The sequence below is a fragment of the Podarcis bocagei genome (genome assembly GCF_964188305.1).
Source record: "Podarcis bocagei genome assembly, chromosome: 10".
Taxonomy (NCBI): Eukaryota; Metazoa; Chordata; class Lepidosauria; order Squamata; family Lacertidae; genus Podarcis; species Podarcis bocagei.
Genome location: NC_138135.1, coordinates 33205832 through 33349399, shown reverse-complemented (window position 1 = coordinate 33349399; position 143568 = coordinate 33205832). Strand labels below are relative to the sequence as shown.

The 143568-nt window shown below is 44.0% G+C and overlaps 6 protein-coding genes and 3 long non-coding RNA genes across 12 annotated transcripts in view; 4 read left to right on the top strand and 5 right to left on the bottom strand.

Moving 5' to 3' along the window:
• Positions 1 to 41119, bottom strand: part of CACNA1I (calcium voltage-gated channel subunit alpha1 I) — a 396955-nt gene extending 355836 nt beyond the window's left edge. The window contains exons 1-2 of one of the 2 annotated variants that reach the window (XM_081210856.1): positions 41103 to 41119; positions 37040 to 37125 (exon numbers count right to left, since the gene is read on the bottom strand). The gene's annotated coding sequence lies outside the window, so the exon portion shown is untranslated. Of the gene's footprint in view, positions 1 to 37039; positions 37126 to 40358; positions 40504 to 41102 lie in introns of those variants that run through there. The other variant, XM_081210855.1, reaches the window with a different exon arrangement.
• A 131-nt stretch (positions 41120 to 41250) lies between these two features.
• On the top strand, positions 41251 to 46756 carry RPS19BP1 (ribosomal protein S19 binding protein 1). Its single transcript, XM_081210882.1, has 4 exons — positions 41251 to 41377; positions 41467 to 41607; positions 43309 to 43406; positions 46211 to 46756. Exons 1-4 carry the CDS (start codon positions 41326 to 41328, stop codon positions 46349 to 46351), a joined length of 432 nt encoding a protein of 143 aa, XP_081067008.1. The 5' UTR covers positions 41251 to 41325; the 3' UTR covers positions 46352 to 46756.
• A 2360-nt stretch (positions 46757 to 49116) lies between these two features.
• On the bottom strand, positions 49117 to 52164 carry ATF4 (activating transcription factor 4). The gene is made up of 3 exons (XM_081210878.1): positions 51974 to 52164; positions 50298 to 50612; positions 49117 to 50055 (listed from the first exon to the last, which is right to left on the bottom strand). The coding sequence occupies exons 2-3, from the start codon at positions 50512 to 50514 to the stop codon at positions 49205 to 49207; spliced, it is 1068 nt and encodes a 355-aa protein (XP_081067004.1). The 5' UTR covers positions 50515 to 50612; positions 51974 to 52164; the 3' UTR covers positions 49117 to 49204.
• Positions 52165 to 52346: 182 nt separating this feature from the next.
• On the top strand, positions 52347 to 55319 carry LOC308596083. The gene is made up of 2 exons (XR_014012305.1): positions 52347 to 52861; positions 54648 to 55319. It is a non-coding gene; the product is annotated as an uncharacterized lncRNA (long non-coding RNA).
• A 7026-nt stretch (positions 55320 to 62345) lies between these two features.
• MIEF1 (mitochondrial elongation factor 1) lies at positions 62346 to 71074 on the bottom strand. Its single transcript, XM_081210877.1, has 5 exons — positions 70936 to 71074; positions 69710 to 69858; positions 68862 to 69042; positions 67889 to 68151; positions 62346 to 66351 (listed from the first exon to the last, which is right to left on the bottom strand). Exons 2-5 carry the CDS (start codon positions 69851 to 69853, stop codon positions 65548 to 65550), a joined length of 1392 nt encoding a protein of 463 aa, XP_081067003.1. The 5' UTR covers positions 69854 to 69858; positions 70936 to 71074; the 3' UTR covers positions 62346 to 65547.
• Positions 71075 to 71077: 3 nt separating this feature from the next.
• On the bottom strand, positions 71078 to 72972 carry MIURF (mitochondrial elongation factor 1 upstream open reading frame). Its single transcript, XM_081210883.1, has 2 exons — positions 72429 to 72972; positions 71078 to 71346 (listed from the first exon to the last, which is right to left on the bottom strand). Exon 2 carries the CDS (start codon positions 71319 to 71321, stop codon positions 71109 to 71111), a length of 213 nt encoding a protein of 70 aa, XP_081067009.1. The 5' UTR covers positions 71322 to 71346; positions 72429 to 72972; the 3' UTR covers positions 71078 to 71108.
• Positions 72973 to 77889: 4917 nt separating this feature from the next.
• Positions 77890 to 88562, top strand: LOC308596084. Its single transcript, XR_014012306.1, has 2 exons — positions 77890 to 80584; positions 83813 to 88562. It is a non-coding gene; the product is annotated as an uncharacterized lncRNA (long non-coding RNA).
• Positions 88563 to 89888: 1326 nt separating this feature from the next.
• On the bottom strand, positions 89889 to 139372 carry MGAT3 (beta-1,4-mannosyl-glycoprotein 4-beta-N-acetylglucosaminyltransferase). 2 transcript variants are annotated; one of them, XM_081210875.1, is made up of 2 exons: positions 138614 to 139372; positions 89889 to 91595 (listed from the first exon to the last, which is right to left on the bottom strand). In XM_081210875.1, exon 2 carries the CDS (start codon positions 91592 to 91594, stop codon positions 90089 to 90091), a length of 1506 nt encoding a protein of 501 aa, XP_081067001.1. In that variant the 5' UTR covers position 91595; positions 138614 to 139372; the 3' UTR covers positions 89889 to 90088. The 2 variants fall into 2 exon arrangements, with proteins under 2 accessions (XP_081067001.1, XP_081067002.1); XM_081210876.1 differs by lacking the exon at positions 138614 to 139372 and adding an exon at positions 102272 to 102403.
• Positions 100778 to 106042, top strand: LOC308596085. Of its 2 annotated transcripts, none has more exons than XR_014012307.1 (3): positions 100778 to 101624; positions 104555 to 104627; positions 105792 to 106042. It is a non-coding gene; the product is annotated as an uncharacterized lncRNA (long non-coding RNA). The 2 variants fall into 2 exon arrangements; XR_014012308.1 differs by lacking the exon at positions 100778 to 101624 and adding an exon at positions 102286 to 102378.
• Positions 139373 to 143568: the final 4196 nt, after the last annotated feature.

The following is a 143568-nucleotide window of genomic DNA, read 5'->3' as shown; positions in this document are numbered from 1 at the left end:
AACATCTCACTCTCAGAGCAACAGCCCCAGAGAGCAAGGGTCCCGGGGGTGCAAGGCATCACGCTGAACTTCAATGAGAAGGAAACCAAGAGATAGACTGGAAATAAAACTACCAATGTTGTAATGCCTTTATGCCAAGAGTGGGGAACCTTTTTCAGTCTGAGGGCCACATTCCCTCATATGCAGCCCTCTGGGAACTGCATCCCGGTAGTGGGTGTAACAATGAACATGGTTCTTCCATTCTAGCCACACAAAAGTCAAACACACAAACACATCTCTCCATTCTGACAAGCAAGAAGCATTATCACAGTTCAAGGGCCCAGTTCAACCCAAGCAAAAATATTCAAATGGGGGGCAGTAAAGGTGCACAGCAGGAACTATGCAAGGTATTGCCTAGGAAGAGTGTATTGTATGGGAGAACCCCAAGAACCTGATGGAGAGATATGGAGGACCACATTTGGCCTGAGGTTCCTCACACCTGCTATATATGAACCTACGGGCCAACCATACTTGGAATGGAATACAGTTTTGGTTGCTCCACCTCAAATTAGGATACTATGGAACTGGAAAAGGTGCAGACAGGGGCAATCAAAATGACTGGAAGACTTTCCAAAAAGAAAATATTACAATGTTTTGGAGCTTTCTAGTTCAGTAAAAAGTGAGAATAAGAGAGAAGGTTTCCTCTCTCTCATAATGCCAAAACCAGGGGTCATTGTTCTGACAAGGGGCAGGTGTTCTGTTTGGATTCCCAACACAATGAACACACAAATGGGGTGAAGGCTAAAAATTTCATTTTACAGCTAAAAGAGCTGCAGAACATAGCAATTAACTTACATCCTTTCTCTGTTTGGTTGCTGGGAACCCCATCAGCAACCAATGTAACTCCTGAAGCTGGAGTGGTGGTCAGTACACATCATTTTCTGGACGTGGCCTGCATTGAAGTTCTGATTAACAAAGCTGTTCTCTGGACTTATATACTCTTGGAGTTCCGTAAGTCACATCTGGTATTTGTGTGCTAGATCAGTAGCCCTGGCAATGCTTATGCATTCTTGCCTGAGTGAAGGACCACTTAGTATATGTCAAGCATCCAGCACAGATAGCTCTAAAACTAGTGAATCCCCCGTACCAGCTGCCCCCTCATGAGATCCTGTTAAGGGCTTACCTAGAGATTAAACTTCCCACGCAGTGCCATCTCAGCATATAACTAACTCGGAGAAGCTAACATTTCACAAAATAACAAGAGGGAAAGAGAATTAACCACTTAAAGCCCCAAGTCTCAAAGGTTCTCCAGGAAGGAAAGGAGCCAATTGTTGCATTTCACCAAAATGCCTCAAAAAGAACAATGGTCTTTCTTAATATTCCACTAGTTACCAAAGGAAGCTGAATGGTGAGAAATGTAGGGCACACAAAAGGAATTTCTTCACACAGCGCACAGTTAATTTTCAGAATGTGCCTTCTCAAGACGGGTGATGGCCACCAACTTAAGGCAGCTTTAAAGAGGGATGCAACAAATTCATGGACAACAGGACAACCAGTGGCAATTAGTAATGGTAGTTATATGCTACCTCCAGGATGGATTTGGCATAACAGCTGCTGGGGAACAACGGTGGCAGGATACTAGGCCCTACATCTGCGCCAGCTGGAGGTTTCTAGTTGGCCTTTGTAAGAAACAGGAAACTGAACTAAGTTGGGCCTTTGGTTTCATCTAGCAGGACTCTTGGTGTTATATTCTTTAAAAGATGATATTCCCACACTACACCTAGGTAGTCCAATAATAAATGACTCATTTGTTCATCATGTCCTGTGGTATATGATCTTCATTTCACCTCTATATAAAAAGTCCCCCATAATATTATTGTGAGGAAGCTGGTAAAACGTGGGCTGGATGAGGTAACTACTGTTGTTTTTAATAAATATTTGTATTGCTTTTCCAATATCGTTCTAATAACAGCCTCATTATAACAATGTCAATTTTATCCAATTAATACAATTATTAAAACCAATGATTAATTTACCAAATTATACAATTTAGCTAAAGTGGCCTCCTCACGTCCTAGATTTGATGACTCCATCTTTGTTTTATTTTCTGCATGCCAAAATCTTAATAATTTCAATTACGTTCCCTTCAAGTTAATAATCCCTTATGCAACGGCTACAATCTTATGGTTTCAATTTGTGTTAATACTGTATATTAAGTTATTTATCAAGCTTCAGGTGAGGTACTCACAATGAGGTAACTTAGGTGGATTTGTGGCATGTTGACTGACCGAAGAGTGCTCACTAATGGTACCCCATCATCCTGGGGGGAAAGTGGCAGGTGGAATGCCACAGGGTTCTGTCCTGTGCTTGTTGTTCAACATAAATGACTTAGATGAAGGAATTGAGGGGATGTTCATCAAATTTGCAGTTGACACCAAACTTCAGCCAATGCCACTGAAGACAGAATCAGGATTCACTATGACCTTAACAGATTGGAGAACTGGGCCCAAACTAACAAAAGGAATTTCAATAGGGACAAATGTAAGGTTCTACATTTAAGCAGGAAGAACCAGCTGCACAAATTTAAGATGGGGGACACCTGGATTGTCAGTTGTACACGTGAAAAGGATCTAGGGGTCTTAGTAGACTACAAGCTTAACTTGAGTCAACAGTGTGATACAGCAGCAAATAAAGCTAATGCTGTTCTAGACTGCATCAACAAAAGTATAGTGTACAGCTCAAGGGAAGTAATAGTACCATTCTATTTTGCCTTGAACAGGTACTGTGTCCAGTTTTGGGTGCCACAATTTAAGAAGGATATTGACAAGCTGGAATGTGTGCAGAGGAGGGCAATCAAGATGATAAAGGGTCTGGAAACCAAGCCTTATTATGAACAGTTGAGGGACTTGGGTATGTTTAGCCTGGAAAAGAGGAGATAAGATAGCCATTTTCTAAAGGGCTGTCACATGTAAGATGGAGCCAGATTGTTTCCTCCTATTCCAGAGGGAGGACCTGTACCAATGGATTCAAGTTACAAGGTGATTCCAACAAAACACCAAGAAGAACTTTCTGACAGTAAGAGCTGTTCACCAGTGGAATGGACTCCCTCGGAAGGTGGTGGACTCTCCTTCCTTGGAGGTTTTAAAGCAGAGGTCAGATGATCTGTCATGGATGCTTTAGTTCAAATTCCAGCATTGTAGGGGGTGGGACTAGATGGCCCTTGGAGTCCCTTCCAACTCTACAATTCTATAACGTTGAGGGTTGTTGGTTTTTTCATTCCACAATGTCTGGTCTTTCTTTTTTTAAGGTTAGCAATTCAGCAAAAGGTTGTGCATCTTTTTTCCTTCCAATATCAAGCATTTTTGTGCTGAAACAATTTCCCACACTTTCTACCTAAACCCTTTATCATCACTGTTGCACACCACTGGATTCTCTTTTTTCTTGGTATTGCCTTACTAACCCTAGAGATTATACTGAGGCCTAATCAGCAGCCAACAGAACAGTTTCATTATCTTGTACATACAATGACTTTCCTAACTTACACGAAGTCTGATTTGCTTCATATGGCGGCCACAAGCGAATAATTTACTCAAGCATGCAATCCCCGTGGACAGTCTCTCATTTAATTGCACGTACTGCATGAGCCAGCCCATACATGTGTAACATTAGCACACTGGTGATCTGCAACCTCAGAGGAAAAGCTGTTGGTGCGCCAACCCTACACATCTTTGAAATGCAGCATATAGTAAGCACAACTGAGATGGGTGTCACGGTCCGGTTCACAGGCGATTGAAGTCCTGGCTGAAGATGTTGGGACCAGGGGCAAGATGGCAGGGTGGGAGCAGGAACGGGAGTCCAGAAGCCAGGAGTCAGAAAGCCAAGAGTCTGAGGGTCAGGAAGCAAGGAGTCACGAAGTCAGGGGTCCGAGGATCAAGAAGCAAGGAGTCACAAAATTAGGGTCCGAGGATCAAGAAGCAAGGAATCACAAAGTCAGGGGTCAGAGGATCAAGAAGCAAGGGGTCACGAAGTCAAGGGTCCGAGGATCAAGAAGCAAAGAGTCAAGGAGTCAAATGCAGCAAGACAGGGAACATGTTGCTGTGGCAAAGAGCCGAAGGGAAAATGCTGACCTTATATCCCTTCCCAGCTCTTGCCACCAGGTGCTGTGAGTTACCAATCAGCCTCACCTATGTGGCCGCACCTTGCCTCTTCAAGGCCCCAGTCCTGCAGAGTCCTATTGGTCACAGGGCCTGGCTCCTGCACGCACACCTGACAATGGGGGCCGCTGCAAAAACTTCCCCAGGACCCACATCACATCAAAAACACGAGAAAAACCTAAGTCATGTGCTCCGGCATAAGAAGGGGCTGAGAATGTTCTGCAGGTTGTGAGTTTGTAGAGAACACTGCATAGGTTTTTAAAATGAAACTAGCAATCAACAATAAGGGTAATTTCTCTGCCTGTAGGAGGGATGGAGAATCATTGCCCCCCCTTCAAATGTTACTGGACTCAAGCTCCCATCAGCCCCAGCTTGCATGGCCAATGGTCAGGGATGATGGGACTTATAGTCCAGCAACATCTGGAGGGCCACAGGGTCTTCCTTCCTTGCCTAGAGGGCAACAACCTCTTTTCCCTGCCCATATAACGAAATATTAAATAGTACTATTATTAAAATAAAGGCACCACTGGCACACAGTGGGGCTAGTATAGTGCTTAGAATACAGTTTCTTTTCCCTCCCCTGTCAAACAGAGAGGCCCCCGGACTCAGGAACTCATTCCTACTCATTTTAACATACCACGGATATCTGGGGAGCAAAATGAGCACACAAAGGCTTTTAACTCCAGCAAACCTCACTTTTTGACCTAAATCAAAGGTCTCCCCATGCTAAGCCACAAAGCCTTGGGGGGATTTCACCACTACCACTCCATAAATTCAATGGGCAATAAGCGCTGACCTCATTACAGCCAACGAAACTAGAAACTTTGTTCCTGCATTCATTGCATACACACAAGCAAACATTTTAGGTACCACCAGCAGAAACAGTTATTTTATCCTGATATGGGCTGGTGGGAAAGACTTCCGAGTTTTTTGAGAAGTGAGAAAAGGAGAGCTGTTGGGAAAGACACAGCATCAGTGGCTACAGCAGCAAAGATGATGTGCAAATCTTTTTGCTTTATTGTGCAGCACAGTTATTAGATTTTCAGTCAACAATCAAACTAGAGACGTGCAATTTCTCCTTGAAAGTGAAATAATTTACTCCAATCTCATTTCTCTCCACACTCCTTTCTCCACTGCTCAGTGAGATCCCTCAGCAAACAAAAACTATATTAGGAATGTTCCTAAGCTGACTGGGGTGGGGGGAGAGAGAATAGTGGAAACATTCCCATTGTTCCCACCATCTGACCCTATTGCAGCCTGCAAGACTCCTGCAACTTCATGGCTTGTGATAATAGACCAGGACCCCCTTTGAAGCAATTCTGGACTTACTTTTGGCAAAGTGCTGCTTACCTGTGGGACTCTGCAGCAGGAGATCACTGAGTGGAGAATCTAGTGGCAAGCACACAGATGTAACAGACCGTTCAACAATTGCTAGCCATCTTTTCTGTTTCCCTCTCTGGCAGACATGCTGAAAGATTCAGGGTATTCACTAGCAGTGGCTGACCTGTGACCCTCCAGATGTTGTTGGACTACAGCCTCCATCAGGGTCAACCAGCATGGCCAATGATTAGGTGCCCTGAACCCCTGGCCCACCTAACAGCAAGTCAGCAGGCCAAGTCCAAAGTTCAGAGTCCGAGGGCCAATCTACACAAGCAAAGTCCAAAGGTCGGGAAACACATTCCAGGGTCAATCCAAGTAGTCAAGCCTGAGGTTCAGCAGTCAGGATACAGTCCAGAGTCAAACCCAAAGCACAGTCTCATAGAATTCTAGGAGCATCCAAGTCAAGACCCACCAACATGGGCAGCTGAGCAGACACAGCCCCTCAGCTCTGCCTCCCTTTTGTACTTTGCATGCTGATTGCAGCACCTGGGCTTGACGAGGTACGTGACCCTCACCTGTTCTGAGCCTCCTCCAGCTGAGGAATCACACACCTCTTCCCAGAGCTAGCAAGTCCCACCTGGTTGCTGAGTTGTGGGCCCTAGCCTGCCTCAGCCTCCTACAGCACACCTTGCTGCTCCCTACACCTCAGAGCCTGCTGTGTTCATGGAGACAGGGGCCCCTCTGGCTCTAGTGATGGGTCCTGCTGCTCTGGTTCCTGTGCACTGACCCCCATCTCCTTGCTATCCTCCATCACCCTGTGAGTACTTCCTTCTCCATCCCTTGCTTGCCCTGGTGTGTCCCAGTCCCAGCTGCACCTGTCGCAGGGATCCTCTTCTTATTATTCCTTTTCCTCTTCCCCATTGCCCTGTCAGTTCATGACATCAGGTCAATAGTGGGAGCTGTAGTCCAGCAACATCTGGAGGTCTGCAGGTGTTGTGAGTCCTTAAGAGACATCAAGGAGTGGCTGTTCCAATCAGGACAGGGGGAGTCAGAGGAGCCACTTGTTGATGACGCTGGGAATGGGCTGTTTCAAGGACCTTGAGAGGGGGAAGGAGTTACAGGTAAGGAGTCAGATCCCAGGGAGAGTCTGAGCAGCACAGCCTCCCAGTGCTCCACTTCACCCTCTCCTACATCATCCAGGCATGCTGCACCCACTACACCCTCAGCTTCTGTGCCCATTTGGCCTCCCATCCTGGCACCACATCCAGCAGCACAGAAGCCCATTCCCAGCCCAACCTCTCAGGAGCAGTCAGGTGCTCAGTCTGGTTTGGAGCAGCAGCTGTCACCTCCTCCATAGCCTAGGTCACAGAGACACCAATGCAAGTAAAAACAGACAACTCAGGTCCAGCCCATCAAAAGCTCATAAAATCATAGAATTGTACAGTTGGAAGAAATCCCAAGGGCCATCTAGTCCAATCCGATGCAACACAGGAATCACACCTAAAGAATCCCTGGCATCCAACCTCTGTTTAAAAATCTCCAGTGAAGAAGAGTCTACCACCTTCCATGTCCATTCCACTGTTGAACAGCTCTTGCCATCGGAACGTTCCTCCTAATGTTTATCTGGAACCTCTTTAATTTTAATTTACAAGCTTGGTCCATCTTCCTTGTGAAAGCCCTTCAGATATCATATCACGTCTCAGTCTCCAGGCTAATCATTTCCAACTCCTCAACCATTTCTCATCAGACCCTGTTGTTTGCCCATTTCCTGTGCTGAAGTTGTGCCCACCCCATTCCCATATAGCGGGACTCAAGAGGGTGTGTTGCTTCTTGGATCAGCATCTTAGCTTGCTTAGCCATGTGCAGCACCTACTGCGCCTTTGACCTGTACGTTGCCCAGGCATTGCACTCATCTGAACATTAAAGATCTTGGCAGAAACTGTACTCGGAGTTCAATGTCTTCATCCAGTTAGAGCCAGGACAACAGGTTAGCCACCACAGATATAGAATCATAGAGTTGGAATAGACCACAAGGGCCATCGAGTCCAACCCCCTGCCAAGCAGGAAACACCAAATAAATTGGCTATATTTAAAGATCTCATCCCAACATTCAGTTTCATAGAACAGCTAGTGGGAATGAAATGATGGGCTTCCTTCTGAAGAATCCACTGCTAGTTCTTGATGGCTGTAGCCAACAGAACAAGATCAGTCAAAGGACTGTCCTGCAATGGCACTGGGAGTAACCCTCTGTTTCCTAGCAAGTATTGATTTGGGCTGGGCCTCCTGTATTTTATTTCATTTTATTTCAAAGTACTGGGGATTTCAAGGAGTTGCTCTGCAGAGATTCTGTGAAAAGATGCACCAGGCCCACCTCTTCCAATTCCCCACCCTCAAACCCCTGTTGCCATGGCAACGTTACTGACGATTTCAAGCCATAAACCAAAATTTGCATTTTAATGGGACACAATTAGAATGTTGAGACAAATGCTTCCTCCTCTCTAAGAGGTAATAAACACACATGCACACCCCGTGGCACGTAACACAATGGTGCTGTGCAACATAGTACAGACAGAGGGAGGGAGAAAGAGAGAGAATTTGGAAAAAAAAGTTATACTATAGGAAGGGTCTGTGTGGGCTTACAACAGAATTTCAAGCAAAAGGCACAGCCTTTGCTACTTGCCCCAGCTTGGTCTCCGTGTGCCGCTCCATCAGTAAGCAAGGGAAGCATCGGCTCTGTCAGGGCGTGTCCGATATCCATGGGGAATGGATAGACTAAATCAGTGAGGTCCAAACTGTGCGCCAGAGAACCATTGGGTTTGGGGTGGTTTTTTTTAGGGGTTTCTTGCTGCCAAGAACAGTACACTGGTACCTCGGGTTACATACGCTTCAGGTTACAGACTCCGCTAACCCAGAAATAGTACCTCGGGTTAAGAACTTTGCTTCAGGATGAGAACAGAAATCGTGCTCCGGCGGCAGCAGCAGCAGGAGGAGGCCCCATTAGCTAAAGTGGTGCTTCAGGTTAAGAACAGTTTCAGGTTAAGTACGGACCTCCAGAATGAATTAAGTACTTAACCAGAGGTACCACTGTAATAGCAGAAAAGCATCCCTAAAAGACAGCTTGTACACGGGGCACATCCAGACAACTGGTTTACTGAGCATTCATCTTGATTCATTCGCAGGCAAATCAGACAATATTGGCTATTTAATGAGCGTTCATTCTGATCTGTTTGCAGGGAGATTGGAAAATAAGAGCATAAGAAGAGCACTACTGGATCAGGCCACTGGCCCATCTAGTCCAGAATCCTGTTCTCAGAGTGGCTAACCAGACATCGTGGGAAACCCCCAAGCAGAACCAGAGCACAAGAGCAATATCCGCCACCCCCCACCCCCTGGTGGTTTCCAGCAACTAGTATTCAGAAGTGCTACTGCCTCTGACTGTGGGGGCAGAGTATAGCCATTGTGGCTAGTAGCCTTTTTTTAAAGCCATCCAAGTTGGGGGCCATCACTGTCTCCTGTGGGAGTGATTTCCATAGCTTCACACAACAGCTGTGTGAAGAAGTACTTCCTTTTATCTGTCCTGAATCTTCCAACAGATTAGATGGCGCTAGGTCCAGCTCTGAGGGCCTTCTGGGGGTTCCCTCACTGTGAGAAGTGAAGTTACAGGGAACCAGGCAGAGGGGATTCTTGGGAGTGGCTCCCTCCCTGTGGAATGCCTTCCCATCAGATGTCAAGGAGATAAACAACTATACAACTTTTAGAAGACATCTAAGGCAGCCCTGTATTGGAAAGCCTTTAATGTTTGAAGTTTTATTATGCTTTTATATACAGTGGTACCTCAGGTTAAGTACTTAATTCGTTCCGGAGGTCTGTTCTTAACCTGAAACTGTTCTTAACCTGAAGCACCACTTTAGCTAATGGGGCCTCCTGCTGCTGCTGCACTGCCGGAGCACAATTTCTGTTCTCATCCTGAAGCAAAGTTCTTAACCCGAGGTACTATTTTTGGGTTAGCGGAGTCTGTAACCTGAAGTGTCTGTAACCTGAAGCGTATGTAACCTGAGGTACCACTGTATACTGTTAACCACCATCTGGGGCAATCCAGCCAGCTGGGAGGGGTATAAATAATAAAAGTATTATTATTATTATCATTATTATTATTAGTTATCCCACACTTTCCAATGCATTTTTCTATCACTTTCCTCATCAAAAAAAACCCTGAGCTTTTGGAGAAGTGCTTTGTTGTGCAAGACCTCCCAGTCAGCTATAATTCTGCAACCTTTGACTGAATCCCACCCAAAGGAAGCACTTAGTGATCTGTTTTCATAGTTCATGCTGAGCAACAGGGAAGCCCTACAGATCTGGCTGCCATCCTTGTGTGGACAGCACAAATAATCCTATCCTATGACAATTTTGAGCTGGTGAAGCTTGCACATTTCCTAAAGAAATAAATAAATAACCCATTGAGAACTTTTAGCTCCATTGAAAGCCAGTGTGGTGCAGCAGTTAGAGTGTTGGACTAGGGCCTGGGAGACCAGGGTTCAAATCTCCACTGGGCCAGGAAGCCCACTGGGAGACCTTGGGCCAGTCGCTGCCCACCTTACCTCACAGAGTTGCTGTGAGGATAAAATGAGGAGGGGAGAACTTTAGAGGCCAGCTTGAGCTCCCTGAAGAAAAATCTGAGATATAAATGCAATAAATAAATAAACACATCCTATTATCTGTTGCAAATGGAGAGGGTTCCTCAGCAAGCAAATTCATGCAGGGTAGCTTCCCTGGAATTGAACATCCTGAAGACCTCTGTGCTATAGCAATGCTTCAGAGCAACCAAGGGTGGGAAACAACATGTCCCATGGACCTCAACCAAGTGTACTCTGAAAGAAATATTCACAAAGGAGATGTGTGTTGGGCATCTCTGACAGTGGTGCCATTTGGGGCAGGAATATGGGGCAGATGTCAGGGGCTCCACCTGGCCAACTGAAAAGTGGGGTTCCCAAAGGCAGCAGGGATCTTAATACACATTGTAATCCAAAATGGGACCTCCTATAAAACCATTTGAAGTAAGTGAAGTAACACAGATTATGATCTATATGAGGAGTGCACCCATTAGACCATCAAGTCCCGAGTCTAAAATTACTGTACGGCACTACTGATCTCTGGTAATTAAGTATAAACTTCCAGAGAATTCTCCTGTCTCCCCTCTCCTTCCTAGGCATTATCTAATATCTAATTCACAGCAAATGGGTAATTATTTCCCCTTCAGTTTCTTAGATCAGAGAGACATGTTGTTGAATAACTGTCACACATTTTCAGCAGATGGGCAGATATTTAGAAAGGGCAAAAGAGGTAACATTTAAAAAAAAACTTCTAAGACATCTTCATTTGATCCTGCATCTATTCCACCACCGCCACCCCTCAAATCCACTCTGTATTTAAAAAGATATTTTTTTTTGAAAGGCAGAAAATGACTTTCTCCTGCCCTCGGTGCAAACCAAATTCAAAGCAGGCAGCTGCTAAGAGTGAATAGGAAGAGAGAGGGTGTGGAGGGAGAGAGAAATAAATTAAAAATAAAAAGGGGAGAAAAGCAAACAAGTGAATCATAAAAGCTGCAAACCGCCTGGAAATTCCATTTGGCTTTTCAATTTGAAAGTGACATGACGCCTGAGCAGGGAAAGCAAGAGGGGGAGAGGGAGAAAGAGACCAAGAAGGAGGGGGGAGCTTCCAAGCTAAAGGGGGAATGGCCCAAAAAGTCATGTTGGTTGGAGCCCATCCAAGGCTTTGACTGGGCTAAAATGCAGCCCAGCATGAAACCTCCCCATCTTGCGAGTAAGGGGTCCCAAGAAGCAAAAGAGAGGGGTGGTTCCTGAATGTAGGGGGTTGGCTGCACCTTGCTGGGAAGCCTGTGAAAAGCCCACATTAATAGGGAAGTGATAATGAACTGCTTAACCGTTCCCTTGAGAGGTAAGAACCAGAGGCTGGCAGTGTTTGAAAAGAAGCAGGCAGTGTTTAATGGGCACATGGAAACAGCAGATTAGGAGCCAGGGAAAGGGGGAGGGAAGGATTTAAAGGGAAAAGTACATGGTAGCCATTGTCAGATAATCTGGTAGCTTCTCTCACTGTCGGAACACAGTCGTGCAGAATAAGGGAGCAGTGATCATAGTGCTATTCAGTGCTTTTTTCTGGGGGGGACGCATGTGTACGCATACCCCTAAACATTTTGGGAATCTTTGTACTTTTGTCCATTTACTGTATTTATTTTTCCCGATTTGAACTATAAAATGGTGATTTCCTTGAGTCAAAATGAGAGTACTCCTAAATGTGTGTTTGTTTTTTAGAAAAAAGCACCGGTGCTACTAAATTAAATGTGCAGGTAAATGGCCAGTTTCCAAGAAAATCCAACATGGTCGCATTGGACTTTGGAAGAAGAAACTTCATTAATAAATCAATATTATATAACGAAAAAGGAAACTTCCCCACCCCCAAAAATAAGGGTTTTTTTTGTTAAAAATGAAGTTGAGAGCCCAAGTCAGGAGGGTCAAATCACTCCAAATGCATGGGAGTTGTTTAAAAGCAGAATATAGTATATAACTCAGATCAGGAAAGGCATCAGCAGGGCCAAGAGATGGCCAGTGTAGTTAACTAGAGGAGTCAAAGAAGCTACTACCAGCAAGAAGGCGTCCTTCAAAACATGAGTCCCGTCCAAATGAGGAGAACGAAAAGGGATACAAATATTGGCAAAAGAAATGCCAGTGGGCAATAAGGGATGCTAAAAAAGAATTTGAGGAGCATATTGCTAAAAACAACATTATTTAAATACATTAGTAACAGGAGACAGGCAGGGCTAGTGCCAAGGCTGCAGACCTCTGAGGGGCAAAGGACTGTCTTCTGAGGGACATAGTTTTATACAGATTAGTTTTGGTTATATCTTAAATTTCTCACAATATTTTATTTTTATATTTTGAAATATTTTATCATTTTTGAAGTAATTCATACATTAGAATTGTTTTTAATGTATATATGAAATGGGCATAAAGTAGAGTTGTAGGTTATGCATATATCACTTAATTTTAAATCTTACCTTCACATCTTATGTATTCATTTTTCTAGTGAGCTATAACTGATTAAAAAAAAGACCATCGGCAGTTCAGTACCACAAACGAAAAGAAGAAAAAGCTAAGGAGCAAGCAAAGCAAAGAGAAGTTTCTCCTGAAATACCTTCGTACACAGAAAGCAATTGGAGAACAAGAATATGACTATGACTATACTCTTGTTGAAACCAGCACTAAGGGAGCTGAATGTGGTGTTTCTACTACAAATGATATAAAGTCCAAGACAGAGGTTTCACAAATTGGAGATATTTTTGGAAAACACACAGTGGAAAAATAGGATGTCAAGAAAAGTGAGAGTGCTGCAAAGTCTGCAAGGAGATGGTATTGTGCCTAACTTCAATTACAGTGATCCTGCTAATTGGCCTAAATATTGCCATGATAATTTGAGACAACTTACCGTATTTTTCGCCCCATAGGGCGCACCGCCCCATAGGACGCACCGCCCCATAGGACGCACCAAGTTTTTTTTGGGGGGGGGGAATAAAGAAAGCCCGAGCTTCCCCCGACCCAGCCCCCAGCCCCCAGCCCCCAGAACAGCCTGCTATCTGCAAGCCTAGGGAGCCACGCCGGTCTCCCCAGGCTTGCGGAGAGCTGTGCAAACCCCGGGCGCACTCTTCAGCGCGCCCCAGGCTTCGAAATGCAGGCAGCTCTGTGCAACCTTTGGGAGCCCGGCGCGGCTTCGCGCCGGGCTCCCTAGGGTTGCGCAGAGCTGCGGGAAGCCCGGGAGTGCGTCCTATAGGGTGAAAAATATGGTATATATGACATTTTTGGAGGGGAAAAGGTGCGTCCTATAGGGTGAAAAATACGGTATATATGACACGCAGGTGGTATCACATGATTTTCCCAAAGAGAAAAAACTGAAGATTTTCTCCTATACACTGCAAGAGGAGAACAAATGATGAAGATGTGTGCCTTCCATGGTTGATATATTCAATCTCAAAAGTTGTGATTTTTTGTTTTTGCTGCCACAAATCAAACTCTTCATACTACAAGAAAAACACCTGGATAAAGTGCCTAATGTTTCTGTTGCTCTAAGGATCCTTCTGATCCTGTATCAGTGGCAAGTGGTGAATGTGGTTTCTCAAAGCTCAAACTTATAAAAAAAAACTTTCATAAACTGAACCATGTTGCAGAAGAGACTAGTTGGCTTGGGAACTATACAGTGGTACCTCGGGTTAAGAACTTAATTCATTCTGGAGGTCTGTTCTTAACCTGAAACTATTCTTAACCTGAAGTACCACTTTAGCTAATGGGGCCTCCCGCCACCACTGCACGATTTCTGTTCTCATCCTGAGGTAAAGTTCTTAACCCAAGGTACTACCGTATTTCTGGTTTAGCAGAGTCTGTAACCTGAAGCATCTGTAACCCGAGGTACCACTGTATTAATTGAACATGCCCAAGCATCAGCACTTGACCTGAAGGTACTGGTGACAAAATTTTACAAAGAAAAAGGCATGCAAAGTGAGATTTTGATGTGCCCAAAACTGAAACTTTTAAGAAACTTTTAAGAGACTTAAATTTCAACATCACAATTCACAAGATTATTCAAAATGATTTATGTGTTAAAACATCATCTTCTGCATTTGAAAAAGGTAATCAAAGATTGTTGTATCCAATTGGTTAAAGCGTGATGCTGACAATGCCAAGGTTGCAGGTTCGATCCCTGGGAACTGCATTGCAGGGGGTTAGAGTAGACAACCCTCAGAGTCTCTTCCAACTCCTATGATTCTATGATGCTATTACTTAATTTAAAATGCGATTTAAAGTGCGATTTAAAGTGCGATTTAAAATGAATTTAACAGTTTCTATTTTTGTGCTTTTCATTTTTTCAACAAGACATCAGTTTTTGAAAATTGAAGTTAGCAATTTTTTGGGCGGGGGGCGGGGCGTACTTACCCTTGCATAGGGTGCAAAATAGCCTGGCACCGGCACTGAAGACAGGCTGGTTTCTACGGGGAAATTCTGCAGGTACATAATTCTGCATGCTTGTATTTATAGTCTGTATTAAGCTGAAGGCCTAGGTTTCAGCAGAAGGCAGGGATCTGGGGGCAAAGGCTGTAAGGGTGCACACTGCCTAATGAAAGCTCTTTCAGCATAGAGTGCGGCAAAAAGCATTAATCAGCGGATCAGGGTTTGCATGCAGAGGAGCATCTGCTGATGTGATGAGAAAGGGTGGGGGGTGGAAATCACTTAACCATGGATGACATTAGCAAGAACATGACAAGGAAGGGAAGGCCTGAAAAGAACCCATCTATGAGGAAGTGGAGCAAGGACTCAGCTAGACTGCCGCAAATATAACATTTAATTTATTTGCATTATACAATTGTGACCCTAGATGACAATGGTGAGCTTATGGCAAATTCAACATATTTTTCAAAACTTTTTTTAAAAAAGCATTTTCAAGCATTTTTATATGCGTTTAGATTCCACCCAATGTATTACTAACAGGTGGGGTAGAAGGGCCTTAAGATATTACTTAAGTCCTAAATACAGTCATAGTCACAGAACATATATTAAATAGGATCCATACATTGTTCTTCTGAACTTGGTATATTAGTTTGTTGATGTCAGTATGGCAGGTTAGCACAGGAATTAACTTGCATCTCTGCATACTGGCTTTGCTGGAAATGGCACAAAAGCAAGCAGAGGGACACCCCTAAGTCAGAAATTACAAAATTAGCTCCACCTGCGTTGACTAAGACTGGAGTGGGGTTTAGGAACATTCTACTGCATGTGTTTTCTGACAGGTATATGGAAAAGCACATGAACTTGACCTTTGAAGAGTTTGTAAGTAAACCAATTTTTAACTTACCAAATGTGTGGCCTTTTTCTATGCTAGGGGAAGAGGGGAACTTTGGAAGGAAGTTAGAAGGCCATGTTTTAAAGGTCTAACAACCTATATTTCCATGCTCTGCTGCACATTTTGTGTTTTTAAATCTCTGCTGGGATTCTCCCACCATCGACTACTTGCCCCAAACCTTGATCTTGGCATCCAGGAATTCTTCTTTCCATATACCTTTTCCCCCTGTCAACCAACATAGGGAACCTGTGTCTCTCAGATGCCGCTGGACTACAACTCCCACCAAACAAATACAGAACCCAAATACCTGAATATGGAACCAAGTGGGAACTAAGAGGTGCTCGATTTTAGGAAAGAAGCTTCCAGTTGGAAGTTCAACAACATCCGGAGGGCCACAGGCTCCCCCCCCCACACACACTAATAATAATAATAATAATAATAATAATAATAATAATAATAATAATAATAATATTGAGATTAGATCAGACTTCTACCTCTGCATATGGAATTTGAGCTCTCTCTCTCAGGGGGCAACAAGGAACGGCTTGCATTTGTATGCTGAACAGATCCACAATCTCAACAGATGGGTGATTTGCTTCCATCTGGATCTGCACCATCCCCATCTCCCCCCTTCTGCTTCTATAAATTATTCCAAGAAACTTTTCGGCTGTGGTTCTGCTAGTAGCAGCTTGTTGCTGTCAGTGTCTCCCCACCACGCTCCAGCTTCTTGCTAAGTAGCAGCACTGCTCTGGCCCTCCCATCCATACTGCTGGATTAGTGGTGCCTGAGTATACAAAGTAAAGACTTCACTTATATTCTCATATTTTAGCTGTGGTGTTGCAGTTCTCAGACATGGGGTCCTCTCAGGCATATTCACCCATACAATCAGCAGTGGCTACATAGCCACCTAGTATGGAGATTTCATCTCCATTTGTTTGGGGGAGATTAGATGATGTTGGCTGTTTATTGAGCATCCATTCTGATTTGCTTGTGAGGAGCTTATACGATGTTACTCAACTGTTATAGCCCACACATCCCAATGCATTTGACCATCGCTTTTCTTATTGCAAAAAAAGTCTGATTTTGAGGGAGGGAGGGAGAAATGGTATGTTACACAGTGACACCACACAACCTTTGATTGTGCAACCTGAATTTGTTGGTATGTGACTGAATCCCACCCAGAAACAAAAAATTATGCTTATCGTGCTCCAGAACTTGGAATGAGATAGAAAGCAAGGCCAGTGCAGGAGGCCACAGGGACAGATGTTTGGTTAGTATTACCCAACACTGGGACTCTGTCACCAGCAGCCAGCAAGAAGAGCTATTTATTTGCAACCAGTGGTGTTCAGTTGCATATCTGACCATCATGGCTCCCTGGGGAATTCCTTCATTGTTTCCCATTCAAGGGAAAGAAGCATTAGGGTGGAAACCCTGTCTCACAGTATACCTTATTTCTTCAAGGTTTTCTTCCTGCACTTCTGATTTCTCAAGCAATGGACATAAGAAACTCATCTGCAAGCATCCCTTCCCATTCATTCCATTTAGGGCAGTTGCAACAATCTTGCTTATGGTGGAATTCAGGGAAGATCAGGATAAGGGGACTTCTCAGTGGTGGCTCCAGATTGCGGAACATTACTGAAGGAGGCCACTAAAGCAAAGCCAATGGATTTTTAGGAAGAAATGCATATCTGACTCATGGCTGCATTGCACAAAGCTGCAATGTTCAAAAAGGCGGCATCTGCTAAAAATGCACAATTGTTTTAAGGGTCAGAAAGTATGATGGTGGTTATTATTTATTAAATTTGTATACCACCTTACACCCATAGATTTCAGGACATTTCTCTGCATAATTTCTTTTCCTTATTCACAGTATCCTTTCCTCATGTTGGTGCCACAATCACACACATTGCCCATTCATTCCCATCCACTGGAGAGCAACACTTAACACAGGGGGGAATTGAAAATCTCGGAATAATATGGGCAAATCATTTGAAACTAGCAGAGCTCGTTCTGATGCTGTAATGTGGCATTGCAAAATATGGATTGTAAAAAACAAGAAAGTCCTTTGTGCTGTTATAGTAACTTAGCCCCACGGGTGCCCAGTCCCCACTACACTTCCATCAGTAACAGAATCATGTAGACCGTTTAGGGCTGTTTCCATAGCAGCACTGATTATTTAGAGGGGGAGAGCTTTAGGTAGCTGGAAGTTCCCTTTTGGTTAAGTGTTTGCGCTCCCAATTGGGCCTCCCCGGGAAAGAACCCCTTCCTCCATTCCATGCAGCTGACCCCATTTAACTCCTCTGCCCTCCTTCATTTGCCAGCATCAAATATTAATTGCACAGCCCTGTGATGGAGGGGAGGTTAATGCACCTTGGCATTTTATCAAATGCAGTCGTAGCCAGACCCTTCCCCCACCCACCCACCGCCCCCTTTGCCTGGCAAAGCAGAAATGATAGCCACAGTCCTGGAACGTGGAGAGAGCAGATGTCTTTGAGGACACCTTCTCCTTTTGGAATGGGTGGCAGTTGCAGAAGCTTATGCCTGAGAAAGCCCCGTGTTAGAGTCCCCAGAGAAGGCTGAGTTGCCTTCCATCTGTCAGTTCTGCCTTCCTGTCTACTGTTCATACAGTCTGAGATGGGGCTCAGCCAAAGAGTGAAATATCAGTGTATTTTTGATGTAGCCGTTTGTATTATAGAAGCCCTTGATAGAGATCCCCTTTCCCCCCCTATATAAGAAACGAGGAGAGAAATCTGCCTTTCCTGGGATGTCGGGAAACAGCAAGAGTGGGGAAGGTTGACTGATACCCAGAACTAATGGAAGTTGTAGTCTCCCATTGCCAAATAGGTTTCGCAGGCTAACCAGGATTTTTGATGGGGACTTTAAAGGAGGCAATAGGGCTGGTGTGGATGACAGATAAGGAGAGATTATTCTAGACAATAGCATTGCACATGCCTACAGGCAAAAGCCCAAAGAGAAACTAATGTTTCACCAGACCTACTGGTCTGTGAATCAAGGTTTGGAAAACTGTAATCTTTACCACTTCCCCACCCCACCCTTTATGTAGAAAGCCTCTGAGGCCAAGAGGCTGCGCTTCCGTATGATCACATATATCCAAGCGGCCTAGGAAATTTCCAGTCCCCTAGCAAAATTAAAACACAGAGCCCTTTGCACTTTGTTGCACAGACTTGGAGCTACATCAGGAGGGACAACGGACCTACAGAACAGATACCACAGAGTTCACTCAGTGGAGGTTGTACTTGCAGACTGCACATTCACAAAGGCTTGCCCACACAAGTTGTGCAAGTTTCCTGAGTTTTGCTGCCTTCGCTTTGGGTCCGTGTGAGGCAGGGAGAGATGCTGCCGAACTGCCGACTGTGAGAGAAAAAGCAGTTCTGTAGGAGTGAGACATATATTGTCTGCCCCCACACAGCTGGACCCATAACTGGCATTTTTGTCCATTTAGTTGGACAGCTGCCCTTCTGTGCTTGTGTGTGAGATGGAATACAAATGGGTGCATGGGCCTGTGTGCTTGATCCCTCTAATCGCACACTGTTTGCTAATAGAGACTGAGAGTGTCAAGCTTACTGCTTGGCTCCCGTTTCAGCAATGCAGCAGGGCAGCCACAGGCAACATGGAGCACACTGCCAAGCACGAGCAACCTGGGAGACGCTGTGCTCCTCCTTCACACACACCCCAACACACACACACCCCAAGTTAGAGCAGAAACTGTAGCACCCTGCTTGTGGTTAACGCTTAGCTGGAATGAAATATTCAACGCAGCAATAGAGAAATTAAAATAATTATTTATTTGTCAGACAAATAAATGAGAGGCACAGTGGTATATGGTTACCAAGCTCTGGCCTGGCCTCCTGCCATTATGGCCAGCACTTATATTCCCTTAATCCAGCCCCCTTTGCTCCTCCTGTGGCTGCCTCTGTTCAATCAGCCTGGTTGAAATTTCTATTGGTTGTTTGCTATAACCAATCTTAAAAGATACACCCATATCCTCCTGTCCTTATATGGAACACAAAGAGCTATATATTGTTACATCTATAAATGACAAATAAGTAGTAATATATCTTACATGTGTCTCAACAAGGAATCTTAATTACCAGCTCACCTCTTGCCTTCCTTGCCCTCCAAAACAGATGGTTAATAATTTTAAATTTTTATCTTAAACATATGTCAAGGATCTTGAGTTTCACATCAACATTGAAAGATCTCCTTCATTTGAAGGTTTCTAAACAAATGCCTGACAACTTATATATCAGGACAGCTTGGATGGCGTCTTCCTGTCTGGCAGGGGGGGGCTCGGCTGGTGGCTGACTTAATTACAACTCTTACAACTATATGAAATAAGAATCTAGCATTTGTTAAATCCTTTGCATAATTACATGTAAGCAAATATATTTAATACATAACATAGGTAGCCTTTTAAGAAGAATAAGCCTTCTCAAAGGAAAGGATGGACCAGTTTACAGCTTCAAAATAAAATAGGGAAAAAAGCCTCTTCCCCTGTTTACACTCCCCCCCTTCTCCAGCCGGTTGCTTTCTTTTCCATGTGCTCTTGGCCTTTTGTCCTGTGGCTCAAGTTTAACGGTTTTATTTTACTATTTACCCATTCCTAATTATGTTGGGTCTATGTAACCTTGCTCTTCAGCCTGTAATTCCAGCTTTTACGACTTTGAGAATTGTTTTCTGCTATAAATCAAGGGGGCCCCCTTGTCCAGGAGGATAAACATCTTGCCAAAGTACTTAGGCAGTTGGTCTTCTGCCTGGCATGAAACTTTTGAAAATCTAAGCCCATTTAATTTAGGAACCTGATCAAGATATAAGCCAATATAAGCCTTGATTAAAAATGCAGTCTATATTCAGATGCCTCATTCCCCCCTTTCAAGCTCAAGGACCTTGCTACCAAGTGTCCTTGATAGCTTGATCTTCATCATATTCCTGAGGTAAAGCTCTGTATAGGGCCATGATATGAGGTAGAGTTTCATTCGAAATCATCTTGCTAATTGTACTTCTAAAACATGAAATGATACATGGCATCATACATAAAACCATCACTACTACCGTCAAGAAAAACAAGCAAGACAATAATATCCCTTTGAGTCCTGTGACATTAGGTAACCAGTTAGTGAGCCATCCCATATCCCATCCTTCCCATGTTTGTACTGGGACATGTGCTATACTCTCCATCTTTGTGGCCAACACACGGATTGCCTCACCATTATCAGAAATGTTAAAGCAACAGGCATTCCCTGTCAAGTTCAAGACTCCACATAGGCCTCCCTGCTTGGCAAGTACATAATCCATTCCCATTTTCAGCTGCAAAATGGCGGCTCTACTTTCATCCAGCTGTTGTGCAATAAGTCTCAAACTCTGGGCCGTTGCATTGGTTACAAGTTCCACTACTGCTTGCAATCAAATTATTCTGTTTAGATTATAAATAGGATCCCGTGCCCCTTGTATGAGCTCACCAGGATTCCAGGAGGCAGGATCATAATAGGCTATAATGCGCTCTGGTGGCCAATCATCAGTACCGCTCCAACTTTGGGTACTTCCTCCTGCTATATGAGAAATATCAGCGTTTCTTCGTGTTTGCTTAGCTGAACTAGTGGGCATAATTCACATTGGTGGTAATACCCATCCCAGGAAACAAGTCCCACTCCATTTGGAAGGGAGTTTCTTATATGCCCGTTCTCCACATATCCACCACAACCATCGGGTCTGAGGTTTTTGGTACGTGGAGTACAGAAGGCGAAATATCAAAAGAGGTAGAGAGTTCACAGTGCAGTATGTTAGATTGCCTTTTTCTGTCACAGTTATGTTCCATACCACTTTCCATGCATGAATAAAAGGAGGTGCACAGGGCAAGGTATTCCGAGTTCGATAGGTAGTACCGTTTGCCCAGGTTTAACTATTCTTAATATAATCCCAAGTATAGTGACAATGAGAAGAGCCTACCATGGGAGAATCAGCTGCATCTGATGATTTATGTACACAGAATTCCCCTTGTACAGGTATAACTCGTAATGGTTTAGTTGAGTTCCATCCGGGGAAATTCTGTACTTTTGTTTGGTGTGGCATTTCGCTTACCATACCAATGGCATTTAATGGTATTGGTAATAAGGGCATACCTCCCTCTGAATCATCTGGCCCAAGAGAGCAAACAAGGCAATTGGTCCTATTTGCAACATTGGCTACCATCTCAGCTAAGCCTACCCACATATTGTGGTCATAGCGGAATCCATATTTAGCAAATTTGGTCAGATTCAAGGACCCTTCCCCTTCCCAAGGGATCAGGATTAATAATAAAATCATGTTGATGTCTAGCATATGCATTCCTTCCACAAAAGATTACCTTATTGTGATAGCAAATAAATATTAGTCCCAATATAATTCCCCCAGTGACAGAAATGGGGAACCACCAAGACCAAAACATATATCCCAAGGATCCCCAATGTGTAATATCTCTGATAATTGTTCCACAAGGGGGCAGTCAATCAATTGTATAAGAGAATCTTCCCGCTCACAGTCGCTGGTTCAGACGCTCCTCAAGCTTCAGGCGTGCGCAGGTCAGCCAGCTTCCCGGTTGTGGCTGCAGCAGGCCGGTCGTCTAATGTTGCCCGTGACCTAGCCCGTTCCCGGTAGGGCTAGATACAGGGGTTTTTGGAGAGAGTCAGTTTAAGAGGATTAGAAGGGTCACCTTTGCACGTCCAACTGCCTTCGGACTTCTTCAAACGGGAGTGATGAATCCAGGGGGTCACCTCAGCTACCTTCACCGCTGTTGGAGTAGAGAGCAAGACGGTGTAAGGTCCACGCCACTTAGGTGCAAGTGGATCACGTTTCCACTCTTTCACCCATATGCTATGCCAGCCTGGAGCTGATGAATCGGCACGGCAATGCTGCACGGCGTGCGCTCGAGGGCCCACCTGTTAAGATAAAAAAAAAAACAAACAAACACGGGAGAGAGACAAAAACACGGGAGAGAGATTGCACTTGTCCCTGTGTCACATGGTCTCCTATTTGTTTGAGGTCAGTTGGAATATCCTGAACAAAGGAGGGCGGCCTCCCATACAGGAGCTCAAAAGGTGACAACTTAAGTCTTTTTGTGGGTGCGCACCGAACACGAAACAGTGTTATGGGTAACACGTCTACCCTCCTGAGACTTTAGACATATTAGTGGGCTTCTGGCATGCCCTGCAGATACCTTGCACAAGCGTCTGGCGGTAGGTGGTAAGCCTGGCCAGGTGAATTGCATTGTTTGGATCCCAATTAGGATCTTCCAAGGGAAAGTTGTCCTGGAGATGACGGTCAATATTATAAATATTTCCCACTCTGGCCTGCTCACGCAAATATATCTGTGCCTTTTCAACTATGTCTCTCCTTTCCTCAGTGGTGAAGAGAGTATTCAGGAGCTGGCGACAATCTGTCCAAGTAGGACTATGAGTATTTACTATTGAGGTCACCAAGTCCATCATAGCCTGAGGTTTTTCTGCGAAAGATGGGGTGTTTTCCAATTCATCAGACCTGTAGTCGTGAATGGAATATATTGCAGGGTCGAAGTTCGAGGTGGCCGTGGTCCAGGTTGCCCGTTAACCAGCACAGGCTCCTCAAGTGCATCAAATACTCTTCTGAGAGGGGCTACTACGTGATCTTTCTCTTCGCTTTGCTCTAGGGGCCTCAAATCATAGGGGATGGTATTTGTCCCAAGGCGTTCTTTTAGCAGCTCTATACGCCTGGCTGTATTGCTTGCTGACCGATTAAGGTCTCCCTGTAACTTCTGTAATAATTCTCTAGGACTTGGATGTACAGGAGTTTGGGGTAGGCAATTAGTTGTTCCACTAAAAGAGACTGTAGATGGAGTTCTACTGGGACTCACAGGTGGAATAACCACTTCTGCTTGGGCTTCATTATAGGACTCCAATGCCTCCTGAAGATATTTATCATAATCTATCAAGGAATCAAGTTCTGTGACTCCAGCCCCATTATTCATTCCACTTTCTTGCCTTGGGGTTACAACTGGTGGAGGGTTTGAATTAGGCTCCCTTCGATGTGGAGCATAGGGTGGAGGTGGAAGCACCTCTTCCTCTGGTCCCTCAAAAATGGGTTTGAGTTTATTTGGCAAGATTCCTTTCCTAGCTTTGGCTTTTACAGCCAATAATTTGCATCGTTGGACTTTGCATTCCCTTATCCATGGAGGATTTTTATTTAATGTGCTCAGCCAAGAATCTATATATGAAAATTGTTCTGGGCACCCTCCAGTTTCTTTGGCGATGTTAGACCAAAGTTTGCTTACTAAATTTATATCAAAGGTTCCTTGAGATGGCCATTCAGTATTTTGCTTCGGCCACTCTAATTCACATAACGTTCTCAGGCGCTCTGGCGTCATTTTGACTCCATACGCCCCTGAGAAGGCTTTCTTAAAATTATTTAACATACATTCAAGAGGTGTATTTTCCCCCTTTGAACCCCCAACTCCCATTGTATGGCCCTGTGAAGTATCCACTCAGTCACTCACACACACACCTTACTGGGAAACGAAGTAGTACTCACTCCACACTTAGGTCAGCTACACATTGTACTTTCTCACACATGCAATGCGCTAGATACTTCAACCACATTTTACCTCCCAATCTTCCCTTTTCCCTACACCAGATCACCATCTGATGTACCCAGCCACCTAGCCTACTCAGTTCCCCTTTACTGAGACGCAGAAGTTTGATCAGGACTTCTCTTCCTCCCAATTAATTGGAGGGCCAAAACCCCTTAGTGCACTTACCCTTAGCTGGTTCCCTGTTTATTTCTCTGGTCCCCCCCCCGGTCCGTCGCCGTCGGTGGGCAGGGTATCAGACAGACGAGACTGCTGCGTTCCCCTGGAAAAAATTTTCCAGTGCGCGCTGGGTAGGCAATCAGTTGTCTTCTCTCTTGTACCCCGCTCAGTACGGCGAAGGGGCTGCGTTCCAGCAGACCACTTATCCGAGTCGCAGGCACCATAAAATGTAGCACCCTGCTTGTGGTTAACGCTTAGCTGGAATGAAATATTCAACGCAGCAATAGAGAAATTAAAATAATTATTTATTTGTCAGACAAATAAATGAGAGGCACAGTGGTATATGGTTACCAAGCTCTGGCCTGGCCTCCTGCCATTATGGCCAGCACTTATATTCCCTTAATCCAGCCCCCTTTGCTCCTCCTGTGGCTGCCTCTGTTCAATCAGCCTGGTTGAAATTTCTATTGGTTGTTTGCTATAACCAATCTTAAAAGATACACCCATATCCTCCTGTCCTTATATGGAACACAAAGAGCTATATATTGTTACATCTATAAATGACAAATAAGTAGTAATATATCTTACATGTGTCTCAACAAGGAATCTTAATTACCAGCTCACCTCTTGCCTTCCTTGCCCTCCAAAACAGATGGTTAATAATTTTAAATTTTTATCTTAAACATATGTCAAGGATCTTGAGTTTCACATCAACATTGAAAGATCTCCTTCATTTGAAGGTTTCTAAACAAATGCCTGACAACTTATATATCAGGACAGCTTGGATGGCGTCTTCCTGTCTGGCAGGGGGGGGCTCGGCTGGTGGCTGACTTAATTACAACTCTTACAACTATATGAAATAAGAATCTAGCATTTGTTAAATCCTTTGCATAATTACATGTAAGCAAATATATTTAATACATAACATAGGTAGCCTTTTAAGAAGAATAAGCCTTCTCAAAGGAAAGGATGGACCAGTTTACAGCTTCAAAATAAAATAGGGAAAAAAGCCTCTTCCCCTGTTTACACTCCCCCCCTTCTCCAGCCGGTTGCTTTCTTTTCCATGTGCTCTTGGCCTTTTGTCCTGTGGCTCAAGTTTAACGGTTTTATTTTACTATTTACCCATTCCTAATTATGTTGGGTCTATGTAACCTTGCTCTTCAGCCTGTAATTCCAGCTTTTACGACTTTGAGAATTGTTTTCTGCTATAAATCAAGGGGGCCCCCTTGTCCAGGAGGATAAACATCTTGCCAAAGTACTTAGGCAGTTGGTCTTCTGCCTGGCATGAAACTTTTGAAAATCTAAGCCCATTTAATTTAGGAACCTGATCAAGATATAAGCCAATATAAGCCTTGATTAAAAATGCAGTCTATATTCAGATGCCTCAAAACCACAACAGAGAGGAATCAGGGCCTTCTTGAGTCCTGGAGCTGCTCACGTTCTCCTGATCCGGCTGACAGCAGCACCTGCGCTTCCCCTCTGCGGTGCAGCACAATTTGTTTTCCTAGACTCCTGATCAGATGAGACATATCTGATTTTCCAGCATTACAAGGTTGCCCCACTTGTACGACTGCCAAAGTAAAGCTTTCTCGTGCTGCTCTGTGGATTCTGACAGAGCTAATGGCACTGCCCACTATTCGTTATTCGTGGTTGTACAGGGCCTGAGGCCATACCTGGTGCCACTGTAAGCACCAGCATCAGGTTAAGGGAGAACTATTTTGGATGCAGGGAAGGTAAAAGTTGTGCTTGCGGCCAGGAGAGCAAACCAGCGCCTGGGACTGCAGAGTGCGGTTGTGGGGATGCACAGCAGTTTGTGCACATCATGGCACAACTCCAGATGAAATACCTCCCTCAAAGAAAGATCAGGTTCATATTTTGCATAGGTGAGAAAATTTGAATAATTTTCTTCTTTTTTAAAATACGAGTGCCCTGATTCCCCCCGCCTCTGGCTTTAAAAAAAAAAATAAAAATGGCTTGCTACCACTTGAAGGTGATGCAGGCATGTCCCTCAGACAGACTCCCCCTGGGAACGACACTACATCATGAGACAGCCAGCTTCAATCCCAGGAGCCCCCTGCCCCAGAAAGGCAGGCAGATCAGGAGAGCCACTGCTTCAAGTAGCGGCAAGACCGGTAATTTTAAAGGAGAGACAGAAATCCCTTTGCCGTCTTGTATATAAGCTAAGCCCAACATACTTCGAATCCCCCCCTCCCCGAAAATCATGAAACAGCCCCCCCCCAATCTGGCAAAGGTGGGGTGGAATATTCAGCCCAGCACTAAAATGATCAGTTGTTTGAAATAAACACATGGTCCCTGCAAACATAATGGGTTTTTAAAAAACAACAACAACACATTTCCCCCCCTGTTCTTCATAGTCATGGAATTGTAGAGCTGGAAGGGACTCTGAAGATCATCGAGTCCAACCCCTTGAAATGCAAGAATATGCAGCTGTCCCATACAGGGATTGAACCTGCAACCTTGGCATTATCAGCACCAAAAAGAGTTCTCAGAATAGCTTTAAAATGTTCATAGTCCCTGCCCTTGGTCTTACATTCTAAAAGACACAACACAACACAACACAACACAACAGGGTATTAGTTAAGGGGGGGGGGAGCAAGCTTAGGCACTATTTTTTACTTTACAAGAATTCTTGCAATGGCCAATTGTGACTGAAGGAGTTCAGGGAGAGGAAGTCCCCCAAAGCTGTTGGACTTTCAGCAGAGTAGATGGAGAGGCCTTGCAGTCCCATCTCTCTCCCTTGCCTATGGCCTGGTGGAACCGGGGGTTGCACCCACACCATACATTTAAAGCACATGGTTCTTCCAAAGAATCCTGGAGATCTTGTTATGGGTGCTGGGAATTGTAGCTCTGCAAGTGCTCTGTAACTACTGTTCCCAGGAGTCTTTGGGGGAAGCAAATATGCTTATCTATGGTGTGGACGTGCTGCGATATTGAGTGCTCCTCTTCAGCATTCCAGCTAGCCAGCCATCCTCCTTTCAAGATTCACCATTCCAGTCCTCTCATATTGACTTCTGGACTCCACCCCAGAAACTCACCACTCTGTAGCCACTAAGCATGATCAATCCCTATTGGGCTGGTTTTTTTGGGGGGGGGGGACAGAAACGGGGTGGAATCATCCTTGCAGGTTTCTCCCATCATCTTCTGTACTTCTGCAAACCTCCCACTTCTGTGTGTGGATCCTGCCATTTTGGATATGAACCAATACTTGGAAAGCATGTTTGCTGTGAGTGCACAGGCTTAATGAATGTGCAGAAGCAAATAAGGTAAAACAAAACATTATCAGTGAAGTCAGCCTTATTTCATTTATGAATGGGGTTCATTCATAGTTGAAATAGGAGGGTGAGAGGGATCATGTTAGCAGAGGTGCCCATGTAGCAAGATGAAGAACACAGTTGCATATGGTGGGATTTCAGACTCTACATCTCAACCAACAACCTGCAAGGCTCCCTACCTATACAAAGAAGAAGAAGAAGAAATGTGGCCTTCCTGAGGCACATGGCATCTCAACAATTTAGACGATATTATACTTTTATGACATGGACATTTCAACAAAGACTTTCTGCATTTGAATGTGGTTGGGGGTAGGGTTCTTTTGTAGTTTGTTTTTGTTTGTAAAATATAAAAAGTGATAATATTCATTTTGCAAAACCCATTTTTTAAAAAATAAAAAAAACACCATTACTGGAGGGGGAAAGTATCACAAGAGCTCATTCAATTGATCATGCAGAAAAAGCCCTTAGACGGCAGCTGAAATGGCAAAAAAGCATGCGAGCGCATCATGTCGGACTGAGCCATATAGCAATAAGGGGAAGGAGTGCAATCTGCAAGCAACACCTAATGACTCTGCTAGGACTGACATAATGGTCATTACAGAAAGATCACTGCTTTGAAAAAGTCTGTGCAAGATGCCTTACAAACTGGGACAAAGGTTGGTTTGGAGGAACATGAGAGGCTCCCACTCAGTGTTCTGTGGCATTTACAGAAGCGTTATTGATCAAAAACACAGTTTGATAAAGTGCAAAGGAGAAGACAGCTTCTTTACTTTGAGACTTGTGTGCAAGAATAAATTTCAGCAGGTGTACTTCTCACTCATGCATAACAAGTTGCACACTTTGAAATCCCCCCACCCCCGTGCAAGTCTTAAAAGATACAAGGGGCAAGTCTTCAATTGAGCTTAGTTTATTTGTAATATTCAGTTGTGTTTTTCTTATTCTTATCCAGTTTTTAAGGTGATTTTATTGAACGTTGTTTGAATTTTTTTTATTTTGTTAAAAATACATTGTTAGGGCAGTGTTAGAAACTGAGATATGAAAGCTAGGAGCTGAATGACCTTAAACCTAGGTTATGGATGCCGCAATGGAGTGTCTAGGCACACTTTTTTATAACAAGAATACAATGCTGAAAATCTTCAATCTTATGTTCATTTTTCACACGGTCTTGTCCTCCTCTGAAGACTGCAAAAAACAAAGCCATACTTCCCCTGCCCACCCCCCTAATATTCTTATGAGAGTCCCTTCTGCAGGCTTAGAGAGTGGCTGGAAGTGAGGAGGTAGAAAAAGGTCCTCCTTTTCTTTCAGCAGTGGCAGTTTTAATCTGAAATTATAGTGCCCAGAAACTGTTTGCATTAATGAAATTCCCTGTCGCAAAATGCACCTAGAACAATAGGAGTTTTGCATGCTGTGTTAAGTGTATTTTTAAACTGCTTAAGAGATCTTTATCATATTAAGCAGTATACATTTTTATGAATGAATGAATGAATGAATGAATGTATTTAATTCTAGTCACCCTAGCAACAAGCAGGAAGAGCCATTCTGGATATAACATTGGGTCAACAAGATCTGGGCCAACCATCACTTGTACTTTTGGTTGTAGACACTTCACACACTCCCAGCCACAGTTATCTATTTGTAATAGGGGAACATTAGTGACCAACCTTACAATGCTATTGCATATATATATATATATATATATACACACACACACACACACACACACATACAGTGGTACCTCGGGTTAAGTACTTAATTCGTTCCGGAGGTCTGTTCTGAACCTGAAACTGTTCTTAACCTGAAGCACTACTTTAGCTAATGGGGCCTCCTGCTGCTGCCGTGCCGCCAGAGCACGATTTCTGTTCTCATCCTGAAGCAAAGTTCTTAACCTGAAGCACTATTTCTGGGTTAGCAGAGTCTGTAACCTGAAGCGTATGTAACCTGAAGCGTATGTAACCTGAGGTACCACTGTATATATATACGGTGTATATATATACGGTATATATATATACGGTGTATATATATATATATATATATATATATATATATATATACACACACACCTTTGCATATGTGTTATGCTATTATACTAACTGTATTCAGCATGGTTTAATGTATGAACATTTTTTCCTTTTTTATTATTTAAATGCATCTCACATGATGTTAAAATAAATAGGTCACTGTCCTCATCAACAAGCCAGAGAAAGGTATTACCCCCAACAGACACTCTGGCACACACACACACACACACACACACTGCGGGTCACAGCAATCCTCCTTCAGCAGCCTCCTCCTTTACCTTGCAAGAGGCTAACTGCAAAACATTCTGTCTGTCATGGAATGGCGACACCTTGTGATAAAAGGAAGCAATTGCAACAAGGACCAAAGTAATTCTGTGCATCCTCTGATGGGCCCTGCACCACCTGACATTAAGCACACTTCTGTAAAGGCCACCTTGCTGTCACTGGTGAGGAGAAGTGAACAAACAGAAAACTCCCTTCTCCTGTGCTGCAGAAGATGATGGAAAAGAGCAGGGAAGGAGGGACACTGCCCCCAGCCAGGAAGCTCCTCTAACCTCCCTGCCACATCCTTTGACATCATTCCCCTGTGAGCAGCGCTGTTTGGGCCACAGTGTGTGTGTGAAATAAGTGCAAGCAAAAGAAGTCAGCAGCTGGTTTTCCACCAATTGCCATTTACTCCGATTCAGCTTTAGAAGAGCAGGTTTTCACAAGGAAAGCTCGGGGGGGACCGGGACCTGTGCTTGGACATGGAGCTTTTAAGCCCAGACAGTGCCTGGGAAGCACGAAGGAAAGGCAAGTGTGCACAAGCCTTTTGAGGTGCGCTCTTTTACTGTTCTTATAATGAACTGTGGAATTGCAGAGTTGGAAGGGACACCAAGAGTCATCTAGTCCAACCCCCTGCAATGCAGGGATCTTTTGCCCAACATGAAGCTCAAACCCACGAGCCTGAAATTAAGAGTCTCATGCTCTACCAACTGAGCTATCCCATAAATCATTGTTCTCATATTAAAACCAAAGTATGTGGGGGGAGCAGTATATTTTATGCACCATAAACCTAACAGCGGGAGAATTTCATCGCAGCTGATAGGCTTCCAAAAATTCCCTTCCACTCCTCCTGCATTCTGTTCCACCAGACAGTCTCTCTGGCTGCTGTGATGGCTTTCTAAGGCTGCATACACACTTTCCCTTTAAAGGACATTTGAAGTGCATTATTTATCTCAAGTAATTCTAGCCATCTCAAGTAATTCTAGCCACAATTCAAGTCCACTAGGGCTAAGGGGGCACTGCCCATCCAACCTCAGTCTACCCTTAGCCAGTCCCCTACCTGCCTACCTTCTCATAACCAGTCAATAGGGATGGCACAGCTTGACAGCCACCTCATCCCCTGTCCCAGGCTATTGATTCCACGGGCACAATGAATGTTGAAAACACCCTGTATTTTATCATTTATATTATGACCGGGACAGGGAATTTCTAGCCTGTGGGTCAAAAGTGGGTCCCTTTTCTGGCCATGCCAGAACAGTTCTTACTGTCAGAAAGTTCTTCCTAATGTTTAGCCTGTCAGGGTTAATGGTGCTTCTAAGACCAATTTGAATCAATTAGTTCAGCTCCTGCCCTCCTGAGCAGCGGAAAACAAGCTTGCTCCATGCCCTTCAGATATTTGAAGTTGCCTACCCTGATACCTCTCAGTCTAAACATACCCAACTCCCTCAACAGTTCCTCCTGCATGCAGGTTTCTGCAGCACCCACGCAATCTTGTTCTCATCAAAATGCCATCCCACATTTCTCTCTACCCCTCCCCATTTAATCTGAACTGGTTGTATCTTTGGTTGTTGTTTTTTTACTTATTAGTGGAAAAGGCAAATCTGGATTAAAGCAAGGAGGGATATGGGATAGTATTTTGATAAGGATGTCGTTGTGTGGAGACTGTGCAAAACTTGCATGCATGAGCAGCAACCGAGTCCAAAATAAACTGCTTAGTGGAAGCGCCCAGAGTTAAGATTCCCCCACTACCATTTTAATCCATTAAAAATGTCCTCATTAGCAAGGTTTTAAAAACTAATTTGCATTTACCTTTTTAAAATACAAATTGAACTAATTAGTTCCTTAGTTCCTCTCACAGAGGTCCTACGTAGCCTGAATACAAAATGTGATTTACTGTTGAATCTGTACTGTTCCATTAGTTACAGTATTATACATTTCCACTGGAATAGCACTGCATTATGTGTCAACATCCAGCTCCATCGTTCTTCATATTTATCTGTATTTGCCAACCCGAGGCAATTTACTCGGCAGTCGCTTTACCTACAAAGAGATATGGATCACTGGCTGGCTGTTCTGCAGGCGTGTGGTGTAAACACTTTTGGCTTTTAACTGGTGACATCGCTTTGAAAAATGATGTTTTCCTCCCTTGCCTTTATGGCTGACTGAATGCAAGCAAATGGAAGGCAGTTCCTTGAATTTCGGTCTTGAATTCATTGAGCATGTAGTTATTTCTGACTGTCAAGGTGGGGGAAGAACCCAAACCCTGACTGCTCTTATTTCCAATATTTGGTTCATCTCCCCCTTGTAATTTTTTTATCTCTCCTCCTCTTGGTTTATAAATAATGAATACCCCATCAAGACATACAGTAAGATGATAAACAGGCGAACAACCTGGATCTCTAATCCAGCTCTTAGAGGTCATTATCGGGAGGTAATAGCAACTTTAAGGCTGTGTACAAACTCCTGTACAAACTTTAAGGCCTGTGCACAAACACAGTGTGCTCCTCCAGTGCGCTTCCACCACTGGCTTGGGAAGCAGTGTGCACACAATGTTAGCCACAATCCATCTTGATCCTGTACCTATCATGTCACTTCTTAGGAAATGCTGCATTTTGATGCATTCCCCCGCAAACCAGCTTCAATCGAAATTGAGAACAAGAACAACGTCGCTGTGTTTTAAGCTGGTAATGTGTACACAGCCTTGGCCTCAGTCCTGTTCTCCTCCTTCAGTTCTGTGAACAAAACTGAATCCACAATAAACTGCTCTGCAAAAAGTGCTCTTCAATTCTATGAATGCCATATCATGTCTGTCCCGCATTTGCAAGGGATCGATCCTTCAGTGTGGCAGCACCCACTACTCTTTGGAAATCTCTGCCTATTATTATTAGACAAACCCATTCGCTATACTGCATTGTTTTTGGCACGTGCCATTTTTGTTTAGGCACACCTACCCAGACATACAGTTTTAAAACACAATTTTAACATATAGTTTTATTATGTGACTGTGTTATACCTGCTGGTTTTGTTTATGTTTTGATAAATTTAATGCCAAGTTGTTTTTAATGTCTGATTTTACTGCATCTTTGACATTGTTTTAAGTAAACCAATTGCAGGGAGGGGAGTTGTCAATTAAGCTGTATACACATTTGTCAGATTAAATGGCAATAAATTGGGCACAGAAGTTCAAAGGGAAAGGAATGGATATATTGAAGGAGACTTCTCAAAGAGCTTCCAGAGCCTACAATGTGAAAGGAAAATTAAATAGAAATGCCAGCACTGTGTGTGTGCCCATACACACAATGTGTGTGAAAGCACACTGGATATGGAGTGTGCCCAGCCCAGCCTATGTGCAGAACTTCATCAGAGAGAACTACACAGCACTTCTGGGATATTATGGGGTCCTCTTGGAAACCCCCATAAAGCTCTGCAAATGTTTGCAGCTGCTTCCACCTATAGCCCCACTGCCTTTCAGCGCCACGTCATTGGCCGAAGTCAAGCTCCCACTCGCAATCCAGAATCACACAAAATGTTATTTGCCCCTCATCTTTCAAGCCTTCCTCAAAACCCATTCTTACGTTTCCCCCCCCCCCAGCCTTTTCTGAATCTGGTGCTTTACCATCCTTATCTCACTCATCCTAAAAAACAATCCTGTCTACAGTCTGTCTCAGGTATTCTTTACTGTCTCAGAACCAAACAATAGACAACAATTGTCACATAGGCTGGGCTGGGCACACTCCATATCCAGTGTGCTTTCACCGCTCGCATTTGAAGCTGAGTATGTGTGACGTTAGCCACAGTCCCTTACCTATCCTGTAGTTTCTTGAGAAATGCTGCTGTCTGATGTGTTTTCCCGCAAACCAAATTCCATCTGATTTGAAAATGCAAACTACAGTTGAGCTGAGGCATCTGTTGAGCATGCACAGATGGCAGCAGCACATGTGCAGGTGACAGCTTCATTCAATAGGATTTGGGGGTGTTGCAGGCACAGGGAAACAAATCAGGTAATGTGAATCAGGTGAAGACATCCCCACCTCCTCTCCAGTGTGCGCAGCAACATAAAAATGTGACCTGAAAAGCAGTGGGGAGTTGACTTACTGCATTTTAAGCTGCTAATGAGCACTTAAGCATCGTTTCCTCTGACTTCTTTTCTTTTCTTTTCTAATAGCCAGCATGGCAAAGCAGAGGGCAGGGAAAAGAAGCAAGTTGAATAGGGACCATGTCAAAAAAATCAAGCATGCCAGGAAAAAACCACAAAGTATGCCAGCAAAAGTAACCTATAGTTCAGCCCTTAGAAAGGCCATCCAGCACATGGAATTTGAATCAAGGTGTTCTGGGTACAAGGCTAACAGCTTTCTGGTCTAAACTGGACTTCCCTTGCTTTCTGGCCAAAATGCCAGTGCGAACATCAGCCTGGCAAGGAAGATATCTTGTTACTCTTCACTATTCCTTTATTGATCTCTATCCTCTCTTTCAGTATTCATCTTTGCCATCTAAGGTAGACTGGCTTTACATTAATTAATTAGCTGCATTTATATCCCACATTTTTCTCCAATTTCAATTCATCCATTTATTTATTTAATTTACGAATTGCTTCCCATGAAACATCCAAAGCAATTCACAGTAAAATCAGGAATCAGAATTGGAAGGGTCTCAGTGAACAGGGTAATTCAACTCCCTGTGAAATATCGTATTTTTCGCTTTATAAGACACACCAGACCATAAGACACACCTAGTTTTTGGAGGAGGAAAACAAGAAAAAAATATTATGAATCCTAGAAGCCAGAACAGCAAGAGGGATCACTGTGCAGCGAAAGCAGCAATCCCTCTTGCTGTTCTGGCTTCTGGGATAGCTGCGCAGCCTGTATTCGCTCCATAAGACGCACACACATTTCCCCTTACTTTTTAGGAGGGAAAAAGTGAGTCTTATAGAGCAAAAAATACGGTACATCAGAACAAAAATGATGATGCCAGAAAGTTTTGTACTGTTCCTAAATCAGCTTAAAGGGCCTAATGGACAGATAGGCACTGTATACATTTTTGAAACAGACATCACACAGAGGTGGTCAAGACTCACGTTTAACAGCTCACCTGGCCGCCATTGGTGACAAGGAATCCTATGCAGGTTATTGAGCAAGATGGCAGATTTGCCCTCTGCCAGCCCACTTGGTTTCTGACTTGGCTGCAGGGGAAGGGGATTCCTCTCATCTGCAGCCAGCATGCAAGTTGTTAAATACAAACCTGTGCATGATGATTTACTTAAAGCACTGAGGACTGGGACAGCTCAGTCGGTAGCGCACGAGACTCTTAACCTCAAGGTGGTGGGTTCAAGCTCCATGTGGGCAAAAGGATTCCCGTATTGCAGAGGATTGGACTAGATGACCCTTGTGGTACCTTTCAACTCTACAATTCTATAATTTTATTATTTATATCCCACCTTTCCATACAGTGGGGTAGAAGTGGGCTAGGTTTGGACATCTCATCATGTGATTGATTCACTACGTGCACAAATCCTAATTTTTCCACGGCAGGTGGCACCTTGAAAAGTCACTACGAAATCCTCTAAGATCGGTACTGGCACATCAGGAAGTCAGCTTACTCTGAAAAAAAAAATGTTTTCTCCATCACATAAAGAGATCCCATGGCAGTTTCATTGCACACCAAACTCCAAACATATCACACTTCAGTTCAGCACATATCAATCCTCCTTTCAGGGTCAAGTGAATCAATCCTTATTGTACACTTCATTTAAGGGTAATAAATCTTGAATGGAGAGATTTAAGAGAATATAATGAAGCCTTGAACCATTTGCACAGAACACAGGAGGAAGACTTTAAAGCGAAAAAGCAGAGAGGAGCCTTTCCAAGAGCTCAGCTACGGAAACTAATTTGAGCAGTGGTATTTTCTTAAACTGCTGATTCAGATAAAACAACACAACAGCTGAAAAGCACACTGCTCAGTATAAAATACATCCTCGCTAGTATTTAAAGGAATAATAAAATATCTAGCAAGATTAATTCAAAGCCTTTGGTCAATAAACCCTTTAAAGAACTGGCACAAAACGATATTGTCTGGCACGGGCAAGGCCGAGATAAATTTGATTCCTTGAGGAACAGAAAATGTAATGAGAAAATCTCTTAATAGTGCCAGCATTAGCATTACAAGGACAAGGGCTACCAAAGTCACCAATTTGTTGCAAGTGCTACGCTGTGCTGCACATGCCAAGTAGGCTGTGAGATCAGAAAAGAAAAAGAGGAGCAGGAACAGAAAGGAGAGGGTGTCAGCAATCCTTGTCCAAGAAATGCTGCCCAGTTGAAACTTGGAGGCAATAAATTATCATTGATCCCTGCCTGGTAAGTTATTTCCAGCAAAGTTCTGTTGTGCTTTTCCAGGATTGATTTTTTTTTAAGCCTATGAAAAAGTGAAGATCAAGAGCTGCGCTGATACAGTAATAATACATGCCTGTTTCTCATTTATAGATTTTCAAAGGATATTTCATGTGGCCAAATATGCAAGAGAAGTAGCACGCGCACACTTATATATGCATACTATAAATCCCAGCCATGAACACACACACACAAGAAATAAAGTGGGGGGAAATTGTGACTAGTATCATGTAAGAGGCTAGTGGTGAAGGCACTAGCACACCATTTTTAGTCATCTCCTCACAGACTACTCCCCACTTTTTTCCACTGATGCAGAGGGAGAAGGAAAAAACCTCAGACGCCTCTACCAGCAAATTTAGCCCCTTGGGAGGCTGCATAAAAAACCATACATTTAGAGCGGGGTAGGCAACCTAAGGCCCGGGGGCCGGATGCGGCCCAATCACCTTCTCAATTCAGCCCGCGAACGGTCCGGGAATCAGCGTGTTTTTACATGAGTAGAATGTGTCCTTTTATTTAAAATGCATCTCTGGGTTATTTGTGGGGCATAGGAATTCGTTCATTTCCCCCCAAAAAATATAGTCCAGCCCACCACATAGTCTGAGGGACGGTGGACCAGCCCCCCGCTGAAAAAGTTTGCTGACCCCTGATTTAGAGCACATTCCCCCTCCCAAGAATCCTGAGAACTGTACTTTGCCCCTCATAGAGCTACAATTCCTAGCACCCTCAACAAACTATAGTTCCCATGATTATTAGGAAGGCAGAAACATGTTTTAAATGTATGGCGCATTTCCAGTTCAACCTGTTTCCATCCACATTCTTTAGACTGCTCAGCAAACTGAATACAGTAATACAAATTCACATTCAGTAAAGGGAAGGCAGTGAGAGGAAGAGTTGGGAGACAATTAACCAACTGTAGACTGCTACAGCATGTGTTCCCTTCTCCCAAGCTTACCTGTGTGGGCTGCTCTGTGCAGGCATCCCCAGCTGATGGAGTGGAGTTTGGTATTTGTGTCTGGAATCCCAAGGCCTGTTAGGGTACTAAGCAAATAAACATTGGTAATGTTATCAAGCTACCTGAGGAGAAACAGGAATGTGCCTCTCCCTGTACCCCAGTGCCCCCATCCCGCCTTTCTGCTGCATCCCAGAACCACCACCACCCAGCTGACCTCAGCAAGCAGGGGAGTGTTCCACAAGGCTTTGACAATCATCTTCTCCGCCCCAGGGGTAGGGAAGATGAGTGGCAATGCCATGCGCCAGAATGCTCTTGCACTTCCACCACCTGAGGCAGCCGCTTCCCTGTCTCATGGATGGGCTGGCTCTGTTCTCAGGTTCTCTGTAGCATAAGACTAAGTTGTTCTGTACAATGTGCTTCCTCCCTGTACAATGTGCTTCCTCCCTGTACAATGTGCTTCCTCCCTGTAAGCTTGCATACACTGTACCTTTAAAACACATTCACACCACTTTATTTACCCTCAAAGAATTCTGAGCACCATCGTTTACACCTCACAGTTTGTTCCCCCTTGTGCATGCAGTGCTCTCCTCCAACTACTGCAGTTCCACAGGCTTCCCTCCCTTAATCCAGAGATTCTCTGTACTTTCAAAATCCAGTTAGGAGAATTACATTGATTGCATAGGGAATCTCCAGGTGTAGGGAGGAGAAAGAGTGTGACAATGGTAGGTGGAAGACAATGCTGTATGGATGAGGGGGAATTAAAGGAGCGGCAAGGGGCTCATAATCCATACTAAGATGAGTTATGGATGGGGCCCAAATCTTCAGTAGAAGATTGGGCCCTAAAACCCATTTGATTAATCATAGATCTCTGAAAAACCATACAGCAGAAGCTGACAGACACCACTTTTGCAGGACCTACTTTGCTTTTTTTTTTTTTCTAAAATATTACAGCCAAGGCCTGGGGTAAAATAATGACTTGAGTTGGCAGGAATGGTGGTGGAATACTTTTAGAATTAAAGCACAGAGAGCGCCTTCCCATGCTCAAGCTAGGAATTTGTTTTAATCAGAAATGAGCTCACAGTTCTGTCACACCTACATGCCATTCCTGGTTTTCCCTCAAGTCTCTTTAGCTCAGCAGCATATTTTAGAAAGGGATAGGAGAGAGCCATTTGTTGTTGCAACAGCTGGGAGTTGTTGATCCACTGAAAATTACCCTGAGATCTAGAACAGATCCCAATCCACCTTCTTCTGCACACGCCTGCCCCAGAGCATTGTTTCTTATAGGGTTTTGAGTTGAGATGAAACTTTGGAACAGCGGCATGGATGCAAATTTGTCCTCTCAACAGCATGGAGGGATCCTGCCTTCTCAGAATAGCCATTTGGAAATCCTAAACTCCACATGGTGTTTCCTATTAGGATCTCTTTGTTATTTCATATAATTTTTCATTTCACAAAATTTATATACCACTTGATTGTAAAAACAACAACAACCACCTCAAAGCATTTGTCAAAAATAATTTCTGAAAATAAGTAGATTTGAGATCAGTTATTCATGCAGAACTCCACTGGTTTAAGGGCCATCCATAAAGCATATCACACTTGTTAAAGCCTTTTTATAATGAAATATGACAGGCACCCACTATCTGTGCTTTCCAGAATACATGCTTGTTTTGACAAGCTTTCTGAGATGGAGAAGGTCTCTGCTATGGTTGTCTACTTTGACGTTTTTAAATTTATCTGTTGTTATTTTGTATTGCTTTTAGTTGTGTTTGTTGTATTTTGTACATCACCCTGAGACATAAGTGGAGTGCAATAATGAAATAAATGCTGTCCCACCCAGTTATAACACTTTGTCCCATTTTAACCAATAGTAAATCCCTCCTTTTTAAGCTTTATGCAATCTCCTCCTACCCAATACACAACATACTTTATGGATAATCCCTTAGCCCGGTGCTTCTCAAATTGTAGATCCCTTATGTTTTTGAATGGGACTCACAACGGTGGACTCTTTTTTCCTCATTACCAGGGGTATTTTTTGTACTTCTTTTCATTGGGCCAACAAGCTCCCTCACTCACTCCATGTCACATTTAAGTTCTAGGCAACACAATGACAATGTACAATAAACAATCTTTTATAGAATTCCTTCAAACCATAACAAGTCCAAAATGAAAAAAAATTCCTTCCTGTAGCACCTTAAAGACCAACTAAGTTAGTTCTTGGTATAAGCTTTCGTGTGCATGCACACTTCTTCAGATACACTGAAACAGAAGTTGCCAGATCCTTCTATATAGTGAGAAGGTGGGGAGGGGTATTACTCAGAAGGGTGGTGGGAATTGGAGATTGGCAGATAGCTGAGATGAGCCTGTTGACGACTCCCACCACCCTTCTGAGTAATACCCCTCCCCACCTTCTCACATAGAAGGATCTGGCAACTTCTGTTTCAGTGTATCTGAAGAAGTGTGCATGCACACGAAAGCTTATACCAAGAACTAACTTAGTTGGTCTTTAAGGTGCTACAGGAAGGAATTTTTTTTATTTTGACTATGGCAGACCAACACGGCTACCTATCTGTAAGTCCAAAATGAAAACTTTAGTCTCAAGATTTCATTTTGGACTTGTTATGGTTTGAAGAAATTCTATAAAAGATTGTTTATTGCATATGTACATAGTCATCGTGTTGCCTAGACATTGCTGACGTTCTCTTTGCAACATGGGTTTGTTTGGTTACTTACGCTTAAGTTCTAGGCAAACATATAATGCCTACATATAACTATGTTAACATTATGAAGTAAATCTAAATTTCTTCAGTGTTGACTAGGAATGTGAAATTCTTTCATTTTCTATTGTAGAGCAGGAAAATAGGCTCCAGTAGGTGGGGTTAGGTTTAGACAGGTTGAGTAACTTTACAAGTGAGCACTGCCTTAGCCCATCCCTCAGATATCTAGGAAACTTGAGTAGGCTCGCCATACATCAGGAAAATTATTGAAATGTCAGGGGATATGCAGATATACGGGAACGTGATGAGGAAAAACAGTGAAAACAGCTCAAAAAGCTTTAAATCAATTTGGGTTTGTTCCCAAAAAGCTCAACAATATTGGTGGTTTCCTTTTAAAAGCTCAACAATTTTGGGGTCTTCCCAAAAACGCTCAACAACTTTGCGGGTGTCAGGAATTTTTGTTTTTAATATGGCAACCCTGAAACTGAGTAGACAAAACATTTTTATTTTAGAAGCTCCGATTTTTGGTTTTACATATTGTAAATCTCACGACGACGTTTACTTGGTTTTGTAAAGTGATTTTTTTTTAAAACTGTTGTTACCTGTCTGGAGCGCTCTAAAATTAGACGGGGCAGAAGTTGCTATATAAATAAAAATAAGAAGGATAAACAGCCAACTTCAGCCCCTGGAGGCTCACAAGATGTCGCCCTAGAAATGGGGAATACTTCAGCCACTCAGGGTTCAATACTTTACTGACATATCTGGGAGTAAGCATAGGCGCCGACTCCATGGGGCCTGAGGGGGCTCGAGCCCCCTCAAAAAAATTTTTGGGGGGGCTCAGCCCCCCCAATAATCTCGGGCGCCCTCCAGCAGAGCGCCGCCGCCGTCCCCCGCCTCCTCCCCACCTGCTCCTTCGCCAGCCAGCCAGCCAGCCGCGCGCCCTAATCGGAGAGCCCCGGCCGTCCCCCGCGAGATTAGGGAATCCCCGGGGGCGGGGGCTCCTGCCTCGCTGCTTCGCAGCACCACCGCCACTGCCAAGGCACTGCCGGAAATCCCGCGAGAACAGGGGAATCCCGACTGGCCACACCTCCCAGCCAGCCAATCGGCTGGCTGGGGGGGCGTGGCTTGCCCTATTTAGGGCCGGAGCCACTTTATTTGCATATTCATGAGCTTATTTCTTATTCATGAGCTTTCACGGGCCCCCCCAATATTTTTTATAAGTCCGCGTCCCTGGGAGTAAGACCACTGAACTCAATAGGACTTAGTTCCGAGCAGACACGTAAAGGACTGCACGGCCACCCTCAGCGTTCCCGCCTAAAAATTAAAGTGGCCATTCCTTCCCTCACCCGCTTTCTAAGTACAGTACAGTACTGTATTTCATTGCCCCGCGCAACCGCCAGCAAAAACCTAAACAGGTGCGGCAAAGAACTACCGGAAGTGTGGCAGAAACCAGCACGGCACACCAGGAAGTGTGGCGGGAAGAAACACGGAAGTGCGTTCATCATAGACAGTAGTACCATAGAGGTGAGACAGAAAGAAGGGCCTTTCACGTGCGAGAAGCGAGGCAACATGTCAGCCTCCTTGCTGAGAAAGGGTCTGGAGTTGCTGGAGACGACGGGAGGTAGTGTAAGGCAGCGGGGGACTAAGGGAAAGGGACGAAATCCGTTCGTTCTTTACTCTAATAGGCTTTCTCTCTCTTCCTCTGGACAGCGTCCGCTCCCCGGCCCAAGGGGGCAGCCGCCACCAGCCCACCCAACAAGCAGTCGCTGGCGAGGGCGAGGAAAAAGAAGTTCTCTCGGCCCCAAAAGGAGAAGGCGACAGTCAAGGGCAAAGTCATCAAGTCCGCGTTAGGTGAGCGCCGAGGAGCCATTATCTTCGAATCCACCCATAAGTTTTTTACCAATCAAAGCAAAACCCTTCAGGCAAGCTTCCTCTGAATTCCGGGAGGATGCAGTTAATCACCGAAACCTTATATTTATTGCGATGACGAACAGCAGAGATGCTAAAGTTTTAAAGAGAACCGCTTTGACTCCCGCCTTCTTCAGCTGTTCTTATGTGTATCAGACGCTGCAGCCGAGGTGGCAGTTTCAGAACACGAGGGAGTATTTGGAAGTGTGGCTGTTGTCGAGTGATGCCTGTTATTACCCTCCAGGATGAGGCTTTTTAGTTTAGAGAGAAGGGGAATAATGGGAGATATGCATCCAGGTGCATTAAACTATGCTTGGTGTGGGGAAGATAGATAGAAAAAAATGTTTTTCTCCCTCATAATACTAGAACTTGGGTGCAATCCAACCAAGTTGAATGTTGGAAAATTCAGGAGAAACAAAAGAATGTATAAACGACAAAATTCATTCCTACAAAAGTAGTGATGTCTACCAATTTGAGTGGTGCTAAAAGAAGAATAGACAAATTCATGGAGCATAAGGCTATCAGTAGCTACTAGCCATGATGGTTATGTTTCCCTCCTCTGTGGGAGGCGGTGTGCTTCTGAATACCAGTTGCTAGGATTCACAGGTGGGGAGAGTGCTATTCTGCTCATTTCCTGTTTACTAACTTCATGTAAGCATCTGGTTAGCAACTGTGAGAACAGGATGCTGGACTAGACAGGCCATTGGCATGTTCTCTGTGTTTCTTCAATGAGGCCCTGTATCAAGTATATAGATATATCTCCAAGTATATATATCCAGGCATTTTGAGTTTTTTTCTAGAGCAAATGACATTTCTGTTGCAATTATGGATCAACCAGAGAGGCTTTAATTATCTGAATATTACCTCACCTACAGTACCCTCTGTTCACACCAAAAGAACTAAGGAATATGGAAACCAAAATGTTTTGCTTAAATATATCTGTTTTGTAAATCACTGGTGATGAGTGCAGGGTCTATGTCAGTTCATATGGGGAAAGGCAGTCTTTGAGGTCCTCTGAGGGTTTGCAGATAAGGAATTCTAAAAGGAAGCTGAAAAGACAAACTGACTTTTGCCCCAGCTGGAGCTGCTTAAAAAACTCTGTGCATGTGGGCAATTGTGAATGATATGCAGGAACATTCTGCAAGACTGTAATAATACATGCCCAGGCATCTGTCCTTGTTTTGTATCCATTAGTTACATTAGTTGCTTAATGATCAGAATTGTGTATTTGTATAGACATGAATCTCTCTACTACCATCACTTCTCCACTTCCTTGGGCTTCTCAATGTGCTATATTATAATTAAGATCTGGAAGGGTTTGTGATTGGTCTATTATCTACCTGAAGTGACTATAGTATTCACTTTAGTAAATAATTTTGCTCTGCACATTGGGAATTAACACATGCCCCATGCATGGTCCTAGTTGATCCAACGAAAGACCACCTTACTGGTTTTATCTGTAGTTTTAGATCTATAACCTGTGCTATACTGTATGATGGGCAATTAAATAATAATAATAAATCTGGGCCGCAGTGGCAATGTCCATACCATACATGAAAGAAAGTATCAGTCATAGCAGCATGTTATATCTCGCCATATCTGTTGAACAATCTTACTAAAAAATTATTTTCTTAACTTTCCCAGAGGAGTATACGAAACGTCAAGCTGTTGACCATTTTCAGGAAAATGTGAAGTACATGACGAGTAGCCATTTCATGACAGACAGCACCATCACTCAGAAGGTGAGCCTTCTACTCTGTTCATTAGATCCCATAGCTTACCTGGAGGCAGGGGTGAGGAATGTGCTGTCGTTGCAAATTTGTTTTTCCTGCCTTGTGCCTTGTCACACCCCCTAACAATACAGTGGTACCCCGCAAGACGAATGCCTCGCAAGACGGAAAACCCGCAAGACGAAAGGGTTTTCTGTTTTGGAGGCGCTTCGCAAGACGAATTTCCCTATGGGCTTGCATCGCAAGACGAAAGCCCATAGGGAAATGCTGGTGGTCGGGAGCAAAGACTTTCGCCCACAGCCGGCCTTCAGAAGAGGACCTATTCTGAAGGCCGGCGGGGGGCAAAAGTCTTTGCTCCCCCCGCCTGCCTCCCCCCCCCCGCCTGCCCCAGGCGATCTTAAAATGCTGGCGGGCGGGAGCGAAGCGTTCGCTGCCGACCCCCAGCATTTTAAAATCTCCAAGGGACAGCAGAGAAGTCTCTGTCCCAGGGAGATTTTAAAATGCTGGGGGTCGGGAGCGAAGCGTTAGCTGCCGACCCCCAGCATTTTAAAATCTCCCCCTGTCCCGGGGAGATTTTAAAATGCTGGGGGTCGGGAGCGAAGCGCTGCCGACCCCCAGCATTTTAAAATCTCCCCGTGTCCCGGGAAGGTTTTAAAATGCTGGGGGTCGGGAGCAAAGCGCTGCCGACCCCCAGCATTTTAAAATCTCCCCGTGTCCCGGGAAGGTTTTAAAATGCTGGGGGTCGGCAGCCCGACCCCCAGCATTTTAAAACGCTGTTCCGAAGGGGGGGCGGGGACACCTGCCCCAGCCGCCCCACTTCGGAAAGCTGTTCCGAAGTGGGGCGGGGGGGGGCGTGGACACCTGCCCCAGCCGCCCCACTTCGGAAAGCTGTTCCGAAGTGGGGCGGGGGGGGCGTGGACACCTGCCCCAGCCGCCCCACTTCGGAAAGCTGTTCCGAAGTGGGGCGGGGGGGGCGGGGACACCTGCCCCAGCCGCCCCACTTCGGAAAGCTGTTCCGAAGTGGGGCGGGGGGGCGGGGACACCTGCCCCAGCCGCCCCACTTCGGAAAGCTGTTCCGAAGTGGGGCGGGGGGGGAGCGGGGACACGTGCCCCAGCCGCCCCACTTCGGAAAGCTGTTCCGAAGTGGGGCGGGGGGGGCGGGGACACCTGCCCCAGCCGCCCCACTTCGGAAAGCTGTTCCGAAGTGGGGCGGGGGGGCGGGGACACCTGCCCCAGCCGCCCCACTTCGGAAAGCTGTTCCGAAGTGGGGCGGGGGGGCGGGGACACCTGCCCCAGCCGCCCCACTTCGGAAAGCTGTTCCGAAGTGGGGCGGGGACACCTGCCCCAGCCGCCCCACTTCGGAAAGCTGTTCCCAAGTGGGGCGGGGGGGGGGCGGGGACACCTGCCTCAGCCGCCCCACTTCGGAAAGCTGTTGCGAAGTGGGGCGGGGGGGGCGGGGACACCTGCCCCAGCCGCCCCACTTCGGAAAGCTGTTGCGAAGTGGGGCGGGGGGGGCGGGGACACCTGCCCCAGCCGCCCCACTTCGGAAAGCTGTTGCGAAGTGGGGCGGGGGGGCGGGGACACCTGCCCCAGCCGCCCCACTTCGGAAAGCTGTTCCGAAGTGGGGCGGGGGGCGGGAACACCTTCTGAAGGCGGGCAGGGGGCGAAAGTCTTTGTCCCCCCTGCCTGCCTTCCCAGGGGCTTTTAAATCGCCCCGGACAGCGGAGAAGTCCTCCGCTGTGCGGGGCGATTTTAAAATGCCGCCCGCCAGCATTTTAAGATCGCCCCGGACAGCGGAGAAGTCCTCCGCTGTCCCAGGGTTTTTTAAAATGCTGGGGGTGGGAAGAAAAGCCCTTGTCGTCCCCCCCAGCCTTCAGAAGAGTCTGAAGGCGGTTTCCCTAGGAACGCATTAATTGATTTTCAATGCATTCCTATGGGAAACCGTGCATCGCAAGACGAAAAAACCGCACGACGAAGAGACTTGCGGAACGAATTAATTTCGTCTTGCGAGGCACCACTGTAATGTTTCTTTAATAGAAATTGAGTTGATAAAGTTTGCCTGAAATATGGGTTCTATGTGCCATATGTTGTGTAAGAAAAACTAACAAATTTCTATACCTGTAAAGTATCAGTTGAAATGATGTCTCAAAAGGAAGAGCTTTAGCTCAGTTGCAGAGCAGAGCATCTGTTTTGCATGCAAAAAGTCCCAGATTCAGTCTCCAGATGGGACTGGGGATATTCGTGGCCAGAAACTACCAGTTATGTGGACAGTATTGAGCTACATGGACCAATGTGTAAGCCAGCTTTCTGTGTTCCTAAGGTCAGGGCATCTTGAGAAAGAACTTGCATTTTTCCACTTACCTTCTAATTCCTATTGCTTCTTGCTCTGCCATTCTTACCAAATAGTAAATATTTATCTTAATACATTAAAAATATATTTTTAAACAGTCTGGGGAATTCCTAAAATGATTTCTACTAGACTGTAAATCAGACTTTTTGACTCAACTATTTTTTTTTAATTCTCACCTTGCATGGGTCCTTTTCTTCCCAAATGGAAGAGGCAGTTGCTTTTGAAATTGACCATGATTGAATTTTAGTATTGGTATGCAGCAATGCAGAGTGTAGCCTTGTTGGACTGAATTTCCTTAAATTATTTTGAACAGAGCCTAGACTTGGTTCTGTTTGAACAGTGTATCAGCAGTCTGTGCTCAGATGATTGTTTGAGCTGGAAGATAAATGGAGATTTGAGAACTGTAAGTAGTTGTGCAATAATAGAAAGCTGTAACTTCTTGTTTCCCTTTGTTTTGCGTCTGAAGGTTTTGGCCCAAAATAGAGGCAGGAAAGCCAGAGACCGCCGTCAAGAGGAGGAGAAAAAGAAGCCTGAAGGAACCGTTTTCACCGAGGAAGACTTCCAGAAATTTGAGAGAGAATATTTTGGGGGAACTGGAACAGTCTGACAAAAATGGCACTGTCTCCTGGTTATAGAGAAAACATCAAAGATACTTCCTTTTCATAAGCAATTGGGAGCAGAACTTTACAATAGGGACCTGAAGCACCTCTACATCTAACTTGTTCAGTCCTCTCATGCAAGATGTCTGCTCTTTCTTACCAAGAACACATTCTCCTAGGAATTACCTACTTTGGGACTTAGGGTTCTACCTCTCTAATACTTTTTGCAGCAGTATGAGAAAATGCTGGCTTCAACCAATCATCCCCCACCCCCAAATAGTTAAGAGGCCTGAGAGACAAATTGAATGCCAATGTTGGGGCAAGGGGAATTCCACCAAAGTGTGGGAATTAAATGCACTTCCTTTTGCAGGAATGCCGCTAGGAAAACTCCATAAATGTGTATTTTATTGTTACACTTGCATTCATTTTCGTCCTTCTTCCAAAGAAATTACAGCAGCTTATATACAGTTGTGCTTCGTACCCCAAGTGATCATCTATCTCTCTAAAACACTGCTTCTGTTAGTAAGCGAAAAGGGTCTCTAGTTGACAGTTTCTGAAAATGATTCTTGAGGCTTACAAGGTAGGTATTTATGGTATAGCATAACTTGTGCTCTTAAAGTAGCTTGGGGGCACTTCTGGATCCTTTGCTGTCGCTTGAAGCCCAAGTGGTCTCAGTGGAGTGAAGTGCCTTCCATCAGATTCGACAGTTGTCCCAGCCACGTCTCTATCTGGATAGAGATAGCCTAACTCCTGCCATCTGTGTTCTGGTAACCTCTAGGATGGTAGTAGTAGTTTTCTTATACACAGCTCATCAGACTGGGTTGCCCCACTCTGGGCGATTACTGCAGTGTGTTATACATAGGGCTGCCTTTGTAGAGTTAAGAAACTCCAGCTGGTGCAGAATTCAGTGGCCAGGTTGCTAACCAGGACAAGAGGGTTTGAGCATATTACACCAATCCTGAATTGCCTGTCGGTGAGTTTCCAGCCCCTATTCACCGTGGGGTTTTTTACCTATTAAGCTTTGAACTGCTGAGGACTGCCTGTCACCATATGAACCGACCCAGACCCTATGATCGTCATCTGAGGACCACCTTTGTGTAACTCAAGAGGTCTGGGTGGCAGCAACACAAGAGTGGGCCATTTCTGCAGTGGCTCCGTTTGTGGAATGCTCTCCTCAGGGATGTTTGGCTAGCACCTTTATTACACACCTTTGGATGCCTGGCAGAAATGATCCTCTTTAACCAGGCCTGATTTAACATCCTATATACCCTTTTAAATGTGTCTATGGGAGTGGGGTTATTGGTTTGTTTTGCTTTTGTATGTAATTTCTTTTCTTTTTGTATTTTTGTTGTGAGACACTGATCGTCGGGGGAAGGACAGTATACAAATTTAATAAATACAATTGTCATTTAAAGCAAGTGCTCACTATATTTGGACCAAGTTGGGCTGGGAACCAATAGTGTTGGAGGGTAGCTGATGGTGTAAATGTTCAGCAGCTTGTGAACTATTTAAATTATTTCTTAATTTTGCAGTTACTGCAAAACCCTCCTATGTTACTGTCTCCCCAAAATGAGTTGTGAAAGCCACTGCTCTCCATCTGTTGTTTGAAATTTCCATAATCCCAGAGCATTTGCCATGCTCCCTATGGCTGATGGTGTAAGGACCACAGCTCTCCATGAGCCAATTGTTATTTTGCAAATTCATTTTGAGTTGCCATCTGCACCTACCAGCCTTGGGCAGCTGCCAAGCCCCCACTCTGACCCACTAATTTTTTTTTTGACATCTGTATTAAACTTTTTGCAGTGCATCACTCCAAATGCAGCAAAATTGAAATGGCAAGACTTTGCCAGTGCAATTTCTAAGACTGCTGAACTCATGCCAGGTAAGCCTAGTCAAAGATTTCCTACTAGTGGAAATACCCCTCTGCCCCAATTACGTGAAAATTTTAAAATATTTTCTCCACCTCTTAATCAATTTGGGTTTAAATTACTTTGCAATATCTGCTGGATGGTGCAGCAACTTTACCAGAATATGGCAACAGCACTCTGCCAGTAAATCTGTGGTTGTCAAAAGCTATGGGTGCATAGCTTTTGCTGATTGCTGAATTGTTAGGCTGTTGAAAGCTTCTTCAGAGTATTAAGGGAAAAAGCACCTCCACCAATATAGGAGGCAGATGAAGCTGTCTTGCTGCAAGTGCTCTTCAGTGTGGATATTTAGTTAACTTCCTTTTCATTCTCCCCCCCCCCCCCAGCCCAGGCTGTAGTCACACTGAACAGAAATGCTATCATTTCAAGTCCCTTTATGCATTTCTGTTGCAATATGGTTTTTCAAAACTTTGTCTGCAGACTGAGAAGTCTGACAAATTACCGTAACCAAATTTTTTAAAAAAAACCTCATAAAACTAGCTCTTGCTCCCTTCATGCACTTTTGTCAACTCTATCTAACCAAATGATACCACCAAGTACATAGCAGAGTAAAACTGCAATTAAGGTTGCATTTGAAAATAAATGCCTTTGGTTCATTAAACTTAATTTATTGGTTGTACCAATAATATGTATATGAAAATATCCACACACATAACTAGCTCGGAGATGAATACTGCCAAAAGTGCCATATCCCATTTTTTAAGCCTTATCAAATGGAGTTGCCAGGTCCCCCCCTCACCAGAATAATCCAGACCTCTCTATTTTTATTCCTTTTGAATTTTATTAAAATCTGCAGACCAAGCCTGCTGTAAGTAAAACCTCCATTTGCAAGACACAAGACAAATGTGTACTAGAAAATAATTTATTAAGCAACAATACACAGCTCATTGTACTAAGCTCTTATATACATGCATGTAACATATACCCTTGACTACCCTATTCTGGGGCTTTAACTTTTTTACCCTTGGCCTTCCGGACCTCTTCAATTAGATCTTTCAAATACTGAATTTCTTTGCTCAGGGAATCTGCCTTTTCCCTCAGCGTTTCATTTTTCTGCTCTAGTTCTCTACATTCCCCTGATAAAGCCTCCTGCTCTAACCTTTTCTTCTGTCGATAGCGTGTAGCTGCAGTCTTGTTTTGCTCCATCTTCTTCAGTTTCTTATCTACTCTCTTTTCTCCTTTCATCTTCACTGACACTACCTTATCTGCAGGATGATCATAAGGTTTGGACCTCACAGGGCTATCATGCAGGACTGTGACTGATTGGCAATCACTGAGGGAATGAACAGAAGTGGTGGGGCTTTGCTGGGGAGACCCCAGGTAAGATTCTGGACTCATGCATATTCCACTATCATTGTCTGAGTGAGCTTCATCCTCTTTTTCACACTTTGGAATCACCACTACTAAGATATGGGCTTCAGTTTTCTTGTCTCCTTCAAGAACATCTACTTCACTGCCTAATTCTAAACTGAAAGAATGGTCTGTAGTGGAAATCACGGACTCTGGAGTGAGGGGAAATGGAAACAAGGGGGCCAGTGGGGCCACCTGGTCTGCCCCAGAGGGAGACTTAGGAGAATGAATAATTAATTCTGTTATCAGTGGAGTTTCTTTGTTGGGAATTTCTTGGACAGGAGGGTCAAATAGATCACACGTGTCCTCCAACGTGGCCATGAGCTCATCTGGGGAGACGGTGGCTTCCAGATCATCGATACCCAACAGTGCATCGAAGTCAAATTCCTTCAAATCCATCTTCTCCACCATCCAATCCATGCCAGAGAAGGCATCCTCTGTTAAAGAAATGACAATTTTTTATAAAACAAAATACCATGAACTTTAGAAATGAGGGTTTTTAAAAAGTGTTTTTTCTCTCTCCTTTCCTGTGCTCATTTAATATATTTAATGATGTTGCTAGCACTCATATCAGCTCAGTGCTTTAAACTTATTATGAATGTCACACGTTTACTACATGGAACTATAATTCAGCAAGGCCACCCAACATTTTCTGAATACGTTTTAGTCTGTGTCTTACCCTGGCTGTTGTCTGTGGCATTGTTCAAACTATCCACAGCCAGCCATTCGGAAGAGCCCACTTTAGCCTTGTCGCTGGAGAACCCATGCGAACTGAGGTTCTTGGCCACCTCCAGGTAGTCATCTAGGAGGCCCAGGCCCTCCTCAGCCACCAAACACGGCTGGTTGAAGGGGGACAGAAAATCCCCCAACAACATCTCTGTGTTTGAGAAGCTCATTTTGGTCAGATTTTAGTACTTTGTCGTCAAAAAGCGTGGACAAATAGATGGTGTCTTTGTCGAATACAGCAAAGCTGCTGTCTGATGGCTTGAAAAACCTGAAAGACACAAGCAATTTTTGTTGTCATTATAAAGATGTCCACTGATGTTGAATTCAGGTTATCTCTTGAGAGGGAAAAGACGAAAAAAAGTACATTACTGCAACAACAGCACCCCATGATTCCAGTTTAGGACACTGTATCTGGATCCTATCCAAGAGAGTTCTAATGAATACCAACAAGGCACTATTGTACAATAGCGCCAACTAGGATTTGTGGAAAATGTTCTCACTTCTGCAAGGCAGCCTGCTTGGGTTTCCTCCCAACCATATATGGTCACAGCCACGGTTTCAGCTCCACCCACCACTTTTCCTGGTCTGATTCATGCATTCACAAGCGTCAAAGGCAACAGCTGCAGCCATTTCATGATCTGCCTGCTGTGCATGTCCCCACCCTATAAATAGGGAGCCATTTTGTCCTGCCACGTTCCATGAAGGTTCGATTACTCCTGGTATCCTGGCATTTTTCTAATCAAGACTGAGCAGCAGCAATATAAGGGGGTGCCAAATAGTTTGAATTCACATTCCGTGATCAAAAAAGGGTAACACTTTCGACAAATAGATATACACAAAACTTATTTCAAGGTGACAGGGAGCCATCTGAAATCCCCACCCTTTCTTGGAAAGCTCCATATGGCACCAATCCAAAACAGTCAGATCTGAACCTAGGGAAAGCCACCGTTTTTCTCCTTTTAAGTGTCTTGGGCCCAGCAAAATTAAACAAAAATTAGAGCTGCTCCTTTTGCCTGTCATTGTATGTTGAGAAAAGGTTTACCAGTTGCCTGGCAAGTAGGTACTAATAAACCACAGCTGTTTGGCTCATGAAAGCCGCAGCAAATTTACCTTAAATGCCATCTTTGGTCTATATAGGACGGGAAGACACAGCACAGATCTGTCAATAGTTCAGATCTCATGAGCATTTGCTTAGCAATGAAGGGAAATCACTTTAATTACCCTGGGAAGCCCAGAGGCTCATTAACTCATCCTCCACTTTGGACAAATAGACCTCTCCCATCCTTTTTCTCTCCAAGGGAAGCCTCGCTCCACCCTCTGATCTCCTTTCCACTTCCAAGGTAGATCTTTATTTTGGGAGGACGAACCATTTCCAGAATGTCACATTATCCCCACTTCATACCCCGCCTACAAAAGCACATGTCAAGGCGCGACCCTTTCCAGTGGGGGAAGCGGAGCGTAAAACGTTGCTAATTACACCCCGGGGCTTTTAATCCCGTGACACGAGGAGTCTATGAGCTCCCCCGCCGCCGCCGCCCACTACTGGCTTATGTTTAAAGATGGTTCTCGTCGCCCCCTCCTTCGGAAGAATGAGGCGATCCTCCCGTTTTGTCCCTCCTCGATACTCACGCCATGGTTGCAGATGCCTGGAGATGCCGAGGCCGCGGCCGATGCTGCTGCGCCTCTGCAATGGCCGATGCCGCCGCTTGCACTGCCGCACCTACCATGCCATGGCGGCGGCTGCGGTAGCAGAAATCACCCCCTCGCTTCGACGCCGCGTTTGAGCTGCGCCCCGGACAGCGACATGCAACAGCAGACACTACTCTTAATTCTACAGGCAGACAATGAGGCTGCGCCGCCCGCGCTTTCCGTATTTATACGCAACAAGATCCGGCAGGACGCGCCCCTCGAAGAGCAATCACTTCAACAGGATCCTTCCACCAACCGTTTCCAGAGTTAAAATAACTTCGTTCAAAGAACTGGATTTTCTCAGAGGGCACTCTGCAGGACTCTAGGGGCCAAACGTACAGTTTGCGGGGCTTAGCGACTGGATCTGCCTGACCCTCCTCAAAAGTCAGCGGAAGGTTTTCAGGTACTACACTGTGCTATTTTACTCTAATGCCGCTCTCCAGGCTTTCAATTAAGGTCAGACCGCGTGACGCAGAAACGGCTGGCTGGCTTCCTATTGGCTTCCTTGGAGCAGTGGGAAGGCGACTGGCTGGAGCAGATGGTGTCCCGAACTCGAGATAGCACGTGAACATAGAAACACCCGATTGGCTGACAGCGCCTGTCCACGTGTACTGTAAACCGTCATTGGCTTAGAGCGGGAAGGGCGTCAATGGGTTCCGAAAGGCAGTTAAGGGGTGGGAGGGAGGCAGAATTCTTTTCTGTGTCGCACGCGCGCATTAAAAATTCAACCGCCTCAGGTTGGAGAACGACGCAAACGTCCTTTCGTTGTCCCCGTCCTGCGTGTTTCTTAATGCGCTGCTGCTGCTTGCCTCTCCCTTCTTTTGGAATGTGAATATAGGAAAAGAACCTTGTTCCATCTTCTTTGCCATCCTTTTCCTTCCCCCTTTTCCAGAGCGGCTGCCATGTTTGGTCGGTGTGGCAAGAGACTAAACATGGCTGCTCCCCTGGAACTGGCCTGACATTTGTGGAGCTCCGTCCGCAGGAGCCCTATAGGGCGCAGAAACCGCCTCTTCCTCTCTCTCCCTTGGCTGTGCTGGGGTGCAGATGGCGCCTGGCGAGCCTAATCGCTCCCCACCCTAATTCACTATGAAAGAGATAAGAATTGAGTGCAACGCAGCTGCTTTTCCCTCAAGATGGCCAAGCTGCCCACAGAGTGGACATAAAGCCTTCTGGGGAGCGTGGGGGAGAGATGAGCCTTCAGGCAGCAGCAACCGCCCCTGCTGAGTCCTGGCACTTGCCTGCCTGCCTGTTTCTCAGGGCCGCATAGCGAGGAGTATATGGTGCGCTGAACTGGATCCGCGCCTCTGAGCTCTCGAGAGGGTGCCTTGGTCGCTGCTCGCACGTTTTTCTAGGCAGCACCGTAGGCCCAGTCCTCTTCTCTGCACCCAGGGACGATAAGCGACAGAGGGGAAGGTGTGAGGAGCTGCTCTTTGCCCTTTCCATGCACATTTCTGCCCTCCCCTAAACGGGAGAGCGTAGAAGAAATAGTGCCGCTGGGGTGTATGTGTTCTGGGGCGCTTTCTAAGTTGGGGAACACCCCCCATCCTTTCTAGCATCTGGTGCAGATGGCACAAATTGTTTGGTCACCTTTTCCTTCCCTCTCCATTCAGCTTCTTTTCCTGCAGAATAACTGCCTCAGTGCTCAGCATAGGGTATGGTTTTTAAAAATAACATACATGTAGCTTGACCCCATTCGTGTTGGGTAATCCACTTCCTTTCTTCTGCCAGTATCTCTGGGTGATTCACAAATTTTTCTTCCTCCTTCCCTCATGACGGGAATCAACATGAAAGTTCATGTTGTGTGGTCTGGTAGCCCTGAATCAATAAAAGCACAATTGTTTGTAACGACAAATGAAAAACGAGGGAAAGGGAAGTCTTTGGGATTTTCTTTTTTGCGAAATGAAAAAACTACACTTGTCTGTGTACTAAGGCATTCACAATAGAAGGATTCATCATGATTTGCAGCATTAATAATAATAATAATAATAATAATAATAATAATTTTTTATTTATACCCCGCCCTCCCCAGCCAAGGCCGGGCTCAGAGCGGCTTACAAGCAATAATAAAAACAAGATGAGTGATTACAACTTAAAAACAAAAATAAAATACAACATTAAAATAATGGAACATTAAAATATTAAAATGGAGCCTCATTGCAGGAGAAGGAAAAGAAAAAGGGGGCGGAGGGAATCAAATTGGCTCCAATCCAAAGGCCAGGCGGAACAACTCTGTCTTACAGGCCCTGCGGAAAGAGATCAGATCCTGCAGGGCCCTGGTCTCATGAGGCAGAGCGTTCCACCAAGTTGGGGCCAGTGCTGAAAAGGCCCTGGCTCTGGTTGAAGCCAATCTAACTTCCTTAGGGCCTGGGACCACTAGGGTGTTGTTATTTATGGACCTTGAGGCTCTCCGTGGGGCATACCAGGCGAGGCGGTCCCGTAGGTACGAGGGTCCTAGGCCGTGAAGGGCTTTAAAGGTCAAAAGCAGCACCTTAAATCTGACCCTGTACTCCACCGGGAGCCAGTGCAGCTTGAAAAGCATAAAGTGCACAGTTCTGTGACCTCTGCTGCATTTTCTTATTGATCTCATTTGTATTCTGTCTTTTCTCTCTCGAAGAGACTGAAGGCAACATACGTGGAGTCATCCCATTTTATCTGCACAACGTCCCTGTGAGGCAGGCTAGCTTCAAGGTCATATAGCGAGTGTCATAATTCTGCGGATTAAGTTTTGGTCCAACAAATCTTGATCTCAATTCCACTGTGGCATCCATTTTTTTCTCAAAAATAAAGCAATGCTGCAGCTACCAAGCAAGCAATGGACCCAGCTGCGCAGCAATAATGGTTAGCTAAAGAAATACATTGTCACAAAATACTTGCAGTAGTTGCTGATTTCTGCTAAATATGATGCTGTATTTACTGTCATTTTCAACAAGAGACTAACAAAGTATGTATGAATGGAAAACTCTTTACTTGAACTGGCTGTTGTTACTGTTGCAATTCCATCCATATTAATTTACAGATAGCTGGTATATTACTTATGTTGGGTGCAGTGCTTTGAAGGCCAGGTAATTTTGGTAATTTTGTTGTACTGTTAATACTATACACAACTTGTCTCAAAGCAATGTAGCGCCTAAAAGCTTTAGTGTTTCAAAATTAACAAGTTCACAAATGAAGAGTGTTCACAATTGACTTTTTAGCCTGTCCAGTGCTACTTAAACCTGTGTGTTGGTTGGGAATATGAAGCTCATGAGGTTACGTTGCTAGTTAAAAATAAACCAGTTCTAACACATACACCTTATTGTCTTCTTCTTTAAGGTAAGCCTTGTTCAGCTTCTGTTTCCTCTTTTCAAAATAAAATCTTCAACAGGATATAGTAAAAGGAACTTCATTTCCCAAGACTGATGAGGGGGAAAATAATCACTAGGTGGACACGTCAGCACCAGTGTTTTCCATTGACAGAGTAGCAGTTCTCCTGTTTGCTTAAAAGGTCGTACAAGATTTTATTGACTGATACAGGTCAATCTGTTACTGTATATAAAAAAGCAACAACCATGCCCCTCAGGGTCACAAGTGATTAAGTTAAAAAAAAATCGATTTAGCACTGCATTGCACCAAATATGTGCATTTGGCAAATACATTAAATTACCTCCTTTTTCTTTTTTTTACAAATTTAGTTCGGTTAGTTGAAGACAGATTACATGAAGGTTATTTTTTACATAAGTGCAAAAATAGATTTCACTAGGCCAAAACACTCATTTTTACAACCAGCCCCCAGTCACATTGATTTTTGGTGGTGCAAGTATATCTGTTTGTTCAGCCCCATGGCCTTAACTAGGTTTGTGTGTGTGCAGCTGTTCTGTGAAAGGGGTGGGGAATGCGAACTTAGCTGAAGAATCCACTGGTGCACATTAGCAATACTTGGCTTATTTACTTCTGCTGGTTTTGAAAATGACAGCAACAGAACCTATTAGGCTTTAACAACCATTGAAGTAAATATGTATAGTTCTTCAGATAGGAAAATATTTTAACATTCAGGATTCTAAAACCACAAAATCCTACTTAGTTTTGTCATTTGCTCTCTGCCAAAGAAGAATCCACAAAAGCACTTCAGTACTGCGGAAATCTAGGAAACTCTGCTTTCAGTTCATAAAGGGGGGATGCAGTTGCTGCATGTCTGATTGGCTGGGCAAATGGGTGGACATCATCACAGGATGCTGACTGGCTGCGGTAAACGATCTTATATCATTCCCCTCCCTACTTTAATGAATGCCTTTTTAAGTGAAAATGAAAAGGTCATTCTAATCATAGTTAAATAAATGGAAATTAAATGTAAACCTTAACCTCTACCCCCAGAGATAATCTCAATGAAAGAGCTCATTGTGGAGCTGAACAAAAGACACAAGTTACGGTAAATAAAAAGAACTGGCTTGCCCTAGCATTACAAGGGAAATAAATCCTTAGCATTTGTGGCGATGAAATATTCCAGAAAGAAATTCCCGGTCCCTGGGCCAAAAATAAATTAATTAAAAACTTCTTGTTTTGATACAGTACTTTAGAATTGTATTCTATTTAGGCATGAAATGTCATTACTTTCATAATTCTGCAGAGAAACTAATGTCCCTAACCTGGGTGAGTAACAACATTTTTCCAGCCTTACAGCAACTTTATAGGATTATTATAATAAGTCTTACTGACAAAGACTTGTCCCTGGCAATTGGAGGGAATTGAACACAGCATCCCAAAATCTATACCCAGCATTACAAACAAATTAACAATTTCTTTCTCTCTAATGTAAGATACAGAAAAATGGAATGTCATGTTGACACGTCAACACATCTCACCATTTCACAGCAAGCAAACAAACCACCAGCTCTAGTTGCTGGAAATTTACCCCAGAGCATTCAAGAATCCATTGAATTTCCTATATCCCCAGGGGTATATAATCCTAGTGGATCCCCCCCCCCCCGCCATGGGGTGTTTTGCCACTTACCAGGAAATTATTTAACAATGACAACAGGTTTATGATCACTCCTGTTTCCAGACCTTCCTTCCCACAGAATACCCTGTTCCATGTGCTGAGCTGACAATAAACTGAAATAGCCCCATGGTTACCATGGAGGCCATGAAGTCCCACACTAGCTCACTAAGAGAATCATAATCCTGGAGTTCTCCAATACCATGCTCCAGACCACCTTTACCAGCTCAGTCAATGAGACTGTTGGGCAGCAGGAATCAGTATAATTTGGTTCAGGGATGGGAAACCTCTGGTCCAGGGGCTGGACTCTCCCCAGGCCACATCACTCCCTGGCCTTGCTTCATAACCTAAGCATTTTCCCAGGATGGGATGTGCTCTTGAACTCTGATGATGCCTCTTGCTTGCCTGGATGGAGGCTAGAGAAGGATGTGTGAGTGTGTGTGTAGAAGCTAGCCTACTGTAAAAAGGCAAAACTCACTTTCATTGCTCCATGTCCTTTGGACTCTGGCCCCACCCACCACTGGTATGTGGCCTCCGGATAGTTGCCCAAAACATAATGTGGCCCTTGGCCTGGAAAAGGTTCCCCAGCGCTGGTGTATTTGTTCCCTCCATCTGCAGTTTATAGCAATCTAGAGTTGGAAAATAAGAGCAGTTTGCAGATATACTTGAATTAGCCTTACAAGGTGGAAGACCAAGGCCGCATTCACAACATGCATTTAAAGCACTATGATGCCACTATGATTGTTACTACGATTGTAGTTAAGGGTGCTGCAGTTTACTGGAAATTGTAGTTAAGGGTGCTGAGAATTGTTAGCAGTCTCCTATTCCCCTCACAGAGCTCTAGTTCCAGAGTGGTTTAACAACCAATCCCCATTCACAGGGAACTCTAGGAATTGTACCTTTGTGAGGGGGTGTCAGATACTTGTCTCTACATTTATTAGAAACCGAGGAAGCTGCCTTATATCAAGTCAGACCATTGCTCCATCTAGCTCAGTATTGGCTACACTGACTCAGACAAAGATCCAGGAATCTTCTGCATGGACAGCAGATGTTCCCCTACTGTCAGGAACCAGACTGATGGGTATTGCTCTGAGGAAGAATGTGAGAGCCCCCCTCTCCCTCTGCTCAAGGGCCTGATCCTGATGTTCCTCTGGAGCAGGAGGATAGTATCGACCTAGAGCAATGGTTTGTGGAAGGACACAGTTCGAGAACTGACAGTTGGGCTGAGCTGGGAGAAGAGCAACCAAGGGGAGAGGATGAGGAAGAGAGGCAGCTTGTTGGATCTCCCTCACTAGAAAGTGTACTGCCCCTGAGCCCTAGAGCCAGGCATCTGGATAGGGTAGCCTCTCAGAAGGCTCAGTGGTGGAGTGATCAGGTGGTGAGGAGACGGAAGTAACTAGAGGGAAGTGGGAGGAACTCAGTTGGGAGCACCTACACGGTGAGAATGGACGCTGAATGTTTGTGCTGTGTTCAGTAAACCTCTGTTGCTGCAAAAGACTGCTTTTGCTTCGTGCTGTTATCTACAAAGAGGGGGAAGGTAAGCCTTGCCTGGCAGCATGACACCTACTGAACTACAGTCATTTTCCAGTTTAATAAATTGAATTTAGGCACCTGTAGACATTACTGCTTGTCATAGTTCATACCAAATGGCAGCTGCCTGGGTTTGAACTTGTAACATTATGTAAAGCAGATGTTCAGTCACTGAACTATGGCCCTTTCCTCCACTTGGGTGGGGGCAGCAGGACAGAGTTGTGTAAGACTCTGATGACCATCTATTCCATTGCCACAGTCCACATTTGGCCATTGGGCAGGAATGGAGTATTGCTACATTCAAGAAAATGCAAGAAGTGCTCAGAATTGTTCCCCTTAATCTACAGAGGGGGAAATCCTATGGAAAGCCCAGTTATAGCCGGTTAACACAAATAACATGTTCCTGTTTTGCATCTCGTTCTTTAGAAGCTGATATGCTTCATGAAGCATAACCAGTAATACAGCAAAAGGTCAAAACTGCAAATGAGTATTGGAATGTAAAGGGCAGACAGGGTTACAATTTTGTTACTTAAAACACAATAAAGGATCAGGTAAGGATGCAGTTGTTGTCGTACTGGGTTGCAATGGGATCCTTTGGCTAGTTTACTCCACCTACAGACACATGGTTGAGTACATTTCTACACTAGTTCAGAGCAACCATATTGTCACGCGATTATTGGAATTACACAACGTCCCTCTTTCATGTTTCATTTTTCTTCACTGAATCACCATGAAAATATTATAATTACAACCGTAAGCAGAGTCTTGTGCTGCAGTGAGCTCACTGGGCCCAAAGGCACCAATACTTTGCTATTACTCCACTGCTAGACGGTTAATACAGCAGCCCACATACAGCATAGAAAAATGTTTAGTATTTGATTTAATGCCCTTATTTATTTTAATCCACCTTTCTCCAAATGCAGGACCCAAGGCGTAATAAATTATAACAAATACAACTAAAAACACACAAGAAATATAAATATCAAAGGGGAAAAAATTAAAAAGTAACCATGTTTTTTAAAATCACTGTTTTCCATTATTTTAGATGGTGGAAGGAAGCAGTTTGTCCCAGTTGCCACTCAACAAATTTAGTTGTTACCCAAATTATGGCAAAAGGAACCATCAATCCAGATGGTGATACTTGGGGAAAGGGGGTGGGGTTAAAAGCTGAACACACAGACACAGATGTTTGATAGTGGTACAGTAACTTAAGGGATGTCAAAAAATGAAAGATAAATCATGCATTCAAAATATATATTCCATACCTGGTGGTCAGTCTTTCCCTCACTAGGCCAGGTAACTTGATTAGATTATAGACCAGGTGTAAGGAATCCTTTTCTTCCTGTTGAGGGTTTCTTTCCAAAGGGGTGGATGTAAAAAGGTAAAGGTAAAGGACCCCTGACAATTAAGTCCAGCCGCAGACGAGCTTGTGGCGCTCACCTCACTTTACTGGCTGAGGGAGCCGGCGTTTGTCCACAGACAGTTTTTCAGGGACATGTGGCCAGCATGACTAAGCTGCTTCTGGAAACCAGAGCAGTGCACGGAAACACCATTTCCCTTCCCGCCAGAGCGGTACCTATTTATCTACTTGCACTTTTTTGGTGTGCTTTCGAACTGCTAGGTTGGCAGGAGCTGGGACCGAGCAACGGGAGCTCACTCTGTTGCGGGGATTCGAACCGCCAACCTTCTGATCGGCAAGCCCTAGGCTCAGAGTATGGGCTTATTTGAAGAGGAGCCTTTCAGACTGTAATTGAATAATGCAGCTTATTGTGAAGTTTTCAGAGCCTACATACTGTATATGCCTGCTGTTTGGGTCCCTAACATACCATGCAACATTGGGGATGTGATTACGAAGGCTAGAGTCCTAAGATGCCTTGGCCCTTCTGCTTTTCCCCAATCAAATAATCTCAGGAACAATAGTTGTAGCAGGTTCCCAACTTGTGTTGCCTTATGGGGAAGCAAGGCATTATATAGGAATGGTGACTGCCTGGTAAGGCAGCAACATTCCTCTCTCTGCTTTCCACAGTGACAAGAAAGACTGCTCAATTGCTTACAAGCCTCCAGCAGACTGTTTCTCCATGTGCTCACATTCACCCCAACCGTAAGAGCTGCAAACTTGCTTAAGGCTGCAATTCAATGCACACTTACCTGCAAGTTCAATTGAACTAAATGAGTCTTGCTTCCAAAAAGTATAGGATGATAAAGTTTAAAACAAAACCTGAGGTTTTCAGGGAGTTTAACTCCATGACGTACAATGCAGTCAGTGGCAGAGTAACAGAACTCACCTCACAAATGTTTATCATAAATTCAGGTCACGATGTATAGCAGCAGTGTACAGCTCAAATTAAAGAGAGCCATTTTCATTTCCCCCCAGCGAAAGAGTTCCATATCACTGTCTTAAGTGGGGAGAGATGGGGGAAATCTTTCATGCCAACTGCGTTCTCTTTTTTAAACATTTCCCAATAACCCAATTTCTCAATAGTAATGCCAACTTAGAAGGGACACAGCATTCTAATGGATGAATTCCATAGCCAAAGAACTCCAAATTACAGTACATGTCAAGAAATCACCGATTCTGTATTCAGAATTAGTAATGTGTATCATTATTATTATCATATGGTTATCAGACATCCCTGTTTCCCAGGGACAGTCCCTGGATTTACAAATCTGTCCCCAGACAAAATCTGTCCCCAGAATGTCCCCGGATTTCATTTAATGTCCTCGGATTTATATTTTAAGTGTTGTAGATTTATTAGTCGGGAATGAATGTTGCGTTATTGGTTCAACGGCACAAGACACATCATATAGGGACTTCCGGCAAGGCAAAATGGCGGGCGCCACTGCCCAGGGGGAACCGGGGATGCCCGGCACCTCAACTAGGGGAACCGCTGACACACACCCGCAACCCAAATTGAGTTGGGAGCAAAAGCACCCAGCCACCAGGCCGACTGCTCAGCGCCGCGCCGGGGCCATGAAAACACAAGAGCCAACGCAGGGAGGAGGAGAGAAGGAATAGAGAGAAAGGAGGAAAAAGAGGGGAGCCTCAACCTTCCCACCAACGCTGAAAAAAAGGTGTCCCTGGATTCTTTTTTAAAAAAATCTGGTAATCTTATATTATCATATTTGGTGGGTAAAACCAAAACAGGAAGAGGGCACAGAAGATAGAAGCAGGAGGTACCACACTAGGCTCCTTTGAGAGGAAGGGTGGGATAGAAATTTAATAAATAAAAAGCATGGATCTTAAGGACAGGAGGACGAGCATCCATGCTAGGCATAAAAGCCAAGACCTCCAAGTTGTCCTCACAACTCCTCCTTACAAACACACACCTTGACTTCTAATTTGCTGAGGTATTGCGCCTTTAAAAAACAAAATTGAACACCGAGTTGTGTGAGAAGCCAACTCTTGCAACCTCTGCACCAAGGTAATGTGACAGCTATCTTTTGTGGCATTTCCAAGTGACTTCCACACGGCATATGGTGAAATATTGATGTAAAGCTACAGCATAATCTTATTTGAATTTTTAAAAGCACACGAGGCAGCATGTTCTGCAGAAAAGTCTATAATTTTTTGCTCACTCCTTGCCAAGTTTTGCTCACAAACTAGCAAGTGCTATTTGAAAGCTGTATGCAGTTGTAGATGGATTATTATATGGTTTAAGTACATTTCTCCCTGTGGGCATTACAAGCTGATAGTTTCAAGATTTTATCAATCTAACTAGCACACAAAGAATTTTCCTGTCCCCCAGCATACAGAATGTGAAAAAGGCTATGCATCTTATGTTGTAGAGACATTCAAAAACAGCCACACAATTGTGGAAAAGTTGTTTTATTTCATAATTTCCACACAGTCACAGACCATGCACTAGACCTTGTTCTTCCAACTCCCTTACACAGCATTAGGACTTGAGAGAGGCTGAAGTATCTAATTCCTTTCTCTTCAATATCTTGGACACACAGACACTAGAAGAAGTCTACAATTTACATAATTAAGTTGTCGTATTAAGAATTTTAACAGGTTTGGAAGATCAGTAGTGGAGTTTGACAACAATGAAAGACTTCAAGTTGAGATAGATGGTTCCCACCCTGCAGTTTAGAGGCAAATCACATTAGCTGGTGTGACCTAAACATCAAGATCGTACGTTGATGCTTTCCCAGGGTTCAAGAATGCAGCAGCAGACTTCGACTTCTGGCCTATGACAATCATTCATTTTATACCAAGGCCTCCCCATTCCCCATGATATGAGAAAGCAGCTAGACACTACTGGCATCTACAATTTGTTCTGACATTTCACATAAGGAGTCCACAAGTGCTTAAGACCAAACCCTCCTAGATATACCAATACACATGCATTTTTACTGAATACTGGTGGCGGTGTAAACATTCTTCAGAATGAATCATCTAGTCACATAGCAGAATTGGTGCAATATTGTTATAGCTGTCCCGCATAGCCTGTCCTGCATCCCCTGCCACAGAAATAAGGAATAGCCCAGACATGCTTCTCCCAACCATCACCACTTTAAACTTTGTGTTGACTGTCAATAGCATGGTCTCTTATTTCCTACTCGTGGAATTATGTGCACCTACCATACTAAGAAATAGGCTCAAATCCCTCGTCCTCTTTTAGGTGCCTCAAAGAAAGAATTCATTACTTTGAGAAAGGAACAGCTAAAGCAATTAAAGTGAATAATACAAGTGTGTCTTGCTGGCCTAAGCCTACATTCAATACGCATTTAGCTTCATGGCAACATGTCTTGGTCAAGGCTTCTATTAATTATGTTCCTAGTCAGTAATAAAGCATTCATTTTCTTAACTGAGCATGTAATGATATGCATTTGAGAAGCAGAAAAGCAGGAGAAACTAGATCCCTCCTACTCTCCTTGCAGGATCTCCCTGCTACCATGCTGCAACTTTGAAACAAGCAACAGAATGGTGGCAAAGAGGAAACTGGATGAACACAGAAGAGGTCAATGTGGGGTTTCGTACAACTCTTAAAGTATCTATTCATGTTCAAATAGCAAGGTCTCCATCCCCCTAAAATCCGCATGCATCCATGGCAGCATGTGTGGCAGGAAGACTCGTACTGGAAGGACAGCTGAGAGATGAGTGAAAAACCTGGTCTTTTTCCAGGCTATGTATTACCAGACACCCACACACAACCTTTCAAGTCTTTGGCTGTAAATCTGGTGAGGCTTAAATAACCGCAACACTGTTTCTCTGCTGTGCAACAAATACCATCTAGCAGACAAAATTGAAAAGACAAGACTGTTTTGGGGGGGTGTACCCAGGTTAAGTTGGTATATAGATTAAAGCCTCCACTCTGGAACCACACCAAAGGCTTAATTTATTAACATAAGCACCACCTTTAAAAAAAAAAAAGAACAGGAAAGGGCACTTGTTCCTTATACTGTACCTACAAATTATCTCATTATTTATGGTGCCTTTTCAGCAGCAAAGGTGAGCATTTCAGATGTGAAAACAGAGGAGCCATGCCTGCAAAATTACATACAACCATAGCAATGCTTGTCACGCAGACTCGACACACAAGAATCTCGCCACTTAAAGTACCCCCTGTTACTTTTCTTTCTTTTTTGGTGATGGCAGCAGTAACAGAACCAAACATTCCTGAGAGATAAGACATTCACAGTCAATGCCCATTTCATGTCTGCAAAGCAGGAGACATAGCTAGAGTGAGCGGCCACTCCCTGAGTTGTGCCATTATCTCAAGGAGCAGCCAGAGATGCAGAGCAGCATTGCGTAAATTAAAGCTGATGACTCCTTAAAAGCAGTAGGGGCAAGGTGATTAAGCGTGAAATGTGCCACCCTCTTTAAAAGCGTATTAAAAGCACAATTTTACTTTTTATTCAAGCTTTCTTTTGCCTTCCTGTAGAACCTTCGTCTCTTGTTTCTAGTGACTAGTCATTTTATGGACCTAACGTTTGGCAGGTACAAGGTAGTGACCATTAATTCTAGCAATTGGGTGATGAAGGTCTGAACCTCAACTACTCCTCATAGCACACTCCAGCCGCAGTGCTTTCAGCAAGAATTTGAATGTTCAAAACGGAAATATTTGAAAATGTGGCGCCTTACTTCCAGAGCTACTTGTTCTATGTCACAATAAAAGCTAAAGAATGTGTTTTCCCTAGCCGTTTGCATTTTCTTGGGCAGTTAACACTTGTAGTGGGAAGTGTTCTTGATAGCCACATACAGGAAACTGCTCTCCCTACATTCTTCTAGACACATTAAGGGTCTAGCGACAGTTTTGCAAACATGCATGCAATAAAAGAACCAAATTTGTATACATTGAAGGGCGTCAGATTGGCTGGGGAGTTTATCCCCAGTTTCCCCAAAATGGGGATACATTGGTGAGAACCTATGCAAATGTTCAAACTCTCTCTGGACACCCCCCTGCACGGCAAATATAAATACAATCAATGCACAGAGCTCACACAAATACATTCTCCACTATAAATATTTCTATTGAAACTTTTCATCCAGACTGCCATGCACTTTGGGGTGTGAGAGGAACAAAAACAAACTCCCACACACAAACCAACAATAGGGGACTGAATCCCTTGGGGGAAGAGGGCACAGAATCACTATATTTAGATGTTTCCAAAAATTGGCAGTAGGTTACTGGCCCAATCCCACACTTTCCTAGGTGGGAGTGAGAGTTTTCAGTGCAACAAGTCATAGCATATTACTGGGGTGGCGGGTTGCACAGGGTTGGGACATGCAGTTGGGGCCACAGCAAGGCCTTTCTAATAGACCGAGCAGCCAATCCACCTAACTTCTTGCCCCATGAGACAATGACTATGCGGGTAATGGAACTGGACTAATAGCACCAAGAAATCTAATGGACCTCCCCGCTCTCACGGTATGATGAAAACAGAAAGAAAAACAGGACGAACTTGTGAAAAGAATGGGGCAGGTTATGCATATCTCACTCAGGATGTGTCAGAGAGAACCTGTCGTGGGCAGGAAGCTCCAACACTGTTCTCACGTATAAGGCAGCTATTCTGTTTGCAGGAGGACCTCTGGTTCCGAAAGGGAACAGTACAGAGTGTAACCCAACTCATCCACCTCTTCAGGAGTAAGCTCTGAAAACAAGTTCACCTTGGGATTCAAAGCGCTGGGAAGGACCCCTGCTTCCAAATAGCCAATGAGCCCTTTCAAGGCCTGCAGAAAACGGTCAGCGAGCATGTCTTGTGACCAGTCAGTCTCCTCCAGGTGCAGTATGACGTTGGTAAGCTGGCTGGCAGAAAGGTGACTCAATGCCGGGTTCAGCTTGCATATGGCCTTGAGGATCTTGAGGCACAAGGAACGGCAGCCAGAATCAGCCTGGTCTAAGGCCCGCAGGCGAGCTGTCTCTGCCGGCCGAAGACTGAGCCGCCACAGATTATCATATTGGGCCAGTCGGTGTGGTTTGGCTACCAAGACAGTGTCATCTAGCGTCACAGATGGCAAGAAGTCTATGAAAAGGCGCCGATCTCTTTCATACTGGACCTCCAATGTCAGAGATTCCAAGGGTGCTGCTGGACGGATCACATAGTCTAGGAGGGTCCCAATAGCTGGCCAGTTGATGGAGCCTGCCACAACTTTCTCAAAGGTGCTGGACACAGCCCTGGGTGAAAGGTAGCCCCCCACCACACAGCGGTCCCAGTAACTGCTACCACGAGGGAAGTATTCTGGGTTTTCCCGTCGTACCAGGCAGAAGCCAGGGATGTTCATAATGGTGTCTTCACCTGGAATGCAAGACCACAGGTTCTGTTCCAACACCAGAGGAACCATGAGCTGGATGTGATCAGCAGTCACAACCTGCCAGGGGGGAGAAAAAGAAGAGGTTTTCTAAGGCCCTTAAAAGGCCACACTATTTGGCTAAGGGGAAGGCTGGAATGCAAAGGAATGTTGAGCTGGGATCTCTATGATGCTCGGTGCCGTGCTAGAACATGCTGATGTATCAGAGGCAGCATTAGAAATAGTTCCTCATAAATTAGACAGTAAGAAGGAAATAAAAGCAGAGTTTATGCTTCAAAGAAACTACCACCTTATTGAGATGCCATTCACATGCTCAGTGATGATTTGCAGATAGGCATTCCCTGGATACAGATCAGAGACAGATGGGGGAGTTGCCTGAGTTTTAGTCTGCATGTAGGTGAAACTTACCTGATGTTTTTAATTCTGTAGAGGTTGTGCGATTTTTTTCTTGAGATGTTTTGAATATTTAGTCATATATAGATTTAAATGTGTTGCAACCTATCCTAAGCCCCTCAAATGGAGTGCATTTACATTAACTAAAGCCTGAGAAGAATGCTAAGAATATAAGAAACGAAGAAATGAAATTGCTTCCTCAAAATAAAACGTAATTGTTCATATTTATGGTGAATGCAATAAAAGAGCCAAGGGCATATAATAGAAAACAGGGAGCCATTCACTGAATCAGACCATTGTTCTATCTAGCTCACAATTGTTTATTCATCAACTGGCAACAAATATCCAGGGTTTTTCACACAGGAGTCTTTCTCAGACCTACCTGGAGTGGCAGGGACTGAACCTGGGACATTGCTGCTTCTAAGTTTTTATTGTCTAAAGCCAATAGACAACTATTTAAAAACTGAGTTTGACGAAACATGATATGTTTCTCCAAGGAAATCACCATCACCATTAGGTGTAAATTTAAGTTTTATCTAATACAAAATACTACACATAGAAGTCTTGATGTAGTGTTGAATCAAGTACGTCCATTCAGAATTGCTCACTTAAAGGCTATATGTTCATCAGGGTAGCATGAAGGAATGGCTCCCATGCCCATTATATATTGAAAAGAACAGAAGAGACTAAATAATGTAGAAGGACCATGCACAGTCAGGAACAGATGTGGGCGAGAAAAGATAGAGAAAGATTTGAATCTTGCTCAGTCGGAAAGAGAGGACATTAAAATTGCAAAAGGGAGGGAAAGTGCTTTACAGTGGTACCTCGGGTTACATACGCTTCAGAAATACTACCTCGGGTTAAGAACTTTGCTTCAGGATGAGAACAGAAATCGTGCAGTAGCGGCAGCAGGAGGCTCCATTAGCTAAAGTGGTCTTCAGGTTAAGAACAGTTTCAGGTTAAGAACGGACCTCCGGAACGAATTAAGTACGTAACCAGAGGTACCACTGTACAGTATTGGGGAGAACAAATTATTTCCTATGCAAGATCAAATCACAAAAAAGCCAAGAAATCTGACCACACACAATTCTAGGCACAAGAACATGATGCTGAGACAAACACTGGCCGCAATGAAGTTTGCATGTTCTCTGTCTCTATCATGCCTATTGAAGAATATGTAAACCTTCCCACCCATCCAAATTACCTGCAAATCATCATAGAGGCTACCACTCAGGTACATTTCACGGAGAGGCATGTCTGGCAGCTTGGCACGGAGGAAACCACGCAGTTCTGCACATATATCTACAGCAGCCTGCTTGGCTTTCGCCTGCTCTTCTGTAGGGATGGCCACCTTCCTCCGGTAATACGCGAACAGCTTCTCTTGCAAGGACATTCGGAGGCGGGACTTCTTCAGCTCCACCTGGCTTTTCTTGATGGATGATTTCTGCTTTGTGGATTTGATCAAATCTGCCAGGATAGGTTGGAGAGAGAACAGCAGGCCTCAATATTGCACCACACAGGACTCATTAGGTACAAATTGCCTGTACTGAATTGGACCTGTATTGAATTTGGAAACACTGGAGATTAAACTATGTGAAACAAAAAATCATTGACCACACTTTTAACCTTTCTTTAAAAGTAATGGCAATGTGCATCTTGATACAGACTGCAACAACACCCTTTAATTATGTCATTTTCCTGACAAAAACAGTCCAACCTCCTAGCTTCAATCTTCCTTATGAGGACAAACTGAAAAAAGTACCCATGTGCTTTTCCTGCACTTTGTTAGTGTTATGATGTAGTGATAGAATTTCTCTTATATATATGATTATTGTAATAATTTGGACAGTCTATTCTCTGTAAATTGCTTTGAGCACAAATATCTTTGTTGAAAGTACAGTGCAAAATAAACTGACTGATTTGAAAAAGATGCTCTTGTTCCCTGGAGATTTTCACATAAGGCACTAGAACTGTACTTGTCAGGAGTACATTGGGTCAGTAGTATTCTTCCTCAGAAGAATGTGCTGGACTTACTGATCAGTAGGCTCTCTTCCAAAACTAAGATCCTTTCTTAACTAACTGTTTTTAGACACCAGAAGATGTAAAGGTGAAATGTTTACCTGTTTGGCAACCAACTTATGTAAGAAGTTGCACAAGAGTTACAGGACGTCCCTCACCTATATCAAAATCTGAAGAATCAGTGGGAAGAGTCTGCAGAGAGCGGCTAATATTAGTCTTCATATCTTGGTTCAATAACCGAGATGATGATCCAAGCCAACTTGGTTCCTCCCAGCTTCTCTTTCCTGACTGACTCATGCGAGTGGGGCTGGCTGGAGCACTGATCGCCCGGTCATACATCTGAAGCAGTAAAGTGGGGAGACAAGAAATTAAGTGTATGATCCATTCAAAAGCCTTCATTTCCACAGCATCCCTGTGTAGAACCCAATGGTGAAACCGTCCTGGAAGGCCTGTAAACTCCATCTTGGTAGTCAAGCAAACATGGGACTAATCAATGTGAGCTGTAAAATGAGCTTATCTGCTTGCTTTGAAGCCTTGGCTGCTGGCTTGGCTAGTTGGGAAAAGGGAAGCTTCTACCTGTCAGCTACCCACTTATCTGTGAGATGGCTGTGAGTGGGGAACAGGCCCCTAAGACAGTGTGATTAATTGGATTATTTCTGCCAGTTTAAATAGCTTGTTTTCTGTACAAGTAACACACAAGCTATTAGCCCCTCAAAGACGAAGCATGGTGGTGCTTATAGCTTCAGCGTCCATCCTGAGGTGTAATGGAAAGGAATTCTATGTTGCCTTGTATGTCACTTATATACATCCTTATAATAAAACATTTGAACTGATTACTCTGGTGTTTTGTGCATCTTTCTTTGGAATCCCTGCAACTGGGTCCTTCGGAACACCAGTCAATCCTTCACTTTGGTCTGTATTTGGACCCACAGGACAGAAAACTCCCATTGCATCTTTATCATACCCCAAATCTAGGCACCCTTTCACTCACAATGTTCACTCTTACCCGCTTAACAGCCAAGGTGGCAATCCCCAGCATGGCAGCACCTCCCACACCCAGGACAAGTCGAGCATTGGACAATACAAAATCAATGGCTGTGCCAATGCCATTGTCATCCTTCTTTCCTTTGCGCTCTCCAGCGCCTGCCATTGCTCCTTTATGGGAAGAGAAAAACCAAACACAACTGTTAACATATTTCATTTTGCCCATTTGTCATTCTGTGCTTCCTGATTAAAGCTAGAATCTCACTCCGTCCCACTGGTGGTTACAAAGAACCTAATTATCCATTCTACCAAACTTGTAATGGGATAACATGCTTCACAATCCTAAAGTCATTTGTGCACACAACTCTGGCACAGCTTAGGCTGAGATTTCCCCAAGTCCTTTCAGTGAACTTCATGGCTGAATAAGGAATTGAACGCAGCTCAACAACCAAACCCAAGTCTCTATCTTTTACTGCTAAATAAAACTAAGTTCCTAAGGCAAATGAGAATATATGAAAAATGGTATGCTCTTTAAAAATGAACTCAAGACAAAATTATCAGTTTTCATAAACTGATTTCCAGATCATAAAAATAGTTGTAATAAGAAAAAGAAATAGATCTTTCCACTATGAAAAACCATCAAAAGCTAGATGGGAGTTTCCCCAACCTTTGCAGTTATGCATTTCTCTTGTTCTTACCACCAAATGTATAGGTCACTCCTTGCAGTGTGATATGCAAGCTTCCTGGAACTACTCTGGCTCCCATATATCCTAGTCACGTTAAATTTAGTCATTCAAAGTACAGTGGTGCTCCGCAAGACGAATGCCTCGCAAGATGAAAAACTCGCTAGACGAAAGGGTTTTGCGGTTTTTGAGCTGCTTCGCAAGACGAATTTCCCTATGGGCTTGCTTCGCAAGACGAAAACGTCTTGCGTTTTTTGCAAATTTGTTTCCTTTTTCTTAACACCGTTAATACAGTTGCGACTTGACTTCGAGGAGCAACTCATAGAACGCGGTGTGGTAGCCTTTTTTGAGGTTTTTGGTGATTTTTGAAGCTTTTCCAAAACTTTTCCAAAACTTTTCCGACACCGTGCTTCGCAAGACAAAAAATTCGCTAGATGAAAAAACTCGCGGAACGAATTCATTTCGTCTTGCGAGGCACCACTGTAGTGCTTTAGGACAGATCTACAATCATTTATAAAGATTCTGAAGAAGTAAGAGAGCACATTCTGCCTGGAAAACAACCTACCTGAAGTTTACTGCATCTGTGAAGAATGGGGAATACTCCTAGGCAGGACACTTTTGGGATTCCTTTTTCAAGTTTTTACTACACAGCCAATATTGACCATCTAGCCCAGATGGTCAAAAGGGTTGATAAAAGGAAAGTGGTGAGAAAACAGGTGGGGGCAGGAAGGGAAGTCTCTAAACCAACCCCCCAAGTTTGGAGTGCAAGAAAGCCTGGCCCTTCTCCAGCTGTCTCTCCTTATCTTTGAGCTGCTCAAGATGTTGATTCTTGCGGAATTCACGTCGGATTGTGTCGAAGTAGAAATCACGGTCAGTATAGCGCAGGCCCCGTCCCTGACGCAGCAGAGCGCGATAGAGGTTCAGCACTGCTTCACGGGTCCACGCTGCCATGAAGGATGAGTGGAGGGCGGGCAAACTGAAGGCACACAGAATAAACAGAGACAATGAAACAATACAGTATTTTTGCAAATTATAATATTTAGCCAAGTCGTCAATTGTGTTTTATCCAAGAGGTAATAATATCAACAAATAAGAGAAATAAATCTATTTAAAGCTCTATCCATTACAACCTCCTGCAAAGTTATCCTTTATTTATTTTCTAAGCAAAAAACAGAGAAGACTCCACAAGACATATTAAAAGAAACACCAAAAAAAGTTTCAAAAGGTAAGGAAAAGCCTTTTTAAAAAATACAACCTATATTCACATCCCACAAAACTAGGTATGAAATCTCAAAGGGAGATGCAATCAAGCAGCCTGTGGCAGCGTTGCCTCTATCCCCACAACTTAATCAGAAAGTTGTGTGGGTTATGGGGAAACATCATATATGTATTTTAAATGAAATTATTGTGGTCAGATTTATTAATAATTATTGTGACAACGTCAATCTCCTGGCAGACTTAAAATGAATCTTGAAATATAAAGTATATAGCAAAATGTTCTTGATAATAAACGGGAAAGCAAAATAATAACGAAATGTGTACAGACTAACAAAACGTAAAATAGCACAATGAGAAGCATCGGAAGTTAGTGTTTATGGTATGTATATGTTGTAGTGTGTATAGTGTGTGTGGTATATACTGTATGTACTAAGTTAATTCTTATAAGTTATATGTAAATTGATGTTAACTGCTGTACAATAAAGGTTGTTTAAAAGAAGAAGACAGTAAGCAGCATCGGAATCCAGTGGATTGTTTTCGGAGATGGCGGTGACGGCGACTGGCAGATTTCCCCTCTCCCTCCAGCCTACCACAATACGAATTATATACATATAATTATTAATATATATATTGAGTGCCCGATGAGGAAAATGAAAGGCCCTCAGAGGAAACTGGAACTCAAGGCATCAAGGAAGTCTTTCTCCCCTCCACTCCGAGCCGAGGGTCCGAAGGAAGAGCCCCGCCGGTCCCACCGAGTTTGGGGCTGCCCTATGGCTCCGGGCGTCTCCCCCGGAGGGAAGCGGGGGGTTGGGGCTAAGGGCAGGCACTTGCTCTCGGTACCTTCGCGGAGGAGAGGAGCCCGTCGCGTTTCAGGGGCTGCTCGGAGCCCACCTCTTCCCGCTCCCGGCACAGCTCCCGGGGTCACTCGGCAAGATGGCGGCTTCTCTTCCGGGGCACGACCTTCTTCGCCATGGAAACGCCAAGAAGAAAAAAAATCCACAAAAGGCCCCGGCTTCCCGTTCGGCCCTGAGGCGGAGGGGCATCGATGGAAGAGGATTTAAATGAAGCAGAACAGGGCTGAAAACAAAACCGACCGACCCCCTTCCTGCGCTCGGAAATAATAATACCCTGCACTCTAAAAATACTATATTTTGCTCATTGAAGGCGGCTGCGCCCCTGCTGGGCTGTTTGCATATAGAGCCTCTGCGTCTTGGATGCTTTTATTAAAGGCTCTGTTTTTTTAAGGTGATGTGCGAAGCAAAGAGCTGAGCAACGGAGTTAAATTTAGACATTAGACGTGTGTAAGTTCCATTTTTTATAAATAAGGAGTTCTCTATGGCAAGGCAGGGTTGTAGATTTATGCTTAGACCTATTGAAATCCACGCTTCAGGTAGTAGTAACTTGGAAGCCTCATTTGCACCACCCCCCAAGTTGGTCAATTCTTAAAGGTAAAGGGACCCCTGACCATTAGGTCCAGTCGTGGCCGACTCTGGGGTTGCAGCGCTCATCTCGCTTTATTGGCCGAGGGAGCCGGTGTACAGCTTCCGGGTCATGTGGCCAGCATGACTAAGCCGCTTCTGGTGAACCAGAGCAGTGCATGAAAACACCGTTTACCTTCCTGCCAGAGCAGTACCTATTTATCTACTTGCACTTTGATGTGCTTTCGAACCCCATCGTGAGGATTCAAACCGCCAACCTTCTGATCATCCTAGGCTCTGTGGTTTAACCCACAGCACCACCCATGTTCCCCTGGTCAATTCTTAGGCATGACTAAAAAGAGGCTGCAGTACTAGCAGTGTCCACCCAGCAGGAATAATTCCCAAGGAATTCAGTGGGATTTCCTCCAAGGAAAATGGGTTGCAGCCTTCCTCATTCGTAAGAATAGAGCTGTTGGAAATGGTCCTCCTGCCCAGAACTGGTGGCCTGTGTGGTAAGGTTACCAGATTTATTTATTTTTTCAGTGAATCCGGGAACACTTTTCAACTTCAGTCATAATGGATGGATTTTCTCAGGGGACTGATTTGTAAATCCGGGGACTGTCCCCGGGAAAGGGGGACGTCTGGTAACCTTAGTGTGTGGTATAGTGGTTAGTGTCAGACTAGGACCTGGGAGACCAGGGTTCAAATGCCCATTTGGCTATGTAGCTCAGTGGGTGACCTCGGGCCAGCCACTTCCTCTCAGTTTAAACTTACCTCACAGGATTATTAAGATGAGTGTTGCAACCCTATAGTCGCCTTTGACTGGACTTAACCGTCCAGGGGTCCGTTACCTTTTACCTTACCTATTGTGGAGATTAGTAGAGGATGAGGAGAACCATGTACATTATGTTGCCTTGAGCTCCTTGGAGAACAAGCTGGGCTTTGAATGCAATAAATAAATAGCTCTGCTAACCTTTATAGTGGCATCCTTTGCTCCTGTTTCAGAAGACTATGGAGGATGCATTTACTCTTCCAAGCCTTCCCTTCCTAGATCTCCCCATCATGTCTTTGGCTATGTGCCTGATCGAGGATAAAAGCAGCTGGTCTTTTGGTTTACATTGCTTTGTTGACTTGGGCAATGCAGTTGTAGCCTCTTGGCTGCTCCTGCTTGTCAGTGTTTTCAACCAATGAATGAAGTCAGAGCTATGATTTATAAGTGAGTTGGTTTAGATAGACATTTCTGAGGTCCTAAAGAGCTGCTGGTTTACCCTCCTGTTTACTGGTTCTGCTTATTTCCTACTCCCTGGAATCTGTATTTTACTTCCTTTTCCCAGCAACCAGGATGCATCTTTCTTGGGCTGGGTTCACCTGACATTGCATAGTCCCTAGAAGTTTCTTTCTGCAACTCATAGTATACAATAAGTATGTTAAAGAATCCCTCTTCTTCCCAAAAGGCAAATGTGAAAACTTTGCAAATGGGCTTAGACACATCTCCTGTTTTGCAGGAACTAAAGACCAGACACTCATTAATAATTCACTGCATAGTTAACAATGGTATATACTGTATTTCTACCCAGAAGTATCTTTGTGTTTAATGGGGGTTACTCCCAGGTAAGTGGGCACAGGATGGCAACTGAGGCTTTGGTTTAGGGTTGACATTTGGGAGGGAAGGGTTCTTGTGTATTTAACAGCTGTATGGCAGAGAGAAATTCAACAGGTTAAAGCTTTTTCCTGTGTGGAAAATACAATTATGTGGAAAGCTTCACCATGACTATTCTCTCTAAATTTGTGTTATGTCATGCATGCCCCCATGATAGTATTACTGTATAATTGATAAAAAATGAACTGATGTTTTAAACCTTTTCTAGTTGTATGGCTTGGGAAAAATAAGTTTTCAGTCCAAGGCCTTACTTCTCAGTAGGCATGGTTAGAATTGTGCTGTTCATTTTCTCCCCAGCTGCCCAAGAACAAATTGGTGGGCCTCTGCTGTGTGTATGTGCTATAAAACACACTGAAGTAATTACTTCCACTTTCATTTCCAAACAGTACAGTAGCTGTATTGATCCTTCAAACTAAAAACAAATTCTCTGTATATTCTTATCTGTGTGTAACCCCATCAAACTCAGTGTGGGTTACATCTAAGTAGAACTGCATAGGTTTGGGAATTCTAATATGAAGTAGTTAGGATGAAAATTGAAGCAGGTTTTTATTTTTATTTATTCACACACACACACACACACACAGCGCTTTGTTGTGGTCCATAGACCCCAAAAAACATATTTATTATTGTCTATACTTACAGCCCACCCTTCACCAAATAGTCCCTGGGTGGGTTCTAAAATTGCCACAATTAAACAAGTACAATTGACATTTAAATAAATAAATAAAATCCACAAAAGAGCCAATAACAAAGCAACAAAAGAATAGCAGGGCATCAACTATGACCTGACCCCACTGCCTGCAGTCCCTATCAAATTACTGCTCACCTTAAAAAAAGGAGTGTCCGCCCCTGCCTTAAAACATAACTAACAGGTAGAATTGCAATGGGAGAAGCTTTCCCCCCCAGAAGTGCATTTCTGCTATTGAATCGGTGCTTGCTGTGAGGCAATTAAATGTACACCAGCATTGCGGAGTGGGGGTGGGGTGGAATATGAAGCACTGCCTGGGGGAGGGGGAAGGTAATCCTTGTTTATTTATTTTGTGTGTTTGTTTTTGATCGAGGGTACAATTTCAAAGCAGCAGCAAAACAGAGACCCTAATCCAGCCTACTACTTTAATTACGTTGTTACATTAATCCCTATGCATTTCTGTCAGTTTTGCCCCACATACAGAGGGTTCTGCCAACAGCAATCACAGTCTGCAAGTGGTGCTCAAGAAGCACTGTTGCTTTGTAAATGAACGTGATATTCTAGAGAAGGACTTGAGAGCATAGATATAGGAAAGAATAGCACGGAAGGCTCCCGTTATGCGCAAGAGCTGACTGTCCTCCTCCTCCCACTCCTCATGCTCAGCTCAGCTCAATGGTGCCGCCTTCTGGTTGTTTTCTTGAAAGCTCGTTGCTGACACACTATTCTTGAGAATAGCATTTCTGATTGGAAATTGTGGGAAGGTCAGCAGCACAATAAGTGCTACAAATAAACTTCCACTTCTGTGAGAAGAGCAAAGCATTGTGGACTTGGTTGCTGGACTTCGTGGACCTGTCCGAGTCCATGTGCCCGGATGGAGGAAGAGGTTGCTGAGACATTTATGGCTCAGGGTGATTAAAAAGAACAAAAGGGGGGTGGTAGTAAATCCTCCTGCTCTTTTTCAGTGTATGTTTTCCTATGAAACAGGAATTACAACCTGCACTGGTGTCAGCATTGCTTCAAATTTGGAAGGTGGTGATATGGTTCACTTTCTGCCCATAGTTTTCTGCACATGCAAACAGTTCTGTATAATGAACTTTAAACTTGGATATTCTCACCAGGGTTAAACTGCAGAGTCCATGGGATTTATGGATCACTCTCTTTTAAGAAGAATGTGTATCCTACCCTGCTCCTGGTTTTTTTTTTTTTGTTGTTGTTGTTAACAGAGAAGGGCCCACACCATCACTTTCCAGGGTGTCTCTGTCTAAACTAGAGAGCTGGATTACTTCCTTTCTAGAGAGCAGGCCTATGAAAAATCTGGTATAGTCTTGCACAACTATTTTGAGTATAATATCTTTGTGGGGGAAACGGGAATGCGTAGTTGTATATAAGGAGTACGTGGACACTGCAGAAGACATCCTTCCAACAGAAATATCCAGTATTCATGAGAACGTACATATTCCTCATAATTGGATGCTTGGAAGTAATTTTCACTGAGGTCCTTAATTCCAATTAATGCATATAAGACTGAGGAACCACACAATCATTATGATTTCCAGGGCTTTTTTTCAGCCAGAACTCTGTTCCGACACCTCTCAGGTGGGCATCATTGCCATTCTAAGAGAACAAGGGAGGCGTTCATGGTGAGTTCCAGCATCTCTTTTTCTAGAAAAATGGCACCGACTATGCAAAAGCATTTTTCAGGGGCTTAGTGAAGGTTAGTGGCCTTCAAGTGTCCTACGTCCAGGGAATCCTTTCCTTGTGGATTCACTTGCATGAAACCTGTTACACATCAGGATTCTATAGTGTGTTCTAGGATGTATTCTCAGGGTTGCCTAAGGAGGCAAATGCAAAGCCAAGAGTGTGTTGAATACTTGCTTCCAACTGCACATTGCTGAAAACTGGTAGCCATGAGCAACTGGTAGCCATGAGCAACCTGTTTTTGTTTTTTATCTGAAAACCTGTGCAACATGATTTGTAAAGGAATTCTGTGCAGGTTGTTTCTGTCGAAATGAGAGACAAAGTAATGACTTCCTCAGTGTACTGTCAAAAGCTAAGAAGAGGGCATCTACACTAGACTGGCAAGTTCTCCCACTGTAGTGCCAAGCAAAGTAGGAACAATGTGGCATGTGGAAACCTGTGCTGATCTTGCTGCTTGGGTAGTAAAGACTATTATGCTTATCATTTCTACAGCACTTTAGAGTGTTCATAGTGGTTCACAAGCATTGGTATCAGTAATGCATTAGTTTATTGACCGCACCTTAATGACTATGGAGTCAAAAGATAGGTAAAGGTAGAGGGACCCCTGACCATTAGGCCCAGTCGTGACCGACTCTGGGGTTGCGGCTCTCATCTCGCTTTATTGGCCAAGGGAGCCGGTGTACAGCTTCCAGGTCATGTGGCCAGCATGACTAAGCTGCTTCTGGCGAACCAGAGCAGCACACGGAAACGCCTTTTACCTTCCTGCTGGAGCGGTACCTATTTATCCACTTGCACTGTGACGTGCTTTCGAACTGCTAGGTTGGCAGGAGCAGGGACCGAGCAGCGGGAGCGCACCCTGTCACGGGGATTCGAACTGCCGACCTTCTGATTGGCAAGTCCTAGGCTCTGTGGTTTAACCCACAGCGCCACCTGTGTCCCCACAAAGTGGTCATTGTGGTCCCAAGCATTAAATGTTGATTCCTGAGGCTGGAGAACTGTGAGATGGTGTTTCCAAACTGGAATTTATTGTGGAATTGATTCTGCTCTTATCCACACATGTTTTTCACAGCATCTCCATTGTGATGTCATCAAAATGCCAATACTCCCCTTTTTTGACATTTAATCTGGATTTCCCCTTACTCCAGCTAATAAAAACAACCCATTATACATTTGCGGTCACTGTTCGTGTGGAAGCTCATTAGTATTGTTTGGAGTGAATGGGTTTGTCATATTTTGGTGATGTTTCAGGGGCTACTCTCTGTCATCACACCCACACTTCCCTTTACTCCTTATCTGGGCACAGCCTAGCCATTTTGTTTCCTGCAGCCTGATACCAGATGAAAAGCACCCATTTTTACAGATTAATGCTTATTAAAAGCACATCAGTTCAGAGGAGCCATTCTCTCATTTACACAGTAAGCGTGACACATTGTCTCATAGACTGTAATCTACATATATAGTGGGCTTTTAAAAAAGAATACTAATAAGGAGGTTTTGCACAAGACCTATTGTGCAAGCCTTATATGAATCAACTAAATATAATGCTTGTGCAATACCTGGTTATTATTTAAATATTAAAATTGAATGGCAATGGGTATTGTACCCCAAAAGTCTCCATTTTGCCCATTGTGAATCAATATCACAGGCTGGAAATGTTTGTTCTTACTGTATATGGGAACTTTGTTCTTCCTCGGAACTTTTTCTTTCGTGTAAGAAAAAGTGTGCATGCACAAATACAAAAATAGTATATCCTCAGAACAAAACAAAACAAAAGTAGTGAAAGGTGGGGAGGAGTGATTTGAGTGGGACAAAACAGCAACTCAAATTATTCTCTTACAGACACCTGTTTTGTGATCATGTTGAAAACAAGAAGCCCAGTTTAAAATATTATTAAAGCAAGTTTTAGGCAATTGCCATAGTTTTGGAAGTTAAGCATGTCACAAACATGACACAGCAGCCAAATTATGGCCCAGGGTAATTTTACCAGACATACATAAACAGAGCATTTGGGTATCTCAGTACCAAATCATATATTCAGCAACAATATCACTTTTCCTTCTCCCAGGTTCCTGTGAGTCCTAGATATTTTTTAGAGTTTGGTATGGTATTTTTGTACCATTCCTTTATTTGGGACCGAGTTGTCTGCTCTACTGGTGTGGCTGTGGTGAGAGTACTAAAGCCTGGGTGTGATGCTATGCACATCTGGATTTACAGGCCAGTAGTGTGAGTTAGTGCCAATGGAGGGTTTTGATTGAAGCAGCTCCTCTACCACATTGCAGCTTAAGGGAGTGCTTGCTACTTTGGTTGGGACTGAACCAGAAGTTGAATGTTCTCTTCTGGTATGTTGATTAGGAGGCAAAAATGCACTAACTGTTTTTGAGCTTGTGCTGAATGGGATTTCAATGTGCTAGTAACATTTGTTGGCAGCCCTGGCAGCTTAAGGTTTTCGCTGGAGATTTGTTATGCGTTGTATGTAGCTTGTCTGGGTTTTTATTTTTTTTAATTGCTTAAAAACAACTATCTTACAAATGGTAAGGTGTCATGTTTACAAGCTGCCATTGATCTGCCTCCATTAAAAACAGTTTGCAAAGAATGAAAATATTTTTTTCCATTTGTGTTTGCATTGCACTGGTTTAGAGCTGAGAATCTTGCTTGCTTGAATACGGTGGGAAGATGCACAGCAATTGTTAAGGCAGACTTGGTTCCTTAGTGTTCCTCAGATGCACTGCTAAGAAGTGGCTCAGGGGGGCCAGATCTTCTGCACCAAGCCCCTGTTTCCTTCCCCTTTCACCTTCTTTTTAAAAACTTATTTTTCTTTGCTTTCAAAGTGGCTGAGCACATGGCAAAGCACAGTGTTGATGAGACCCCCAACCACCCATCAACCTGATTTTCCCAGAAGCTTCTATACATACAAATTTGTGTATGCAATTATTTTATTAGCAAATTTGTGTCATGGGTCTGTGTCCCAAGTCTGTTAGGCTCTTCTTATGCTCTTAAATAGGAGTGGCCAAGTTTATTAGCTTTTGAGCCACATAATTGAAGTATTTGCAGAATGAACAGAAGCACTGCCTTCTTTGCCTTCCATCCCTCAACAAGTCCTGCAGCTACCATTCTTCCCTCTAGTCTGGCCCAACAATCTTTGCCCTCAGCTCCAGAATCTCCCTCCACCAATGAGACAACAGATCACAGTCCCTTTCCTTCTTTGCTAATCATGTCTCTTCTCAATGTGCAGTGTACCTGGGAGAGGAGATGAGGAAGATTGAAGAGCTCGGCCTTACGGCACTAATGTATATGCACACTTAAAGACATCATACACAGCCCATTCCTAAGCATGCTTACTCTCTGAGGTCCTATGGGACTTTCTTCCTACTAAGTATGTGCATAGAAATGCACTGCAGCAGTGATTGCATTTCTATTTGTTGTCTGAAACCATCTGGGATCTGTGCTTGGAACTGCTTAAGAACAACCTGTCACTGCTGAGCTGTGGCTTGCTTCTCAGAGTGAAGTGCCTGGATGAAAGCACCATGATTAGGTAAAATAAACCGTTAGGACTATTGCTGAAAACATTTTATTATCTGGAACTGAAGCTGTAGCCATTAGCAGAAGAGCAGGGGAGGTGGGAGGAAGTGACTGAAAATAATTTCTTTACTCAGAATTTTACTAAGCAGAGTGTATGGAAATCCCATAAACTTGGAGGACTTTGCTTTATTGACACAATCTTTCCAGCTCTTTAGATTGCAGTATAAAGTTATATTTAGTTCTTCAGATCATAATGTTCCCAACAGTGTACAACCCAAATTCAGCAAAGCATTTGGGCATGTGCTTAACTTCAGGCCCTTAAGTAATCCCATTGCTGGGCTGCAAAATACTTAAGCATGCCAGTGCGTGGGCTTCTGCTCATTTTGCACTTTATTGACTGGCTCAGAGGTAAGTCCTAATACAGCTTTATGTATGCCACAGAGATTCTCTTTAGGCTGAGAGAGCTGTGGCATATACATTTTTAAGCAATGGACTTAGCTATTTTTAGAGGGTTTGTTTCCATTTTCTAAATGCATCCAATCAATAGATGTTTTGTACAACTCCAGAAATACAACATATGCCTATTTATTTCATTTTTATTTGAAGAATGTGTGCAGTGCTATCTAGCAAGAAGGAGAGCCCCTAATGAGCAACTATATATAAGACAGTTTCCGTCTGATTTTTTGGAATCCAGAAGGAACAAACAAGCTTCCTCCCACTGGCTCTAAGATTTCTTTTTGTACATGGTGTTGGAAACTTGTGCATGCAGTAATGGCACTAACAGATGGGAGGTTTAATGCATGAAACCAGACCTTTTGAATAAACATTTGCTGAAATTGTTCCTTTGTGATAAACAGAGGTCCAGGGTGGAAGGAGCACTGGTCTGGCACCAGATGTCTTAACAGAGCAGTATGAGCACTTTCAGACAGTTGCTGGTGAGGCTCAGGTGTGTCAAATCACCCACAGCCCACAAAAGGACAGTGCCCATCCCTGCAGTAGGTTCAGTAGCATCAGTAGTTTCAGAGTAGGTAGCACAACAATCACCACTCCAAAACACACAGGTTATTTGTTACCTTTGAACAACAAACCAACACCACCAGAACTGGCTTATGAATATAAAGAACATTTTTACTGGAATAAGTATATACCCTCATAAACCAACTAGACAATGAGCAAACTAAAGTGCAATGTGCACAATCAAGCCTGGAGATACTCATAATCATAGAATGTACCAGTGTCTCTCTTGTTGCTATACTGGTTATGTATGCGATAAATATGTCATAACACAGCTGTGCTTGTGGGATTTTATATGTTGGCAGTACTACCCATGCAATCAGGACTAGAATTTCTGAGCATAGCATAGCACGAGTGGCGCTGTGGGTTAAACCACAGAGCCTAGGACTTGCCGATCAGAAGGTCGGCGGTTCGAATCCCCGGGATGGGGTGAGCTCCCGTTGCTCGGTCCCTGCTCCTGCCAACCTATGGTGACTTCAGCAGTAAGCCAGTTCAGTCTTACTGTGGGGGAGGAAGGGAAAGGAGAATGTTAGCCGCTTTGAGACTCCTTAAAAGGCGGGATATCAAATCCAAACTCCTCCTCCTCTTCTTCTTCTTCTTACTTGCTTTCTCAGCTCCTAGAGTGTTATCATAAGTCGGGTAGTAATAACCACTTTGGCTGTCATACAGCATGAAATTGAAACCTATGATTTTTTAAAACACTTTTCCTAAATGCCCAAGCAATATTGAAATCATTTCTGTGGAGTGTAAAATATCGTGCTTGTTTTATTTCATAAAGGAATAATTGCACAGTGCAAAAGTTTAAAAATGCAATTAAGATCCCAATTTGCAAAGTTTGCCACAGAAGCAGGGCTGCTGTTAACAGGCTGAATATTTACAGGTTTAATAATGGCACCAAATCCCTTTCTCTGAAGTTGTTACCTACAAACCTGGAGCTGAGACAGTGAGCCATATAATCAAAAGCTTTGCAAAAAGAGGAAGCGAAGAGAAAATGTGAACCTTCAGTTCTCTGGGGATAAGATCTATTGTCTGGACCAAAAGTTTCACACTGTTCCTCTTTTGTCACTGCTCTTTTCCTCCATCAGTGGAGTCATTTTAAGCTGCATTTAGGAACATAGGAATCTGACTTATACCAAGAGAGTCAATTATTGACTACACAGACTGGCAGTGGCTCTTGTCAGGCAACAGTCTCGCCCAGCCCCTACCTAGGCTTTGTACCCATAGCAGGTATCTATGATTGAATCATCTGTACACACCAACATTTCCTTACCTAGTTGTATTAGATTGAAATCCTAACCTCACTGAATTCAATAGGGCTTACTTCTGAGCTGTGGTCCAGATGGCACTGCTACTTGCTATGCATAGCAAAAGATTAACAACATTTGCAATCCTACATGAAGGGGAATTGAACCCATGTTATCATTTCCAGAAGTGAGTAAATTACTCCATGCAGGACACTGGGCAATTCATACTATGGCATAAAAAACATGGCATAGAATTGTTCTTATAAGAGGGAGTTCATGCAAGATCACCTATTGTCTGTTAACTGAAGTTTGATCTATGTAGGCGCTTCCTAATCCTTCTTTCTCATTAATAACCAATGTAAACAGTTTTGTGTGCTTTAGTTGAGATTTGATTTAGAGAGGTACATGGTGCGGAGGAAGACGTTGGTTCACTCAATTAATTTTAATTGTATATAAGTAGTTGCAGAACTGATCCAGGGATTGAAGGGAGAAAAAGGAAGGGAAGTATGTTGGTGATGAATGGGTCCTAACAAATAAGCAGGCATTTACCATAGGTGGATTATTTGCAGGAGGAGGGGAAAATGTTGCTGCATAGTATGAACTTGTCCTATTTTCAGACGGCTGTTAAGTAAGCCTCCAATGACTAACTGAACTTTTAATTAAAGACTGCAATAATTCGCTTATTCATTCATCTGCTGTGTATATATTGTCATTTATTACCACATATTTTGTATTATGTCTCATTTGCTCCATCTCCTATCACAGACAGTTGAGATGGATGAATGGCACCAAATCTCTCATTCCTGTTTGTCTGACAATTCTGCGTGGAATATTCAGGGGAGGGGTATACATGTATATATCCAGTTGGGAAGCATGTGGTTACAAGTGGCTGCATACTCTGCTATATCCTCTTATGGAGAAAACACAAAATATCTTTAACTGTGCATAGGCTTCCTCAGTTGACTGGGCAATTGTGCTTTCAGGCTAAAGGGAAGGAATATACAAACACAGTAAGTTCGAAGCTGAAGGAAACAAGCAAGCTCCCCTCTCCTCTTCCATGAACATCTTCCAGTTTTAGTTGGAAATAAAACCACCACACGTGCTCATTTCCCTTTCATGGTTTGTAATTTGTTTTATTTCTTCCTTTAAACATCCCTTTAAGGGTGAAATGAAATCCAACCATTTACAGAGAAAATGATTTCAGAATGTACACTTTGATTTTTCCCTTACAAAAAAATTATTAATAATTGGTATTTATAAATTAGACTTTAAAGGGCTTCTTCAACTTATTTGGCAAGTCCCATGTATTCCTTAGCCAACAGGGGGCACAAAAGCTATTTCTTTGTGCTGGGACAAGAGATCCCGTAACCTTTCTTTAAGAAATGAGCTATTTTCAGGACTTTCCACGGTAGAATGCTGCTCAATTGTTCCCTCAGGAATCATGCTGGATAGTGGTGTGCACCCTTGTTGCAGGTTTTTCTTCATATCTCTTTTAGGCTAATTTACCAGCCTTGTTCCCCCCCACCCACACCCATGAGAGAGAGTTCTGCATCAAAATTCTCTGTAGCTTCTTTATGGCAGGGGTGGCAAAGTCATAGCCTTCAGGATGTTATTAGACTACCACTGCCATCACCCCAGACCATTGGCCATGCTGGCTGGGGTGGCTGGTGGTTGACTCCAACATCATGTGGAGGGCCACTGGTTTCCCAGCCCTACTTTTATAGTGTGGTTATGGCCCTTAATGGCTCCCTCTCTTCCCCCCAACAAAACTCATCAACTCCATATTTTCCCTTTTTAAGATCCTTCAGAGTTTGAAAAGCGCTCCAAAGGTTGAGTGGAGTACCATTCCTTTTTTCCAAACCATTCAGTTTAAGGTCTATAAAGCCATGGCACCTTGTCCCTTCCAATCCAATCCAGAGTGTGACTACTTCCACGATTACTCCAGATCTCCACCAGTAGAGGACAGACAGAGAAATGAAGTTCGGCAACTGCCTAGGAGCAGGCAACGAGTGAAAATTAATGGTAGTTCAAGTCTGAGCTCTAGATTCGCAATGAAAATGCTATAGTTTCACCAGAAATGATTCAGAACATCCTTATGTGCCTGCTATAGAAAAGAAGTTATGAATCTTCCAGTTTTCCTTTTTCAGCAGCTGAATACCCAGTCTTAATGACAGTATCGGGAAGACAAGGAGCTACACAGCAGAGAGAAAATATCTCTTCCATACAGAACTAAAAAGAACAGCCTATCCAGCTCTCTGCGCAGTGCCAACTTTGTCCCTTGTAACTGGATAAGGTGTGAAGTAGCCCCCAAGGTCACAGAGAACATATGAATATGAGTAAGAATTAGTACAAATTGATAACCAGTCACATAAGTTGCTGCCTGTATTGGTCAAGGGATGAAAAGATGCTTACAAGTAGGTCAAAGGAGCTGTTCTCTAATGCTCATATATAATGCTCAATGTTCATATAAAGAGCAGATAAGATGGGGAAACTGTTCCTGGACCATACCCATTTTGTACTGCAGCTATGGGATCTCATAGCGGAGTGCTATATCATTGGTGAGGGTGGGTAGGAATCCCTAGAGACACAAAACAAACATCATGGAAAAGTCTATGGTGGCTATAATTCTTCTCCCTCACATCTTTCCCTCACACAGGGAAGCTAGTTTTGTTTTCAAATACTGTAAGGAAAAGCATTCAACCCCCCACACACCTTGCAACTTAAAAAGAGGTAGAGTCAAAGACCAATTTCACAACCTCATTTTGTACAAATCAGGTTTGAAGACAGTGGAATGTGGCACTATGGGAGATAGAGCTTCTCTGAACCAAAGGGAAGTTATCCTCTAAATCCTGTCTACAAAGTGGGCATTCTCTCCAGAGTTACTGGCCATAGTTGCTGTCACTGGCCATGACAATACTTCTGGAGGTCTACTAGGGATAAGTGAGGTGGGTCTGTTGTGGGGAAAATGGGAGATACTCCCCAACTTCCTCCAGCTATTCATGGAGTGAGGAGACTCAACCTAGCTCTGCTACAAATTATATGCTGGCATTCATGAGGATAGTGCATCATGATGCTTATAGTACTATTGGTACACTTGCAAGTAGCAATTATGCAGCACTATAACAAATACTGCTCCAAACCTTTCTGCATAGCAGGAAAGAACTCTGCTAATACTTTTAAGTCAGCCCACCCGTTGCCCATTTGAAGTGGCATGAGTTATTCTAAAAATCAAAGTTCTTTCCAAACACTCATCAATACAGTTAAGACACGACGTCACTGCAGCTGCAATGCTGAACACAAATTCTGTGTATACGTTAAACTGATGGAGGGGCAGGCACTAAATATCCACTTGCACAGCATCAGCTACTCGTTAGTATGCAGCCACTGACACACTCCAAAATGAGGCTGGCTTTGCCCACCAACCACACCAAGGGCTCATCCACACTTCTGTCTGGCCCACTGCTTTCTTATGGGAAAACCCATAGTTTAGTGCTGAATTGGAACAAACCACAATCAGCAAAATCAGACCTCTGGCTAGAAAGCAGGGGACAAGATGAAGTGGGGACAGACCCTTAATTACCTTTGTAATGATGTGCAAGGATCTCAGATTCTCTACGTGATACCAGCTGGATACAGTCTTGTTACAAGATGGAGGGTGTGCACACCCTGATTTTTCTACATCGGTTCCTCTACAATTGTGCCTAAAGGTTCTTCCATTAGGGCAGGTTCATCAATCATCTCGGAGCTCTCCTCTTCTACCTGTTGCATACACATTTAATATTTGACTCACTCATTTTCCATTGACTCTGCAAGTCAAGGGGTAAAATTAGGTGCCTAAATTTCTGGCTTGCCAAGATACTTCCCCAACGTCGTTTCTCCTCTAGCCACTATTGGCCACCCCCCACCGGAATGCAGAAGTCCAAAGGCTTTTCTATTAGTGCAAAGTTCCTTAATGTTCCCACTACATAATAAATAATTAAATAGAGGGTTCTTAAACTGGAAATGTTAAAAAAAAACATCATCGTACGCAAAAGGCAGTCCTATTTTTTAAAAAGCAAAGCTTTTACTGTAAATTCTCCTTTTCTTCCCCTACCCCCAACCCAAGAGGTCAGTTTCAAGTTTCACTTTGGTGCAGTCAAAGAAGGGGACCAGAACAAAGAGTTCTTTCAGTGTCCCAAAGGAATTCAGCGCTAACTTATCCAATTACAATGGGATCTGTTGCTTGCACACAACGGGGCGGGGGGGGGACCCCCCACCCCAAGGAAGGGGGAGAGTTGCGGAAAGTATAGCGGGGCTAGGAACAGCCTGGCTGTCTGTGTGTGTTGCGCTTTTCAGTGACAGATGGAGCCTAGAGACAGCAGTGATGGGAGTATTACGAATTCATGAGCAGTAATTGTGAAAGCCCTAGATGTGCACAAAGCATGCCCTGTAGAGCAAGTGCAAGGACTGAAATGAACAGCGGGCTGGATTGGAGGAAGGAGCTCGGAGGAAAGCAGCACAGTGCTGAAGATATAGTGAGGCCATCCCCTTGGTCCTCATTTCTTGAAGGGCTATTTTTCTGAATTTTGTCCCAACACGCTGCAGGCTCACAACCAAGCACTGCAGCACAGCCAAAGCTCACATTCTCCATGTCCCAAGAGCTGGAGCCCATCTCTCCCCCCTCCCCCTCCCCCTCCCTTGCCTCTCAACACACATCAGTAGTGAAGGAACATACTGCAACGATTGTGTTAGGCAGGCTGGGTCATGAGAGCTGAAGGTCAAAGCCTAGATTCCCATTTCCTCCGAAGACTGAAAGAAAACTATTCCCTCTGTGTAGTGGGCCTTTGTATGGCAGTACTGGGAACCAATGGTGCTTAACTAACCTCCATTAGTCACCAGCAGCTCCTTTGCTATTGCTGCACATTCATTTTGGAATAGCAGCTTGAGATCTGCTCCATCAACTCTACACCCCACTGTGCCCGCTGTACCCAGTATGCTTCAGGATCCCTCTCCTTTAACCCAATGAAGATCTTTTCAGAGAAAAAGCATGCAGCCTATTCCATGGGTCATTTTAGTGCAGCCTTCCCAAACAGTGGCCTCAAGATGTTTTGGACTGGAATTCCTATCAGCCCCAGCCAGCATGGCCAATGGTCAGGGATGATGGGAGTTAGAATCCAACAATACTTGATGGACACCTGGTTAGAGAAGGGTGGTCTAATGCTTCAACAGAGAAAGGAACCATGTACAAAATTTAGCATTGCCTTAGAGTGGTGCACAGAGTTAGGTTGGCAGCACCAGCCAATCCATTCACCCATCCAACAAAAAGAAAAGGGGCTTCAAGCGAGCTCAGCTTTAGGCCGGAATTTCCTTCATTTTAAAGGCATAAAGGTCAATTCATACAACCATTTTTACATGGCACAGCTAAACGCAAGATGACTTTGGTTGGTACAGGGAGCCACTTCTCCCACCACCCCTTGGCTCAAACCCACAGGCCAGAAAGTTTGCCACTAGAAGAGGTGCTTGAGCTATCCAAGCATTCACAAGACCAGCAGCTGCACCAAAAAAAGAAGAGTCAATGCAAAGGGATTTCATCACATGAAAATGGTAGAGCATGAACTGGCTGAGCACATCATGGAGACAAAGCATTAGGAGTGATGCCAAAGGAAAACGATAAAGAAGACACAGAACTTTCTGTGTCTTTTATAGGGATCAGGAATAATGCATTTGAAGGGCAGGAAAGACAAAGGGAATGAGAGAAAAACACACACATCAGAGTAACATACTGTTCCAGTGGCAAGGAACCTGTGTGCACCTCCTATTGTTGCACACACATACCCATTTTCTGCAGTTAGCATAGTAGCTCACTGTTTAATATATTTCCTTAGCAGCAAACATAACATGGGGTTTACAATACATTTCACCCTGACTCCATATAGTAACTTAAAAGAGACATAGTGGAGCCTCTTCACCAAAGGAGAAAGGATGAACACCGTAAATGGAATACTTAAACGCTTGGCTCTTACATCAGCCTCATCCGCCACACACCCTGTCCCCTCTCTACTTGCCTATGCAAACCACATTATAGGCGTGCAAGTGCTAGACTTCCAATATAGCACTGTCCTCAAAATGGTGGCATCATAGAGCCAAGTACCTTTACACCTCTCCTGTTCCAGAAGTGGTAGGATGGGCGCTATAGCTTTAGCATCCTAATATCCCCTTTCCTTAAAAGCAACTCTAAGCATGACATGCACACTGTTTTAATTGAAAATGTAAACAGTACATTTTGTTGTGGAAGAGAGAAAGTAGGACCTCAGTGCGCATTCCCTTTGCAAGTCTGTGGGCTACAGCCCTACTGTCACGTTCCTTCCACATTAGAGACTGGCTACCAAAACTATCCATTTAATGAGCAAAACCAGGCAGCTTTTCGACCTCCATAGCCTGCCACTTTGCAGAGAGTTTTTCCCTGAATGTTCATCATCATCAGGTGGAAAGCAGAGTTCTTTGGTGCTACCGTGCTCCCAGTTTGTGTGCACACCCACACTCAAATGTAACAAACACACGTGGCAAAATATACATATCCTAGACAAACATGGCTCCTGGAGTCACCTACAAAAATTCTTTCACACTTATACACACATTTCCTAGTGAAGCTGCCACCCACCTGTTCTGGCTCCAAATAAAGAGCATTGTATCCAGGGACACAGTGCTCTTTGGCCAAACACCACCACATGCTCTTGAAACGACCAAGACAAGAAGAGTCCACACATCTACCCTGACCTCTGTCCATAACCTCTATGGGCTGAACAAGTGGCAATATGCTAGGAGAGCAGAACTTAATTGGACACCCATTGGTTTCAAATGACTCAGATGAACATTGGCTTTTAGCAATGGAGTTTGACATCACGCCCACCTAAACTACAAAGACTCAAGGCTTCTGCACCCTCACACATCCAGCTGTGTGCTCCTTCTCATCTTCATGTCACACAGAGAGGCGCTACCTGCCTTAAGAGTTTTCTTCCATCCCACAAGAGAGGTGAAGGAGCTGTACCTCCTGCTGGTTCTCAGGGCCAGTTCCTGCATCCTCTGGTCCTTGCTTACATGGTTTGGAAACTCCCCCACACCCAGACACACCCAAGTATATTTTCTGGGATGGGGCAAACAGAGGCTGGAGAGAACACACACTTCTCCAAGAGGAGTGGGTGGGGAGGGGGGGAAGAAAAACAAAAGACGTACCCCACTTCCCCCTTTTTCCATAAAGTCCCATGCAAGCCCCACTCCCCTCACCCAGCCCCCTCTGCTTTCTGGTAAGGGTTCTCCAATAAGTAACTAAACCTCTGGTAGTTCTTCAACAGATATTTGGGGGCATACATTTGTTCTTTGGGGTCCGCAGCAGGGTACTCTTGGGTGGTGCCATCAAACCACCCGCCAGTCCGAATTAGCTCCCGGATATAGTTAAGGTCCCGCTTGTCCTCGTAGTCACCCCAGCGGGGGAAATCCCCATTCTGGGCTGACACCAGTTTGAAGTAGATTCCTTCTGGTGTAAAGCACCAAGAGCAGTGCCAGCCAGCAAAATGGAGCGGGCTACCCAATGACCACTGCACCAGGATGTGACCTGTGCTGTTTTCATACTGCCGAAAGCCTGGCATGGTGTAGTATTCCCTCCGGCGCAGGCGAATCCCATCTGTGGCGTAAACAGTTTGGAGCATCCCCACCGTGCAACCAGAAACCACCTCCAGGGTGCCGGGCTGCTTCCAGAAGAATCCGTAGAGGGATTTGCGCATGTGGAAAGCAAAGGGCTCCGTCCAGCCATCGTAGAGTTTGAGGAAGAGCACGCCATCGCGGGCCGGGATCTCGTCGGCATCGTCAATTATGAAAACGTCATCGGGCCGCAGATTGCGGAAGCGGGAGATGCCATCCCGAGTCAGGAAAGTGCGCAGGTAGTCATCGGCAATCCAACCATCCTGGCGCCCGCCTGGGGGGAAGTGATCCAGGAAGACATAGAGCAGCTTGTGGCGGATGTAGTCAAAGGAGCCATTGAGCAGCATCTCGCGGAACTTGAGGGGGCGTGGCTCACCATATGCGGTGAAGTTGGACTCACAGACCACAAAGGCATCTACCACATCGCCCAGCTCATGGAAACGCACGTCCAAGAGGTCAAATTCGTGGTTGACGTTGATGGCATTAATGACTCTCCGAGGAACCTCCCGCGGGGTCAGCCGGTCTTTAGTGGGGAGGTTCGAGTACTGGACCACGGTGGGCACCCCGCAGCTAGGCCCATGCCAGCCAGGCAGGCACACGCATTCCACCCACTTGCGCCGCTTTGTCCCATTGGTGCTCAGAGGTTTCCGGCCTGTCCGCCCCAAAGCAGCTCCTTCTATTTTCTCCTCTGGCCGGCCCGCTAGTGGCTTTTCCAACACCTTGGTGCCTGGTTTGAAGCAGACACCGCCAGCTTTGGTATGCACAAAGTATTCCGCCGTGTCTTCCGGCAGCACAAACTCGGCTCTATGCAGCTCTTCGCCAGCTCTGCTTGGGGAGAGGGGCTGGAGCAGAGGTGAGTGGGAGTACAGCGGCGTACGCAGGAACTCCGGGCCCCCAGGCTCAGGGCTGACCTGAGGTGTGACGGGTGCATTGTTCCAGAAGAAGTTGGAGACCAGGTTGGGGCTAAGCGATGCCAGCTCCCTGGGGAATGTGACATAGGAGAGGGCCTTCAGGAAGTGAAGGAAAGAGATGAGGCAAAGACCAGCCATGCACAGAGTCAAAAAGAGTTTGTGGCGTCTCATCTTCATCCTGGGATGGGAGGGAGGGAAGACAAAGGGAGAGAAAGAGACAAGTTGGGTTAAATATTTCCTAGCCCACAGAGATTGTTTAATCATTGGTTGGGTAAAAGGCAGCAGTGCCATCAGGGGCAGAAGCCAACCCCCCACCACCACCACCCCACTCAGCAGAATGAGCTAGAGGTCCCCCTGTTGTAAACAAAAATTGCCCTTTTCCCTTATGGGGTATCCAAGAGCCCATATAGAGTCCTTACATAGGTTCCCTATTGGTAGGAGAGAATAACAGAGGCCAACCAGAAAATACTGAGAAGCAAAACAGCTAGTAAGCTTGATTTTTATTGATCTGTTGCAACAGGGTGCTCCCCTCAGCCGCAGGAGAGAGGAGGGACCCAGAAAAATGGCATGCAAGGCCTTATAAAGATTTTTGAAATTGCCACCCTGTAGATCAAGACCACCCCCAGAAACATCATACATACATCACAGAAGGAGTATAACCTTGTCAGCTTCGCCTTTGAGCCAGTGCCACCGACTGGGCTCAACCTCTTCAAACCTAAGACCACCCCCCAGATACATCATACCTACATCACAGAAAAGGCAGTCTAAACAGAAATTTGAATGTGGTTTTTCTCTCTCCTGTCCTTGTTTATCTCCTGTCTGGCAGGTTACTTGATTGGATTGCCTGGGGAGCCTGGCCATTCTTTTGTAGTGATAAATACTTAGTTCCTGGGCCAGGTCACAGGCTCACACCCTATTCATATCTTAAATGTGCCCTTAAGACAGGATTTGTGAGGAACGAGACAATGGGAGGTTTCCCACTTTGACCTTGCGGAGAAAACATTGGCTCAGTTTCAGAATCAAAATGGTTCCAGGTTGGTCTTCCTGTGCTGATCTATGTACGTGCTTGGTTGGTACACTTATGAACATTACCATATATCTAAGACCATAAAATTCCTATCACACCCCTAACACACGAGAGCTGGATTACCACATTTTGAAGAAAGTGAAGGAATACATGTTTATGATCTAAAGATGGAGCCCTCCATAAGACTATTAAGTCCAGAGTCTAAAATTACTTAACTGCACCACAGTTAAAATGTTTCAGGATGGGAAGCATAACCAGGGTTAGGTTTTTCCTCCTCACAGATTTAAGCAACAAAGGTTCAGCAAAGGGCACTACATGGCATGAACTGAGTCCCGACAATCCTGTAGAAATGTACAGCTCATGAAATCAATCCAAGGGGAGATAATAATTCTGTAGAAACTTACAGTTCTTGCAGCTCTCCTCTACCAGTAAACCACAACCCAGAAACCTGGGCTTAGCTCGGTTTCTAAAATAGGGCGAAGCTTATATAAAGTTCTGCATTAACAAAGACCACAATGCACACCTAGCTGGCAGGAAAGTCCATTCATAAATAACAGGCTTAGCTTTTAGTTCAAGCTCAGCATAGGCTCGGCTTAGGTTTTAAATGCAGCTTATTAGCTTAAAGTGTAGGTGCAGACCTCAGTTGGAAAATCAGCCTACAGTTTCAAATGCTAGAGTGCAAGTATTAAAAACGAGGCAGGCTTACAGTGAACCAAAGCTTTGCCTTCCAGAGGGACTTGTCTTTTTCATTCCTGTTTTCATTCCCTTTTTCATTCCTGTTCACTTTCTATCCCCAAGGGACTCATCTGATCAAAACCCCCCATTAGACCACCATTCACTAGAACAACTCCTGTAGTTGAACTACACACCCTTTAAAAAAAAAAGAGGGGGAAAAAGAGTCCCCTGAGACTATTTGGCTGCAGCACAAATTGGGGGAAGCTAGCCAGGTACGGTATATAGCAGTGAAGGCAAGGCTCACAAGGAGCCTAGTTCTCTGGGCTCAGCCCTACTGACAAGAGAAGCAGGAGTGGGAAAGGAATGAGAATAGGATGTTACCTACTCATTTTGTTTTACTGCTATTTGGCATTATGAGCAACTGGAAGGAAAATCGATTCTGAACTTATTTGTCTTTGCCCTTTGATAGGTATTTTATCTGGTTGCTGTCAATCTGTGTAGATAATGTTTTCCTGCCCTTTTGTCTTATTCTGATGCAGTTTATCTGGCTAAGTTTGCAGCTCACAATTAGCTACTGTTTCTGTTTTATCTAGCTGAGGGGGATCAGCCTGTGCCCCAACAATTATAGTGATATTCATATGTGTGAGTGAATCAAGTAGTTCTGGGGAGGGGGAGAAAACAGCAGGGGTAGGGGCTTCATGTCTTGCTGTTCAGTGAAGTGTTTTCAATTGTATATGTTTTATTTTTTAAGAAGCGCACTGCTTAAAAGGTCTTGTAATGAAAGGCAGTCTATATCTGAACTAAAGCTTTTTGCTGTTGGAGGCAGATAGCAAAACAAATGATCTAAAATACTTTTGGTGATATCTAGGGATTGCTATGCTGCCATTTTGACCTGGATGTGATTATTCATGGTTTAATAATATCAAGATTTGACTCCTGGGACATGACTTACACAGCAATGGCCCTGAAAAGCAATGGAAAATGTAAACTAATATAAAATGCTACCCGCCTGGTTATTCATTTGTGATAGGTGCTGTTTCTTAAACTTTTCATAATCTGCACTGGCTTCCTGTTTCTAGGTTCAGCTCCAAGTGCTGGTTCTGATCTTTGCAACACTTAAAAAAAACTTGAGATCTAAGTAGTTTTTAGTTCTAATTGCAATACAGTGCAACGTATCATAAATAAAGAAAAAATATAATTAAAAACCATACAGTATCTAGCACAACAAATTACAATTTCTACAACAAGCGGAAAAGTCATTAAGTAGTCTGTCAAGACACTCAGCAATCTTCAAATAGTCTATTGGGGTGAGGAACCACTGATTTAGTTTTTCAGCTTTGATTTTTTTTTACTAGTAATAATTTATTTATATGCCACCCATCTGACTGGGTTGCTTAATTAAAACATTAAGCGCAGTAAAACATCAAACATTAAAAACTTCCCTATATAGATGTCTTCTAAAAGTCAGTTGTTTGTTTCCTTGACATCTGACAGGATGGCGTTCCACAGGGTGGGTGCCACTACCGAGAAGGCCCTCTGCCCGGTTCCCTGCAACTTCACTTCTCGCAATGAGGGAACTGCCAGAAGGCACTTAGAGCAGGATCTCAGTGTCTGGGCTGAACGATGGGGGTGGAGATGCTCCTTCAGGTATACAAGGCATTTAGGGCTTTAAAGGTCAGCACCAACACTTTGAATTGTGCTTGGAAACGTACTGGGAGCAAATGTAGATATTTTAGGACCGGTGTTATATGGTCCTGGTGGCCGCTCCCAGTCACCAATCACCACATTCTGGACTAGTTGTAGTTTCTGAGTCACCTTCAAAGTTAGCCCCACATAGAGCGCATTGCAGTAGTCCAAGTGGGAGATAACCAGAGTATGTATCACCCTGGCAAGACAATGCGCAGGCAGGTAGGGTCTCAGCCAACATACCAGGTGAAGCTGGTAGACAGCTGCCCTGGACACAGAATTGACCTGTACCTCCATGGACAGCTCTTAGTCTAAAACGACTTCCAAGCTGCACACCTGGTCTTTTAGGGGCCCAGTTACCCCATCCCTTCCCCATTTTGTGAGCTGCTTCTTTTTCAATTTTAAAACGGGCTAAAAGTTTAAATTTGAGGGTACTGCTTTTGCTGCTGGGGACTGATACTGCAGTAAGGCTGATACTGTTCTTCTAGGTGTCAGAGAGAAAATTCTGTCTTTGAAAGGACAAGAACAGCTCATGCAAAAGAAGAGCCCGTTTCAGATGTCACCACACTGGCAGAAACCGCTATTTGCAAGAACTACTATTTGCAGAAATTGCAGGCCAGCTGCAATGCAGAAAAGACAATTAATGTGAAGGACATCAAGGCTAGTTTAAGGATGCTCATCTGTAACTGGAAGGTAAAAAAGGCCTTACTTTCTATTTTTGGTAATGTTTGCAGGATGTGGCTGAAGATGGAACAAAACCCACAAAACTAGTTCAGTACACCTGGGACGCTCCCAGACTCTAACTGATATTCATAATATTGGATTTTAAGTTATTATTGTTGTTATTATTATTTATTTATTAAATGTGTATAGCGCACTTCATCCAAAGATCAAAAATACAAAATGAGAACACAAAATACACAATAGAAACAATAGAAACAAACCAACAACCTTCCCCACCCCCACAAACATGCTTTTGCCTGGTGCCTGAAGATATGCCACAAAGATGACAGGCAGAAAAGGCCCGTTCTCACGTTGCCACCCTCCAAACCTCTCATGCAGGTGACACCTTAAGAAGGGCCTTAGATTATGAGCACGGGGTCCAGGTCAGTTCACTTTGAATTGGGCCTGGAAACTAATTGGCAACCAGTGCAGTCAGGCCAGGATCAGTATAAAGCAGGCAACTCTTTATTTGTGCAGGGGTTGCATTTTGGACATTCACACCCGTCAGTGGAGTGCACACAAGCACGTTCCGCCCTCTTCCGGGTCCAAAATGACCTGTGCATCGGTGGTTGTGTGTCAATGAAATACATGCAGAATGGTCACCAACTGTATGCTCAAACCATCTTGCCTCCATGAGCAACCTGGCTGCTGAATTCTGCACCAGTGGAAGTTTCTGAATCACTGTAGTTTTAGTCATTGAAAAATTGATCCAGGAAGTGGTCAGTTGATTCTTAAGTGGAGTGACCATCCTATCTATATCTAGAAACTGGGTCCCCATGGCCAGTTCATGATTTTTAAAATTGACAATCATTTATAAACTTCTCTTGACAATATTAGTCTTTTGTTATGGGGTAACAGGACAATCCTATGTATGTAATCCAATGCAGTAAATTCAATAGAGTTTACTTCCCAGTATGTGTGCTTAGGAATGTAGTTGTATTGTATGAATATGCTTGGCTAGACATCTACTGGTTATTCTAGCAACGTATTTTTATTTTAAATGTCAATGAAACATTTTATTCAGAGATTTCTTTGTTTAATCACCATATCTCTTCATTTTATGTGTAGCCCATATGAAATTCTGAATTATTGTTGTTGGCATCCATCTGTTGGGAGTGCCACGTAATCTGCCTAATTTAGAGGCATCTTCCTACTTGCTCTGGTTCATGGCTCAAAGGGCTTTGGGAACAGCAGACAATCTGGCAAATAAGAGTTACGTCAGAGCTTCTGCTGGGTCCTATATCACTTGTGGGGGTGAGAGCTTTTCTCCTTCCAGCCTGGTGAGTACTTGAAAGCCTCTATAAATATAAAAAGCATAATACAAAGACTATTGTTTATCGTCTTGACCTCTTTGGACTCTTCACATAAGTGTTAATCTGATGACTGAGACAGGCAAAATACTGCAGCAAAAGGTCTCAATATATTGTGAATAGTTCTTCTCTTAATGCTGCTTAAATTGGATTTTGGTTTTGGTGTGTTTTGCAACAGTTTCACATTACTGCTGACTCAAGTTGAAATATTTATGCCCTGGCATCCCTGGGGCATTTCCCAAACTTTTGATACCTGTGGAACAGGGTTTTAGTTCTTTCGTTTTTCTTTGATCAAAATTGAATTTCCATCCTAAAACTTTAATAAAGGGTAAATGTATACATTTGTCTTAATTTGATCCCAGAACCATGGGCAGGAATATTGCTTGGATATTCAGTGCATTTCATATACTGTTGCCTCTCATCATTCAGGGACAGGGCCATGATTTCTAGTGATGTCACATGGGCTGCACTGGGGAATTCCTGCCAGTCTTTAACACTGGAGATGAGGAATGCATGGCCAACGGCTGTGTTTGCACTCCAACTCCCATCTGCCCCAGTCAATATGGCCAGTGGTAGGAGATATTTGGAGTTACAGCCCAGCAACCTCTGAGGTGCCACTAGCTCCCCATCACAGCTTATGCCCGACTTTAGATGAGGTCGCCCACTGCCCATAAAGTGGCAGAAAGGGTAGTGAAGGAAACTCTGTGGAGTCCCTGTCTACACAAAGAGGCAAAGAGTGATGGATGCATCCAGGAATGCACCTTAAACTACTTAGGAAATATGCTCTGACTCCTCTTATGGTACACTAATGGAAGGGAGGGGCCATAGATCAGTGGCTGAGCCCATGCTTTGCATGCAGAAGGTTCCCAGTTCAATCCCTGACATCTCCAGGTAGAACTGGAAAGACCACTCTCCAAAATCCTGGAGAGCCAGCCAGCCAGCAAAGACCAGAAAAAGCTAGATGGACCAATGGTCTAATTTGGTAGAAAGCAGCTTCTACATGTTTACAAGTGATGCTAAGTTACTGCCACTTGGCTCTTTACCTTACACATGTTTCCTGCCCTTTGTGGTCAAGTCCACCTTTCTAAGATTTCTAAGAAATCATTGCAAATGGCTCTCATTTTATTTCAGCCACAATGTCATACAAACTAAAAAAGGTAAAGGTACCCTTGCCCGTTTGGGCCAGTCTTGCCAGACTCTAGGGTTGTGCGCTCATCTCACTCTATAGGCCAGGAGCCAGCGCTGTCTGCAGACACTTCCGGGTCACGTGGCCAGCGTGACAAGCTGCATCTGGCGAGCCAGCGCAGCACACGGAAACGCCGTTTACCTTCCTGCTAGTAAGCAGTCCCTATTTATCTACTTGCACCCGGGGGTGCTTTCGAACTGCTAGGTTGGCAGGCGCTGGGACCGAGCGACAGGAGCGCAACCCCGCCGCAGAGATTCGAACCGCCGACCTTTCGATCGGCAAGTCCTAGGCGCTGAGGCTTTTACCCACAGCGCCACCCGCATCCCTAGTCATACAAACTATGATAGCTTAAAGAGCAATCAAGCTAGCCTGCCCACTTTGACCCTTTCCTCCCCAGCTTCCTTGCTTGGAAGCATCATGCAATTAGAAATTAATAGGTGCAAGAATCAAAGAGATATAAGCAGAACCGATAATTTTCCTCTTTTATCTGTCTCTCCATGACTTGTTGCCAAGAAAATGAAGCAGAAAGAGCCAAAGTCCACCAGCTCTACTCAGGCAGGCAGCCTAGGTTGCATTCTCCCCAGGATCAAAACGGCCTGCTGTTAATGGGTTTCCATCTGATACTGTATCTTCTAGTCAGGAGTTAGGCACTATCAGCAGGAGTTGCCGGAAGATAAACAAGGAGCGATCTTCAGAAGAGGTTATGGCAAACCTCCAACAGTGCAATAACAACAGCCCTTGGGACTACGACCTAGTTCTCACTGAGTGGTAAGACTTCAAGTGGGAGAATTGTATGACTAAATAATCCTCCATACAGTAATCCTGTGAGCCCTCTGTCTTCAGTGGTATACAGTACTATACAATACTCAGACAAGGGGTTTTACCACTGCAACAAGGCCTAAACATCCAGCTTTCCCAACAACCAGATTGTCTCCAAATCCACCCACTGGGAACACACACACCTTCCTCCTTAATACTGTTGCAAAAGTTGGGTACCATCCCCACCCTCTGCCCAGTGATAGGAAGATCCCAGGGGGTTCTAGGCATCCCCCCCAGTCTGTGTTCCTTTGGCGAATCCCATCACCTCAAACAGACACCCCAACACCTTGGCAATATCTGTCTCCCCAGGCCAAATGATTCCCTTCAGATGGCCAGTCAACACCTTTTGTCATGTTAACAGATTTGCTCTTCACTAGACCAGTCAGGCTGGTTTGCATAAGACAGTAGGAATTCCTTGTCTGGCACAACTTGTAAAGGTAAAGGTACCCCTGACCATTAGGTCCAGTCGTGACTGACTCTGGGGTTGTGGTGCTCATCTTGCTTTATTGGCTGAGGGAGCCGGTGTACAGATTCCAGGTCATGTGGCCAGCATGATTAAGCTGCTTCTGGCAAACTAGAGCAGCACATGTAAACACCGTTTACCTTCCCGCTGGAGCAGTACCTATTTATGTACTTGCACTTTGACTTGCTTTTGAACTGCTAGGTTGGAAGGAGCAGGGACCGAGCAACGGGAGCTCATCCTGTTGCGGGGATTCGAACCGCTGATCTTCTGATTGGCAAGTCCTAGGCTCTGTGGTTTAACCCACAGCACCACCCGTGTCCCAAATCTCAATTAATGAAAATCCTACCATTTACTAATTTCTAGGGTTTAGGGGGATCACCCCCAAAAATCTATAACAATACTCTTTCCACTACATCTGCAGGCAGAGAAGGGTTCACTACATTCATGTATTAACATGAGGGAGGCCCAAGAACTATGGTAAGAAGATGCTCAGCATAGGAAAAGACAGGTAAAGCATCTGCTGGGAGAGACTCCTGTCTGAAACCTTGCAGAGCGGTTGCCAGTCAGTGTGGATAATTCTAAGTTGGAGTTTTGCCCTTCAGGCATAGATGTTCTTCAGCAGTTTTTAAGATGAAGGAAATTCCTTCATGTCCAGACACAATTATCTATGCCTGAAGAAAAGAAAAACAACCCTCTAAATTTGCAACTAGTAAAACTTATCAAGTGGAAAGCATTTAATGTATCCTATTACAAAGGTTTAAAAAAACAAACAAACAAGAATTTGCTTTAATAATAAAAAGGCAGTAGCTTGAAGTAGGTTTAATAAAGAGACCCAGACAGAGGTTATCAAAAAAGGCCAGAAAATCTTGTTCTGTTTCTTAATGCTTGTGAAACATGAAGACCTTTGGCAAAGTGCATTCACAGCTATCCTAGTAGGAATACACCTGGGCCATTAAATTCAGAATGATTTTCAGAATGACAACCCTGGGCATCAAAGGAAATGCAGACCAAAATGTTCCAGTGAAATAAATGCTGCTTCCAAAGTAACTAAAGGCAACAAACCTATGCATGTGCGTAGGCAACTTCCAAGAAAGGCTCATTGACTTTAAAAGGCGAGACGTACGATCCGGTAAGTGTGCATAGGATTGCAGGCTAAATGAGTTATGTCAAATTAAAACCATAAATCAGTAGAGATCTCTAAGATGTAATAAGTTTCAAGCCAGAGGGTGTGAGGCTGCTTATTTAAACTCCAGTTCAGGAGTCAAGAACAAGTTGCCAGAGTTTCTTTCGAAATTTTTATGCATGACATTTAATTATGTGCATAATTATTTTTATACACAACATTTAATTATGAAGGCAATGGACAGTATGGCGAGGTCTATGCAAGCTGGGGGTCAGAAAATGAGGAAGGAAGGGGACAGGGCAGAAGATGACCAGCAGAAGCAGAGACTAAAGTTATCTTAATCTCCTTCCTCTACCTTATGAAGCAATTCATTTCCAGATAAAGGAGAAGTAGCATTGCACAGCAAATAGAAGTCTTTGGTTTGCCTCTATTAAGAACTCTGTAGACAAGGCACTATTTCTTCCACTCAGCTCTCCATTGGCAATACAGGCATAAACTGGCCTATCTCACAAGGCTAGCATAGGGCTGACCAAGAATGTGTGTGAAAAAATGATCTGAGCTATATAGCCGGTTATTATTGAAAACCAAGGACAAAGTTTCTTTCCTGAAGCCAAGACAGCTAATGCCAGCAGTTGTTTGTGTAAGTAGCATTGCCAATAAGAACAAGACAGCCTATTCACCTAAAACCGCAAGCCAGGGGTCAGCAATCTTTTTCAGCAGGGGGCCAGTCCACTGTCCCTCAGACCTTGTGGGGGGCCGGACTATTTTTTTTTTGGGGGGGGGGGAATGAACGAATTCCTATGCCCCACAAATACCCCAGAGATGCATTTTAAATAAAAGGACACATTCTACTCATGTAAAAACATGCTGATTCCCAGACCATCTGCAGGCCGGATTTAGAAGGTGATTGGGCTGGATCCAGGCCTTAGTTTGCCTACCCATGCTCCAAGCTTTGGGGCACCCTTTGGCTAGATGGCCTCAGCAGGCTTGCCAGCCCAATTAGCCCTATCAGTGTTGCTGCTGCCCATTCTCTTGCTCCGTGTCTCAACTCAGTCTGTGCCACTGCCCGAAAAGAGAAGGCAAGGTGGCACAGGCTGTTTCTCCTGTCGGGACCCATCAGAGGACAGGTGAACCAGCAACATGAGCAAAGAGTAGCAGCAGAATCAGGAGACTGCCAGTTCACTCCTGCTGGGATGTAAGCGTTGCTCGAGGCCACAGGCTTCCAATTCTGGCCCTGCACCTAACTATTAGATCTACTTGCCCAAACAAAATTTATCTCTGCCCATAGCTCCTCTTGTCCAGTCTCCTGCTGATGAGATAGCAATAGCACCGCACTGTTTCTGTCCACCCAAGTGTCCCTCCTAATAACCTTTCTCATTCCATGCCACCAATTAGTGATATTCCCGTGCACGCAAAATATAACATCACCCAAGCCACCTCAGAGGCCAAGAAACATTGCTTCCAACAGTGCACACAAATCCCTTTGTTCACCAAGGCAACGTATTAAAGCAGCAACCTTTTCCAGCCATGGGCTGGTCTACCGTCCCTCAGACCATGTGGTGGGCCGGACTATATTTTGGAAAAATAAAGAACAAATTCCTATGCCCCACAAATAACCCAGAGATGCATTTTAAATAAAAGGACACGTTCTACTCATGTAAAAACACAGATTCCCGGACCGTCTGCGGGCTGGATTGGGAAGGCCGCATCCAGCCCATGGGCCTTAGGTTGCCTACCCCTGTATTAAAGCCTCCCAGAAATCATCTTTTGGGCAGGAGAGTCTGACACATTCTCAGTCTGCCGCTCAGCTATGAAGGGGATGAAGGCCCATTTCTCACTTACGGCTAGCTGGTCGAAGCCGAGAAGCCTTGATGGAGCTCCACGGGAAGGCAGGAGTGCTACTCACATGACACCAAGTAGTTCTGGTGCAGGAGATGAGCCCCGCTTAGGTTGGTGGTGGTTAGGCCTCAAACTTTCCCCACAGTTTCCTTATAACTACAACTGGGCCTAGGCCCGTGGATGTCACATTGTGAAAGACTCTTTTCATAGCATCCTGCTTGCAATCTTTTTTTGTTAAAAAGTTTGAAGACATTGGGAAGCACAGGAAAGCAGCTTTCACAACTTGGTAGCAATAGTATCTCGCCCTCTGTTATACACACATATACCACAACGAGGACTTCTGAAGAAAGCCCAGAAGTCCCTTTTCACAGCCGCAGCATTGAACACTACTGATAATAATTTTTATTAGTTTTCAATCACTATCCAATAATAGCCTCGTTATAACAATACCAATTTATAATACAATTACTAATACCAGTCATTCAAATACTGAATTATATAATTTAGGTGCCCCCCCCCCCGCATGCTAGAATGGATTGTTTGAGGATTTTATTTCTGCGTTCCAAAACATTGAACACTATTATGGGTCATGACTGTTGAAACACTGGTCTAAAAATATGAGGCAATCTCTCTGTTCTCTCTCTCTCTCTCTCTCTCTCTCTCTCTCTCTCTCTCTCTCTCACACACACACACACACACACACACACACACACACACACAATTTTACAACACGTGAGTAGAGACCCTGGCCCAAAGAGGATTATTTGATGAGGATAGACAATTGTTCAAAGAAGGGCCTGCTTACCTTAAATTAACAGGTTTTTGAAACCTTGAATCATGGGCCTGTGGATGATTAGAAAGACAGAAGCACAGCACTAAAATCCATAAATTGGCAGTTCAGCTTGGGGTTTATTTAGATATAGGAGCCCCCACTGATAAGCCCCCCAAAAATGCTTCTGCATAGTAAGTGCTATTTTTCTAGAAAACGCCTCCCTTATTCTCTTATGATGGCAATGGCGCCCACCTGAGAGGTGCTAGAACTGAGTTATGGCTGAAAAAAAGCCCTGGGGCATATACCTCACACTCTTAACTAGGGCTGCCATTCGTCTAGAATTTCCTGGACATAGCCGGGATTCATCTGTCAAAAATGTCCTTGGCGTAATTTCTGGAAATCGGCTCAACAACTTTGCCAAACCTTTGTGTCCGGATTTTTACTTTTTGAAATATGGCAACCGTACTCTTAACCATCACACAAGTTCTCAAAGAGAACTTGCCTGGTGGGCAACTTCGTTGTTAAATCTGAATTCACCTCTGAGAGTATATATAACATGTAGCACACACTAGAAACCTTGGTTTCTAATCTGGATTTGACCTACCCAGTGGCAGATGGATTCGTATCCTAGGGTTCCAGTTGTCTCTCTCCCCTGTGGGAGACATCACTGCAATAAAAAATTCTTTCATTGGGGAAACCTGAATTATAGAAACTATTTGTCATAGCACCTGAAAGCTATCAAATTAAGATCAGCCTGCCCTGCTCCTAACCACACACAGAGTCACCTCTGCATCCTCACATACCAGAGATTCCTCATCTCAGAGAGGAAGAAACACTTGGCCTCTGGGTGGGCTGACATTCTGTAGCCTTCTCTTCCATTTTTCCTTTTTCCATTTCCTGAGATTAACATAGCAATGCAAGAAATGCCTCTGAATTGCAGGCGCGTGAGGCCAAAGTTCATCCAATGAAGCAATCAACACATTTCTCCTTCGCCCACAATTAAGAGAAAAACAATGCACAGGTGGAAAGGAGACAACAGACCGCAGGGCTAGTCTAAGTCACTTTGTTGTCTGAGACAAAGGAGATGGTGCCCTTTTCTGTTCCACACACAGAAGCTGACTGGTCTGCCAGCTGACTCTTAATTCAACACTGGTGATGGGGTAGTGCATCTAAAGCAATGGGCTAGAATAGCAGAACCAGGACATGCCATGTAGTAGTCAACCATTTCCCCTCAGTTGGAGGACATAGCTGTGTAAGGGAGGCTTAGGGAGATCGGAAAAGAGGCTGCCACCATTGCCTCCAGCAGCTGCTGCCTGAACTCGAACCAGTCCTGACAGAACGTATGAAAATCAGAGAACTTAAAGGATCTTCCCACCCCAAAAAATAACTATGGAAACCAGAGGTCTCCTATAACACCTAGCTGAAACTGCTGAGTGGGGTTATCTGGAGTTTTGGAGTACATTGTCAGCAATATGATGACAACACACAGCTCTACTTCTCCTTTACATCTGCAGGTATGGATGTGCTGGACCTATGTCTTTCCTTGGTAATGGACTAGGATGAAAGCCAAACTGAAGCTCATTCCAGGTAAGACTGAGGCACTGAACCCCTATCTGGACAAGGATAACCTAATTACTGTTATTTATGCTCTGCTAACAGCTTGGTTAGATTACTGCAACACATTATATGCAAGGGCGGCCAGGTTACTCATGGGGGCAAGATGGTTTGAGCATATTATATTGGCTGCCAATTATTAATTATTTCCCTTCACCATGGAGGTTTTGGGGTGGGCTACAATTTTAAAAATGCAATTGTTAAAATAAAAATCAGTTAAAACAAATAACAGAATAAAAGGGTAGGTCCTAAAATATACATGAGGTGTCAAAGGCTAGGGGTAAAGAGGCACATCTTCAGCATTCAATGAAAACTCCATAATGATGGTGCCAGATACACTTCTGTGAGGAGGGGGGATTCCACAGTTTAAGGGGTGCCACAAGGGTTGCCCTCCCCTGAGCCACCATCACCTCCAAACTTCTGAAGGCAGTGGAACTACCAGAAGGGTCCCCTCTGCCTGTCTTCAAACAAGTGAGCCTGTGGGGAAGGCACAACAAGCCCCACAATCAGCAAAATATTACTAGTTTGTGCTGTGGCGAATACTAGGTGGTATGTTCAGATACATATGTCAGGTCAACGATGTACTGAGACAGTTTCATGGTTGTCATGAAGTCTTCGCCCAGCCTCAGAACAAATATTGGAAGTCCCTCAATACAATCATGAAAGCGTTCTCCATCACCACATTCAATATTACATTCTGCCAGCTTGGTGAAGGAGTTTGTAGTACAATAAGGTGGACAGTGCACTAACAACATCCCCTTTCTGTTTCACTGGCCACAAACACCACAAGCCATCACTTGAACCCAGACACAGCGTGTATCAGTCTCATAGTGAGGGAGATGGATTTTTTTTTTTAATGGGTGATAGTGACCTCCCTTTCCTGCCTCTCTGACCTATGGAGTGGTGTTGTACTGAGCACCCAGGCAGAGACAGCCGGGTTAGAGATGAGGAATCTGTGGCCTTCCAGATGTTGGACTCCATCAACCCTGATCATCATTGGCCATACTGGTTAGGGCTGATTTTGTTTAGAGTCCCACAAGGAGGGCCACAGGTTCCTCATTCCTGATTTAGTGATTTCAGCATGTAACAATCAACTGAGCCAGTTAAGAGATTAGAAATCCATGCTTTTTTTTTTAGGTCAGCAATTTAATGAGCACCTTTTCCTGCAGCAGAATTTTGATTGCTAATAGTATAACACAGTCCTGTTACCTGGTAACCAAGAAACAGAAGCCAGAATTAAGCTACGGCAGAGAAGAGTCTGGGTTGTTTCCCAATGACTTCCATGGGACACAACATAAACAAACCTTATGGGAGGGGCATGTAATTGTTTTTGTTCATTACTATGTTTTGTGTGTTTCTATTGTAAATAAAATGCAGTGATCCTTGGATGAAGGGTGGTATAGAAATTTATTAAGTAAAAAAATAAAAATGTAAGGAGACTGGGAAATGAGAAAACATCCTCTCCAACTTCAAGATACTGGGGTCACCAATTACAGGGAGCAGATTGACTTCTCCAACTAGCATCCCTGAATGCATCCTTGATTTTCTTTTAAGTCAATGGTTCTGGCACTTGAGACATGGTCAAGGTAGGGCAAAGCCTGCCTTCTACTTGTGACACAGAGTCCCACTGAGTAGGGCCCTTCCAATACATAGATTCACTTTCCATCATACCCTTTCTAGTATGAGTAGCCAACATGGTGCCCTCCAGATAACCTGGAACTACAACACACATCAACCACAGCCAGAAAGACCAATAGGGATGATGGGTTCTGTAGCCCAAAAACATCTGGAGGGAACCATACTGACTACTCCAACCAACATAATGGCTGGTATTCTGCTAGCTGCTATTCCCTAATAATTTTTCAAGAAACAAACTCTTTTCAAATTATTACCTGAATTAAGATACCTAAATCTCCTTCTGAAAATTAAACCATTTTATAGGTTCATTCAACAGACAGCTGTAATTTATTTGGTACATGGGAAAATGACTGGATCTAGGCTATTTTAGATCTAAGCTATTATAAATCTGTGCTTATTGTCATCTTCCTAAGCAGTAAGAAACGGGGGCAAGTGCAGTAATACACTAGAGGTTATCTTCTCCTTCCCTAGAATTAGGCCTTCTTATTGTTCAGAATTATCAAGTGATTTATACCATCCTGTACTCACATCCGAAACATAATGGAACTTTAGTAAACAGGTCAACAATTACTGACATTGATGTTCACCTTGGGAGCTGAACAAACAGAGGATGCAAACAACTTCATGTTATTCCTTACCAAGGAACTGCCCTTACAAGACATTATCCAATATGTGATCTGGAAGTAATTGGGATGTGTCTTGCACTCAGATGTCTGTGCAACACCAGTACAAGACACTTGAAAAATGAAGCAGCAACCTGGGAACCACAGAACCTACTTATGTTCTAAGACATTTCTGCACCTGAGGCAGAAAATATAGAGAGGCTTTGCTCCTCATCCTGCTGCCCACCGGTAGTGACAATCATAAAAATACCTATACTATTTTTAAATTAGTTTCCAAAGATTGCTTGAGGACTCCTTTTGGCATAATGGATGTTGCCTTAGAAAAATAAAACTTAAAATTATAAGAATAAAAACATTAGGAGTGCAAAGGAATTTCAAACAAAAGGTGTTTACCTTTTAAACTTCAAAAAGGGTGTCTCAAAATGGCTTTAAGAATGGGTTTTTCCTCTTCAGTGATGCCAGTGGGTGTCTGCAGACCCAGTACGCCCCGTCCTTCAAAGGTAAACGAGGACAGATAGTAGTGACGGGGTAAGTGATGCTCTACTTATTTGTTCCTACCCTACCCTGTTGAAATAACCACCTTGGGGTGGGGTTGCTGGTAAAATGAGTTTACCCCACAACTGATGTACAATACACATGTGATATTTTGAAAATTAGCACAAGTGGCAACTGCATGTTTCTAGTGCAATGAAATGATTCTTAACAACATACAGGTTAAATGTCAAATTCATTCTACACTAGCAACACAACCATATGTAATTCTATTATGTTTCTGCACACTAAGAGACTGGGTTCTGAACTCCACCTCTACCCCAAACCAAAAAGAATACAGTGGTACCTTGGTCTACGAACTTAATCTGTTCCGGAAGTCCGTTCTTAAACCAAAGTGTTCTTAAACCAAGGCATGCTTTCCCATAGCAGTGGGGGACTCAATTTACAAATGGAACACACTCAACAGGAAGCGAAACATGTTCTGCTTCCAAGGCAAAGTTCACAAACCAAAACACTTACTTCTGCGTTTGCAGCATTCTTAATCCAAGTTGTTCATAAACTAAGCTGCTCTTAAACCAAGGTACCACTGTATATAAATATACAGTGGTACCTCGGGTTACATACGCTTCAGGTTACAGACTCCGCTAACCCAGAAATAGTACTTTGGGTTAAGAACTTTGCTTCAGGATGAGAACAGAAATAGTGCTCCAGCGGCGTGGCAGCAGCAGCAGACCCCATTAGCTAAAGTGGTGCTTCAAGTTAAGAACAGTTTCAGGTTAAGAACAGACCTCCGGAATGAATTAAGTACTTAACCCGAGGTACCACTGAACTTCCTTCCAGAATGAAGTCAGCAACAGCACTGCCTTTCTTCAGTTTTAGCTGACTGCCCTGAAGTAACTCCAAAACTGTTTGACTAAGAAAGGTAACAATGGAGAAAGAACAACACATTACATGCAAATGTGTATTAAAAATCTTGATGGCTTCTTCTTCTATGGTTCTCTGGATGCGTTGGACTACAACTCCCATGATCCCTGACCATTGGCCAAGCAGGTTGGGGTTGATGGGAGTTGCAGTCCAATAGGGGCTACGGGTTCTCTCTTGCTGCTCTAGAGAAAAGTCGCTTTGGACGATGTGAAGTGGAGAAACAGAGGGCAGGGATGCTTAACTCCCTATTACCCACTATTTTTCTGCTACAACTCTCCACCTTCTTTATTTCTTCCTTGAAAAAGATACATTTTTGTTTGATCAAAGTGGAGTTGGTCCCATCCAGTCACTTCCTTCTGTGCACAGACAAACCGGTTCTCTCTTGTAAAATTCTCCTTTGTCATATTAACAGAGAGTCAGTCTTTGATTGGATTATGTTGCCCTGGCAGGTCAGTTCAGGCTGAAAACACACCCTTCTTTTACTGCTGTTTCTTCTCTGAAGAACTCCATGTTTATGCCCTTTTATTTTTCACTTTGCATTTGATGGACTGGTCTATGGACTTAATGAGGCCATATATCTTCGTTTTGGTACGGAATGTTTAGTTGTGTTTTGAAGACTAATCCTCCAGGCCAGATACAACATTTTTAAAAAGCTGTTCTTAAAGACAAAGCAGGAAGTTATCTGTCCTTGTTTAAGCCCTACTTCCCAATGAATGCCCATAAAGATACTTTAGTGCTTGTTTTTCAAATAAGGAAACCAATTTGGCTTTAATGGGTTCTGCTGTGTCCAGCCAGATCAGGCCACTTCAGTATTGCTGCTGTAGCAACTTTCTTTGGGATAATTGGGACGTAACCACCCAAAAGTCACAAAAAGAGGGAGGGAGGCAGTGGAATGAGGCGCAAAGACACTTTAAAGGGCATAATGATGCAGTTTCAACAGTTTCAATGATTTCCTAGATCAAGTAGCTCCTGTAATTTTGCTACGGTTACAAGGCACCTTTGCAGGGGGGGGGGGTGTTTTAAAAATAGCCTTTAGAAAGCAAAGCAGTTTTCTTAATGGATGGCTTTTCTGTGGGGCAGGTTTCTGGAAAGAGGGGCTCAGAAAGAGGAAGGCACTGCAAAGCACAAATGACAGGATCACTGCTGGGGGGCGGCAGCAACAAACACACACATACCCTGGTCACTTGAGGTTTGGCAGCAGGATCACTTTCCCACAGTAGCAGCTCTATTACTGTTTTGGAATAGAGTAGTCACTCCACCTCCCCTTCCCTCTCATCCCCCCTCCCTTTCTGTCTGCACGGGTCCCAACTTGGCTCCTTCTCTGCTTCAATGAATGTTTGGGGATAAGCCAATCCTATGCAAAAAGCATTCCCTGTCGCTCTCTCTCTGACCCCCCCTCCCACTCACTACACACACACAGACAGGGGGAAACCTGACTCCACACTTTAATCTAAGGGGGTCTCTCTCTCTCTTCCTCCACCCCCACCCTTTCCTCTAATCACAATCCAAAGGTAGCAGGGGAGCAAAGCCCCTTCCAGTATGCATTACTTTTGCTCGAGGGTGTGATAGGAATTTTATGGTTTTAGATATATAGTAATGTTCATAACTCCACATACATGGATCAGTACAGGAAGGCAGACCTGGAACCATTTTGATTCCTAAACTGACCAAATCCTTTCTCTGCAAGGTTAAAAATGGAAAAGCCTCCCCATTGTCTCTTCCTTTAATCTGTGTTTGAATAAGGTGTGAGCCTGTGACCTGGCCCAGGAAATAAGTATTTTAGCACTACAAAAGAATGGCCAGGCTCCCCAGAAAATCCAATCAAGTAACCTGCTAGACAGGAGATAAACAAGGAGAAGAGAAAAACAACATTTAAATTTCTGTGATGTAGGTGGGATGTATCTGAGGGGTGGTCTTAGGTTACACCCCTTCTGTGATGTATGCATAATGTTTCTGGGGGTGGTCCTGATCTAGAGAAGGGGAATTTCAAAAGTCTTTATAAGGCCTTGCAGGCCATTGTTCTGGGTCCTCTTCCTCTCCTGCGTGTGAGGGGAGTACCCTGTTGCAACAGATCAATAAAGATCAAGCTTACTAGCTGTTTTGCTTCTCAATATTCTCTGGTTGGCCTCTGTTATTTTCTCCTACCAATAGGGAACCTATGTAAGGACTCTATATGGGCTCTTGGATACCCCATAAGGGAAAAGGGCATATTTTTATTTACAACAGATGGCGACCACGCACGAAGGGACTTTTGGTTACCCGGATTCTGGAAGCGAGGAAGGACTGGTTATCCAGCGCGCACCAGGCAGTTTGCCAGGAGGAATAACCAGTCTTCCATCGGTCCCAGGGTCTGGCAATAACTGGAGTTTCAGCGGGGCTAACCAGAGGAAGCAAATCTTGATCAGGCCGGCCTTAAACAATCAGTCAAGACATCGTGGGATCACCAGGAACAGAGCATGCGGAAGTGAGTATTAAGTAGGAAACACGGGTAGTGGGTTGGGGTCTCTAAACCACAGCAACCAAAATTCTTTAATTCTTCCTTTTCCCTTCAAATCTAAAATTTCTACTTTTTTCCTCATCTAAAAATTGCCTCCTTCTTTCTGTCCCCTCGATCTCAACACCAGCCCTAGCCCTTCGGAGTATGCCCAGGCAAAGGTTGTGTGTGATTTCTTCCACTTAATTCTGTATGCCAACCTATTCCTTCGGAGTTTTGCCCAGAAAGGTTGTGCAATTTCTTCTGCACTGAAAACTATAATTCCCAAAACTATAACTCCCAGGTGCAGCCGCACCTCTGCCATGGCGATCTTTGTTAGAGATGACCTGTGAGCAGAGAAAGCAAGGGCACCTGATTCCTTTCCTTCTTTGTCATTTCTGAGTCCCAATCTGGCACTGCGCTACGCAAGCGTCCAGTAGGGAACTCTCAGGTTAGATTGTAAGAGGCAGGAGGTTGCTGTGGGCTCCCTGGCTGAGTAATGACCAAAGGGGGGGTTTGAGATCGCTGACCGCACTGTTAGCTTAGTAGCCAGGAAAGGCCAACAGCTGTACCAGCCTAGTAAGTCAGGCCAGACGAACGGCGGTGTGTCACAGTACTAATTCTCGGAGTTGTCCAAATTGAGTGTACTGTGGGTTATTTATTGTGTTTCCTGAAAAGTGGGGATAAAACCCTGACTGCAGTATAAAAGTAAAAGCTAGCGCTATTAAAAAAAATTCTTAAAATGGGTGCACCTCAATCAAAAGAAATGAACCCACAGACTCCTGATGGGAAAGAAGCCCAGTTGGTGCTTACTTCCCGCCTGGACTCTGACAGTCCCCTTCAATTTGTGTTTAAGAAACGTTTTTCCTGTGTTTAAATTGTACTTAGGTAACATCCAGCAGCTGCTTATCTTAAATGTGCCATCTAAAATAAAAATGCAAGCTTGCTTCAAAATTTTAAATCTAAGAAAGCCATGTTGGGCCTTATCAATCTTAAAAAAGACAAAAAATGAGAATGAAGTGTGCAAATGTTTGTTATTTGAGAGAGGCTCAAAAGAGTCTTCCTCCTTGTATGTACTTCATTAAGTATATGCCTATGAAAGTATGGTGTTCCTTCTAAGAAAAATATCTGAGTCCAGTTTTAACTTTGATCTGGTTGGACAGAAGAGTTATTGTAAGGCTCCTGGTATCAGTCTCTATAAGACGTCCTGGCCTCTTTTCTTAGAAAATGCCCCCCCTTGTTTCACTCTGTCTCTTTCAGGGTTTTTTCCCCTTCTCCTTCTTATTCTGTGCCAGGTAAATTTACTCCCGAGTAAGCTTCCTTTAAAGGAAACTGCAAAGGGGGGGGGGGGCATAGATTAGGCTTACTATTCCTCTGCAAGTTCAGGATTCCTTTTAAATCAAATCTATGGCTGTTTATAAAACCCTGACTGCAGTATAAAAGTAAAAGCTAGCGCTATTAAAAAAAATTCTTAAAATGGGTGCACCTCAATCAAAAGAAATGAACCCACAGACTCCTGATGGGAAAGAAGCCCAGTTGGTGCTTACTTCCCGCCTGGACTCTGACAGTCCCCTTCAATTTGTGTTTAAGAAACGTTTTTCCTGTGTTTAAATTGTACTTAGGTAACATCCAGCAGCTGCTTATCTTAAATGTGCCATCTAAAATAAAAATGCAAGCTTGCTTCAAAATTTTAAATCTAAGAAAGCCATGTTGGGCCTTATCAATCTTAAAAAAGACAAAAAATGAGAATGAAGTGTGCAAATGTTTGTTATTTGAGAGAGGCTCAAAAGAGTCTTCCTCCTTGTATGTACTTCATTAAGTATATGCCTATGAAAGTATGGTGTTCCTTCTAAGAAAAATATCTGAGTCCAGTTTTAACTTTGATCTGGTTGGACAGAAGAGTTATTGTAAGGCTCCTGGTATCAGTCTCTATAAGACGTCCTGGCCTCTTTTCTTAGAAAATGCCCCCCCTTGTTTCACTCTGTCTCTTTCAGGGTTTTTTCCCCTTCTCCTTCTTATTCTGTGCCAGGTAAATTTACTCCCGAGTAAGCTTCCTTTAAAGGAAACTGCAAAGGGGGGGGGCATAGATTAGGCTTACTATTCCTCTGCAAGTTCAGGATTCCTTTTAAATCAAATCTATGGCTGTTTAAACTTTGCTTTATAAAAGATCCTCTCCCTATCTTAGGAAAAATGTTAACTTCAATCTTCTTTTAAAGATAATTTCTATAGGAATTTGCACTCTTTAGTCTAAGGAAGTAAACTCTCACTCAAACTAGCTTCAAGATCTGCTAAAAGGGTTGGGTACTTTTATTTTCCTTTTCCTTAGTACATGATAGGCGCATGGTTTGTGATAGGCGCATGGCTTGTGATCTCTTCCCCAGTTGTGTCTGTGTACATAAGTATGTGTGTGTTTCTGGTAGTACAAATCTTGCTATGAACCCTGTATTTTAGGGTTGGACTAGATGACCCCAGGTCCCTTTCAACTTTCCCAATTTGTGGCTGATGAGTTGAAATCCAGCCCAGATTGCTCTTTGTTTTTAAAGGTGAGAGGTGAATGTGTGTGTTTCTGGTAGTACAAATCTTGCTATGAACCCTGTATTTTAGGGTTGGACTAGATGACCCCAGGGTCCCTTTCAACTCTCCCAATTTGTGGCTGTGTGGAAGACCATGTGTCTGCAAGCATTGGAGGGTAATTCTTAAATTCTGGTGTGGTAATGGAGTTGAAATTCAGCCTAGCTTTGCTTTTTAGTTTTAAAAGGTGAGAGGTAAAAGCCATGATGTTTTGAAGCACAACTGGTAATATCAAGCATTTGAGTGATTACAGTATTTATCATTTTGTCTACTATTTTTTTTTTAAATCAAACTTAAAAGTCAATTCAAAGTTTAAGCACATACAAATGAATAATCAAGTACAATTAGCCTTGGCCATTCCTGTAAATTAAGGCGCAGAAAATAATAATATTAATAATAATAATAATAATTTTTTGTCTGCAAATGGTAAGGCTGAAATGACTGAGAATGTTAAAAAATCCTATGAATTCTAACGCTCTGGCCATTTTTACTCATAAATAAGAGAGCGGTTGATTGTTCCGCGAATGGCCAGAGGGATATTAGCCCTTTCCTGTACATAAAGGAAGCTTGGGCTGAATGGTGAATACTTGAATTGCTGAGTTTCTCTTTTTTGTTTTAAAATCTAACCCTATTTTAAAAAACCACTCCTTACCTGGCCATTTTTACTCATAAATAAGAGAGCGGTTGATTGTTCCGCGAATGACCAGATAAAATGACCAATAATGATAGCCCTTTCCTGTACATAAAGGAAGCAGTCTCAGTTTGCTTGGGCTGAATGGTGAATACTTGAATTGCTGAGTTTCTCTTTTTTGTTTTAAAATCTAACCCTATTTTTAAAATCTACTCCTTACCTTTCCCTTCCTTATTCTAATTGAGCCAAAAGATGCAACATTTTCAATTGTATAAAAGGTTTGCTGAGGCATGAACTCTGCACATGCACAGAAGCTAGATCAGCTTACAAAAGAGAGAGAGAGAGAAAGGAGGGGGGAGAGAGAAGGTTTGGAGAGCCTGAAACCTATACAAATTTCCTTATGTAAAATTTGGAACCATTGAGGGAAATCACCCTTAATGTCTTGCCCCAGGGGCTAACAAAAGGTTCGCCTCCCAATGGAATTTAAATTTTATAAGTTTTTGTTTTTGTTTTTGTTTTTTTTTGGTGTGTGTGTGTGTATATGCCTATGCATTTTAGGAACAGCATTTCCTGACAGACCTCTCACATGAAATAATTTTCCCTTTCAACAGGTGTGTATATACCTATGCATTTTAGGAACAGCATTTCCTGACAGACCTCTCACATGAAATAATTTTCCCTTTCAACAGAGTGTCCTTTCTTTTCTCCCACAGCACAAATGATAATGAGGGGATGCAAACAGTGATTTAAATACTCTATAAAAAGTAATTGCATTTGTTTTTCTTTTTGTCTTTCTTCCCTTAAAGGCAAACAGTCACTTTCTTTCTGTTCAGCAAAACAAGTCTGAATCCCTGCTATATTAGTTGATTTCCATCTATCTCTTTGTGGCTTTGACATTTTTTTTTTAGGTTACAAATAATTTGTTTCGTTTATTAAGTTCGTTTTATCAGTTCTTCCATTATATATATGAAATTAATCGAAGCACAACCAAACATTGTTTGTGGAATGGTATTTGTTTACCTTTTTGCCTGAGCATTTCTTATTAATTCTGTCATTTTGGCTAGTGCAAATTACTTGCACAACTTTAAAATTGCCATTCATTTTTTTATTGGTATTAACTCATTTCCCAGTATTCCGCTATTAACATTACAGCTGATGTCACATCAAGAAACACTTTTATTTTCATTTGGGATGTTAGAATGCCAAAACAGATTACTTCAGGTTACTTCAGGTTGCTTATTAATTGTGTGTCTTAGCATTTATTTTTGGTTCCTCATAGGTCATTTGTGTGTGTGTGTTTTACTTTGGGGACATGTTCATCACATGTTGAAAGTCAGTTTCATGAAGTCCTTTTATTGGATAGCACATGGTGAATTTTAAGTTTTCCCCATTGTTTTCCCTTTTCCCCCCAGTCCAGTAGTAATCTGTGCGGTTTTTGATAATATCTTTGTATTATTCAATAATAATTCTTTTCTAAATCTGATGTCTTTGTGTCAAGTCTGTTTTCATCTAACTGGTAATCTAATTTTTTGCTTTCTTTTGTATTTTTTAACCTTTGTATTTTTTTTCAGTCTAGTAGTAATCTGCGTGGTTTTGATAATATATTTAATAATAGGTCTTTTCTGAATCTGATGTTTTTGTGTCAAGTTTGTTTTCATCTAACTGGTAATCTAATTTTTTGCTTTCCTTTTATTTTTAACCTTTCTTGTATTTTTACAGTTCTCTTTCTCTACATGTGGAGTAATTTTTTATTTGATAATATGAAAAGAACAACAACAACAAAAAATTAAGTGAAGGAAGCAAACAAACTTAGCAGATAATAACAGTAATTATGTGGAAATGTGATAATAATATTGAAATAAATAAAATGCTTAATATGCTAAGATTTGTTATTATTTGCAGCTTCCCATGGAAACTGGAGGACATCCTTTTTGCCTTTTGCCTCTTTCTTGTCTAACTATGTTTTTAAGTCACCCCAAAACCCTGCCCCTTACAGGATATCACTTCTACAGATGTGCAATGATGAGCAGCAACAACCCCTCAACTCAGTCAACCCATCACAAGACCAGCAACAACAGAGTTCTCAAAGTGCCCACAGCGATCTCTTTCAAAGGATATAGACTGCCGGGGGGGAGTGGACCTGACAAAGGGGGGAGTGGACCTGACAAAGGGGGGAGGAGTTGAATTGCAAGGACATTTTCCCACTTTTGAACCTTAAGACTGTGCTCCAGGATTCAAAAGATACATACGTAAAAGATCACAATTGTGTCAAGATATGTAACAGATATTTAATTAGTTGGTTTTTTTTTTGTATTATGTGTTATTATGTAAGAATGTTGAAATGTGTCTGACAGTGTAATTTCCACAAAGGGGGGAATATTGTGTGTAACTGTTTTTATGTTTAATGTCTTATTGCTTACACACCAATGGAGAATTCTCATGCATTTTATACTTTCTAATAGCTCACACTATTGTGTAGTCCAATGTTTAGATAACCACATTTCATTGTCCCACCTGACACTATGCCAATCTTTCCCTATCCATTTTAATATGTGTTAAACCTCTTTTTGCCAATGACAAACTTCTGGATCCATAAAACACCAGGTACATGAAGGTGGATATGCTTTGGTTTAGCAGGAATGATTCCTTATAGACTTAAATTGACTTATTTGGACAACTGCCCTTGTTAAGAATGGTTTTCTTTTAACAGATTGGTTTGAAGACTTGAGAACCATGGGGCAAGATAAATTCAAATTGGACTCAGTTTGAATTGGGCAAGTGTATCCAGGCTGCAATTAGCTTTTTGGTCCTTTAAGTGCAAGTGAGCAACTTCTCATGAGCCCAAGACCACAGCCTATAATAAAATCCCATAGCTAAAGGCCAAGGCGAAGACCTCTCCCTCACGAGATGCCCAAAACCTGTGCCAGCTATGGTGAATGCCAGGCGACATGGTTAAATGAAAGCCCTGAGGGGATTCAACAGACAAGATGTGTTGCTGTAGCACTATGTCAGTGTGAGACCACAGAAGAGCTACCTTGACACCTGAGAACACAAAAATGGCGGGGGGGAAGCAAACTGCACTTTTCAGTCATTAGTGGACCTTACCTTCCTGCTAGGTGTAAAGCATAGAACACTATTGAGTAAATGGTCTCTCCCAAAGTGTTAGAATGCCACAAGTAATTTAGTAGCAAAACGCAACATGTGTTATTTTTATATGATATATTCATACAAAGACATCCATTTACAACATACGATGTTATTATTTGTGGGGCAAAAATTTTTAAGAAAAATTCTAGCCCCAAAGGGGGGAAATTGTGATAGGAATTTTATGGTTTTAGATATATAGTAATGTTCATAACTCCACATACATGGATCAGTACAGGAAGGCAGACCTGGAACCATTTTGATTCCTAAACTGACCAAATCCTTTCTCTGCAAGGTTAAAAATGGAAAAGCCTCCCCATTGTCTCTTCCTTTAATCTGTGTTTGAATAAGGTGTGAGCCTGTGACCTGGCCCAGGAAATAAGTATTTTAGCACTACAAAAGAATGGCCAGGCTCCCCAGAAAATCCAATCAAGTAACCTGCTAGACAGGAGATAAACAAGGAGAAGAGAAAAACAACATTTAAATTTCTGTGATGTAGGTGGGATGTATCTGAGGGGTGGTCTTAGGTTACACCCCTTCTGTGATGTATGCATAATGTTTCTGGGGGTGGTCCTGATCTAGAGAAGGGGAATTTCAAAAGTCTTTATAAGGCCTTGCAGGCCATTGTTCTGGGTCCTCTTCCTCTCCTGCGTGTGAGGGGAGTACCCTGTTGCAACAGATCAATAAAGATCAAGCTTACTAGCTGTTTTGCTTCTCAATATTCTCTGGTTGGCCTCTGTTATTTTCTCCTACCAATAGGGAACCTATGTAAGGACTCTATATGGGCTCTTGGATACCCCATAAGGGAAAAGGGCATATTTTTATTTACAACAAGGGAGATTCACTTGATCCAAGAAGTGGCCTTATTTATTTTTCCAGCCTTCTTTTGTTCTCCATTTCCTCCTCCTGAGCTCTGGCAAGACCCAGCAAATCACCTCAGGCCCAGCAATCCTATAAGATTAACACACACACCCCACACGCATTTTTAAGAATAATGCCGTTAACCAATGGGAGAAATAATGAAATACCCCACACTAGGGATGACCATGGAATCTGTTTTAAAGGGATTTATTTATACATGGAATTTGGAGGTTCTGATCAGACCGTGTTTTGCTCACATCACTGCTTCTTGTGTAATATGCCAATTTACGTCCAAGCTGCTTGTGTATTGTTGTGGTTGTTTAAAAGTCCAACTAATTATGTGCCAAATTAAATGGGGTGGAATCTAAAGCTTCATGCTGTACTATATTTCTCCAGCACAATTACACCCACTCACACAGTTATACGTATTGTTGTATGATGTGCTGGTTATTTTAGGAAGCCAGGAGTGGATATGTATACACCATTATATGTATAATAGTTCATATATGAGAACTGTTCATATTTGTTAGCAAGAGGGTCCTTATCAAGATTAGGAAGCAAGACAGGAATTAGAAAAATCCATGCAGATAAACTCGTCATTTGAGATTTGCAAAAAATTCCATCCCTCCCTGTGCTGCCACATGTGTAACCAACAAAGTCTGATGAGTTGACTTAAAAGAGGATGTACTGCCCACCTAATAGATTTCTGCTTGGGCGATATCCATCTCCTTGCAAATAATGGCCTTGCAGCTAGAGGACCCTAACCAATAGGATTAAAGTTCTATAGAAGCTAGCTAGTTAACAGATTCTGCACAGTAGTGACTGGCACAACATACCCCCAAACCAGGTTTTAACCAGGTTTTACAATTGCTAAACCTAAAGCAAACATTTTGTAGCATATTAAACTCACAAGCAAGGCTTAGGCTCTGAGTTTTAAGAAACCTCTCAGTTATTTCAGAGAAAAAGGGGGGATATAGACTGAGGGTCTTTGAACTATGATAGAAGTATCATCCATTATGATTCAAGCCGAGTGCAGATTTGGCAAAGATTCCCCTGAATCTACATTCTCAGCACACCAAATTTGGACATTTCTCAGAACTGCCTCCTCTAGAGATGTATGTTTTTGACCTCAGAGTGGCGAGAAAGCCAGGAGGACTAGGATCGCGTTCACACCATACATTGAAAACACTCTCTTACCACCTTAAACAGTTGTGGCTTCCCCCAAAGAATTCTGGGAGCTGTAGTTCGGAAAGGTAGCTAAGAGTTGTTAGGAGGCCCCTATTCCCCTCACAGATCCACAATTCCTGGAGTTTCCTTTGAAGAGGGATCTACTGTTAATGTGGCTAATTTTCATACTCAAGATCAGCCTCATTACAGGGTGGGCTTCATGCGCCACCACCCTTCAGGCAGGGATGTGGAAGTGCAGTTTTAGTGGCAGAAAATGCTGTGGTCAGATTTTGTTCACAGTGTGCTGCCTGTGATGCAATAACTTCACCATTGGGATTTGAGAAGTGTTTCCAAAAGAACACCGAGTCTGTGCAGCATTAAGCACAAACTACTTTCTGGAGACAATGGACACCCTACAACCTAGGAAGCTTGCAGCGCCTTATACCAGAACCTGCCTTACAAGGGCAGGGGCCATAGCTCAGTAGAAGAGAACATGCAGGAAGCCAAAGGTTCAAACCCCAGCATCTCCAAGCAGGGCTGGGGGAAAACACTTTTTCTGAAATCCCGGAGAGCCGCTGCCAGGCAGTTTAGAGAATACTGAACAAGACAGACTGAGAAAGGAGAACATGTCAAACCTTCAGAACATTTCAGTCTACCAGAACACTCTGCCACGGATACCAAGGTGGACATACTTGAGCAAAGGAATTTCAAACAAAACATTCACACAGCATAGTTGCATAAGTGTTACAGTCCAATCTTGTTTGCCCTTTTGACAGATCTGAAAAAGGCTGGAGTTACAACAATGGAGTAGCAACATTTACAGAGCTTACCAAATCAACAGAAATTGTATTAGATACTATGTTTCCATTTTTCCACAGCATCACTTAAATAATTAAAAGTGAAAAAGTTTTCCAAATGCTCTTTTTAGCACCTGTTTTAAGCCCATTTTATTGCTTCTTTATGAATGCAAATGGGGAATTTACGATAGATAATAGTACAGTAATTGGCCCTTGGGTAGCCTCTCGATCGACCCATTTCAGTTTTTGTTCTCACAAGGTGAGGGGGGGACTTCAATTACTAGTGTCCTCTCAATTTTTAATAGCAGAAAAGAAGATGGGGGAAAATAAACTAGAAATTATGCCCTCCCCTCACGCAGGAACAGAAACTGACACTGTGGGGATAGGATATCACTAATCCTCCTCCTACAGTCATTGAGAAGGAAATCAGGCCAGCTCTACAAAGGGAGAAGCTTTAATAAGCACTACTGGAAACCTTTGCTGAATGGAACTTACTCGGGAATTAATACAGAAGGAGTTGGGCCATAAGGAAGGGCAACTGGACAACTGGGCGCTTTATCAAGTGCTTGTGTGGAACCTCCCATTTTAATTCGGCTTCCAGCTAATTGAGGAAAAGCAATGCCTCAGCAGCACTCAGGAAAAGGAATCTAGAATGGAAGCAGCCTTTTGTCTCACGGAGTGCTGATATTTTGCTGCAGTGTACCCAGAGGCCATTTCATACATTACAGGAAGTGAAAAAAACCACATTTCTATGGCCAGCAAACTAGTCTTTTAGTGGCTTAAAAACATCTGTGCTTCAGAAAACTTGTGGTGAAATGTACGCACCAAGCCTCAAGCGAACTGCATCTCCCGAGAGTGGGTTCACTACTTAATTTTAGATGTGCAAATGCCCTTCAGCTGTTGACAGGAAATGTGTGGTCCCACTGTGGCAAAACAAAGTCCTAAACCGGCCACTCTGAACCACTGCACAGCCAGTACACCTGGTTTGTCTGCAAGCCACCAGCCCAATCTCCACCGGTCTGGTGGCTTCCAGATGTTGCGGACCACAACACCCATCAGCCCCAGCCAGCAAGGGAATTCTTTGAAGAGCATCTACCAAGCAAAGATGGGGGGGGGGGGAGAATGCAAAGAGGCAGTAAAGCCACTCTGATTTCAGCTGCTGAGATATAAATCACCAGGACCAAATAGCACTATCTCCAGTATTTACAGGAAACCAGAAGATGCTGTTCCACTGCACAAATAGCCTATAAATGATGCACAAGCTTGTTTAATAATGCAAAAGCCATCCTATAGCTCTCCTGGCCGTTCCAAATGCAGGTGTGGCCACAAAACAATGGCAGGAACTGGTAGGAAAGGAGGATTCATTTGGATCATGCACTCATGAAACAAAAAGACTTTAAAAAAATGACAACAGGGCTAGTAAGCAGTGGGGAATGGCCATATGGCAAAGGGTTTAAAAAGATCCTGTCCCCCCCCCCCACAGTTACAATCAAGGAGCTGCTGCAGCTGCAAAGAGACATGGCTAGCCACAAGCCTGAGATACTAAAAAAAAAAAAAATCATGCTCAAAGTAGGAATGGCAGAGAGATTTGCTTCAATTCACCTTTAAAGGTGAAGCTACTTTATCTACACTTTCTGAAGCAATTCAGGACCCGAAACAGTCATCCTTCCAAATTTGCACTTCCCCAAATTTTGCTAAGCAATATTGTGTACAACAACACACATGATGCAGTAAAATGTGCACAGAAATGCATATATTAGCAAACATAACATAAAATTGCATTATACCGGGGAAATTGCTTTGCAAAAATGTGTATGTTCTGCAAAATTACGGTACATACAAACATATTAGGAGAAATTTGCTGGTGAAGTTCCATTAGGTCTTTAAAAATAATTTGCAGACTGATGTGGAAATGTGCAAAAACTGAACGAAAGAATGGAAAAGTGAGAAACTAAAATTGACACATTTGCCCACCAGATTCACATGTCATTTGAACATTGGATTGTAGCAAACATCTCTCTTCAGACTCTCTCCTAGCGCTTCAGTTTAGGATGATGGAAACAACACATACAGGGGGAGACTTCCGGGGTAGCGCCATCGGTAATGGCGGATTCCCTCTGATCCGGAGGGACTGGCTCCACGGAAAACGGGTCTGTTCCGCTACGGCGAAGCAGGGACCCTTTAAAAAATCACAGGCGGATGAAGCCTGTGACCATGGGACTTGGCGGGCACCTTTCGCGCGCCCCCCATTCATAAAGGAACCCAATTACGGGCTCCGGAGCGAAGAGGGGCTAGTGGCGTGGTGCTGAGTCAACTGCTTCTTCCGTGGAGCGAAGCCGCACAGCCGTTGCTGGAGAGCGCTACCTTTTTCCTGGGACAATTTGGCTACAAAAACAACTACCCATGAGCAGATCAAATTTGGACAATTGGACTTTAAACAACGATCTGTGAGTAGAATGGAAAATTGGATTAAGAAATTCCTCTTAATTTGGCACTGAAGTGGGAGGGTCTAAACAGGAAGTCAGCCTTCCGTTTCTTGTAGATAGATTAAAGCAAAGACATGGCAAACTAGAGTTTAGAAAATCGTTTCTAAAGGATCAACTTTCATCATCTAAAATTACTGAACCCCCTTCGGAAGCAGGAGAAGAGGGGGGATTTTTCCCGGACTGTTTAAACCTGCAGAAGAGAGTGTAAAGAAAAGTAATTTTCCACCGTCTTGAACCTGGGAGCGGGGTGTCAGGACAGATGTTTTTGGGAAGTTCATTGACTATAGACAAATGTTTTTGACAGACAGTTAAAAGAAGAGAAACATAGTGATTCCATTGTTCTCTTTCACATTTTAAAGGAACAAATATTGACAAAATATCTGAAAAAGGAAACTTTGTTGTTAGATCTGCTGTTAAAAAAAGAAAAGAAATGAAAAGAGATTGATACAAATAGAAGTTCTTCCCCTAGAGGGAGCTTGTGAAACTGTTATTAAATTTGAACTGGGGAGCTTCACAGCTGCAAACAGATTAAGATCGTGGGAACAGACTTCTGACCTTGCATAACAATGTATTCAGAGGCTCTGGTGCGTGCTTTCTGCAAGACAAGTGCTTTATTGGAACAGTTACATGAGAAGACGGATTTGATGACTGTTGCGATTAGAAATTTTGGACAGGTAGTGGGTATCTATATAGAGCCCACCCAGGAATCAACTCAGGAGTGTGCTCTGACAGATCAGATGAGGGAGGAGGTTGTTGCTGGACCTCGGGTGGCAGAGATGGAGGGAGCTGTGGCCCAGCAGGAACATGAGTTGTTGGATCTGACAAATGAACTTGGAAAAAGCCAGATTTGGAGAGATAGAGTTTTGTTTGGCTTGGAGATGGGGGGCTGGATAGACCCCCCTATGCAGGGATGTCTTGACTTTTCAAGTCTGGCAATGGGCCGTGAGGAGTTTGGGGTTGTGGGGGTCCTCAACTCTGGAGGGACCTTGAAACATGCTTTTAAATACCACATGGAGTTCAGTGTGGACTTTGGAAAAGGGGCTGATCTGTCGAGAAGGGACAAAAATACTGTCAAGTTGGAGTTTCCACGAGTGAAAGGACCAGGAGACAAAGTAAAGTACAGGTATAAATATGAAGAAGATCTGCGGAAGGGACATGGAAGAGACTTAAGGGCCTCGGACATAAGATTACCAGGTTAATGAACTAGATGGATGGGATAGAAAGGACTGACAAAACCCGGGACCAGGAGGAAGAGACGTTGGATGAAGATTGGAAGAAAGTTTTAAAAATTTTTTATTTAGGATTGTTTTGTAAAATTAATGAGTATTAGAAAAATGTTGGAACGAAATTATTTGGCTTTAGCAGAAATGTTAAAAAGGACTCTGCAAGAATATGTTATGGTTATGAGAAATTGGTATAAATAAGATTTAAGTTTTAAGTTTTAGGGTTTTTTATAGTAAGATAAGGTTATAATAGATTAAGGTAATTTAATGACAGAATATTATGAAAAATGGGAAGGATTTGCTATGATAATTAATAACTAGAATACAAAAAAGGGAGGTGTGAGGAGGTCGATGAAATAAGGTAATGACAGTTAAGGATTTGAGAATATTGGATCTGTTTTTAAATTTTTGTGGTTTACTTTTGTTTTTTGATTTTGATGTGTTATGTGTTTTGGTTTTGCTTTTTGATTTTGCTTTTTATCGATTTGTATTGTTTAATTGCTGTTTGTTTTTCCCTTGTTTTTTTTCTTCTTTGTCTATTTGTTTTTTCTGTAATTTTAAAATGCTTAATAAATATCATATTTTTTTTTAAAAAAAGGAAACAACACACACAGGATCACAGAATTGTAGAGTTGGAAGGGACCCCAAGGGTCATTTAGTCACACTCCCTACAATGCAGGAATTTCAACTGGATCATACATGACAGATGGCCACCCAATCTCTGCTTAAGAACCTCTAAGGAAGGAGAGCCTACAACCTCCCCAGGGAGTCCGTTCCACTGTCAAACAGCTCTTACCATCAGCAAGTTATTCCTAATGTTATTCCTGAAGCCATTGGTTCAGGTCCTACCCTCTGGAGCAGGAAAAAGCAAGCTGGCTCCCTCCTCCAAGTGATAGCGCTTTAGATAGTTTAAGACGGCTATCATATCTCTTCTCAGTCTCATTGAAAGAAGACAAAATAACTCTACCAGGTATTCGAGATAAGACATCACCCACCTGGGTTGCACAAGGCCCAGTTCACACATTGCAGAAGAGAATAAACCTCCTCACATTTCTACCACAAACTGACAGCATCTCTCCCACCAAAAAAACTGCTCCCAATCTCTGCCGATCCAGATATTTTGAGTGAAGAAGAAAGAAAGAGGAATATGTAACAACATTGTTAATTAATAACTGTACATTGCTTCACTCTACTTCCTCTGGGGCATAAAAGATTGACTCTATCCCTGAACCGGCCTGACCTTTGTAATTAGCCTCCTTTATGGCGATGCCTACATTGCTCTTTTGTGCTGGGCAAATAGTCAACACAGAGCATCCTGCCTTTCCCCAAAGGGCTACCCCTTTAAGTAGTTCTCGTATGTCCAACGTAACCCCAGCCAGAATGTGCTTGGTCTCTTTCCTCTCTCACTAGCAGGGATGCGTCAATTTCGGTTTCTCTTGGTTTCTTATTTTTATTCTTAATTTCAGTTCTTCATATTTTCACTTCTGTTTGCATTAAAAAAACACAACAACCTTCATGAAAACTAATTAGCATTAAGTGAGAATTTCTCCAAATGCAGTGGTACCTCTAGATACGAACGGGATCCGTTCTGGAGCCCCGTTCGCATCTAGAAGCAAACGTAACTAGTGACAGCATGTCTGCGCACGCACGCGTTGCTTTTTGCCGCTTCTGCACATGCGCATGACGTCATTTTGAGCGTCTGCGCAAGCGGCGAAACCCGGAAGTAACGCGCTCCGTTACTTCTGGGTTGCCGCGGAGCGCAACTCGAATGCGCTCAACTCAAACCGTATTCAACCCGAGGTATGACTGTAGACTCATTTTTGGAAAGCTATTTCCCCATATATATTGCATTTTGGTGTGGTATTTTCACCCTTGTATGTATTTTAATGCAGACTTCACCTCTGTATATGCACTATTGTACATGTCATTGACTGGAGAGCTGCACTACAAAATTTAGAGAATTGCAAATTTTGAAAGATGGCTCTGTGTTTCATTTCTTGTATCATTTTGGAAAGTGAAAATAATATAGACTCACCTTTAAATGTGAACTGGATCTTCCAGGTTTTTCTTAATCTGCCTTCTCATGTTAAAGACTATGCAAGTCTCTGAAAGAAGCAATGTATCGGATTCTTATCTTGTGAAAACAGGCTTTAAAGCTTTGTTTATGGCATCTTCAGTTATGTAGTCACTGGGCATAACTTTATGACCGCTGCTCCATAGCAATTGTTGTTATACTTCACCATATAGATGGGTTTATGAAGCATTTGTGTATCCTTCTGCTGTGCTGAAGAAGAATTCCACGAAACAGTGGGTATATCCGGAATCACTGTTCACAACATCTGTTTGTGAACTACTTCGGCAGTGTTGGACGCCATAAACAAAGCTTTACAGTCTGTTTTCACCAGATAAGAATCTGATACATTGCTACTTTCAGAGACTTGCATAGTCTTCAAAGACTTTCAGAGACTTATAAGACTTATGGTTATCTGGTTTTATGTTTTCAAGAGAATCCATTAAGGGTGCATATTTTGTGACTTTCAGAGATTCATAAGTTTTCTGTTTATGTGTTTTCATATATTTCATATTATATAAAGAGCGTATATTGATATCGTATCATTGTATTTGGTCATCGTGTTGCCTTGGATATTACTGACTATTGTTTGCAACACAGGGGTTAAATTGTTCGGTTACTTCTCATGTTAAAGGGCCAGAACAAGGGTAATCTCGTTTTCTGCTTTTCGTTTATTTATTCTAAATAAAGTGCAACAGGCTCTATCTCTCTCTCTTGCCAGCCTCTGCCTCTCCCTAAGAGGTTCTTCCCCTTTTGTTTCAGGCTTCAGAGAACTGGCACCTCTTTTCAGTACTATATAGTGCTAAGCCAGAAAAGGGAGGTCACCGATTAAGACAGGGGTTTTGTGCAGTATTGTATTATTATGAACCGTATGCTACCTGTCCCGATTCTGCTCATGTACTAGTCTGCCATTAGGATTAGCAAAGATCCTTAATTCCCATGTGGTTTACAAGTGTCTGGCACATCAGAGCACCTGAAGTTGCACTCAGCTCAGTCCAAGCCCAAAGTTTCACCCTTTCTTGATCTCAATAATCCTACACTCACCAGTCCTGAACACCTCAATCCACAATCACAGATGTAAGTCAGTTTTAGCAACAACCTCTTCCTAGGAAGCAACAGCATCATTGTTCTGTCAGATGGGCAAGGAATCTCTAAAAAATCACCAGCATCGAAGAGTAGGGTTCCCTACTCATGGGGAAAACCATGAAGTTAAAGTGGTATTAAGTGCAGTATATAGGTTTGAAGCAGATCTAGTGCCCAAATGGAGAGAAAGTCAATACCCTCCACTCTTGCACAAGGAGAAACAGGCTTCTCAAGGCATCAGTGTTTGCAAGACGGTTGTTTTCATAGCCTTGTTTTCAGTTCCATTCTAATTATTCTTAGTGCTACGATAACTATCTTACCTCAACTGCGAATAACATAAGACTGATACTTGCAAGCAAAACAAATCTTCAAAAAGGAACATTTACTATCCTCCAACACTACTAATTATTATTCCCAAGAAACACAACCACCCAAATTTGTACTCTTTTTTGTTATTTTTATTCAGTTGTATCCCCCCCCCCTCAATTGGAGCTTATTTCTTTTCTTACGTTTTTGATTGAATAAATATATGGTATATAAACATGTTTTAAAAATACAGGAAGAGGATCCTCACTGCAGATTAATTTCCCTCAGTAACATGGCCCATAGGTTTCAATGTTAGGGTATAATTAATTACTTAATGTAATTAAGGCTGCATTGATCAAGAAACAAAACTCTGGGAAGATACAGGAATGGATAAGAGCAGAAACAAAAAGAAATAAAAACAGTAGAGAGGTTAAAGTGGAACAAACCCACTTCTTACCTACTGAGAAGCTGCTTTTCTACTTCTTTGATTAAGCCATTACCCAGAAACTCCTGGCTACACTCCTTTTCCCACCTAGTTGGGAGTACTGTATGTCTCAGGAATCAATGGGACATACTTCTAAACAGACACATCTAGCATTACACTGTTAGTAGACTGGATGTTGGTCCCTTCTGGTATTCTTCAGAAGAGTAAATTACATTCTGCAGAGCCTCTGTTTCCCATTCTGTGAAATGGTGGTAGTGCTACTTCCTTCCCACCTGGGGCTGATTAATGCAAATTGGCCACAAACCAGATTCCTTAGCTAATTACGCTTCCTCCCCCAGTGCTTGCTAATTGCTTTGCATTCCCTAAAGAAGTGGAGTGTATACTTAAGAGCATTGCCAATAATGCCCAAGTTCTTCTGCACCCACTTTCCTTGCCTCAGTGTGATAATTACCATGCTTCAAAACTACCATAGGTGACAGTCCTAAACTTGCTTACCTGAGAGTAAGGCCCACTGAATTCAATGGGACTTACCTCTGAGTAGACATTATCAGGCTTGCAGTCATTTATTTGTTCACTCAGCTCCTAAAATACATTTGCATACCCTCCAACATTACTTCAGTGAAAATAGGGAGGTGGGTGGCGCTGTGGGTTAAACCACAGAGCATAGGGCTTGCGGATCAGAAGGTCGGTGGTCCAGGATAGCATATCTGGTCAGCAGGCTAGTTTAGGGGCCCCAGGACAGGCCACTGCCCACTTTTTGCCTAATGGTAGGGCTGGTCTAGAGGGGGGCAGGGTGAGACAGCAAGCAGAGAACTCTTGTCAATCAGGAGCAGGCTGAAGTTATCCTTGGATCTCCTGGTAGATATCTGGGTGAGTTGCGGCAGGTTGGCATGGATTTCTGCCTTCCAAGTTATAACAATAGCTTCCAAGTTATAACAATAGTTATAACAATAGAAGTTTATTTTAAAGCAATCTCTGCCATGATGACGTCTGTCTTTGGGCTAATTGCTTATTATTCTCCGAGTTCCTCTCCCTTTGAGATGCGCTGCTTTCCTCATATTGTTCATTTTCAGCTGAAGCCAACATAAAAAGATTGTTGACTTTAAAGACATTTTAGACAGTGTATATATACTGCAGGCTCCTTTCTGTGTATGTTAAACATTTGCTGCCATTATGAAACCTACAGCAGCCATAACTTTCAAGTGAGCCCTAATGAATCAGGAGTCCAACGGTCGCTGGCATCAGGTTTTGAGCTTTATATTTTCAGAAAGGCCACAACAGCCAGGGAGAGGCATCATTAGAAGGGCTATTTACTTTTCATAAACCTGTTTATGACTTTGGCATATAACTGGGAGTTCACATGATAGGGTGCTGATGACATGATGAAGAAAAAGGATTTTGTGCTTACAGAAAAAGAATATTGCTGGAAGAAGGCTTAGGCTAGCATCCTTCTATCAGACATTTAGTTTTAGGACTTCTTTGGATGGAGAACCATTCAATCGTGTGAGCTCTGACCTGCAGTCTCAAGTAGACATGAGATAATCCAGGCATGACATCTCATCTGCTGCTTAGGAGATGGAGACTGCCCACACCATACGTTTAAAGAACCCCCCAATGAATTCTGGGAATGGTGAGTTACCCCTCACAGAGCTACAATTCCCAGCACCCTTAGCAAACTACAGTTTCCAGGATACTTTGGTTGGGCCGGGGATGTGCTTTAAAGGTAAAGTTTGTATGCAGCAGAAGTCAGGTCTAGGTGGTTTATGTTATGCTTTAAATGCCATTTTAAACTGATGACTTCCTTTTTAAATGCTCTTTTGATTTTGTTAGCCGCCTTAGCTATTTCACATTAATTAACGGGGTTGCTTATTCTGATGCACTTTCCTAGAGAAATACTCTAAAATGAACTATACACGCGTTGTCCTTAGAACAACAATCAGCATTGCTGCAGCAGATAATATTAAGCTGGCAAATGAAGCTGCTTATGGAAGCTGTACGTTTCACACACTGGGAAGTGTTTCTTTGGACATGAGGAACAGAGTATATACCAGAAGCAATACTTCCGTAGACGTGGAGAACGAAGGTGGCACATTGGGGAAGGGCTGATGCTCAGAGGTTAAAGCACTTGTCTTGCTTGCAGAAAGTAAATCCCTGGCACCTCCACGTAGGGCTGGGACAGACTCCTGCCCAAAAGTCTAGATAGCAGCTGGCAGTCAGTGTAGATCAGGGGTGAGGAACATCTTTCAGCCTGAGGGCCACATCCCATTCCGGGCAATCTTCCAGGGGCCACAGGCCAGTGGTGGGTGGGGCTCAGGCAAAAGTGGGTGGAGCAACAAATGCATATCATACCTTTCTACAGTAGGCTGATTTATGTACACACTCCTGCACTGCAGGGCAGGGGCATAGCATAGGGCGGGGGACTGTCAGGGTGCTCACCCTGGGTACGTTTTTTGGGGGGCGCAACTTGCACCACCCACGCGGCCGAGTCAGCCCTATGCCACTTTGCGAGGCTGGGATCTGATCAGATCTCAGTATCACAACGTGGCTCGAGGAGGGTGGCGTGAGAAGGACGCCATGCACCCTTTGATCCCAGCCTTGCCCCTGAGGGGCTGGGATGGAAGGCTGCATGGCATCCTTCTCACGCCATCCTCCCCAGATCCTAGCCTGTGCCACTTTGGGAGGCTGGCATCATTCCAACCTTGCAAAGCGGTTTGGGGTTGGTGTCACTACGTGGGTGGCAAGGGCTGGTGTGCAGCAGGCTCCATTCATCCTCCATGCTCTGCGCCATGTCCCCCTGGCACACACATGTGCCCCAAGCACCATAAAAATATGCTCCATTGCTGCAGGGGATTGGATTAGATGATGCTGAGGGTCCCTTCTGACTCTACAATTCTGTTAATTTATACAGAGGCACACAGAAGCACATGCATGCATGCACACTGGATGACAGTTAAGAGATCAGCTCCTCTTACAACATTAAGAGGTTAAACCTGAAAATGTTTTCTTTTAGGGCAAGAATTATTTGTGCACAGAGGACACACACTCCCTCTGTTTCTGGGTGAGTCATTATTCTGGGTGTCCCTTCTGACAGGAAGGTGGCAAGGCCCAAGAAGCTTTCTCCTCCAAGGAGTAGGTAATTCTGCAGTGACTCATCAGAGAGGCAACAGGCAGCCTCCTTCTTGGATGGGTACTTCGGACTCACAGGAGCTTTTTCTGAACAGTACAAGACTCTGCATGTCTACTCAGGAGTTAGCCCCTCTGTCTTACTCCCAAGAAAGTGAGCATAGGATTGTAACCTAATTCCCTTAATTTTCACAGCACACCTGCAATTCTCCCAGTTTGGGAATGAATGGTCTAGAGCAGCCTTTCTCAAATTTGGGTCCCCAGATGTTGTTGAACTACAACTTGCATCATCCCTGAGCGCTGGCCATGCTGGCTAGGAATGATGGGAGATGTAGTCCAACTACAGCTGGGAAAGTTGAGAAAGGCCAGTCTAGAGACACCTCAGAACCTACAGCTCTATGTCCTGGGTGAATACAGGGAGCTGAGCCAGACCATTGGTCCACCTAGCTCAGTAGTGTCTTTTACAGCCCAACCTGGAACTGCAGGGCATTGAACCTGGGTCCTTTGGCATGCAGCGCCGACGCTCTACCACTGAGCTACGCCCCGTATGAGCACCTCAGGGCTTGTCTCCATTAGTGCAACTCCACTAGTCAATTTCATCTTGGATTCAAGCCAATACACAATTAATCTGCTTGATCAGGACCTTAGACTGAAGCGATCACCATGCTGGCATCAGCTTGGTTACCTGGACTGGGGTCAGGACTGTGTCCTTCTAGGCTGTGCCTGGTTTAAATTTCCTGAGTTTTCTCTTTTTCTTTCTTTTTCTATCCACTTTATTCTTCCTTATGTTTCATTCTGTTTCTTGGTGTCCTCTGCTCTGAGTTAATGAAGGAATGCAGAGGAAGGTGATGGATGGATGGAAGGAAGGAAGGAAGGAAGGAAGGAAGGGGAAAAACCCTGTTTGAGAAGCAGGGAAGGGAAGATCTCCCAGGGTGGGGGGCTGGAAGAAGAAAGGGAAGCTCCCAGGTGAGAGCTGGGAGCATGTGCCAGCTTTTATCTGTGATAACAGTTAAGATCTACCCCCGATAGGGGGCATTGTATTTTTTCCCCCTCTCCCTCTTTTTTGCTTTTGTTTTTAATTTTTATTTAGATTAGTTTGTTATTTATTGTATTGTATGCTGGAAAATGTCCATAAACAAAAAACAAACAAACAAGGGACACAATGTCCCTCAGTCATTCTTCTCATGACAACCTTAAGGGGAAAGCAGAATGGCTTGACCACTCCTAGCAGACACCTGCCAACCTGGTGGCACACCAAGCGGAAAATACTTCTCCCCCTGCTTTGTGCTCACCCCCAGCAGGGTGGAAGAGGAGAAAGCACTGCCCACACCCACCAGCGTGCAACCGCAGGCGACGCGCAGTGAGTGTAAGCCTTGGTGCACATGACCTGACCCAGAGATGTGAGCCGGGCTTGATATGCCAGGCAATGGCCGGCCACCCACCCACCCTGGCATGGCTGCAGGCTGTGCCAGGCTTCCTCAGCACTGCCACCTCCTCCTCAAACCGTATCCCATTCTGACTGGGTCACAGATTCCAACAATGTACAAAGAGCCCGTTTCAGAGAGCGCGGCCCCACCTCGAGCCTTGCCAGCCTTGGCAACCGTTAGTCACAGCCCTCTGGGGAAGCTCTGCCCATTGCCCCTGTCTGTTTCAATGGGGCTTTTACAGGAGAATTTCCTGGGCGGATAGTCCCCACTGGCACTTATCCTGCCCCCCCCCGACTCCATTCCTTCATCCAATCTGCCCATTCTGGCTTTTTTTTTTTAATCTTCAAGATGTTGTTCTTAAGAAAGCTTGTGACAGGAAATCCAGCGGCAGCTTGATAAGACCTCTGTCCCCGTGCAGAGTTTTATCCCCCAGCCAAAAGATTAACACACAGCTGTGTGTGTGTGTGTGTGTGTGTGTGTGAGAGAGAGAGAGAGAGAGAGAGAGAGAGAGAGAGAGAGAGAGATGGCATAAGCTGCAATCAGGTTATATACACACTCCTTAACTGTTCAAGTATAGCAGACGTTCCTACTATTTTATGTAAACCGCTCAAGAGATTGTTATTATTTACCGTATTTTTCGCTCTATAACACGCACCCGACCATAACACGCACGTAGTTTTTAGAGGAGGAAAATCCGTAGGCATGCCACTCGTAGGCATTCCCTCCATAACACGCACAGACATTTCCCCTTACTTTTTAGGAGGAAAAAAGTGAGTGTTATGGTGCAAAAAATACGGTAATTAAGCAGTATAGATGCTGTGAAATAAGTAAAACTGTAGATCTTGGGTATATGCATATTTAGCCATTTTTAGGTCAAGGGCGAATAGAAGCATGGCGCATTTCTGAGGGCTGAGTAGTGTGTAAGTCCTCCACAGAACGGTTGCAGTGGCTGCCCAGAAGGTACAAGATAAGAAAGGAGGAAGAGGCCCTTGAGGCCTTCCTCAGTCTGCCACAACCTGGTGCCCTTCAGCTGTTTTATACTACTCCCATTAGTTCCCAGTCAGTGGTAGTCCCAAACAACTGGGGGAGATTGTGCTACATGATGGGCTAGGGGAGAGTCAAGTGGGGGTGATGGACCAAGGATCAAACAAAGGGAGGTTCTGCTTTTACAAAAGTTCCCCACCTACAAGAACATGCTGCAAACTTTCTGGATATAGATTCACACATTATTATTACTATTATTACTGCTACTTTATTTTAATTTATGACCTGCCCTTCACTCTCTAAGGTCCCGGGACAGGTTACAACAATTAGCATACAATGTTAAGAACAGTTCAAAACAGCTTACAGTTGCAAAAATAAGATGGAAACACACATCTCAGGTGTCAAAGTCCAGGGCAATGAGGTGTGTCTCTGGCATTTGCTGAACCCATGTTGTATTCAGTGGCAGTCCCACATAGGTTGCACTGCAATAATCCAGCCTGGAAGTGACTAGAGCATGGGGCACAAATCATTGTTGTCCAAAGGAGGCTCTAGCTGGTGAACCGGCTATAGCTGCAAAAAGGCACTGTTATCCCCTGAGGTATCCTGAGCCTCCAGTGCCCGTGTTGAATCCAGAAGCACCCCCAGCCAACAGACCAGCCCTTCCAGAGCAATGCAAATCCATCCATAACAGACTGTCTTCCCACCTTCTGGGTGTGAGAACTTGGGACAAATAACACCTCTGCCTTTTCAGGATTCGTCTTCAACTTATTGGCCCACATTCAGCCCATCACAGCCCCCAAGCACCTTTCTAACACCTCAGCTGCCTCTTCTGGTTCAGAAGGAACAGAGAAAGTGAGATTATATTGGCTATCTATCCAACCTTTCTTTTAAAAGATCCAAAAAAAGAATTTCTTTCACCAGCTTTTAAAATTATTTGTTGCGGAGTTTCTCTCATGGCTACCAAATTTCTTTTCGTCATGGCTCCTGTGCCTTTTACAGCAAACAGAAATTCAGCAGGCACAGCATGGAGATGCACTGGAGATGGGAAACCATTCACCAGCAAAATTTTGCTTCTCCCAAAGCTGAAATAGGTATAGAAATCGTGCTGGAAAGAGTTGGCAACCCTAAAATGTCTTCTAGTCCCTGGCCACTCTGTATGCTTTGTGTACATCCCATAGTAATGTGCATGCACCACTTTCAGCTTACTATGCAAACATGCCCATAAAAATACTGGCACAAGGAGCAAATAAGGACAAATGGAAAAACAACCCTAAACCAGCACTTTGATAAGCACATGAACTCTGGATAGAAAATGATTACACCTAAGAGACTCTGATTTCTGACAAGGTGTGTTCAGTTTCCTGTCTCCTGGTTGTCTTTCATGAGTATAGTGTGTGTTTATATCAAAATAAATCCTAGGATGCAATACAACAAAAACCTATTTCTTCAGCTGCATCTCTGTCTGCCTGCCTGATATTTTCTATAAGGAAGAGGCCATAGCATGTCCCTGAAGCAGCTCAAAGTGCTTGAGGGATACGGTAGCATTTCAAGCAGGCATCACAGACGCAAAGAAACATGATGGTATTAGAAGCAGCTGCTTGGACAGCAATCTGGGAAAGGGCCTTCTTAATGTGAGCTGGCACCCGCAGGGAAAATTGGTCAGGTTCCCTCTCCGCATTCGGCTGGGTGCACTCAGCATCTAGTTTTGGGTCGTCTGCATATTTGCAGAATCCAAACCAAGGGATATAGATATCTGGCACAGCGCCCCAGCAGGAAAGGATGTCACACCTGCAGCAAACTTCCTGTCTCTACTGCAAAGCTACCTTGAGTCAGTCGGTCCAGCTACTAGGCTGGGAGCTTTGCCACAGCCTGTGGTAATTGTAGGCTTCAGTCCAAGTCTACTGTTTACAACAAGACTTCACTGCAGAGACTCAAGGATTCTCAAAGGGCATCAGGGAAGGGAAGATTTGGGCATTTCTCCCCTCCAAATGCCATCTTCCTAGACCTAGGGTTGGTTTGTTTTTTAATGCCCCGTCTCTGTTGTCTCACCAAATGCTGCACAGATTATCCCCACTTTTACTTCTCTATTTGGAATGGAACTTTATCTTTGGAGGCGGGGCTTCAGGGAAAGGGGCCGTAGCTCAGTGGTAGAGCATCTGTTTTGCATGCAGAAGGTCACATGTTCAATCCCCAGCATCTCCAGGTCGGGCTGGGATAGAATCCTGCAATGAAACCCTGAAAAGCCACTGCCAGTCTGTGAAGACAACACTGAGATGGGTGGCTTAATGGTCTGTCTTCATATAAGGCAGCTTCCTATGTTCCCCTCTTCTTTCCAGGCTGAGTACTGACTACAGTCTTTCAGGGATTTGAATGAAGTACAGAAGAACCATAATAACATGCATATTTAAAAAAACACCAATCCATCCCACTATAGGCAAAGCAGATTTTTCAAGCAATGCAAATTCTGCTGGACCAAAGGCCAATGGGATAGAAAAAAAGAGAGCACACGTACCAACGGGCAGTGATAGCCCTATTGTACTATTTTCAAGTTTCTGAAAAAATGTCACCCAGTTCCTACTTGACCCCAGATTTGAAGCACACATGGATCACATACCCTATGGCGTGCCCTGCCATCCAGCACAGGGGGAAGGGAAAGGTACTATAGATTATAATGACTAGAGTTTGGTGGATTAGATAACGTAGATGGAAAAGAGATAATAGGAAAAATTAAATGAAGAATTTCCAGGTGACACAAGGATTTGTTTGGGAATGTGTGGCCACTCTGCTCATCACATAATTATCACTGCCTCTCTGCTTTCCTGCATTTACTTTTTCTTCTGCTCACAATCCCACCACTCTAGCATGTGCACATAATGAATCTGATGGCATGGGTGGTAGTCTATTAAAGCTTGTGCCATTAAAAAAATGCTGGTGTGGAGGGAGAAGCACAGCAGTTCCAAGGAATGGGGGAATGGGCTGCTTTTCTTGATATTTGTGATTCCTCGTGATCTGAGCTCTGCTGTATAGGGAGTTGAGGGGGTGTAGGTCAGGGAAGAGCCATAGGTCAATGGTAGATCATTGCATGCAGAACCAGAGTTGTAGAGTTGGAGAGAATTGTAGAGTTGGAAGGGATCCTGAGGGTCATCTAGTCCAACCTCTGCAATGCAGGAATCCTGCCCACCACCATCCCTGGGTGGCCATGAACCACCAACCTTTTGGTCAATTGCCAGTGTGACTTGGTAGGATGCATCTTCCTGTGCTCCTATGTATAGGAAGGTAGTGAGCCTTGTGGATGATTCAGTTTCTGCTGAAATGTATGTATATTTTGGGATTTACAGATGACTCAGCCCCTTCCACTCTCAGCAGTGACTGCGGAGGGGCATAAACGCATCTGAACCTCCAGGAAATTTGTTGGTTAACTGAGTAACACTCTCAGCCTAAGGTCTAGCTCAACATGCAAGTTCATCCCATGATGACTACAACATCAAGTGATGACTGGCATGTGTGAAAGAGTCAGCTGCAATCTATCACCACACATGGTTATTTATATCACAAAATGCTCCAACTCAGAATCTATACTTTTTTCAGTGTAGTCAAGTTCATATATTCCGCTCCCAGCCATGGTGCATTGACTCATGTGATGTACATATGTGCAAAAGCAGCCTATAAATGATTGCCAAGTATGTCCCTGGTTCAGATCTAACTCAAACTCACCAGGTTGTCTTTGGCAAGCCACTACTGGCCTTCCACCTACAAATATGGGGATAAAAATACTGGCCTACCTAACAGGGTTGTTCTAAATATTACTGAGATGGTTTGTGTGAAGAACTTTCAACAGGCAAAAAGCTCTGCTATGCTATCCTTGCTGCTGATGGGGACAGCTTTCCTAACTGTGAAAATTCTACTTTGGGGGAATATTTGCTCTTGCCTGATCTATTTAGTGGTCCTTAAAATGTGCCAAGAGGACAGCTTTAATGTGGCCCAAGAGGAGAACCCAGCAGGTAGAACCCACAAATCCCTGGAGAAAGGAAAGCTGTGGGGGTCCAAGTCTTCTTTCTCTTCCATCCCTCCTGCTTGCTCTCCCCACCCCTTCTTTCCATAATACTGCCTAAGTAGGTTTACATCTGCAGCACAGGCTCCTTTCCTCCCCGCCACAACACCTTTGTTGTGCTCCTGCAGACAATCCCATCTCCCTGGGATGGAGCAGCACCGGATGGTCCCTCCTTCACCACAATATACAGAGAGGCAGAGCTCTGTCTGTCTAGCTGTGCATCTTCAGACATTGCCAGTGGCCCTATGTATAAGCCAAGGGAAAGAAGCCCAGCTTCTGTATCAAACCCTGTCTAGGGATCATTTAAAATCAACAACACAATGAGCAGTATGCTTGAGGGAGTGGATCGGAAAGGAAAACCTCTGTGCTTATTCTATAGAATAAGTGTTCCAAATCGCACCTCTCTTTATCTCATCCCCCCCCTTTATTTACTGCCTATAGCACGGTGCAGGCTTGGCACAAATACACCATCAGTGCCCTCCTGGCATTGAGAGCTGGGCAGCAGATGGGCTGTTGCTGCAGTGCCTGCGCTTGTAGGTTCCCAGCCTTGCTTTGAGGTGTATCTCTCTCTCTCTCTCTCTCTCTCTCTCTCTCTCTCTCTCTCTCTAGGGTGGGAAAGGCAGAGTGGGCTTGCAATCTAGCCTTGGCTTTGCAATGCAGGAGATCCCCATCATCCCCCACCTCCAGAGAGAGAGAGAGAGATGCTGGGGTTATGGTCTTTCAGAAGGGGCAGCATCTTCTCTCTGGTCATGTCTTAGCCATCCCTGCAGATACAGGTGGGTCGTTTCCCTACAGTGCTAAGGAGGAGAAGGAACCCCCCCCCCCCAGTTCCCTCTTTTCCCCATACTACAATCACAAGCAGCAGCAGAGATTGGGGGAGCGACGGCAGGGTCCCTGCCACCCCTTACCCTCCCAACACATACACACACACACATCTGCAACCCCCCCCCCCAAATTATTTCTAAGGCTCAGAGTGAAGTAAGGCAAGTGAAAGATCAAAAACACTTGGGAGTTTCCTCCTGGATGGATGGTGCAGAGTGTCTGGTCCCCAGAACACCATTAGCTCCCTGACTCAAAGAATGGACTGATTGTGACCTCTTCCCGCACCCCTACAGTCTTAAAATAATTGTGCCTCCAAAGAAGCCCCCCCCCCCCCTTTCCTAACCATACACAAAGATCTGACGATCTGGTGGGGGGGAGGGACGAAGCGAGGAGGCACAAGTGTCAAGGGAGACCCTTGGGGTCAGGAGCGATGTGGGGTGGAATGGGAACACACGTCAAAAGGAAAGATGGGTGGAATGGGGCAGGGAAGGGTGGCAGTGAGATGGGGAGTGGGGGGTTCGGAGTGCAAGTGGGAAGGGGGGCAGCGGGGAAGGAGGGCCGGAGAGGAGAGCGTGACGGCGGGGGGGGCAGTGAGGGGGGGGGCTTCTCCCACTTACCCATCGCCCGTTGTTTTTCAGCAGCGGCGGCGGCAGCGGCGGCGGCGGCTCCTCTGCCTCGCGGGCCCCCGGTGGGGAGATGCTGGACTCCGCAGCAGCCTCTCGCCCCATCCCTGATTCCGGTAGCCGTGGCCGCCCCCCGGCATGGCTCAGCCGGGGCGAAAGCCCTCCACCTCCCTGCTGCTCCTCCTCCTCCTCCTTCCCCCCTCCAGCAGCAGCCTCTGCAGGGGAGGGAGGAGGCGAGCGACCCACACACCGGGGTGCGGAGCGTGGTTTGGGGTAAAGAGAGAGAGAGAGAGAGGCGAAGGGAGCGCAGGATGAAGAGAGGGGATGATGAAGAAGAAGATGGTGGTGATTATGAAGGCGCAGAGAGAGAGATGCAGGCGGGGCAGGCGATGGATCCGGGCAGAAATAGGGAATGTGTGCGTGGGGGGGGGGGGAGGAAATCACCTCCTCGCGCAAGAATAATACTAATAGTTCTAATAATAATGCTGCCGAGGCTCCTCCCCCGCCTCCTCCTCCTCCTCCTCGGAGCCGCCAAAGGAGGGAGCCCGATGCTAACGGGGAGAGAGAGATCAGGTTGGGAGGGCTGCTCTCCTTCCCTCCCGCCTCGCCTCGCCTCGCCTGGCAGGTCTCTATGCTGCTGCTGCTGCAGTCATTCAAAAGCCCTGCGTGCGTGAGAGCGGGGGTCCGTCCGTGCCCCTTCCGCCCGCCGCTCTGCCCCTGAAGGTTCCTTCTCAGCCCCCCCCAAACCTCCTTCTGCCCCCGCCAAGCCAGATCGCCGCAGCTCCTTCCCCACCTTCCCGTCCCTCCTCCGGTTTAAAAATATCCCGCCCCCTACCCCGACGCAAAGTAGGGAAGGGAGCGGATGAGGGAGGGAATGAGGAGAGAAAGGACTCGTCGGGAGGAGAGGGATTAAGTCATCCGAGCATCATCGTGACCCCCAGAGGCGCTCTCTCTTTTTTGCATCTAGGTAGGAGTCGAGGGTGAGCTCCCCACCATCTTCAAAGCGAGCTCAACCCGACGCCCCTCACAATACAAAAACAAAAAAACCGGGACGGATATCTGAGTGTGGAAATCTACGCCTAGCAATTGGCGGCGGCTTTTGCAGCTTAAAGAGCTCTCTCTCTCTCTGTGTGTGTGTGTGTCTTTTTGTGCACTCGCGCTCCTGTTCTGCCTCTGCAATGGAAGGCAATACAAAGGAACGCCTTGTGTTTGGAAGCCGAGTTGGGAAGGGGTGGGAGCGGCGGGAGGGCGGGGAGGAGACGGCGGGGTGGGCTCGGTGAGTGTCTGAACTGGGCATGACCACTTGTGCTGGGCGAAGGAATGCGCCAAGCTCGGGGACGAAGGGGGCGGGCGGTGGGGAGCAGGCCCTTTCCCAAGGCACCTGAAAGGGCAGGGAAAGCTGCCAGGACGGTGCAGCGGACAGCTGGGAGTGGACCCGGCAAGGCCTGGATTTGAATGTGCTGCGCGTTCAAGGCACCGTCTGTAAAATGGGCACAACGGACACCCTGTTCCAGAGAGGGCCGTGGCAAAAATAGGTGGGTCGGGTTGCAGTTTGAGGCACAGCTCCACTCCAGTTCAGACTGGCAGACCCATGGGGGGGGGCGCATTTTATGAGCCTTCCAGCAAACCCTCCTTGCTACCTATCCATCACCAAAGAACAGGAAACGGAAGGCACATATTTACCTAAAATTTACATAGGCTAACTTATATGTATGGATTCAAATTTAGACATTGATACAGTCATTCGGTACATCTGACCAGTGTGGCTGCTCAGTTTGCTGTCAATGGACCACCCTTCAAGGTCCCTGCTCTCCCTCCTGATGGATCTTGATCTATAGATTGGCCTTAGACTGGACAGAGGATTTCAAACATAGGACTATCCTCCAATATCCCTTCAAAAAGAGAGAACTGCTCTCTATGAAGCAGAAGGAAAGGCTACCTTGTTACTGCCTCTAGGCAATAAATGTATAGGTCAGCACAATCCTCCGCATTTCTATTCAGAACCAAGCCCCAGAGTTCTGTGCATCTTACTCACAAGTAATCATGCACAGGTTAGCAGCCATTGTTCATTTTGTTTTGCCAGTGATACAAATTATTCCCCTCCCTACAAAGTGGAACATTTGTTGTGCCAAGTTAATATTCCCCCAGCATTCAGACTGGGTTATTTTGTCACTGGGAAAATGCAGCAATCCAGCAAATGCAATTATGAATCCTATGTGGCAGTGTGGTTGCACAAGTCCCTCTTGGGCAAGGCTTGTGACATGGCAAGGGACGGGGACATGAGGACCTTTCAAGCTGTGTTCATCCACTGATTGAGTCACAGATTACTTTTAGCTATTAATTTGTTCATTTATTAAAGGAATTTGTAAGTTGCCTTTCAGAGCACAGGGCCTTCCATTTCATTTTTAAATTGCTTCCCAGGAAACACATTGAAGGAAAACCTCCACCTATAAGTCCGGGAGAGGCGGGGGCAGGGAGGTGTTTAGGAGGAAAACAGAATAGGGGTGGCACTTGTCTGATATCATAATCTGACACTACATATTACATTACATATGTAGTTGGAGAGAGTTTGAAAGGGTAGGTACACCACACGGAGGCCCAGTTCCTACAGAAGTGTCTTCCTGATGAGATGATTTATGCAGGAAGCCCTCTCCTGCAGAGCACAGTGATACAGGTAGTTGGGGATATAAAGGGTACGGCAGTCTTTTAGGTATCTTGGCTCCAGGCAGTGTGGGGCTTCTGAAACCAGTACCAGCACCTTTAACGACTAGCAGTTTCATGGGGAAAACACCATGAGCAGGGTTGTTTTCAAGGGGTCTCCAGGGTACCATTCAAACCCAGGAATGTTTTAATGTAGACTTTTTTTATAAAAAAAAGGAAAATGCTAGCAAGGCTTCTCACCCCACCTAGCAATTCTTTTACATTTTGTAAACCCTTTTGTTTATTCATTTTGCTTATTTCTTTGGAAATTGCACACTCCTCTTCTCCAATGTTGGAATAATACACTACTCTCTTGATTCCCCCACCCCCACCAAGTAGTGGTTTCGAGTGTGGATTCCCTCTACAGTAAGGCTGTCTCCTTCTGTTAGTTGGGAACAGATATTGTATTTTTGGTGTTTAAACAGTGGTGCCATCAGACACAACTTTGGGGCAGAAGTCTGGGGCCCCCGCTTAGCAGAATGAGCAGGCAGGGCCACAAATACAGCAGCAGCTCTCTTACTGTAACAATGGGCGCTATTCTGGACTTTTTACATGGTTTACAGTGGTACCTTGGGTTATGAATTTAATTCATTCTGGAAGTCCGTTCTTAACCCGAAGCGTTCTTAATCCCAGGTGCGCATTCCCTACATAGGCCTACATAGGCCCTGGAAGCGGATTGCATTTGTATCCCGGGGCAGAGTTCACAACCCGGGACACCTACTTCCGGGTTTGTGGAGTTCATAACCTGAAGCGTTTGTAAGCAGGACTGTTCGTAACCCGAGGTACTACTGTATTTCTTTGGATCGTGGCATCAGTGCAGTGGGCATAAGTTTAATATGAAAGATATCCCGCATGAACTATCTTTGACCCTGGTTACAAGCACCTATCCCATCCATGACTCAGAGAACAGCTGAGATCCTGACCCCTAATAGTTGCAGCAAAGATCAACATTCTAATCCTTTTATTAGCCAGGAAGATCTAGTGATCAACCTCCTGTGGGCAGGAAGAAGACAAGAAAGATCACTTTTAAGGCAAATTTATGATTCAAGAACTGTAAAGATAAAATGTGGCCTTCCCAAAATTAAGCTCGTGTCATCCTCACTTCATACTTATATCGCAGAAACACAATAGTAAACCAGGGAGAACAAACCACAGTTGAAAGGATTTGGTGTCATATTATTCACTCACTGAGCAAGCCCCTTCCCTTTGCTCATGAAAAGTTAGATTCCAATTATATTTAAACCCAAGGTTTTACAGTGGTTTGTCAACTCACCGTTCCACTGGAACCCCTTCTTGCCACACATCAGCCCTATGTCTCTCTGAGAGATTTCTGTTGCATGGCTGATAGAGGAGTTTAAGGTAAACGCTTACATTTCGAAAAAGGCACAGATCTCTTGACTTTGTGTTCCATGAAACTCCAAGATCAGGTATTCCTTTCTTCTTTTTACTGTGAGTCTGTGGCACGTAGCTGCACTCATTCACCGACCTTTGGGGTAGTTCTTTTTGGGATTAAAGTGTGCAGGATTAAGGTGTGTGTTGCCCACATATTTGTATCTTACCCTCTAAAGCAGCACACACTCCCCCCCCATATAATAAATCGATCTTTTCTACTTCCTAGTTTGATAAATTCTTTATTGGGTATAATAAAGAACTAGGAACGTAATGATACGCTGGGCAAAAGACTTTGGATATAATATACAACTTAAAGAATGGGAAAGGTTGTGGAATAAAAGGATAAAATTTACAGCCTGTAATGCTTTGAAAGAGAATATGATGAAAATAATGTATAGATGGTATATTACACCAGTGAAATTAGCTAAAATGTGTAAGACAAATAATAAATGTTGGAAATGTAAAGAAAAAGAAGGAACATTTTATCACATGTGGTGGGAATGTAATAAAGTAAAGAACTTTTGGGAAATGATATATAATGAGATGGAAAAGATGTTGAAATATACCGGTACATTCTTAAAAAAACCAGAAGCATTTTTACTTGGTACTATAGACCAAGACATTAAAAGACAAATGTCAAACTGTTCTTATATGCAACAACAGCGGCAAGAGTATTGTTAGCCCAGAAATGGAAGCAAGAAGAAATTCCGATGAAAGAAGAATGGCAGACGAAATTAATGGACTATTCAGAACTGGACAAAATGACAGGAAGGAATCGAAACCTGCGGGACCAGAGATTTACAGAAGATTGGAAGAAGTATATGAATTAATTGAAGAGCAACTGTAATCAACAAATT

Coding starts and splice junctions, on each gene's coding strand:
- MGAT3 (XM_081210875.1), bottom strand. CDS start 91,594: ATGAAGATGAGACGCCACAAACTCTTTTTGACTCTGTGCATGGCTGGT.
- MIURF (XM_081210883.1), bottom strand. CDS start 71,321: ATGGCAGCGTGGACCCGTGAAGCAGTGCTGAACCTCTATCGCGCTCTG.
- MIEF1 (XM_081210877.1), bottom strand. CDS start 69,853: ATGGCAGGCGCTGGAGAGCGCAAAGGAAAGAAGGATGACAATGGCATT. Junction 69,043..69,709: donor CCACCTTGGCTGTTAAGCGG/GTAAGAGTGAAC, acceptor TTACTGCTTCAG/ATGTATGACCGGGCGATCAG. Junction 68,152..68,861: donor TTCTTCAGATTTTGATATAG/GTGAGGGACGTC, acceptor CTATCCTGGCAG/ATTTGATCAAATCCACAAAG.
- RPS19BP1 (XM_081210882.1), top strand. CDS start 41,326: ATGTCAGCCTCCTTGCTGAGAAAGGGTCTGGAGTTGCTGGAGACGACG. Junction 41,608..43,308: donor AGTCATCAAGTCCGCGTTAG/GTGAGCGCCGAG, acceptor TAACTTTCCCAG/AGGAGTATACGAAACGTCAA. Junction 43,407..46,210: donor ACAGCACCATCACTCAGAAG/GTGAGCCTTCTA, acceptor TTGCGTCTGAAG/GTTTTGGCCCAAAATAGAGG.
- ATF4 (XM_081210878.1), bottom strand. CDS start 50,514: ATGAGCTTCTCAAACACAGAGATGTTGTTGGGGGATTTTCTGTCCCCC. Junction 50,056..50,297: donor TGCCACAGACAACAGCCAGG/GTAAGACACAGA, acceptor TTTCTTTAACAG/AGGATGCCTTCTCTGGCATG.